Below are 108,719 nucleotides of genomic sequence, written 5' to 3' on the forward strand. Positions count from 1 at the left end.
GTCCTGAGCTAGCACAGGCCGCAGGTTTAGCCTAACAGGGAGGCCCGGCGTCTTCTGCAGTCTGAAAACGCCCACGGCCTCTACAAAAGGCCCCCTTAGCCTCTGACAAACCCCACCTCAGCTCGACCAGGTTCCAGGAAAGGCTAGTCGGCTGGAGGGAAACCTTTCGGGGTGCACGGAATTGCATGTCCGTGATTATCGTGTGGACTTTGAGGACACAATCTCTCGAGACTAGAAACCATTTTCTTCTCGCTGAGATTTTGCTTGGCTAAGCGGCGACAGTCTCCCTGCCCCACTCCACCCCCCTCTTCATCCCCCACGGCCAGGGCCTCAGCATGCAACCACACCCCGCGGCCCCAGGGCTCGCCTCCTGGGCTCTCAGCCCCCGCGCAGCCTGCACGCCGCGCCACCATTCGCCCCACCCCCGCGCACCCCATCCGCCCCCGCGCCCAGCCCTGGGAGCGTCGGGCGAGTTCTCGCGCCTGCGCCTCGGAAACTTCCTGCCGCGGGACGCTCCGCCCACTCCCCAGAAGCCCGCCTCCGAACGCCGCGTGAAGCCTGCGTGCCGCAAGTCATTGGTAGAGACGACGAAGCCATCGGCTCCCAGGCCCGCCCCTCCACCGCCTCTTACTTTTCCCAGAGCGGATGCGCCTGCGCTCAGCTGCCTGGGCGGGCTGTGAGGCGCGGGTTGAAAAGTCTCGTTCCAAGTTTGGAGAGAGAGAGAAGAGCGCCTCAGTCCTCTGTACCCGCGAGCGGGGAGGAGGCAGGAGAGAAGGACGCGGCGTCTGGGGAGCACCCAGGCCCTGAGACGGAGCTCAGTCTTCGAAAGCTAGAAGCGTGTGGCGCGCCTGGGGAAGGCAGGAGCGCCTCCGGTTGGGCTGCTCTTGACTAGCGAGGGGAGTCTGAGGCAGCGGCGAGGGGCGAACGACCCGACGCAAGATGGCGAGTAAAGAGAGTAAGAGGCCCTGCGGGGCGGCGCGCGCCAGGGCCGCGGGGGGCGGCGGGCGCGCGAGGCCGCGGCACGCGCCGGAGAAAGGCGCGAATTGGCGTGCGGGGCAGGGGGCGGGGCCGGGCGCGAGGCTGGGCGCGCGCCTCGAGGGGCCTACGCGGGACGCGGCTGTGGCGCCGAGGGCTCGGAGCACTTCCGGAGCCGGGCGCGGGGCCGCGAGTTGAACCCCCTTCCCCCCTCCCGTCCCCCCTCCTGCGGTGGCGCTCCCTCAGGCGCCCTTGGCCCCCAAGCGGAGGCGGCCTTCGCCGCCGGAAAGCGGGCACGGCGGCTCTTTACGCGCGCGCGCCGACCGCCTCGGGGTCGCGGCCCTTGTCCGGGGGATTCTGGAACCCGCCGGCCTATGGCTGCCTACGCCGGCTTCGTGGCAGTGGAGGCCTCTCTTGATGGGGGATGGGGAAGCGGGTCGATGGCTTTCTGCTACACGTGGATTCGTCTCCCCGGGTGGGTCGTGGAGCCCCTCTGCATACGGGTCGTCATCTTAGAACAGGTGCGAACAGCTGTAACCGTCAAAACACTTTTGGTGTTCGTGTAATTAATTACCCAATTCTGTATACGCAGGAGGTATTATTGATCTCAAAGTGCAAAAAAATCAGCTTCCTGGCGTTAATATTCTCTGCACGCTCTGGGAAAGCGGTTAGTTGTTCGTGTCCAAATTAGAGGTAAAGAGAAAGAGTAGATTAGGTGTGGCCATCTCGAGGTGACCTCCAGTATCTGTGCAGATTCTGACTTCTATCCCTCTCAGCCACTTAATTTCTCCAAATTTCAGTGTTTGAAGATACTGTGGAGGAGCGTGTCATCAATGAAGAATATAAAATCTGGAAGAAGAATACACCGTTTCTGTATGATCTGGTTATGACCCATGCTCTTCAGTGGCCGAGTCTTACGGTTCAGTGGCTTCCTGAAGTGACTAAGTAAGGGTTCCTGGCAACTTATTTTGCACAGATTTAACTATTGTCCTGAATTTCCTACTCTTGGAATGTTATACATAGAACATAAGCATGTAATCAATTTAGCCCTTGGTTGAGGGGGCAGAGGACTTATTTTCAAAACTAACAAGTGATTTATGGGATGATTTCTGAGGTATAAGTATGGCACTAAAATGGGAGAATCTGTTGTGAGATTAATGATATTTGTAGGAAGCACCAGGTATATTTGACATTTCTTGCACTTAAATATACAACAGCATCTCTTTGAGTCAAGAAGAATGGATTTCTTTTAACTTTATTGAAAAATAGCATATGTACAGAAAAATGTACATATCATAAGGATATGACTTGATGAATTTTTACATAGTAACACACCCATGTAACCAGCCCCCCAAATGAATATATTTTAATTGGCAAAAGGGAAAAGAATTTAGCAGCAGTTCACTGAAGAAAAGGTGTTGTTATTGGCTTATAGTATGGAATACATTTTGAGGTCACTGTTGGTCTTCATGAGAGTGTTCTTTTCAGCTATTTCTAAAATTTCTCCGGTAATAATTGCTGACATAGAGTTTTATATCCTATTATTTGGTTTAATATTAAAAACAAGTACTTAGATTACTTCTTATCATCCTTGTTTTACTGATGTGGAATTAGGGGCTGAGTGCATGTTAAAGTGCTGGCGCAGAGTAAGTACACAGTAAGTGATGACTGATGCTGATCTCCCACCCCTTCCTGTTCAGAAATAATTTGTTAGGTAGGATGGAATAACTCTTGTTTCTCCCATTTGAATTTCAATGAAAGCTGCTTACCTGAAGTCTTTGTAAAATGTACTTATAACGTGTTCTGTGTAAAGATTTTTTTAAGAACAGATCTATATGTTCTCAGCCCACATACTGCTTTTATATGAACACTTAAGAATTTAGCAGAAAATACTTTAAATTGTACATTCCGTGGTGGTCTTTGCATACAAAGATGTAGGATCTGGTTGTGGGATGTGCAGTGGCTCTGGGAATTCAAGAAAATGCCAGCCAGCCTGCATTCTTGGATGTTGAGGATGGCTGTGTGTGCTTTGCAGGGTTCTGTTTGGGGTATGAAGGGATTGTGATTGTGTTTTGTCACTGTACAGAGCAGCTGAAAATGTTGGCTGCTCTTATTGCCCGGGTCTTTGAGGAACTAGTTCTTATTCAATCTCATAAGAAGACCTGCCTACATACACAACATGCTTCTGAATGATTATTTGCACTTTCTCGGCTGTTGTCTTTAAACTGAGTTAGGTAATTGATTTGGCTTTTTAAAGTTTTTATTTAGGTATTTCTTAATTATTTTTCAAAACTGGTAGGTCATTATTTTATATCTCTTATTAAATAATTTTTAAACATGAGACTACCTAAAAAGCTTTGTAGTCATTCAAATTCAGTTAGTACAACAGTGTATAGAGTGAAAAATAAGAATTCCTTCTCCATCCCCTATTCTCCTAGTTACCTTACCCAGAGAGAGTCCGTCATTGTTTGCAATTTCTTAGGCATCCTGCCAGCATGAAGTACATACATATATCTTCCTTCCACCTTTTTTTCTGGTAGCAAGTTGTTCACTTGACTTTTTAATTAGGAGTTTATATTGGAGGCTTTTTCCTTAGCGGCATGCTTAGATGCACTCATTTGTTTTAAAGGCTCCATAGAATTCCATTTATGGATATACTATAAATTATGTCACCAGTTCCCTATATTAATGGATATTTAGGTGGTTTTCAGTCTCACTGCTTCAGACAGTGCTGCTAAGAGTAACCTTGTGATAATCTGTGATTGTTGGATAAATTTCTTAGTAGTGGAGTCAAAGTGGTCAGAGGATTCTGACACTGAAAATGGACAAGGTTTTTTATCATTAGTCTTCTGCAGCCTTAGGTGTAGCCAGTATTGGAGGGAAATAGTGTAATAATGATTGGTTCGGGAAAATAAGCTTGTATTTTAATGATGGGAGAGGAAAGGATTTGTAGTAAAAAGAAAAATCTTAATATAATGATAATTGAATTTTAGAGTCAAGAAATTTTCCAGATCCTCCCAATCCATCTTGGAATTGTGCTCCTCAGAAAGGTCCTGTGATGTAACTTTTACCTGTTGGTCTTAGTTTTTCTGCTTAACCCTATAAAAACAAGTCACTTCCTTTTATGTCAGCCCTCTTTGGTGCCTCCTTTCTCTCAAGCATTCTTATTTCTTTTCAAATGGTTCTCATGAGATATGTTAAAATCCCCTTTCATGTTGAGCCACTATTCCCTGTAAAGGTTTCATTTTGTCTAGGTCCTCCTAAAGTACATTGCCTAGAGCCCAATTTTCTAAATGTGGTTTTCCAGTTAAATAAGTGGGCAAGTGCTCATGCACATTGCCTCCCCCTCCCCATATAAGTTCCTCTAAGATGGAATTACCTTTTTTTTCCCCCTTTATTGTTGAGAGTATTACAAATCCCCTCCCCCCCATTTTTCCTCCTTGATAACCACCACATCATATCCTTGGCCACTAAATGGACACCAACTAAGACCCATTTTTTTTCCCCAACAAGCGGCTGTTACTTCGCCATGGAGGACTTACTCTGTTCTTGGAGTTGTATGAGTATTTATTGTTCCTTTCTTAACTTTAAGCCAAATCTTGATAAAATTTCATCTTGTATTTTTTAGTTATTACTAAATTATATGTCTAGAAGTAACCCTCAAACCTTTTTTTAATAAACTACTGAATCCTTTGTATAACTGAAATTGAGAAACAGATAAATAGCCTAACTAGTCTAGTGTTGGGGTCCAGAGCCCTACTTCCCTCCCCTCCTCACTGAGGTGGGACCTTGGGGCACAGGTGAAAATTGCTATTCTAGAAAATACAAAGGGGAAAGCATTGTTAATAGATACAAATGCAAAATCACTGCGTGGACCAGAGTACCAAGGGGCGTGAGCACGTTCTTTAACCTCAAATTGATTTCCATAGAACTAGGTAACAAAGACACACACAAACACCCGGTAAAATTGAGAACACCCATTTCATACACCATAACCATAAATGGGGGGGGGGGGTCACATCTTGCCATTTACACTTATAACCTGTTTTTTAAGTGAAGAAACTGAAGCCCACAGGGAAGTCGTGATTTAAGAAATTGCATATAGCTAATTTTAGTTTGAGCCAGGATGTAACCAGTTTTTCTGCCATAACACCTTATTCTTTTCATTCTACTTTGTTGCCTCTTACGGGGAAATCAGAAACATGTAGTGTATTAAAATGGAAGATATTTTTTATATGAGAAGTCATGATTTATGAGTACAGGGATCAGCGATGAACTGAATTTCTTGGCAACTGGTTTCTTGTAGGATTAGTGTGACTTCTTTTCTTTTCCAAACAGACCGGAAGGAAAGGATTATGCCCTTCATTGGCTAGTGCTGGGGACTCACACTTCTGATGAGCAGAATCATCTCGTGGTTGCTCGAGTCCATATTCCGAATGATGATGCACAGTTTGATGCTTCCCACTGTGACAGTGAAAAAGGTGGTAGGTATACCATATATTCTAGTATTGGTGTCTTAAGGGAGTAAGCCTCTTTCTAATTACATGTTACTAAAACTTTATACTAATTTCTCTTTTGGCCCAGCAGTTTAATTACTAGGACTCTACCGTACAGAACTACTCACTACAGGTGCACAAAGATTTCACAGTAGCATTATTTTGCAGGATTGAAAGAAATGTTAGGATCAACCTAGCAAAGCAACCCAGATAGTAGTTCATAGGAAATTAGTTAAACACATTATGGTATGTTTGAAATATTGTGCTGCAGTTACAAAGAATGAGATAAATCTGTATGTACTGGTATGGAAACGTGCCCTAGATAAATTGGGTAACTGGTACGTGCATAAGAAAAAGTCAGGAGGCATATATACCAAACAGTTTTAGTCGATTAATAGTGGGGGGTTTTATGGAAGCTCTTGACTTCCTTGGGTGTGTTTTTTCCCCTCTAGTCAAACATTCATTCCCCCTGCTTTGTTATTCCCATGACCACCCAAGTTCCAACCAAGTTGTGGTAATTTTGCTAGGTGGACTCACAAGACTTGATAACAAATTATACTCATGGCTAAAGTTTGTTACAATAAAGAGTACATAACACAAGCAGCAGGAAGAAGATATGCATCAGGGAGTACAGGGAGGTCTGTTACAAGTCTCGTTCAGGGCTGCACAGGATGTGCTTTCTCCCTGGCAGCAAATAACAAGGATAAGTGCGAGTATCTCTGCCCAGGGAAACCCATTCAGGTGTCAAGGTCTAGAGGCTTTCATGGGGGGCTGGTTTCATAGGAACATCCTGTCCTGGCAGCCAGCCATGACACGGAAACTCAGGACCCCAATAATGAAACCAGGAGCGTTTCGTCAATGTTTATATTCGTGCGCAGCAACCTTGACAAACTGGTACAGCACAGTCTATTGCTCCAGGTGTACACCACAGAATCATCAATCCATCAGTAACATAAAGAACATTCTGAAAGCCATGTTCCCAGGACTTAATCCAGGGTCAGTTATGGTCCCAGTGTCTCTCAGCTGCGAACGCTAAGCAACCAGACTTGCTGGGTTAGTTAGTGCTCTCTGCACATCCTCAAATGACTTAGTGGATAGATCTTACCATTTTCTAGTGGTTTTGTTGAAAATAGTACATTATAGCTCAAGTCCCATACCCCATCCCATTCCTCCCTCTCCAGAATTAATCACTGTCCTGAAATTAGTGTGCCATTTTCAACTGTTTGTATTTTTATTACTCATGCAGTAGTAAATACACACAGTGTTCTTTTGCCGCTTGCTTTTTTCATTCAATATTATTCTTTTAAGAATAGATACATTTTTTGAATCCTCACCTAAGGATATGTTTATTGATTTTTAAAGAGGAAGGGAGAGAGAAAGAAACATCGATGTGAGAGAGAAACATCGATCAGTTGCCTCCGGTGTGTGCCCTGACTGGGGATCAAACCCACAACCTTTTTGGTGTGTGGGACGACGCTCCAACCAACTGAGCCACCTAGCCAGGCCACTCTATTATTTTTTATGTGTGTTGATGTCCCATATTGATGTCTCATTCTTTTAATTGCTGTATAGTATTATATTGTGATTAAACATCAGTTTATCCATTCTTCTACCAAGGGGTAGTTGGATTATATCTTTGTGGGTTTTTGCTCTTACAAACAATGCTTTAGTGAACATTCTTGCCATATCTCCTGTATACACATCGCAGAATTTATCTAGTGGGGTGGAATTGCTGAGTTGTATGGTATATTCATTGTCAATTAAAGATAATATAAAACTATTTTCCAAAATGGTTTACTCCCACAATTCAGTCCATTCCCCTGCCACCTTATGCCTTATTTCTGTAAATGTTGTAATCAGAAAGTTTTTAATGGCTCTAAAGTCACTTGTCTAGTGTATTACAGTCTAGCAAGTGACTGAAATAATTCAAAGCTAACACCTTTTTTCTCTTACAGTATTTTTAATGGATGCTATTTATCATTAAGGTAGTGGTTTTTCACACTTTTTAAAGTTTGAGAAAACAGCCCTGCGTTCAAAGTAAATCTTACCTAGAAACTCAATTTTTTTTAATTTTTTTTTTAAAAGGGGGTGGTAGTGGAGAGAGCTGTTGAGTTTGTTTTAACTAAGGGAGTTGGAAAACTGAATACCTTGATAGAAAAAAGGTTAGAAGGAATCCTTGGAGTCCACAGGGGTGGGGGCCGGTTTGAAGCAGGCTCTCAGGAGGTAGGAGGTGAGATAATCTAGAGGGGTGGCCTTAGGAAGCGGGAGACACATTTCTTCCATTGAAACAATGGGCAGAGGAAATGCTGAGAGTGAAACAGATGATTTTGTGTGGTTTTCAGCCACACAGAAATAGTAAGCTAACGTTTGCCATGGAGAAGAGTGGCTAAATTCTGGTATGAAGCCATGGGAGCCAATGTTCATTAAGCATTCCCACACAGAAAGAGCTGGCTGAAACTGTGAAGTAGTTTACTGCTTTCAGCATGTTTTCTCCAGGTCCAAACTAGTCTCTTTGACTTGTTACCTGCCTGGGTCCATTAGGCATTTGAGTTAGTGTTCTCTGACCAGAGACACTGGGTGAGCTAAAAAGGAATGTGCAAAGAAGCAGCAAGATAGGTCAGGGAAAAATAACAGTTACAATGTGAAGCCTCCGAATTTTTTGTGTCGGCAACTAATTCAAGTTTTTATCTATGAGCACAAAAAAGAAAATGTTCTTTGTTATTATCTGTGTAGATGTTCTCTGCTTGTATTTCTGCTACCATCTTGCTGCTTCCCAGACATTATGTTACTTTTTATGTGGATTTTTTACTTTTCCAGGGCCTTTTTAATTATTTTAACATTATAGTTTTATTCCCACACCAGATAGAGAGGTTCAGCCCCCTCGTTTTAGCGTTGGCACTCCACTAGCAGTAGAACCAAGTATGCTGGTGAAACTAGCATGTATGTGTTCCTTGGGTTTGGGTGGTGGTTAGTTGGCATGGACATCCTATTTGAGGATGTTTCTGACTTTAGACACAGGAGTGTTTATACTCTTGAGGGTGAAACCTTTCCTGTCTTGATGAAACCTAAAATAAGATGCTAATTCACTGCAGCACTTCCAAATGAGTTGTATTTGCACTGAAAGGCTGAAGTGTGTTTATTATGTGGTTATTTGAATTTTAGTGGATAACTACATCATCTTCAAAACTGAAAGAGGCTGATTTTTAAAAAAATATATATGTTTATTGATTTCAGAGAGAGGAAGGGAAAGAGAGAGAGATAGAAACATCAATAATGACAGAGTCATTGATCAGCTGCCTCTTGCACACCCCCTACTGGGGATTGAGCCCGAAACCCAAGCATGTGCCCTGACCAGGAATCGAACCATGATCCTCTTGGACCATAGCTCAATGCTCAACTGCTGAGCCACACTGGCCAGGCAAGACGCTGATTTTTAATTGTTTTAAATCCAAGGTGGAGCTGAATTAACTTGCATAAAATAGCTCTCAATATTTTTCAGTACAAATGGGTTTTGAGACTAAATTAATTCCAAGTGGCAAATGAACCAATATTTTTGTGTTCTCTCTCAATTTGTGTTGTATCCTATCATGTTAAAATCTACTGGGTTGATTAAATTGAATTTTGGATTTTAATTGTAAGTGTATGTGTTTATTTCTTTCTTCTCACATTAGAATTTGGTGGCTTTGGTTCTGTAACAGGAAAAATTGAATGTGAAATTAAAATTAACCACGAAGGAGAAGTAAACCGTGCTCGTTACATGCCGCAGAATCCTCACATCATTGCTACAAAAACACCATCATCTGACGTGCTGGTTTTTGACTATACAAAGCACCCTGCTAAACCAGGTAAAAAAAAGGGGGGGGGGCATTGCTTGACCATTTTTCTTGATTCAAAATCATTGCTTTAAAGTCATTCAAACTAGTATATGCTGTAATTTTTCAAGGTTTAAAAATTGGTTTTGTGGGTCCAATAACCACCCTCGATTTCAGTGATTTAACAGAAGGACCTCACAGCAGATTATATTCCTGGCAGCAAACAGTATAGAGGAAAAGCAGGAGGAAAAAGATACAGATCAGACATAGTCCAAAGAGGTCAGTCGTAGGCTTCTGAGTCCTTCCCTGCTGAGCTACACAGAACATGCGTTCTCTCTAGCAGCAAACCATGGGGGCATGTGCTAATGTCTGCCCAGGGAAACCCATTTGAGTCTCGGGGGTCTGGAGTTTTTTATGGAGATCTGGTTACATAGGCACATCTCATTCTACGACCAGTCAAGGTACGGGAAAGTCAGGACCCCAGCAGCGAAGCCAGATAACATCATAAATCTGCTAAACAATCCTACAAGTCTTGACAAGCTGCCACAGCATGCCCTACTGCTCTCAGTGTACAAAACTTCGTCGTTAGTGACTTGAAGAATTTTGTGAGGGTCACATTCCCAGAAACTGGCTAAGGGTCAGTCATGGTTACAGGCTACCCCGGATAAATACTAGGGCTGAGCAACCAGGCTTGCTGTGTTACCTCTTTCCTCACAAAAATATTTTTAAATGACCCAGGGGTGAGGCAAGTTGTCATTGTGCAAATTTGTAGAACAGCTGTAGTTTTCAGTATTTTGTGTTAGAGCTAATACTAAGTTTTACAAAGGAACTGGTGGTTTTATGGTCATGCGACCTGGTTTGCATTGAATATTTGAAACGCACAGAGAACAGCTTTTCAAGGTGGCTTTGTGTCAGACCAAGTCCATGTGGGTATGCAATGCTTTTCCAAACATAATAAATGTTATGGCTCACTCAGGTGAGGCTTTGCTCTTACAATTCCAATAAACAGATAATCAGTAGTTAATGCATTTCTTTCTTTCTTTAGACCCAAGTGGAGAATGTAATCCTGATCTTCGGTTAAGAGGCCACCAGAAGGAAGGCTATGGCCTTTCCTGGAATTCTAATTTGAGTGGGCATCTGCTAAGTGCATCTGATGACCATGTAAGAAATTTATTCTTCCTAATCTACTCATGTAGAGTTAAAGACAGTGTCACAGCTCTGCATTGCTGGAGCACTATATAGATGAAAGGTTTTCTAAGATAATATTGCTGATTATTGTGATAACGTTTACACAGGATTTAGATCAGTGGTTACCAAACTTTCCTTTTGGAGCCTTAGGATTTCACAAAGCTGTTTCGGAGTAGCCTTAGAATGAAGGGAAGGTGCTCAAAGGGTATCCTCTTATGTAAAACTAGACCTCTATAATGGAAACTATGAAGTGTTTGTGAGGCATGATTAATAGAAATTAAGTTTTATGTTTTTGTTGTTTTAAGTGTACAGTTCTGTGGGATTTAGTGTATTCACAAAGCTGTGAAACCATCACCACTATATAATTCTAAAACATTTTCATCAAATGTCACAAAAAGAAACTCCATACACATTAAACAGTTATTCCCCAATCCCTTCTTCCCACAGCTCCTGGCAACCACTAATTTATTTTCTATCTCTAAAGATTTGTTTCTCTTTAATATTTCATATAAATGCAATCATATAGTATGTGGCCATTTGTGTCTTGCTTCCTTCACTTTGCATAATGTTTTCAAGGTTCATCTGTGTTGAAGTATATGTCAGTACTTCATTTCATTTTATAGCTGAGTTATATTTCATCATATTGATATTCTGTGGTTTATTCATTTATCAGTTGATGGACATTTGGTTTGCTTCCACTTTGGAGCTATTTTGAATGATGTTGCTGTGAACATTTTTGTACAAGTTTTGTGTGGACATGTTTTCATTTCTCTTGGGTAATTACCTAGGAGTGGAATTACTGGGTCATATGGTAACTCTATGTTTAACTTATTGATGAAGTGCCAAATTGTTTTCCAAAGCAGCTGCACCACTTCACATTCCCACCAGCAATGTACCAGGGTTCTAGTTTCCCCATGCCCTCACCAACACTTGTTATTGTCTGTCTTTTTTATTATAGCCATCCTAGTGAGTGTAAAGTGGTGTCTCATTGTGGTTTTGATTTACATTTCCCTAATGACTAATGATGTTGAACATCTTTTCATGTGCTTATTGGCCATTTGTATATTTTCTTTGGAAAAGTGTGTATTCAAATCCTTTGTCCATTGATAAATTTTGTTGTTGTTTTGATTGCTGAGTTGTAAGAGTTCTAGATAGATAGAAGTTACCAGATATGTGATTTCAGAAATTTTTCTCCCATTCTGTGGGTTGTCTTTTCACTTTTTTGATGAAGTTCTCTGAAACAAAAAAAAGTGTTTAATTTTGAGTCCAGTGTATTTTATTTTGTCACTTGTGCTTTTGGCATCATATCTAAGAAGCTATACATAACCCAGCATCAAAAAGATAAACACCTATGTTTTATAAGACTTATAGTTTTAGCTCTTATATTTAGGTCTTTGAGCCATTTTGAGTTAATTTTTATATATAGTGTGAAGTAGGGGGGCCAACTACATTTTCTGCATGTGGATATCCAGTTTCCCTGCACCATTTGTTGAAAAGACAAATCTTTCCCTGCTGAGTTGCCTCAGCATTCTTAATATAAATTATTTTAACAATTAAAAGTACCACACAAATGCAGAGGGATCCCATTAATTTCTTGTAGAACAATGTTTGTAGCATTCTTGCCACTAATGGCCCCATATCTTTAGGGATCCCATACTGTAAGCAGAAAGTGTTTGGTATGACTCCAACCAGAAGCCAAGAGTAGACTTCTGGAGCTCATGTAAGTTGGCCACAGTTAGCATTTTATATCAGCTTTTTGAAAGCGGGTTTTTTGCCTTCCTTAGTTATATCCCTATGCCTTGAACAGGATCTGTCACATCACGGACCTTTATATTTCTGCTGATTGCAGTTTCTGTTAGCTTTTTGAAATATTGAAAGTAGTTAATTGGCCCAGTCAAGATTCTTTAGTTAATGCAACCAAAACTGACTTTGGCTGATTTAAACAGAAAAGGAATTTATCAGAAGGGCATTGGGTAAGGTACACAGAATTGCTGTGATGGTTAGAAAATGGCCTGGAAAAAAGAGGGGAGGCCAGCAAATCAGGCCAGTGAAGACACCCTGGAAAGTGGATGTTATGTTCCCCCACCCATCAGTACAGATTCTCCCCAGTTTCAGTTCACAATTCAAAGTCCTGGTTGGACTCATGGAGCCTGTATCACATTCCTGCTTTCCTCACAGTGGACAGGGGGTAGTCTTCCAAACAGGGAAAATGGGTTACTTAATTACTAGTACTTTTTGAAGACACCAGGCTGGGAGTTGCATTGAAAATAATAGCTGATGTTTTCCACGGGCTCTGCATGTGCCAGGCATCTTGCTAATCTTCCCAGGATCCATCCTTCTAAGGTGAGGGGGGCCCGTGGCAAAACAGATGAAGCCATTACCAGTGTCAGTGGAAATATTGTGAATATACCTTGATGGAATTGCCTCTTCTATATGATTGGATGAGAATCATTGCCCTATAGCTTGTGGTATTTTTTTTTCCATAAAAACTTAAAACTTTCCTTTTAACTTTTTTGTGTGTGTTGGGATGTCAGGAGAAGACAGAGCTCCCAGAGCTTGCTGGCGCCCTGGCCTCTGCTTGGGCTTGCCCTGCTGATGTTTGAGGAGCACACCATGGGATCTGTCTGCAGGCCCCAAGCTCTGGCCTCTCATAGTAGCCTCGTAGGACTTTCTGGGTCATTCACCTGTCACACTTCTGATGTCTGTGGTGGTTTCTCCTATGAGAGGCTTTGTTCAAAGACTTTTGCCTTTTAAGAGGCACATTTTAGTTTTAATTATCAGTTTCCCAACCCAGCGTGAATTTTTAGGGCATATCAGTTCAGGGGATGCCAAATGCTGGGCTCTCAGTGTTGTGTAATCTAGTTCAGATGAGTTTTAGATACTTAGCTGAATGTATGTAGGTAGAAACTCTGAGTGTCCCTTGCCTGTCGGCATGCTGAGTCTCCCCCTGCCGTCCCCATTACAGTGTATTTTCTTTGCACTTCACATCTTGGATCATGGAAGCTGCACCCATACACTCTATTGTTTGTGAAGCTTCACTTTGGTTTGTATTACTCTTATGTTTATTTCTAACATTATATAGTTAAATAGTTTTGTTTTTAATGAAGGTGTTTTAAGTAAGTGGTTAGCATTTAAATTCAATCTTATGGCTTTTGTGGTTTTTCCTCCTTTAGACTGTCTGTCTGTGGGATATAAATGCAGGACCAAAGGAAGGCAAAATTGTGGATGCTAAAGCGATCTTTACTGGCCACTCGGCTGTTGTCGAGGATGTGGCCTGGCACCTGCTGCACGAGTCACTGTTTGGATCTGTCGCTGATGATCAGAAACTTATGATGTAAGGTTGAAAATTCAGTGGGGTGTTGTTATAGGTTGTCCTGAATGACTGTCAGTGATTGTGGTAGCCTGTGATTTAATTTTTTTTTAAGTTATGTCCTGGCTTTTATAATTGGCATATAATAAACTGCATGTATATAATGGCCTTTTCACATAAAAGTTACTGTGCTATATGTACAAAATTTTTTATTTAAAAAAGAAAACAGGGATGTAAACGTGAAGAAGCATGCTTGGTGTGGAGGTAAATATCAAAATTGGGATCAGGGTGACTTTTTTGAAAATTAGGGAGGAGAATGATTATATTGGCATGGCCACAGGGCTGCAGTCAACAACCTAGAATGCTTTTTTATCTCAAAGGAACTAATACTGGGGGCAAATAAGGCAAAATACTGAAATTAGATGAGTCTGGGTTGTAGATTTCAAATTATGTTATTGTCAGTATTTTGTGTATGCTTGAAATAGTTGGTAAATTAAGACAGGAATCTAATAAATGAGAAACCAGAAATAGCAGCCCTAGTTCATTCTCCATAGGTTTAGAAGATATCACTTAGTGGTTGGAACTATGAATTGCCAACCCTAGGCATGGTTGGTGTTTAAAGGGGCAAGCTTAGAGGTGGTGTAGACTGGTGCTCACAAGGAAATGAGCATGAGATCTGAGAAGTTGGGGAGGGTCAAGTGGCCTCGTGTGCCTTGTACCTTTGTGTTTTAGATGGGACACCAGGTCCAATACCACCTCCAAGCCGAGCCACCTGGTGGATGCGCACACCGCTGAAGTCAATTGCCTGTCATTCAATCCCTACAGCGAATTCATTCTCGCAACTGGTTCTGCGGATAAGGTTTTTACATTTTTGCATATTTGGTGTTTACAAACCCAGTTGTCTTGTATGGTAATCAGGTACTTTAAAACTATGGAAAGTGCAAGAATGAATTTTTCATTTATTTTTCTTCAGACTGTAGCTTTATGGGATCTGCGTAATTTGAAACTAAAGCTCCATACCTTTGAATCTCATAAAGATGAAATTTTCCAGGTATGACAGTTTTCTGGTGTCTTTCTATCAGGTTTTAGTAACTTTTTGGTAGGGGGGAATTAAATTTTTTTCTTTGTTTATATAGTGGGCATGAAACATTGTTTTTTTAAAAGCTCCTCTTATGTATAAGTTAACTAGCAGGAAATAAATTGGAGCTTTTTGAGAGACTATTAGTTCAGAAGTAGAAGAAAAAGCCTTGCAAAATACGATTAGTATAAAAAGTGGAATCCAAGCATTTTCAGTTAAGGTATGCCAGTGTGGCGGCTCCTCTAGTAAAAAAATATCTTGTATGTGGTTTAAAAGAGAGATTTGCATAGGTTAAGATACCCTTCATTGCCCTGGCTGGCATGCATGGCTAAGTTGTTGAGCATACACCTATGATCCAGGAGATCTTGTTTCGATTCCCGGTCAGGGCACAAGCCCAGGTTGCGGGCTCGATCCCCAGTGGGGGGCAGCTGATCAGTGACTCTCTCATCATTGATGTCTCTGTCTCTCTCCCTCTCCCTCCCTGCCCCCTCCAATAAAAAATATACTTTGTTGAAAGTTTTAAAAGCTTCTGGGATGGTTATGGGGCTGAATAAGTTTATGGGACCCCCTAGCTGAATTCTATGTTGGGGAGTGCATCCTTCCTGGGGTCAGGCCAGGGAGATGGTCAATTTAAGAGCACTTGAAAGGATCGGACAAGAAGGGTGAGGGCTGTAGGCCAAGGAGAGGGTACAGACACACCATGGGGAAATAGTGAGGATTAGGACAATATCCACAAACCTTAGGAAGGGTGATTGTTTTACGTTTTCAAATATGTATTGCTAGGTCCACTGGTCTCCACATAACGAAACTATTCTGGCTTCAAGTGGTACTGATCGCCGCCTGAATGTGTGGGATTTAAGGTAACTCCAAATCTAATGATCAGAAACTGCATAAATATGCTAATCTGGGAGATTATGTAATTCATAAATTTAGAAGAGCAATTTTCTAACCCCTGTTTAATAAGTCTAATGTTAAAGCGACTTTTTAAGTGCCTTCCTGAAGAATCTTTGTTCCATAAAACAGAAGTAAATCAGCAAATGAGCTGTAAAACAAGTTTATGCCATGTCTTATTTTTCTGTTGATATTCAAAATTGAAGTTGGGGGAGGGGTGCCTTTGTGTTTTAACATCCAAATGATTGTATTGAAAATACTATTGCTGTAGAAAGCGGTAAAGATGTTAGCTGTTCATGTCTCATGGAATCTCACATATACCTGCGGGACTAGTCTTTCTCAGATTTTCTACCATTTGCTCTTCCGTGCTTTCATCAATTCAGTAGGCAGATAAGTTCCTGCAGTAGGTTAACTGCTGGGGATATACTTTGGAATGGGATAAGCACAACCCATGCTTTTGGAGAGTTTGTGTTCTTCTGAGGGCTCATTGTATAGTTTCTTCCAGTTCTTAAAGTTCTTGACTTCAGAGTGGCCATTCAGTTACCAAAGAATAACTTTATTCCTGCCTGTAGTAAATGTGTTGTATTGAAGTGGACTGAGTTTTTAGTATTAAAACCAACACTGCCTTAATTACAGACAGTAGACCCATCATTCAGCGTATGGAACAGACAGTGCAGAATAAAATGCTGGTAAAACTTTTAAACATCTAATGTTCCGTGTTCTTATGGAACAAACTCTGGACATGATAGATGCTTTAAAATGTAGAGGACCTTTAAAGCAGTTGAGTATGTTTGAAAACAATTTTAGTAGTAAAATTAGAAACCTAAAACAAAAATATATAGTGGTTGTATGAGGTGGGACAGCAAGGTTTGGAAGTCTGATGCCCTGGCAACTGGATTATCCCTAAAGGTGCCAAGAATAAATTTGCACACATTGTATAATTTCTTCTTAAAATTCATTTATGACTTGCTTACTATTAAAATTATATTAGGTAAAATTACAAATTAAAATGGTCAGTGTTAGCAATTATATTTCTGACAGGGAGTAGAAACATAATTGTCTAGCAGTCTCCCATTTTTGGTTTATTTGATTGATTGGTTTTATGGGAAGGAAAAAATATCACTTAGAAGGTTGTATGTTTTGGCTGTTTTTTTCCAGCATTTATTACTAGCAAAGTCCACCTTTGGGCTAGATAACAGATAGGCTGATAAGTGTTATGTCACTTAAGAATGAGTTCACCAATACTGGTGGTAGATTCTACAAAGTGAAGTTTTTAAGAAAAAAAATTTTAACATTTCCTTGGCCTATACGATCCATAAAGTTGCTTTGTAGTCATATCTTCAGGTCTGTGGTTCTGATGTGTTACTATTTCTCACTCCTGGAATGAAAAAGGCTTTGAGAGAGAAGTATGGGGGCCTGGCTTCAGTACTTACACACTTTTCACCTTTTAATTCCAATGCAGTAAACATCACAATGAAAATATTAAATGAATTTTAATATTAACAGTTTCTATTCTGCAGTTTCAATTATGAATAGCTCTTACCCATTTCCAGAAAGTAACCCCCCCCCACCTTTCCATCAAATAATATTAAAACTCTAATTCATAGCAGCTTAGAGATGTTTTTCCAGTAAGGGTGTGTTTTAAGATGCGCTTTCTGGGCTGCCATTGGTTTTGCAACATTCACACTTCAAGAATTTCAATAACAAAAGCATTATGCTCTTTCTCAATAGCAAAATTGGAGAAGAACAATCAGCAGAAGATGCCGAAGATGGGCCTCCTGAACTCCTGGTATATGTTGGCTTTCTTATGCAAGATGAAATGTCACATACAGATTGGATTCTGTCATTGATCCTGTGTATATGGAAAATGAGTCAAAACTTCAAATTCTAGCTCTTGATGATGTCCAGTTGGAGGTCTTGGAGGTGGTTGTGATTGGGGTTTGGCATTTATTGAAAATAGGAAACAGCCCGGCCAGGCATGGCTCAGCGGTTGAGCGTCAACCTAGGATCCAGGCGATCGGGGTTCGATTCCCAGTCAGGGCACGTGCTGGGGTTGCGGGCTCGATCCCCAGTCAGCATGCAGGAGGCAGCCAATCATTGATACTTCTATCCCTCTCCTTTCCTCTCTCTGAAATCAATAAAGCTATATTTAAAAAAAAGGAAACAGAGCCCAGTAGGTTTTGGCCAGTGTTTCATTAAAAATAATTTGAGCTTCTGGAAAATAGTGTATAATAACTCCTCACTGATTTCAATTGTAGTATTTCTGAGGGGTTTTGGGGGTTGGAGAGAGCAGGTGTTTAGTTAGCAACACTTAACACTTTCTGTGGGAAAATTTTAATGACTGGATTTTTAAGTTCCCTGCCCAGAAACTAAACTCCCTTAATCTTGTTGATGCCAGCAGTGCCTGTCTCCCTCCCATTCCTAATCGAATCATCTTGGGATCTTGGTGACCCCTTGAAGTTTAAGGTTTACGTGGTGGTGTATTAAGCCTATACTGCCCTCCCTCCAAACAGCAGGACAGCGACACCCAGCCCTGCCGTTGTAAGACTGTTGCTTTAAAAACTAACAACCTAAGAGATGAAACCAAGGCTTTTTTTGTTCCTATTAACAGTTTATTCATGGAGGACACACCGCCAAGATATCAGACTTTAGCTGGAACCCCAATGAGCCATGGGTCATTTGCTCAGTGTCTGAGGATAACATCATGCAGATATGGCAAATGGTGAGCTAAAATATTTTTTTTTCTTAAATGACTTATCTTGTAAAGGAGAGGTTAACTAATGATATAATGTAATGGAAATATTTCAAAAGTCTAGATGTGTATTGTACAAAATATTTATAGAAAGGGAATAATTTTAAAAAACATTTTTCCATTTTAACAACAATCCTTAGTTTAGTATGTACCTGTCAAGTCGGGAGAAATCTCTATACATATCTGTGTAAACATAGATGTAGACACAGCATGTGCTCTGATTTTCATGATTACTCTTCTTCAACCGGGTTCTTGGTGTCACTGCTCTATGTCCAGTGTCTGTTGTCATAGACATGGAGGATACAGGAGGAAAGTGTCCACATGATACTCAGCTCTCTGAAGATTAGCACTGAGTACACAACTGACATCTCTTAGGCATTGAGGTGTTAACCAACCCTCATAAATCTCAGGGCTATTGCTCCCTCTAAATGATGCTTGAAATGCTTTGGGGAAACACCTTTATGAACAATAACTGAAATAAATAGTGCATAGGCAGCTAGGGATATATGTGGAATTTACACTGGCCTGCCTTTCCTCATCACATTGATTAGAGTGTTTGGGGGGGAAACAAAACTACTGAAGTACTGTAAAAATGTGTCCACTTCCAACACTGAAACACATTGCCCTGTGGATCCAAAAATCTGGATGGAATTATTAAATGCTATTTTTAGATAGTCTTATAAAAACCATGGGGAGTTATACCTATGAATTTATTTGGTTGTTATCTCCAGGCTGAAAATATTTACAATGATGAAGAGTCAGATGTCACAACCTCGGAACTGGAGGGGCAAGGATCTTAAACCCAAAGTATGAGAAATGTTTCTGTTGAATGTAATGCTAACATGAATGCTTGGTTTATCAAGCGCCAAAAAAAGCATTGTATAGTAGGAAATGTTAAGTGGGATGGCATATGGCATTCTTTACCTTCTGATTCTAGCACTTTCAAGTGAGCTATTGCGTTCTGTATCATATCGTAGCTTTTAGGGAAGAAAGAAATGTTGCTGAGAAAGAACATGACAGTTTTAAAATACAAGTAGCAGGGTACTGCCTTTGATTCAAATATTTTGTTTTGTTTTCTCAAACTAAGTGCTTGCTGTTCTGAATATGCAAGAATAACTTTTACACTTTCCACTCCCCTCCCAACACTTGTTGATTTGCTTTGCAGAAAATAAAGTTTTAAAATAAAACTTGTTTTATTCTTTTAGAACCTGGGTAGGGATGTGTGTCTGTCCCTTTATTGAGAAGAAGTGCATGTGTGTGTGCGTCCCTTTCTTGTGAGGAAGCCGTTAGGTGCCCACATTGAACCTTTACCAATTTTCTTCCTATGGTACAGGACAGTATCCTAAATCCAAAGGTGGGAGAAGTTAGGTGTCAATTTTGTGGTTGGTAGATTTATAAACCTAGAACTACCTTTGACCCACATCCTATTTGTGCCTTAACTTCAGACAGTTTTGCCTGGCAAAAAAAAACAACACACCTTTAGACAGTTTTAAAGAAACACTAGATTTTCCCCTCAAGAGAATGAAAGCTTGTTTGCTCACATGATAGGGACCCAAAGAGGGGGCAAAACCAGGTTGCAAGTTGGCCCTTCAACCTATGTTGTAAAGCCTGCCAGCTAGGAATGGTTTTCACATTTCTTTTTTAAATGTTTAGACAGAGCCCAGCCGGGCGTGGCTCAGCGGTTGAGCGTCAACCTAGGATCCAGGCGATCAGGATTTGATTCCCAGTCAGGGCACATGCCCGGGTTGCGGGCTCCATCCCCGGTCGGGGGTGTGCAGGAGGCAGCTGATCAATGACTCTCATCATTGATGTTTCTCTCTCTCTCTCCCTCTTTCCTCTCTCTGAAATCAATAAAGATATATTGGGGGGGGGGGAGTAAATGTTTAGACAGAAACAAAAAAATGTAACAAAAACCTTGTATGGCCCACTATGCCTGTACACCTGACTTAGAGAAAATCTGGTATGTTACTTTTTGCTCCTCATGCTTCTCTGTGTGTAAAGCATACATAACTATTTTCCTGTTACTCAAATAGGTACACCCTGGAATGTGCTAAGAGTAGCCAAGACTAAAAACATACTAAGTGGTATGGCTACATAAAATGAGTCTTCTGCCACCCAGAGGGTGAACAGTGCCCCATCCCTTATTGCTTAAATTGTACAGTAATTAAAATACTTTTTTAAAAAGTCCAAGAAACCAACTACCTACAACTGTCTTTGGACTTCAGTGTTATATAATTAAGGCCATGTGGGTAACAAAAGAATACACAGAAGGTGTTAAATTTATCATACATATTTACTTAATCTATACAGAATCGAGTAGATAAAATCAGATTCACATTAGTGAAAAATCTCTACAAAATGTCTTTGAAAAGGAAATCAAGACTGCCTCTTAACAATTCGTATCCTCATGAAAGATGTGGGCTGTAAAAATAAAGCAGTGTGTTTAGCACAAACTAGAAGATATCTGCATCATTTTTTCACAGTTATTTCCATCTACAGTCTGAAAGAGGTAGATTTTTCTGCAACACCTGAGAATTGAATTGTGATGACCAGGTGTAATAAAGGCAGTTGCATACATAACTAAAAATACTGGTCTCAAGACCAAGAAATGTGCTCCTACAAGTCAGGATGAAATGGTCCATTTTCTCTACTGCCACTATAAATAATACACATCAAGATTCCATGGTGGTGCAACAAATGCGATTAAAGTGAAGTCGACATTGAAACCCTTTCTGGGCCAGCCTAGTAGCAGTACAGTGTTCTAGAATATGTTAGGTACAACAGCGTGCTACAAAGCCACAACACTGGGCTGGTGAGGTGATTGCTTTAGGAGGGTGTCCTCCTCAGGGTCCCATTTGTTTTTATTCACAGGATAATGGGAGGACAGATTCTGAAAGGACACCAAGCGCATCCAAGACAGAATCCATATCCTTTAAACACCATGGTAGCATCTAGCTAAAAATACATAGTAAGCCAAAAGCAGCAGGCCAAGTACTGTTAATCACATTGCTTTATAAAGCCCTTGAAAATAGGCAACAGGTCCAAAGATTTACAATCTTCCACACAGACAAGCACCACAATAAGACGTGGTGGGCTACATAAATGGCTTAAAATGTTAAGAGCTGTACATCCAGCAGAATTCTTGGTGAAATGTGATCATTAGTACTAATTTTAAAGTAGATATTTCTGATATACATTCATTTCCTCTCTGGGAAATGAGTCCAATATTTCATTTAGAAGCGAGGGGTGGGGGGTATTTATAAGAGGCTGTTGGAGGGAGGAGGGTATGTTTGTTTCTGCTTCCAGCTCATTCTGACAGTGATTAGATAACCTACTTTGTGGATTTCTTTTCCTCCACCATCTGGCCCCTTGATTAATATGACCAATGGTGGAAGCTTAGATATAATCCTCCACTCCAGGTGCTGTTTCCTATCGTATCTACTGGACAATTTTCAATTCTTTCAACCCATTTTAGACCATCAATGTGGCAGGATTTTATAAATGTTAACAAAGAGAAAACTCTTAACTGGACAACACTTTATTCAGTCCAGTAAGCAATTTTTAACAAGTGTCAGTTTGATAGTTTTGCTCAGTGGAATGTGCTTTAACATCAGTTCTAATGGAGCCTTTTTATCTCATAAAGTATTTCAATGCAAATTATACTAGGGATAAAAATCAAAATTTCCATCACTGCAGCCTGAGTAATCATTTGCATAACTTAGCTGTAAAGAACAAAGGAAAATTAATCGAAAGGTGATGTGCTTAATTTCAAAAGTCCCCCCATTCCAAGTGTAGAGACATTGATAATACTGATTTTTTTTTCCTTAAAAAGAAAACAACATAAGGGTGAGAAAGGTGTAGTACATCCTGACTACTAAACTATGCTAAGTTTTCCCAAAGTTAAAAATGTTGATTTCAGTCTGTTTTGGAAATAGAATCCGTTTCAGTTGGAATGGAGAACTTTGCGATAGGACTGTTGTAAAAGTTGAACGTCAATTTCAAGTAGCCAGAAGGTAGTGGAGGGACTTCTGCCTGGTGAGAGCTACACATTAATTTACCCTCACTGTTGTAAAGGGCTACCAGTGACTGCTTTCTGTGCGAAGCAGAGGATGTGTACCCAAATCCCAAAAGGAAAACAAACCACCTACCCCATAATAAGCATCTGGGTGGTCCAAATTCACCACTGGTTCTAACTAACCTGAAACCAAAGCAGTATGACGGTTGTTAGTTACATAAACATTAAGCCTGTTTGTCCAATTATTTGCCTGTATATACTAGTTTGTTTACATGATACCTTTATGTACATATTCTGCCAAAACTTTAAGGAATTTGAAGCCTTACAACCATCTCAATTTGTCAAGTGATATATTATCAAAACACTATTTTGAATTAAATATGGTAAGCTTGTTTCTGTCCCAACCCTAGAGGGTTTTTTCACTTGGCATTTAAATGGGTTATTAGACAAAACTAATCATCTTGATGTGTGTGTTTTTTATTAATATTGATGGGAGACCAGGATGTTTAAATGAATATTGTTTTCACATCAAGGAACCATTATCAGAACAAAGTTCCCTTGTCATGAATGGTCGGCCCTGTCTTGGGTGAAATTTTAATTAGGATGATTCTGTGCAAGGAGCAGGGAAGAAGGGACAAGGCAATGACCACATGCATGCCAATTAAGGGAAACGAGGCAGATGTGCCACACAGCTGAGGAAAACTATTCAAAACTGCTAAGCAGCCTCCTGTACCACCTAAGTCCAGTAGTTCTAAGAAAATACAGATATGGTAGAAAAAGTAAGAAAAATTTCACCACAAAACCAATAGTTACTACTAACAGAGAAAGTTATACACAAAATAGAGCTCTCAATACAGTGATCATACTTCATCTCAGTCCACTGACTCGATGGTTGGCCCGGTGCCTAGGGACACAGCCTTGTGTGCAGCCGGCTTCTCCTTGGCTGCCTTGGGAACCGCCACTGTGGGGACTCCAGTGCCGCTGTTCCAGGCAGTGTTCAGCTCCTTAGGAGAAGCCAGGGCTGCGCAGGACTGGGTCACACGCGGTGCTAGATTTGCCCCTGCCGCCTTCCCCGAGACCTGCTCCTTCAGGACTTCCACCTTCTGGTTAAGCTCGTTCCGCTCCGTCTGAAGAGCCCTGCACAGCTTCTCTAGCCGGTCCAGTTTCACTTGAAAGGCCTTGTACTCTTTATCACGGACGGTTTTCTGTAGGGAAAAAAAGATGTACATAACCTCACTGAAGATGAACTGGGTTACTGGATACCAAAGAATTAGGTCAGCAGTCACATTGGAAACTAGTTTAATCACCTTGTGAATATGTTCAAAACATCTAACATTCTAGCTAGCTTCACTGTAGACATCTACAAATACCACGATATTTGTAACAGTATTGTTCTAGGGTGACAAAACTAAATTCCCTTTGTCGTGTTTCTTAAAAACAACCAAATCCACTTTTATTGTATTGATGAAATATTAAGGAAATTCAAGATACTCATCACAGAGACTAGTAGATGAAAATTAAGGGGCTGATTAAAAATAGAAAAGGACTCATTTTTGCATAGATTTCTACCAATTTTCAGGTGAGAAGATAGAAGGTGTGAAATCAAGTGTTGTACACAATATATTTCAGCTTTAGAAAACTGCCTTTTTTAAAAGACCAAGTTAAAACAGAAAGAAAGGGCGCCTGAGTCGTTCATCTGTGCTCTCACTGGGAAAGCTGTCCAATGCTGCTCAAGGTGGGGGCCCTCGAGAAAGGCCGATTATCTGACCCGACCTGGACCGAGTGAATCAAACTCTGTGAGCCTAGCAGTCCAGGTCTGTCGTAACAAGCTGGAGTTTGATGCAAGCTCAAGTTTGAGAAACCCTCCTCTAGACAAAAGCAAAACCGCGGTGCTTTACAGCCATCGCCAACACGCCTGGGCTAACCCACCGGGGCTAGGGAACTCGATGCCTCATGTGGCCCCTACACTTCCAGCTGAGCTTACTGCCAGGAAAGCTGGCACAGGCTCCACTCAGAACCCCCCACCCCTGGCTCTGGCCAGAGTCCTCAACCACAGGTAGCACTACTGTTACCACACACGCCCCCTGCCCTGCTGGGTACCTGAGCCTTATGAGTCCCCATGACTAAGAGCACACCTTAGTCACAGGAAACCACCTCACCTCTTCAGCCATCTGCAGAAGTGCTTTGTTATTGTTTTCCCATTTGGTACGCCACGTTATTGTTTCTTTTTCCAGTTTTTTAATTTTCTTTGTCATCTGTGAATCAACAATTGCAAATTTAAAGATCCATTTCTTATCTCTACACAGTCCCACCACAGAAATGTTTAAATATTCCTCCCCACCCCCATCACTGCACCTGCCTGGCCCTGCTGACAGCTGTTGCTGAATGCTGGTTGCAGAGCTTATCTCAGAAGCTCCTAGGAACCAAAGCAGGGGTTTCATATTATGAGAAAAATCTAACATCAATTTCTGGGGCAGCAGCACATGGAGGAAGCTGTCAGACACCACACCTGACTCAGTTAAGTTGGAGTGCATCTTTCATTCCAGCTGGGGGTAGCAAAAGATGAGAGCCTCCTCCCCAAACCGTACAAAAATATGGCCATGTTTGTGAGCTTTCTGAGTTAAAGTAATTCATCTGATCCTTGGAAGAAAAAGCCCCCAAGAGATTTAAGAATTGCTCTACCACAACCTCTGAGACTACATCAGTTTCAGAACTAGAGGTAGCATGATTTAGGGATGACTCTAGTAACCAAGAAAAAGATAAAAGTAGTTAATCCTTAGCTTTGGTCATCCTCACAACTTCAGATTTGCTAATGATAGAATGCGTCCAGAAACAGCCCAGTTGGTGTGACTCAGTGGTTGAGTATCCACCCATGAACCAAGAGGTCACAGGTTCGATTCCTGGTCAGGGCACATGCCTGGGTTACCAGCTCCATCCCCAGTAGGGGGCGTGCAGGAGGCAGCAATCACTGCTGTTTCTAGTTTCTCTATCCCTCTCCCTCACCCTCTAAAATCAGTTTTTTTTAAATGGGTCTAAAAAGAAATGTTTTTAAACCTATGCTACAAGACCCCAGTTTTTAGGAGTTCAAAATGAGATGTGTCTATGTCCAGCAATGAGCCCCGTTTTCAAGATTTCCTTATGCAGTGCTGATTGTGCCCCAGCTCTGCTCGCAGTGGGGGGCACCACGCCAGGTGCTGGTAACAGGAAACGATAAGACAGAGCAAGCGCTGCACCCATGAAACTACCATAAGGCCGAGTGGGACAAAGGCTGTGGGAAGAGTGTGTGGAAGATCTGGGTTGAGTGCTAACCCACAGTGATCTCTAGCCACTAGCAGAGAGGAATGTGTCCCAGTCCAGAGGATTCTCTGGAAGATCCTGAAGTGGGGGACCCCCATCTTCCACCTCAACAGCACCCATGCACTGGAGCCCAGCTACAGTGTTCACTGTGGGAAGAGTTCTCCCTCGACTGGAGCCTCAGCTGAAAGAATTGGCAGGCGGAACTAATCTGCTGCTCACTGAATTCTCCAGATTACTGGGTCTAAAAATATCTGAAGGTGGTAATTTGAGCACTTAACATGGCTAAGCACTGTCTAAAATACTCTATTTTATGAAGGGAAGGTATTTTTATTTTTAAGGAGGAAAGAACAGGCACAAAAAGGTTAAATAACTTGTCTATGGTCTCACATATGATGCAACAGGGACATTAACCTAGAGAGCGCACACCCAACCAATGCGTAAGATGTAGAAATAGTCATGACTAACACCTACCAAATGGTTACGAAGTGCAAGGCACTACTACACTGCTCCCCAAGCCACCGCCATTTTTAACAAGCCCCCATTTTAAGGGGAATCTGCCAAGTAAACTAAGGGTGGATGGATGGATATATACGGATGTATTTTGGTTCTTAGTTGATAACAAGGAAATTTCTTTCCTTAACGTAGATAGGAAAATGAAACAGAAGCCAAAGAATTGGTGTGGTTGAAGAAAAAAGAATTCACTTGGGAGTATAGTTAACACAAAAAGAAAAGCTAAAAAGGTAGGAACACCTATATATATATCAACCGACTAAAATAGGTAATTACTGTTTGGGGCTTGGATGTCTTTAAATAATTTAATCTCCAAGGATACACAGCTATGTGCGGGGGGGGGGGGGGGGGGGAAATCACCTGAAATGAGTAAAACAAGACGCACACACACAAAAGAAACCACTTTATTTCTAACAACAAACTGTATTTAATAGAGGAATTCACTTTAATAAAGACAATTTAAGAGCATAGAGATCACCAGCTTTGTGGGGTACACCGAGAGAAAAATGACCGAATAAGATGCCACTGGAGGGTGAGAAAAGATGAACTTAAGACAGTACCATAACAGCAAAAACTCATCCAAGTGGTGATCATGCTTAAAATAGCTTCTTACATAAAATCCCTTTTAAATAATATTCTACCAAAAATATGTAAATACCTTTTCCATTTCTTGCCGGAAGGTTGTAAATAGTTCATTGCTTTTTGCCATTGTAGTCTGGAATTCTTCAAACTTATCCATATAAAGAGAAAGCTACAGAAAAAAGTATGAAATATTCTGAGTTCCAGGTAAACAATTTGAAATTCCAAAGACTTTGAAAACGAACACATTATGTATGGTCCAATGTTAATTGTTATATAAATGATAGACATAAGAACAAATGCCAAACTTAAATGTGAATAAAGAATTTCAAACAAATGAACAAATGTGCACCCACCCAATCCTTGGACCCTGGGCATAGATGGCTGAAGTCCTAATAACCCACTGAAATGCATAGAAATTTAGGAAATCTGTTGATTTAGCCATCTTTTCAGATGTAATGTTAAAAATGTAAAAACATTTACTAGCTTCATTCCACCAATTATATTAAAAACTGAAGGATGTTGTATAGCTATAAATTTCAGACAACTGATCCTTTATGAACTACCCACTGTCCATCCTTACATTTGAAAAACTGTCCTTGAAAAAGATCATTCTTTTAGAAAACTACCTGCACAGTTCTTAGCTTAATATCAAAGATATCTTTTTTCTTAACGTAGGCAGGAAAATGAAATAAAAGCCAAAGAACCGGTTTCGTAGGGGGACAAAGAATTCAGTGGGAGTCCAGTTAAGAGAACAAAGCTAAAAGGTAGAAATACTGATTTTTCTTTTAACTCCTACCCTCAAGGAATTTTTATACTAGGTGGTAAAATAATGCTAACCAAGAAGCCAAGCAGAATCCAGAACATGGAGTCACCTTTTTCTCCCCGTAGGAACAGGAATTCAGAGAAAGGGGCACACAGTAGGGTCAGAACAGAATAGTTAGGAAAGTTTCAGGTGGGTGAGGCCTGACTGAGGCCTCAAGGGTAGGCTGAATTATTTTAGACCAAAAGGGAATATTTTAAAACCCATCTAATGTAATTACATTTTCAGAATGAGGAAACAGGCCCAGAGGAATCAAGTGTTTTGCTCAAGATCACACAATACATGCAAGGAAAGCAGATAAAGAAATCAGAGGCCAAGAAATAGCATAAGTGAAGCCTTTCCACTTCCAGCAGTGCTGCATGAGGAATATTAAACAGCCACGTGAACATGATGGGGTGGGGGGAGGATGTGCTATGACAGAACCAGCCCACCAGTTACCACGTGGGATGGGCAAATGGGGAGCACCTAGAAGCAAGCTCTGCTGTATGTGGGAGAGAGAAGCAGACTGAAAGCAATGTTACCAGCGACATGCTAGATGAGGTAACTAAGATAGCCAAAGCATGCCTGCAGAAAGGTGAGGCTAGGGCAAAGATGAAGACATTTAAGGGCACATTGGAGAAGAGTGCAGAGGATCTGTGAGCAGTCTGTGAAGGGGCACACAATGACAGTGCCTCTGAGGCTGCTGGTCTGGGGTGGAAACAATGGTAGTGCCTGGGGAATGAGGGAATTCTGGCACTTGAGGGAGCTGAGAAGTTACGGCAGTTTTGGCATGGCTCATTTTCACTGAGGATGGCACATCCAGGTAGACTGCCCCATCTGAGAGGTCAATGCTGGCTCATTCTGGGTAGTGGGAACTACCATGACACCTGCACTTATGTGTCTGGATTACACAACAGTGGGTCAAGACACACCAAGACGCTGACATCATGAACAGGCACTGGAAACTGACATAGTAAGAGCCCAGAATGAGACCAAGTCTTGGGAAGGACAGCCACATTTAGGGAGCGGGAAAGGAAGAGGTAACAGCAAAGAAACTAATGATCAGATAACACGATGCAGGTTCACACAGATCGCACAACAAAAGTTGCACTAACAGTACAACAGAATCAGAGCTGCCTGTGAGCCTGGTAGATGGACCCTCCGGTGCCTTGCACTGGACAATGAGCAGTGACACCCGCATTAAACTCCATCTGAAGCCATGTATGAACTTTTTATACCTTTTCCACATCGATTCTCTTCTCCATTTTTATAGACAACTAAATTTATAGCGCAAATAAGGGGTTCAAATTTCCTATAAGCATTCCAGCATGACTATAACTTATGGTGGAAAGTTCAAAAAAACTTCTTGAATTTTCACTCTAAGTACATTAGCTTTATAGGAAATGAGTATCACATTATAAAATGTGCCCAGCCTGGCCAGCGTGGCTCAGTGGTTAAGTATCATAAATAGCACTCCAAAAAGGCGCTGATAAAGATCCAGGCCAATCTCAATGTATCAGTGCACTTAAGAACTAATTTTGAGTCCTTAAAGAAACTGATTATATAATAAATTTTTAAAATGAGTAATACTTTTCAACAAAATGTAACCTAGTTAAGTGAAAAAGGGTGCCTTATAGGTACAAATGCCTAATTCCTCTTGTTCATAAACACATGGGAAGTCTTTTCTGTGCCTTTTCTTTGAGGGAGGAGGCATCTGGCACCCGTACTCCACACAAGGCAACTACAAAGAAACACCACAGTAGGACAAACCTAAGGGGTCTGGATTGAAAAATAGGAAGGAAACAAAGAAAAGCACAGGCCCAGATGGATTCACAGGTGAATTCTACCAAACATTTAAATGAGAATGCCGATTCTTCTCAAATTCTTCCAAAAAATTTAAACAGGAGGGGACACCCCCAAACTCATTTTACAAGGCCTGCATTACCCTGATACCAAAGCCAGATACAAGAAAGGAAACGAGAAAAGAAAATTACGGACCAACACCCCTAATGAACATAGATGCAAAAATTCTCAACAAAATACTAGCAAACTGAATTTTTTTTTAATTTTATTTTATTGCTTTTTAGAGAGAGAGAGGAAGGGAATGAGGAGAGACAGAGAGAGAAACATTGATTTGCTGTTCCACTTATTTATACATTCATTGATTGCTTCTTGTATGTGCCCTGACTGGGGATGGAACCCGAAACCTTGGCGTACTGGGATGACTAACCAACTGAGCCACCTGGCCAGGGCCTAGCTAAGGAAAACACTACGGAAGTTCCTCAAAAAATACAACCACCATATGACCCAGCAATCCCACTTCTGGGTATTTATCCAAAAGAGATGAAATCGCTATCTCAAGAAGATATCTGCACTCCCCTGTTCACTGCAGCATTATTCATGATAGCCAAGATATGGAAACAATCTAAGTGCCCATCGACAGATGAATGAATAAGGAAAATGTAGTGTATATACACAATGGAATATTATTCAGCCATAAGAAAAGAAGGAAATCTTGCCATTTGTGACAACATGAATGGACCTTTAGGGCATATGCTAAGTGATAAAAGTCAGACAGAACAAGACAAATACTGTATGATCTCACTTATATATATGTGCAATCTAAAAAGTCAAACTCGTAGAAATAGAGTAAAATGTCAGTTGCCAGAGATGAGGGGTGAGGAAAACAGGGAGGTGTTGTCAAAGGGTACAAACTTTGTTATAAGATGACTAAGTTCCAGGAATCTAATGTACACCATCGTGACTACAGTCAACAATACTGTTCCATAAAAAAAAAAAAAAAAAAGTAGGGAGGGCTCCCATTAAAAACACAACCCCTACAGCTCTACCTGGAAGTGGAGCTGTATGGTCCCAACAGGAAGTTTTAAAAATAAGTTATGTTCTCAGAGCACAAACTTTCAAAGATTTTAGGTTAAACTGTATGAGATTGCCATTTTGTAGGTCAAAGAAGTCAAGTTTCAGCAATTTCATGTGGCTCTGCTTAATACAAAAGAACTAAAATCTGAAGATTTATCAGTTTTTCTTTAGTAGGAAATTAGCTGACACACATGGGAACAGGCTGAGAAAGGGAGGAAATACCTGGGATATTGAAAAGGGGGTGCTGCAGATGGTGTGACCAATCGTCCCAGTCTGCCTGAGACCTAAGTGTTTCCTGGGATACAGCAGCGCTTTTGAGTGCTAAAGCCAGGAAAGTCCTGGGCAAATGGGGACGAGTTGGTGACCCTAAATGAAGAGGAAAACTCCAAGAGGGACACGTGATCTACTCTTAGTTCTAGCTGTGAACAAGCAAAAGCATCTTGGGAGATTGAAGCATATATCCAATGAACCATAGATTTTTCTTACAAATTCTACTATACCCTGCTGTCAAGTTACCTGCTGTTTTAGTTGTACTTCTTGCTGTCTCATTTGTTCGTATTTGTGCCTCGATTCTGTTGCTTCTTTTAACAACTAGAAAACAGAAACATTCTGGCAAAATACTAATCGTAATTACAAATATGACTACAATGTCAAATGACACAACAGTTAGGCCGAATCCTTCTACTCATTAGTTTACCAAGAACCCCAACTCTATAGATGAAATATTGTTACATCAAGTGCCAGTTACCTATATCTTTGATCCGTTCCACTTGTTAACACTTAGGAATGTAGGAATAATGTTACAGCTTAGAAGAAGTATCGTGAAGGCCTAATAATAGGTTTATAAAACTCAGGGCTAAATTGTTGTGTTTTAGGTGAAAATAATTAGAAGTCTAGTATTAGCAAAAAACATGGCTAGGAATCTTGACATTATCTGGGTGCTTTAGAAAGCCCCTACTCCACAGAGGCAAGATGAGAGGTAGGGTGAAAGGGTATGGAGCAAATCAATGAAATCAGAGGCCTGGTTTCTGGCCACTTCTTAAAAAGTGGGGGAGAGGGAAATGGGAGCTTTAATTTATGTACTTGGGCTTCAAGAAAATTATATAGTGAAGTTGCATAGTAGGCATCTGTGAAATTCAGTCCCTGAAGTAAAATGTCACATATAGTCCAAATAAGCCTCGAAAGTCCTTAAATAAACTACAAAGCATATACATGTGATGTGTGTGTGTACGTACATGAAACTTACACTCCAACTCTGGAAATGACACATGGGATAGCACTGTCAATTCACATGGCAGACCCACGCTGTGTGAACAATGTGTCTCTCTTAACCCTACACGCACACTCAACAGGACATGTTCACATCATGAGGGCCACTCAGGAACGAGTCTTCATATCACGCCCACCTCGGGGCCTAGGCTATTTGAGGGAGAGCTGGATGAACAGTCTTCATATCATAACCATTTCTCATTTTTACTTTATTGTTTAGTTAAGCACATATAGTTGATTTTCCACGTGTTAAATATACATACCCACCCAATGAGATTCCATTGTATTCACAATTATTGACAGGCAATATAATCTGAGCATACACTCTCAGAACAATGCTGAGTGATTAGGGCATAGAGAATTTTGTTAAAAATTTTATCAGAAAATTAGGCAAGTAAGTAAACAAATAGTTTCCCTAGTTTTAAGGTACTTTATTGAAAACAAAATATAACAGTATTATATAAGACCCGTGTTTGGTAAGCTTGATATTAAACTGAATTGCCAAATGTACTAAACACTGGTATCATTCTTGAACTTGGTGACCATTACTTAAAAGTGAAATAAATATTCTAAGCACAGGAAATCAAACAAGTGCAGGTCTTTCCAGTAATGTGGTCTAATCTCTCTAGTAAATCTTCTATAGAAAAAAACAGAAATAAAAAGCCAACTGCTTTCTAACACACACATGCCCTTCTCAATCTAGAGCAAAAAAAACAATTAGCATGACCCAGGTGCTACAATATATGTAGAATAAGTTTACATATTTTAAATGGCTTTGGTTACAATTAGGCAATAATTTCTTTTGTGAGAAATAGAACTTACAAACTCTCTCTCTCTCTGATGTTTTTCATCAGCATCCTTTATCAGCTGTGTCGTTTGCTGAAGCTTGGCATCCACAAGCTGTTGCTGCAGTTCCTTATGTTTGAACACTTTATCAATATGCTGCAGGGAAAGTCAAATTCTCCCATCACTTAATGAAAATGGAGCACGATGACAAGGAAACATAACACAAGTGACAATGCCTTGCTTCTTACCCTGCTTTCTCCGCTAATGCCACCAAAGCTAGTAACAGTGTGTCTTTCTGCCCTGCACCTCAGGAAGGGGGCCCTCTCCTACCACCCCGTGCCCTCCCTTTTGGAGGTGGGCCATTAAGGGCCTTGGCAGCCACATGCCTGTACTTTCCTATTTCTGACCTACGATGATGATGAGGCTAAGGCTGTATCAAGAAAAAGATGGATAAGGAGCTCCAACTGTTAAGCCATACATCATACACAGAATTCATGATTTTTTCTGCCCATTAAATTTTCCCAATTTCTTAGCTGGAGGAAGCATACTGTGAAGGCAGGAATGTCCTCAGGCAGATGCCCCCCCTTGCTGAATCTCATTCCCCTACCTATGGGGGGACGGCCATGCCCACACTGCAGAGGTGTAAAAGCCAATCCAATGGTCACATTATGTAAGGCGCATAATAGCCATTTGGTAAAAGGCTATTATTATTTCCAAACAGAACTGTTATGTGGTTATTTATGTACAATAATTTAATCAGAACATCCCTTCTCAGATGCAGAAAGAGTAACTCTTCCTGACCGAAGAAAGAGCATCTGACAATGTTCAAATTAATAAGACACAGTAATGTGATTTAAACATATAATTTTCAAGTATCCTACATCTACAATGTGGCAGACTGTCATATTAAACAACAAAACTAAAAGAATAATTGTAAAAAAAAAAAAATTTGAGGGGTTTATAATCTAATAGAAATTTTATTCTCTAGGGCAAAAAAAGTATCTTTAATAAAGACATTCTAAGAATAAAGAGCAAAAGGAAATCTTTATGTTAGGGACTTGAGATATACCAAACAGTGAAAGGGATGACCTTTATTTGAATCTTGATCCAAATAATTTTTTTTTTTAAAAAGGGGAGAGCCCTGGCCAGTTGGAGTGCCATCCCATGCACCAAAAGGTCACGGGTTGGATTCCTGGTCAGGGCACATACTTAGGTTGTGGGTTCAGTCCCAATAGGGGCATGTACAAGAGGCAACCCATCAATCGATGTTTCTCTCTCCCTCTCCTTCTCCTTCCTCTCTCTAAAATCAAAAGATATATACTTGGGTGAGGATTAAAAAATAATAATAAATTTTAAAAGGGGAGAGAATCAGAAAAATTGGACAATGACTAGATATTTAACATTAAATAATTACTGTTAATTTTTAGGTATGAAATGCTATTGTGGGTATGCTTAAAAAAAGAAACCTTATCTTTTGAAGTACACCCTCAAATATGTATAAATGGAATAATATGACACCTTGGATTTGCTTCAAAATAACCCAGGGGAAGGTGAAAGGAATATAGCTGAAACTATGGTTTCACCTGCTGAAGCCAGGTGACATATCTTCTCTACTTTTGTCTAAGTCTGCAATTTTCCATGATAAAACGTAAAAGAAAAGGAAAAAGCAAAAGGTGATGAGTGATAAAAATAAAATCATTTTAAAAACTAAGTCTTTGGCCCTGGCCAGTTTGGCTCAGTGGTTAGAGCGTCGGCCCTTGGAATGAAGGGTCCCGGGTTTGATTCCGGCCAAGGGCACGTACCTCGGTTGTAGGCTCGATCCCCGGCCCCGGTTGGGGAGCGTACGGGAGGCAACCAATCGATGTGTCTCTCTCGCATCGATGTTTCTCTCTCTCTCTCTTTCTCTCTCCCTTCCATTCTCTCTGAAAAGCAATGGAAAAAATATCCTCGGTGAGGATTTTAAAAAAAAAAAACTAAAGAAAACACCTAAATTTTTGAAGGGCTGTATATAAAATTCTGAATTAATATAATCTAAGGTTTGCCTTGAAAACTAGATAAAGTAACCCACAGAAGATGCCACAATCTTTTTATTTTTTTAATTTGAATCAGCCATTTAAATCTATTTGTGTAAGGAATACAACACAGATAAAAGTACATTTTACTAACTTAAAAGGCAGGAGGAGGCCCTGGCCTGGTAGTTCAGTTGGTTAGAGTGTTGTCCCAATACACTAAGATTGCAGGTTCGATCCCTGGTCGGGGCACATACAAGAATCAACCAATGAATGCATAAATAAGTGGAACAACAAACTGATGTGTGTGTCTCTCTCCCTTCCTCTCTAAAATCAATTTTTAAAAATTAAAATAAATAAATAAATTTTAAAAAGGCAGGGAATAGATGCATCATTTAAAAACCCTAACACCTCTAACCCTGCCCATTTGACCTCTAGAAGAAACCTTACAAAGCAGGTTATCACCTATTTGCATTTAATCTAGATACCACCTCTGAACTCCTCAACTAGCTTGTAAAAGTCTTAGTTGGAGGCCCATGACCAAAATCAGCAGCCATGGATCCTTCCAGTAAACCTTCTATTTCAATGGCTGTATGTATGATGGTTCAGAAATTGGTTTTTTCCTCCCAAATAGTTTAAAACCCCTATTTTTTTTTTTAAATCTGAAACATAGGTGTAATACAATGGTGGTATGGACTGTACAGATTATCACACGTCTTGAGAGATGGAGCATTTGATGGCCATTTATTCATTATTAGCCTAAATAAGGGGGGGGATCTGTATGCTAAAAACACAATCTTCCAGTATCACATGGGAGAAAAGAGTGGTGGCTGAGCCTTTCCTAAAAGAGGCCCACCTTCCACTCTGCAAACTCAACAGTTCAACAACACCCTGTGCCAAGTTTGACTTGTTTAGTAGTGAATGGTGAAAAGATCTTGCTAACAATGAGAAGCTGTTGAAACAAACAAAACGTCTTTACCTCCTCCCTCAGTGTGTACTGTTCAATGAGCTTCTTCAGCTTCTCTCCGAGCTCAATGTTCTCCTGGCGGAGTTTGGCGTTGTGTATGTCATGTTGTTCCAGCTGTGCTTGGATTTCATTTAAAGTAATTTGGAAGTGTGCGGTTGCTTCTTTACGTCTTTCTTCCTCCTCTCGGGCCTGCTGCATATTTTCTTCCTTATTATGGAAAATAATTTCTGTTAATGGCATAGGCCTATGGATAAGATGCTCATAAAAGCTGCTGCTATGTGGGTTCATTTACTGCTACCCTAAAGGGATGCTTCTGAACTCTAATTCCTCCCTTTATTTACTACAGAAGGCTCTCATTTAAAAGCAAGCAGCTTTTCCTAAGTACATGGAACAATCAGAGACACACAAACTGCCCTGCTCTAAGTGCCATGTGACCATCTAAAATTCACTATACTGACAGACAAGTAAGGAGCCTGTCCATGTACCCAGCTCCCTCTACCTATGTTCCCAAATACCCTCCTTGCTGGTTCCACAAGGCAGCATCTTAAATCAGCCTCAAGAGATAGATACCTTCTTGCAGCTGACTTTCTGGAACATACCTTCTACTTCCCAGGAGCAAGAGGACAAACAGAATCTGTATCTTAAAAAGCCTACTTTCAACTCTTGTTAGGATACACATTGTTAAAAGACTTCTACATGTCTAAACAGTTACCAGTCCAATCAAACTATTGATTTGCTATGGGGAAAAAAATACCATCTATTTTAATTAACATCTAAATCCAAAGGTTCAAAAGCAAAGGAAAAACCATAGGCTCCCACATAAGGTGCAGGTCCATCTCCTAAGTGCTCCTGTATTCTAGGCCTTGGGGGTGTGCTGTGGTGGGGGAGTCTGATAAAGTCCTGCTCAGTGAAACCAAACCGAAACTCTATAAGAGGAAGGGCCCACCCTGTGTGTCTCTGCTCTTTTTCCTTCTTCCGCTGTTGGTACCAATTAATCTTTGGGTGCCTGTTCTCTCTTTCTTTATGATGGGCCAAGGTGTAAGTGCTCTTCTAAAAGTACTCAGGAACTGGGTAGCTGGCATGGACAAGGGCAGCTTGGCAAGGCAGCTGAGTAACAGCCTGGAGGAGCTCAGCACATGCTTTCCCTTCCCTGGCTCATTCTGCCTCTAGTCTGTTCCCACTCACTTCTCATCGCATGTCAGATTCTCATACATGGTAATGAACTACATTAATGCTCAGCAGAAAACTGGCAACTTTGAGCTTCCTAAGTCATGGCTCCAAGCAGGAAAGCTTGCTCTAAACACCAAACTCATCTAGATCCCCCTGAGCAAGTATGACGGACACTAAGAAGCATCAGGCCAAGCAAAATAGAAAGCAAGATGGTAGCTCTGTCTCCAAATACAGAAAAGGACTTTTTAAATAGGTACACGGTGATTATAAAAAACTGAGTTAGTTCCCCCTGAAAAACAGAACAATGAACCAACTAACCTTTAACGTCTTGTTGTGACGCTGAAGTTCCCTGCAGAGAGACTCTAGTTTGCTTCTTGCCAAGATAGCCTTGCTGTGCTCACTCTGCAAGTGAACTTTCTCTTTCACGATCTGGGCTTGCTTCTTCTGCAGAATCTTCATTTGCTTCTGAACATTCCTGCTCTCCTCCAGCTAAAATAACAAGCACTTTACATTTAGGAAGTACATTGAAAACCTTTGAGTTATGGATGGAAGAATTATAGTAAGAGCTATGAACACATTTTTAATAACCAAATTATTAGTGTAATATTTTATTTCCAATTGTTTTATGCCACTCTACTCTGCCAACCTTCTCTTTTCCAGTTGTGATAGGCAAGTAAGCAAACAATCTAGAGTAGGAAAAACCATCTTAGTCTATTTTCTTACTGAAAACAAAAAATGATGTTTTTCAGATAACTTTTTAGGAATCAACAGTGTTGAGTTTTACTTTTCTGAAAGCACACACAGGCTACTTTCATGAAAAGGCTCTCCAAAGTAGAATTTCATAAGCAGCACTAAGGGTTCTCTGCGAGAGAGGAATCACTGCAATTTCAGGTTTGGAGCAAATGGTTCTATTTCAAGGTTAAATCAACACTAACAGATAAGATGGCAGCCTTACTGACCTTTCACAGAATGAAATTATGCCGAGTCATGATTTCAAGAACAAGGGTGACACCTGGTGGCCTATTAAAACATACCAAGCATCCTTACTGGCAATGTGTCCTTACAGCTATTAAAAACGCCTTTATGAAAATTCCTGCGGAAAAGCAATACCTTTGTAAACTCTATGGCACAGCTCCAAAAGGCTGCCAATTCTGCAGATACTATCTGTAACTCCAGCGAGGACTAGCGGCCCCCAGCCTTCCCCGCCTCAGGGTAACCACAATCCTGAATCCTGGGTTCACTACTCCTTTGCTCTCCTCTTTATGTCATCTGTGTGTGGTCCTAAAAGAAATCATTTTGGTTTTAGTTGTTTTAACTTTACGGTGGCTACTGCAACTGAGGAATGAAATTTCTTATTTTCTTTCATTTAAATTAATATAAGCTTAAATAGCCACATGTGGCTAATGGCTGTTTTGGACAGCACAGCTGTAGGTTATATTGCTAGGAGTCATCCAGATTGTTCACATGTAGCTATAGATCAGGGAACAGCAAACTTTTTCTGTAAATATCCATAAAGTAAATATTCTAGGCTTTGTGGGCCACATGTGGTGTCTGTTGTGTCATCCTCTTTTCTTAAAATAATGCTTTAAAAATGTAAAATCCACCCTAGCCGGGCTTGCTCAGTGGTTAGAGCATCAGCCTGGGGACTGAAGGGTCCTGGGTTTGATTACAGTCAAGGGCACGTACCTAGATTGCAGGCTTGATCCCCAGCCCCAGTGGCAGGCAACAAATGGATGTGTCTCTCTCACATCAATGTTTCTCTCTCTCTCTCTCCTTTCCACTCTTCTCTGAAAAAGCAATGGAAAAGTATCCTCAGGTGACGATTTAAAAATAATAATAAAAAATAAATAAAAATAAAATGTCTTTTGATGAACAGAAAGTCTTAATTTCAATATAGTTGATTCTTGCAATCTTTTCTCTGATAGGTCTTTCTGTGTTGTAAAAAATCCTCCCCTTATAACCTAAGTTTGGAAAAATATTCACCTGTTAATATGTCTAAATAAATGATATCTCAAATTTTTAAAGCTTAATTTTTGACATTAAAATCCTTAATCCATTTAGAGTTGATCATTGTATATGATGAGTAAGGATCTAATTTCATTTTTTTCATATAAGGATATCCATTAATACTCTTCAAAATCCGCAAGAGGTGTTCCCCCCCCCCCACGGAACTAATAAGTTGAATCTAAAATTGTAAAATTGTATAGAGAATTTAGAGTCAAGAATAGCCAAGATACTTCTGACAAGAAGAGTAATAAGGAGGACATAGCTACCCAACCAGATATCAAGATTTCTTATTAGCTATAATAATCTACACAAACCAAGGAAGGGGAGAGAATAGCACCCTAATGTACTAAGGACCATGTTAGAGCCCTAATGCTATCCACACTTAGCAAGTGAAATGTGATCTCATGAACCCATGTTAACTGGTGAATGTGGTGGCCACAAGGTCTCCCCAATGGACAATCCCGATACGGTGCAGTGCACCAGTGCACCTGCTCTACAGGATGTTTCTACGTGTCCATACCAAAACAATCAATAATGTCAGAAGATGCTGTCACAAAAAGGGCAGAGGGCAGTGATGGCAAAGGGAAGTTTTCTGAAAAATCCTTAGGAAAAGGCTACTCCCTTGATGGTCTCGCTGCTACGTAACATATATCCTCTACCTTTTAAAGGAACTGAGTATTGTTTCAAGAAATCAAGCTTTAGGCTGGCCGGCGTGGCTCAGCAGTTGAGCATCGACCTAGGATCCAGGAGATTGAGGTTCGATTCCTGGTCAGGGCACATGCCCGGGTTGTGGGCTCAATCTGCAGTAGGGGGCGTGCAGGAGGCAGCCGATCAATGACTCTCTCATCATTGATGTTTCTCTCTCTCTCTCTCCCTTCCTCTCTCTGAAATCAATAAAGACTTTTTTTTTTTTAAATCAAGTTTTAGAATATTTTCTGAAAACAGTACACATTTCATTCTTCATATGTTCAGCACAAATAGTCTTTTGGATGTGACACTTCACATCCAAAAATTAATTTAGTGATTATTACTGGTGCCTAAAAATAAACATAGCCCCCCAAGCCCCCCCCCACACAAAAACACCCCAGATCCTTGCTCCTTAAAGTGTGATCCAAGGGTTGACAATATCCTCACATCACCTGGGAGCTTGTTAAACCGAAGACTCCCGGGCCCCACCCCAGACCCAGTGAATCAGAAGGTGCCTTTTAACAAAGGGCCAATGGCCTGTGTGAGTCTGAGGACCGCCCTAGGTGACTATTTGCCCTTTCTTCTTCTAACCCATTCATGGCTAGCTGCTGTTGTCAGGTAGCTAACCCTACACTGCTTTCTTTCAGTCTTTTACTCTTTCCTCCATTTTTTTCTTTTCCCTTTTTTGTTCTTATCTTCTTTTTCCACCACTTCTCGCATGATTCTCCTCATGAGGATGGAAGCAAAAAGGACTGTCTTCCATAGCCAATCGAAGCGTTCCTTTCCCAAAGCCCGCAATCTGAACACACACAGTTTTCTGTCATTGTTGCATTTGTTCTGGGCCATTTTCATTGATACACAGGGGTTTCCTGCTGCTCTGAATAGAAGGTGCCAGAATGCTGAACGCCAGCTATATGGAGGTTTACTAGGACCCCTTTACAAACTGAGGGAAAGTAACTTTAATTCTTTAAGTAATAAACAGAATTCACTTTTAGAACTGGTCATTGACAAAAAATAGTGTTTATGATATGGAATAACTGCTTTAACAACAGATGAAAATGCATATAAATTGTCAATGATGATTCACATAAGTATTTCACAAAAGGCATTAATTTTAGCATTTATGTTAGAATTCTAAAAGTCTACCAAAACCCTTACTTCAAAGGGTTCTATGACTTATCCCTACTTCAGCTTAAAATAGGATGGCAGTATTTCCATATTGAGACTGTTTTCTTAATTTTAAAAAGAGAATTAATGCTACTTGAAATAGCATAGACCCAGAACAAATAAGGTCAATTTCTTTGGAAGAAACTGGAAAAAAGAACACCTGTCACACAGTATATGCTAAAAAAAAATTTCCTGAGACACAGTATTGTTTGGGTAGACTATTTCATCCAACTCACAATTTCAATCACAATAGCTAGTACCTTTAACTCTAGAATTCCCTTGGAAAAAGTTAAATATAGGAACCACTATATCCCTACTGACTAAAAGCATAACATAGGAATGCAAAGGCTGACTTAGAAATACTCCAAACTGAGTTTTACAAAATTTATACCGTATCTTAGCATGGTAATGTTCTGTATGTATAACCATATAAAATGATGTCACGGGCAACAAAGAAAGCGCCAAGAAATTAGATTCTCTTCTATTTTAGAATAAAACATAATTTTACATTTAAAGCTACATCAAAATCACATTTAAAAAAGCTTATCAAGCACATACCCATTTTGCTATATTCTATATGGCCCTCACTCCCTTCATTTAATACTCACAAGATCAGCATATTTCTTACAGAGAGCTGCCAGCTTCTCTTCTGGAGTTGAAAGGGTGTTTAGGGCTTGCATCAATAATAAAACTTCTTTTCCTGATGATTAACAAGATAAGAAATAAGTCCTGGAAGAACGAGATCAAATCTAACCTGCAAATTCTACATAACACTGCCTGTGTTCTGACATCCAGAGTAAAATAATGTATGCTATAACTAGAAATAAGAGATTTACCAGCTAAATTAAGAAAGCTATTTTTAAATTTGGGATTAGCAGGCACCTCTTCCCCACCCCACCCAAATTTCTTCACTCTCTAACACGGCTATTTGTAAGAACTCCTGCTGAATGCTTAAAAATTCCCTTGCTTAACCACTGATGTCCAAGTTAAGACAAAGGGCAAGTAACAAAGGGCAGAATATTTTTAAAAAGTTCTTCCTAACCAAGTACAAATATAGAAGCAAGTTCAAAGGGAATTTCAGTTGCTACTCTCTGCTTAAGATACACACACTCATATGTGACACATCTTTTTCTATGCACAAATTAAATAACTTCTGATGATTTAGGAAGCATATTCCATGTGTTAACCAAGTTCAGTGTAAATAAAAAGATGTCAAGCCATCTCTTCCCTTGGGAAAAAGAGCTTACCAACAGTATTTAAAGACTTTGGCAGGGAGAAGCAGGAGGCTGAGATAGGAGGGGACAAGTGATGTTTCAAAATAAGTAATAATGTTTTATTTCTTAAGCTGGGTGGTAGGTACTGTTTTTATTTTTTTAAATGTTCCTTCATGTAGGATATACCATTAAAAAACATCAAAATGACTGGTACATGGTATACAGACTATGAGGAAATAAGCAAGCTGATTTCAAAATAGGCTACTTTTCTATCCACATAAAATCTTAGTAACAAAACCTTCTCTTATTCAGCCCAAGGCCAATGGGAATTTTAAAAACAATGACTAAACATGATTACTGAATATAATTAGAAATAACTATAATGTAGACTGTAATTTTTATGATGATTTTTAAACTCCCCCTCCATCTGGGTATTTTTGACATAACAATTCATATACCATAAAATTTGCCATTTTTAAGTATTCAATTGAGTATACTCACAAAGTTGTACAACCATCACCACTATCTAATTTCAGAACATTTTTATCACCTTAGAAAGAAACCCCATACCCATCAGAAGTTACTCCCCATTGCTCCTTCCTCCAGGCAACCATTACTCCAACATTCTGTCTCTATGGATTTGCAAATTCTGGACACTTCATATAAAATGGAATCATACTACATGGTCTTTGTGTCTGGTTTCTTTCTCTTAGATTAATTTTCACGAGGTTCACCCACATAGGATGTATCACTACTACATTCCATTTTTATTACTGAATAATATTCCACTGTACAAGCTGATGATGACAATTGTTTCGACTTTTGTGCTATTATGAATAATCACATAGTAACATTATATGTAACTTTTAAGACTCCATCTGCTGTTACACATATAACTGGGGCTGCTGACTTTGAAGAAATCTGTCTTGTTTGTAAGGAATTAAAATTATGTATTTCAATAAATTTTTAAGCTTTCCAATTTAGCAGAAAATGGATTTAATAAGAAGGATAATTCTAATTTAGCATATAGAAAACCACACAAATTAAACATTGTTAATCTTAGGTATAATAAGTATAAAAAACATAGGGGCAACCAGTAAGGGAATTTCAGATTTCATAACGAGATTCAACATTCAACATACCACATTCTTAGTCCTAAATCTCAAACACGGCAGGAGAGGAAAACATATCCTTGAAAGCTAGTCTTAACCCAGTTTCTGAACTACAGGTAACATTATATCTCTAAATTTTGGTCAGACTACATTAAAGATGCAAACAAGGCAAGTTGAATACAAATTCTGTCAAGTTGGCCCCACATTTTTTTCACAAAAGCCAGTTCTTAACTATTTAGAGAGAATTTCCTACTCTATCTTCACCATCTTCTCCTCCTGCACAGAACTGCAGCAGACAGGCAGCCGGACCTCACTGAAGACTAGACATGTTAAACATCCACCTCAACACTGGCCATGACAGGCCATGTTCATAATCACTTGTGTGGCAGGAAATGGAAATAGATGAGCTGTGTGTGAAAACATCCAACCACTGAGCACAGATTATTACCTAAGGTTTTGTCTTTGTTCCTGTTGCACTCTGAATCTTGCTGACCATCAGGGGGATCTGTTCTAGCTTCTCGCCCAGGAATGTCCTCTCTTGACTCTTGCGTGTAGTATGCTGGGCTCACCAAGCTTCTGGTTTTTGTTATAAAGTCACTGCCTTCATCCTCTTCCAGCGAATGTTGGCTCCTTGTTCCACCACAATTGGAGTCTTGATGCGGAAGAATATCGTTGGACTGGGAGCTATGCAACACAGCCGCTTCCACCCCCAGCCCGCATATTCCAGCCTCTTCCATTGTGCCAATCACAAGCTAGAGGGGAGGGAGAAAAAAGATGGAACGAGGGTCAATTCAAATATAATCGATGTTTACTACCAACAGCACACCATAGGTGGACAGCTTTTTTCTTTCTCAGTAGTTTGTAAAATTGATGCAAATATGGTAGGTAGTTCCTAAGTTTCACTGAGAGGTGACCTAACTGTAAAGTACAAGAAAAATAAAGTTAAAACATATCACACACCTAAGTGGTACCAAAGGAAGCAAGAAATACCATTTAGTTGTAAATCTAAACTTATTTCTCTATAAAAACTCGACTACTTAATTAGCATCTTAACGAATGTGAAATTATCCCAAGTTAACAAACATGAATTATTCTGGTCTTGATGGAAACTAGACTTTTGGTGGGGATCACTTTGTAATATACACAGATGTCAAATTATACCTCAAACGTATAGTGTTAAATTCCAATTTTACCTCAAAAAAAATTATTCTGGTCTTATCCTCAAAGAGATGGTACAGAAGAGATGGCTCACTAGATGTCCAGCAAAAACTCCATGCTCCTCCAATATCCTGGGGAGCTGGCAATGCTAGACCAGTGCTCAGCTAAGGACTACATCTCCCAGTTCCTTACATCTAGGTGGGAATCCCATGTGAAGTTCCCACCAATGGCATGTGAGCCAAGTGATGATTGCCCCTTCTGCAACAAGACTTACTCTTAGAAGCACATGTTCTTTCTCCATCACCTCCTTTTCCCCATTCTGGCTGAATGCAGAGGTCTCCAAGACCCTACGAGATGGCAGAGCCACAGGATGAAAGCAGCCTTGGCCCCTAAATCCCGTGTACATATAAGGAAAGTCACCCTTCTTACAAAAAACATCCATACCACTATTATTAAGCTACAAGTTTGCATGGATGAACCTTGAAATCATTACACTGTGTGAAAGCCAGACACAAAAAGCCACAAATTGTTCATACCAAAACCACTATTAGAGGAGCAAGAAAATAAATTTCTCTCACGTTAAGCCACAAAACTGAGTATGTTTTAAGGAGCTATCCCTACCCTAATTAATATAGATAGTTGGCATGGGAAAGATAGCTTTATTCTAGTATTTTATACTCAAATCAGTAATTTTATCTTACTCTCTCTTCTATCATATTGTTAACCCCATTTATTTACTGGTTTTCCCCCTTGTTAACACTGCTTGGTCATATGATGTGGCACAAATTTAAATTCTGTATGATTTCCTCTCTGTGTGAAAGAGAGCTTCTTCCTTTTTTTAATAATACAATCTCACAAGTGGACAAAAGCTACTTTCCAAAGTTAATAGGAGAACGGGGATTATTTCAAGTTATAATAATATCCAGCTGAAGAACTAAAAATAATTTAAAGTATCAAAGCAGGGAATAGAGAGGTTAAGGGAAATAAATCCTTATCTTTTACAGTCTAATGCTGATAAATCAAGCACTCTGCTTTTGAAAGAACAAGTTGGTACAGCCACTTTGAAAAACTCTTTAGCAATATAGATACCTTCCAACAGTTAATTCTAGTCCTAGGATTTTACCCAAGTGTGTACATATGTGCAGCCAAAGGCTAAGAATGTCTAGAGCAACACTATCTGTAGTTACCCCAACACTGAATCAACCCAAATTTCTATCAACAGAAGAATGGATCATTCTAACATGTTCATACCATCCAGCAATGAGAATGAACTACTTCAAGATACTGCAACACAGATGAGTATCATAGACAGACTGTTGCAAGGAAGGTGCCAGAAGAACACATACTCTAGGAAACCATTTATACATAAAGTTCAAAAACGGGCAAAGCAAATTGACGGTGCTGGAAATCAGGACAGTGGTTACTGTTGAGGGCAGGACCTTCTGCAATGCTTGGTAATATTCTAAAATCGACGGTGCTGAAAATCAGGATAGTGGTTACTGTTGAGGGCAGGACCTTATGCAGTGCTTGGTAATATTCTATGTCTTGATCTAGATGGGGCAACACTGATGCTCACTTTGTGAAAATTCACTAAGCCTAAACATTTGTGCTTTGTATACTTTTCTGAATGAATGTTTTACTTCAATAAGGTTTATTCTAAAAGTTGTAACTTATACATTATTCAAAATTTATGAAGAACCAAAACAGAAATATTTTCCTCTCAGGAGAGAGATTAGAGAGGAGTATTGCTTTTCATGAAACTTTAAAAATAACAAGGTGGGGATGGGTGGGGAGAGATTAACCAAAGAATTTATATGCATATATGCATAATCCGTGGACACAGACAATAGTGTGGGGAAGGCCTGGGGGGGGGGGAGGGTGAAAAGTAGAAGGGGTCAATGGGGAAAAAAGGGGACGGACACCTGTAATACTTTCAACAATAAAGATAATTTTAAAAATAATAAAGTAGCCCCAATATTTCAAAGGCAATAATAATAATAATAATATACATGTAAAACTTTCATTTCTTAAAAAAAAACGATGCATTAAGGGGAAATGGGCTATTTTGAATTTCAGTTTGATGCCACACTCTAAGCCTGATTCAGATTTTAAAAATTTACAAAATATTGAAGACTCTTCAATTCATTCAAAAAATATTTTAATTTCACTTATAGCCTGGCTAGAGTGGCTTAGTTGGTTGTGTGTCATCCTGTGCACCGAAAGGTTGCCTGTTCAATTCCCAGCCAGGGCACATACCTGGGTTGTGGGTTCAGGGCACATACGGAAGGCAACCAATTGATGTTTCTCTCTCACATCGATGTTCCTCTCCCCCACCCCCCTTTCTTCTCTCTAAGCATGTCCTCGGATGAGAAATAAAAAAAAATTTTTTTTCACCCCACATGTAATGCATTCCATAGAGCATTGTTTCTCAAGTGTAATCCATAGGTATTAAATTAACTTAAAAATTAATGAAGTTTTAGGAAATGTCCTTTGTTAAATTTCATTACTGCAACTTCTTAAAGCCATTAATATGCCCCAACAACATACTACAGAAGTATTAATATCAAACCAAATCAAAGTGATCATTTTAACACTACATTATACATTTAACTACTACTTCCCCCCTCTACTTTATATCAAATGTTAAACTGCCATATACTAGTTGGGTACATAATATTAACAGACCCTTTGCACAAAAGCAATACAGAGGGTGAAAAGAAATGAGTACTATTAATATCATCTTCCTCAATTTTTAAAAAATAATTTTCAAACCTCTTCCCTGAAAACCATTACTATTAAGAACAGGGCTACAAAACCACAATGTTGGCTTTCAATATTGATGAAAGTCTATTAAAAGATAATTAAAAAGATTGTTTAACTCTAACACATAACAGAATTTCTCAGAAGCCTATTGATAATAAACCCTGCATAATACCAGGAAGCATGGTATGAGGCCATATCCTAGTATAACGGGCAAGCAAGTTGGAAGACGGGAAGCATAAATAATCTTCACCAAGGGAAACCTGAGGCTTCTTCCAGGTTCAATTTTAGTAAGCAATCTACCTGAGGAATGAAGTGGATTAATTTGTAGTTTTTCAGTTCTCTTAATGATTTTTTGTAACACCTTTACTGAGATATAATTTGTATACTATATAATTCACCAACTGAAAGTGTACAATTCACTAGTTTCTAGTGTGTTCACAGTTGTGCAACCATCATCACAATTTTAAAACACTTTCATCACCTCAAAAAGAAACTCAGTACTCTTTAGCTATAAACCCCTAATCCTCCCATTATCCCCAGCCATAGGTAACTAGTGTACTGTCTGTCTATACAGTTGTGGTTATTGTGGAATTTCATATAAATGGAATCATATAATATGTGGCCTTTTGGATGTGGCTTCTTTCACATAGCTTGATGATTTCAAGGTTCAGCCATGAAACCTTGTAGTTGTATGTAATATGTATCAGCACTTCATTCCTTTTCATTGCTAAGTAATATTCCACTGTGTGGATATACCATATTTTATTTATCCATTCATCAGCTGAGGGGCATTTGGATTATTTCCAACTCTTAGCTACCATGAATAATTGTTATAAACGTTAATGTACACGTTTTGTGTGGACATATGTTTACATTTCTCCACGGTATATGCCTAGAAGTGGAATCGCTAGGTGCTGGGTCATAAGGTCAATCTATGTTTTAACCTTTCAAGGAATTGCCACACTGTTTTTCCAGTGAGTACACTTCACATTCCCACCAGCAGTGTATGAAGGTTCCAATTTATCCACATCAACACTGTCCTTTTGATTATACCCATCCTAGTGTGAAGTCATCGTTAGTCATCTAATGACTAATGATGTTGAGAATCTTTTCATGTGCTTATGGCCATTTGTATACCTCCTTTGGAGAGATGTCTATTCAGATCCTTTGCCCATTTTTTGTTGTTGTTAATCCTCATCTGAGAATATTTTTTCCATTGATTTTGAGAGAGAGTGGAGGGGGGAGAGAGAGAAACACCAATGTGAGAGAGACACATGGATTAGTTGCCTCCTGTACACGACTCAACTGGGGCTGGGGATCAAACCTGCAAGGGAAGCAAACCGGAGATCCTTTGGTGCTCAGGCTGACGCTCTAACCACTGAGACACACCAGTCAGGGCCCTTTGCCCATTTTTAATTTGGTTATATTATTTTATTATTGAGTTGTAGGAGTTTTTTATATATACTAGATACAAGTCCCTGATCAGATACATGATTTGCAAGAATTTTCTCTTATTACTGTTCTTCATTCTCTGAATTTTGGAGAAAAGATACAATGTATTCACCTATTTCAAAATGCCATAAGAAATTTAATAACCAATGACAGGACACTGGAAGCATCACAGAACATATGTAAATTTTATTAAAATTCTAAGCAGTCAGATAAAAATGAATCTTTTAACATAAATGGATTCTCGAATGAAATAAAGAATACTAAGGCCACCCACCCAACAAATTGGGCAAACGATAGGAAGAATTCACAGAAAACAAATACAAATGGCTTGTAAACATATGCTTAACTTTACTCACAATAAGAGAAATGCCACTTAAAACTTTCAGATACCATTTTTCACATCAAAAACTTTGACGAGAGCCCTGGCTGGAGTGCTCAGTTGATTAGTGTCATCCTGTGCACCAAAGGGTCATGGGTTCCATTCCCAGTCGGTTACGTACCTGAGTTGCGGGTTCAATCCCCAGTTAAGCTCGTACAAGAGGCAACCAATCAATGTTTCTCTCTCTCCCTCTCCCTTCCTCTCTCTCTAGAATCAATGAAAAACATGTCATTTGGTGAAGATTTTTAAAAAATAAAAAAACTCTGACGACATTGTATGGGAGAGGGTGTGGGGTATTCTCAAGCATTTCTGGTTGGGGGATAAACTAGTTTAACCACTAAGTTCCTTCCCAGGAACTGTCTGGGAAGGGGCACAAGGGAACATTCTGGGGTGACAGGAATGCTCTGTATCTTGATGAGTTTGGTTACAGAGAGAGCTGCATGCATCTGTTATAACTCGGCATTTACACACTTATAATAGGTTTATGGGTGAAGGAACAGACAAATGGGCAGAGACGTGAAAAGGGAAGTACAGTAAACTGTCAGTGGTAGAATCTAGGTGGCGGCAATATGGATGTTAAGCATCAAATTCTTTCAACTTTATTGTATGTTTGAAAATTTTCATAATAAAGTGTTGAAAACAATCATCATGCCACATGTGCTTTGACCAGCAAATTCATTTCTTTCCTATTTTTCTTACAGATAAACCAGCACATTTGTGAAATGATATAAACAAGGATATTTACGCAGCTTAGTAACAAAAAAATCAGAAATACCCTAAAGTCAACTAATGATGAACTAGATAAACTGTGGTACATCCATACAATGGAGTACTATAGCCATCTGTTCAAAAAGAATAGGTAGGCCCAGCCGGCATGGCTCAGCAGTTGAGCATCGACCTATGATCCAGGAGATCAAGGTTCGATTCCTGGTCAGGGCACATGCCTGGGTTTCGGGCTCAGTCCCCAGTGGGGGGCGTGCAGGAGGCAGTCGATCAATGACTCTCTCATCATTGATGTTTCTCTCTTTCCCCCCTCCCTTCCTCTCTCTCTGAAATCAATAAAGACATAAAAAAAAAAAAAAAAACCAGGTAGTTGAATAATTACTGAACTGTAAGAATAGGTTGAAAAGGGAAAAAGAAAAATACCCAATAGTATGCAGTGTATGCCATGATGTGAGTGTTTGTAGGGGGAACGTTGTATAAGAAATATATTAATGGAGAGAAACTGGGTGAGTGGGGCCAGAGTGGAAGGCCACTGGGCTTCACAGCATGCCTGCTTTCACCTTTCAAGTTAGGAACCATGAGTTACCTTCTTAACAGTTTATTACTGTTTTTTAAATACCAAGATGAATAGAGTTCTCTAATATAGTACCTATTATCAGGAAAAACAAGAGGAGAAAATGTTTATTTAAATCCCAATCTCAAACAAAAATAAAACCAACAAGACGTAGTTTCAAGATTAATTTCTATGTGAACCTTTCCCTAAACAAAATCATGAAACGAAAGCATAAAACATTTTCATTTTGTTGATCAGTCTACAGTCATGAGCAGCGTGTATAGCTCTTGAAGCTTGAAAGACTACAGAGCATGCCATCAGGCCCCATCAGAGTTTACTAGAACCCGAAACCCCAATAAGCTCCCCACCCTAGACACTACCCACCTGTCAAAGGACACATTTCTCAATCTTCCTTCCACTGTCTCAACACTTGGAGATAAGATGTCTCCTTAACTGGAGACCTTCAAAACGCACAGTCACTAACAATTACCAACAATTAATTGTAGAAGCAAAGAATAACTATTACAGAAATTTCTGCAAATGAACATGATAACTTTTTGGATCAACACATTTGAAACTGAGCCTGCATGGTTATTAAGTATCGACCCATGAACCAAGAGGTCACCTGTTTAATTCTCAGTCAGGGCACATGCCCAGGTTTCAGGCTCAATCCCCAGTAGGGGGCATATAGGAGGCAGCTAATGGATGATGTTCGTCATTAACGTTTCTATATCTCTATCGCTCTCTCTTCCCCTATCTCTAAAATCAATAAAAACCAATTTTTTAAAAAGCCTAAAAGAAAAAAACTTAGTTTCTTTCCCTTCTACTCTGTGAATAAAGAGAAAGATGAATAATTTTAAAATTTAAAATTTTCACTTTATGCTTTTTCAAATAACTATTAAAACTAAAGAAACATATTTCTTTTGTTTGTTTTACTTAAAGAGCTTAAATGTTATTAGTAATGGTTGTTCTTTTACTAAGACTGGTGTAAATAAAAAGCAAAGAAGCCAACACCCACACTCACTTCCTAATTATTTCAACTACCATCTGCTTAAATGAGCTAGAATGCCTTCAACCAGTGCCAGGCACATACTGAGAGCAGAAATCTCTCAGAGGGAGCTAGTGGGAGAGCTTGTGCACATTTATGCATTTTCCTGAGGAGAAATCCTTAGCTTGCCTCTGGTTCCCAAAGAAACCTATCAAGGTGAAGGGAACCATCAGAACTTGCGAGGCCTCTTACTCCATTTAACCTTTCCCAGCCCTGAGAGGTAGGTCTTACTGTTCCCAGACAAGGAAAATGAGACTTAGTGAGGTAACTAGCCCAAGATCATATTAAAGTCAGTAAAAGGGGCCAGCAAAATTCTAAACTAGGCCTGTCAAACTCAAGAGCCCATGTTCTCTCCATTGCACTGCTCCCCTCATTTCATAGATTAGCCTTGGGAAATGAAAGGTCAAAGTCAAACAGATCTCTCATGAAGTTACAAAATGGCTAAAAATACATAGCATGCTAGATACACCAGTATGAACTTAGGAAAACATTGGGAAAGAGCCCTATGATTTTTAGCAGTGATTAACTCAGGGATTTACAGTGGTGAGACAATTTGGGGGTACAGATACCTTTAAATAATTTTAAATGATTATTTAAGGCATTGCGGTTTTTGTTTTTTTTAAACTTATCTGTGTCTTAGGATAAAGTAAATTATCTCTAAAAATCTCTTCAAATCTATGTTTCCAATAATTTACACTAAGAGTTGTCAACTATCAAACAGGAAATGTAAGGACAAGAGTGCATACATGCTTGGCCGGCCCAGTGTGGCCCAGTGTGGGCAGAAGGCATGGGTAAATACTGAAAGATACCAAAGATACCTCATACCTCCTAAGACACCAGCTACCGGCCTTATTCAGTTTTTAAAATATGAACCTGCCTCCTAAATATTTCCAGTATTTTAAGGGGCTTTTACATTTCCAAATACAAATTTACAAAAAAACCTCTTATAAAAATTACATTTTGGTGGACTTTATTTTTTAAATAGGTGGATAGAGCTGGTGGGTTCATGAGCTTTTTAAATTAGAAAAGTGACTTTAGCTTTATGAGTCATTTAAAATAGTTTATATACTAAAGCTATTTTAATCTTTCAAAGAATTATTCTAGATAAAAAAGTTTTCCACATAGCTAACACTTTATCAATCATTCGTCTCAAAATTCTGTTTTAACCATTTGGGACCAAAGTCTTTAAAATGTGTATTACATAACTCAATTCCTCCTTAAATAGTAGTCTGTTTTACTGTGTTAGAACAAAGGAATGAAATAAAATTAAAGGGTTTTTATTTTTAACAGATAAAATGACATTACTGTGCACTAATGTGTAATTATATTCTGGCATACATGTCTCTACAGTATGCCTGTATTCTTTAAGACAATAAATTCTTTTTTTTTTTAAATTTATCTTTATTGTTGAAAGTATTACAGATGTCCCCCTTTTTCCCCCCCATTGATTCCCTCCACCCAGCATTCCCCCCTCCCCCAACAATAAATTCTTAATATCTCAAAATATAAACTCCTGAAGGTGAGATCTTATTTTTATTTCAGGCATGAAATACTTGTCTGAAACTTTCTAATTATATAGCACTGTCTTCAAAAACAGACCACACAGACCCATATATGGGAATTTACTATATTAAAAATGGTGTCATTTCAAATTAGTAAAGAAAATAAGTGATTTGAGATAGCTCCCAAGCCATATGGGAGGGGGGTAATGATATCCTGTGTCACCCCTCAACATGTACCAAGACTGAAACATGAAAAATGAAAATCACAAAGAACTAGAAGTCCTAAGTAAAAACAATTTTCATAACTTTGATATGGGAAAGGCCTTTCTAAGGTTATAAAAAAACTCAGAAGCTATTTTATTTTTTAAGGAGAGGAAGATCAACTTACTAAATAACTGAAAACTTCAGACTAGCCAAAATTCTGAGAGTGAGAATATTACTCCACTATATAGGTAAACTAAGGAAAAAAGTAAGAAGGGGGGAAAAGCCATTATGTGAGGCCTACATTTATTGAGCCTGGTATGGAGGTAATGCTTCCACAAGGGAAGTCCTAAAGAATCACATTTAAGTTAAGAATCATGACCAATGCCAAAATGTCCATCAGCAGATGAATAGATAAATGTGGTATGTACATACATTAGATTATTCAGTCTTAAAAAGAAAAGATTCCGTCACATGCTACAACATAAATGAACCTGGAAGCCATGATGTTAAGTGGAAAAAAGCCAGACACAAAATGACCAACATTGTATGATTCCACATATATGAAATACCTAGAGTAGTCAAATTCACAGAGGAAAAAAACAGAATGGTGGTTACCAGGGGCGGGGGCTGAGGCAAATGGAGCACAGGGTTTCAGCTTGGGAGGATGAAAAAGTTCTGGAGATGGATGGTGCTGATGATTGTGCAACACTGTTAATGTGCTTAATGCCACTCAACTGCATGCCTGAAAATGGTTAAATGGGAAATTTTATGGTATGTATATTTTACCACACACGAAAAAAGAATCGTGATGAGTATATTTTGGTTTAGAATGTTCTTCAACCTTTAGGAAATAAAACTTAACTTTATACCGGTCATCAGGAATTAAATGTAAAAACATTCTACTTGCTAGGATTACTCAATTGTTCCATTAGCAAGACAAAGCAGTTTAGTCAACAATCGGGATGCCATATTTCTAAAGAATAAGTCTTAGGAATAGGAAAAAATAAGCCTATTCTCTTCTGACAGACAGCATGGTCTTGGGAAAGATGAAACGAGGAAAAGCTGACCCCACTTCTGATAAAACCTGGGGACAGTGATTCTCACACTATGGTCTGTGGACCCTTCCAGGTGGTCTGCAAGCTCAAAAACTAAGTTCATAATAGTACTGAGATGTTATTTGTCTTTTTGGTGTTGACATTTGCACTGGTGATGCAACAGCAGAAATGAGTAACATTGTTGGCTCCTTGGCACAAATCAAGGCAGTGGCACCAAATTATACTCTAAGTCATGCGGAAAAAGCAATTTTTACTTAAAAATGCCCTTGAGGAAGCAATAAAAATTATCAGTATTAAATCTCAGCCCTTGAGTACACATCCTTTTTTAAAAATATATGTTTTTATTTATTTCAAAGAAAGGGAGGGAGAAACATTGATCGGCTGCCTCCTGCATACCCCCTACTAGGGTAGGGATCAGGCCCGAAACCCAGGCATGTGCCCTGACCAGCAATCGAACCAGTGACCTCCTGGTGCATGGGACTGCATGGGATGACGCTCAACCAACTGAGCCACACCAGCCGGGCTTGAGTACACATCTTTCTAATTCTGTAAAAACTTAAAACAATGCTACTTCTCATCACCTTTTATTTTGGAAAAATCAGTTATTTTCAATTAAAAAAAAAATTTCTTAGACACAGAGAGTACACCTAAGGCACTTCTGCCACACACCAAAGTATGATGGCAATCTTGAGGAAAAGCACTAAGACAGCTGTCTAAATCATGAGCCCAACTAGCAACTTTTTCCCTGGATTACCTTTTTTTTTTTTTAAGACAAACTATGGGCATTTGTTACTTTAAGGCAAACAACTGACTGCATTTGTTGTCAATGTAAAAATTGAGTTTTCAAAAAAAATTTTTGAAAACTATGTACCACCATGCTTCCCAATACTTAAAAAGACTTTCCTGATAAGATCAGTGGTGATATTGACTAATGTGATTTTGATATTTAGAACAAAGTGTGTCAGTACTAGGAAGATCAACACAACTGGGTAAACCAGTACTTCCCAAACGACTAAAGGATGATGTGACAAAATGATGCATGAGAAACAACATCCTATCAAAATACAAAACAGACCAATGGATTTTAATATAACAGTACAAAAAGTTCCATAGGGTTTCAGACCCCACATTGGGAACTAACCTTCAAGAACTACTACTTTCAGAGTAGTATCAAAGAATTTCCACAATTACCTAAAAAGGCTATTAAGATACTCCTCCCTGTTCCAACTGCATATGTCTTCATGGACGACTTCAACTAAAATGGCATATTACCATAAATTGAATGTGGAAGTAGATGTGAGAATTCAGCTGTCTCCTATTAAGCCATTCATTAAAGACATCTGTAAAAACTTAAAACAATGCCACTCCTCACCAACTTTTATTTCGGAAAATCAGTTATTTTCAATTAAAAAAAAAAATTTCTTATGTTAATGTATGGTAGGTAGCTTTTGATATAGCCTGTAATTGATCCCACTGATCCTGCTAGTATTCATCACCTTGTATAATCCCTTCCTTTGCATGTGGGCAGGACCTAGTAAATGCCTTTTAAAGAGAGAATTTGGCAAAAATGAGGGATGTCACTTCTATGATGATGTAACAAAGACTGATTCTTTCTTGTCTGTTGTACTGGCACTCTTGCTCATTCTGATGAAGCCAGCAGCCATGTTGTGAGATGCCTATGGAAATGCCCATGTGGCTAGGAACCAAGGGGCCTCCAGCCAACAGCTCATGAGGAACTGAATCCTGCCAACAACTACATGAGTGAGCTAGAAAGCGGACCACTCCCAGTCAAGCCTTCAGATGACTGCAGCCCATGAGACCCTGAAGCAGAAGACCCAGCTAAGCTACACCCAGATTCCTGACCTACAGAAACTGAGGTCATAATGTTGTTTCAAGCAGTAAGTTTTGGGGTGATTTGTTACACAGCAACAGATTATTACATCAGTTTTTAAAATCATTTGAATTTTTTGTTTTAATTTCTAATATGGAAAATATTATTAGCTATAACCCACATAAATTACAAAGCTCCTTGGGGTTCTCAATTTTTAAGCATGCAAAAAGATCCTGAAACCAAAAAGTTTGAGACTGCTGTCCTGGTTGAAGCAGAACAGGGACAGAGACTAGAAAGCTCAGTCAAAAGGTGAAGGGTCCATAACCATGCAGATCCATCTCCATGGAATATGCCCTGGGACCAGGTGGGAGGACAGGGAGAAGTGTCATTTCCTTCTTGCTCAACCATACCTAAAACAAATTGGCCTCTTTCCCCCTTGTGGTTAAGTGATTGGTGTACCAACCAGTATAATCCCAGTATAATCCATCTGGATGGTGAGGAAAAATTGGTATAAACCATTTTCCCTTAGCCTTCATTGATCTGGCTCACTGAGAAGCCTCTCCGACAACTTGATATACTTCCTCCTTTAAACCTCAGAACCATCTTATAGGCAGGTATGATGAACAAACAGCCTCAGCAATAAGGTAATTTTAAATAATTTGTCTAGTCATGGACCTAGGACTTGGAAAGCAGAGATTGAATTTTTTTTTTTTTAATGTTTTTATTGATTTCAGAGAGGAGGGAGAGGGAGAAAGAGAAACATCAATGATGAGAGAGAACCATCGATCGGCTGCTTCCCGCACACCCCCTACTGGGGATCAAGCCCAAACCTAGTCATGTGCCCTGGCTGGGAATCGAACGGTGCCCTCCAGGGTTCATGGGTTGACACTCAACCACTGAGCCACACTGGCTGGGCTGAATTCTTATCTTTCTCTATAATATTCCAAAGAGTATGTTCTTCCAAGGTTACGTTAAACATAAAGAAGTGTGCGCCCAGCCGGGTGTGGCTCAGCGGTTGAACGTCAACCTGGGATTCAGGCGATCAGGGTTCGATTCCCAGTCAGGGCACATGCCTCGGTTGCAGGCTCGATCCCCAGTCAGGGGAGTGCAGGAGGCAGCCGATCAATGACTTTCTCATTATTGATGTTTCTATCTCTCTCTCCCTCTCCTCTCTCTGAAATCAATAAAGATATATTTTTAAAAAATAAAGAAGTGTGGTGACGGTCACACAACTCTGTGAATATATTAACATGACTAAGTGGGTTAATTGTATGGTATGTGAACTCTACCTCAACAAAGCTGTTATCCAAAAAAATTAATAAATGAATACATGAATAAAGACAGAGCAATGATAAAGTTCTGAGGAGGGACACTGGAGGCAAGATAAGTTCTAGTTGTCATCCCAACTCTGAACTTTTGGCAGCAAAAGGCTCCAGAAAGATTTGTTGCAGTATGTATGAGGACTGGGGTACACATGGAGGCATTAATAGGTAAATACGAAAAAAAAGAGGGGCAAACCAGTGCTGAAGTGAGGATGAGGGAATCTGACTTCCCCACTGGTGAAGAAACTACGAATGAGCAAACCATGCTGGAAAAAGTGGTTAGGATACAGCTGCTTTGCCCTTATGACCTCTTGTAGGTAAAATCTAGTACCATAGTGGTAGGTGCTAACATTTATATTAGGCTGTGCACATCTTTTGCCTTTTAAAATAAAAATGATGGTATCAGATTTCACATTTAACTTCTATGGTCATTTCTTTTATAAAAATAAAGGGTGCTGGCCCTAGCTGGTTTTGCTCAATTCAGAAATTAAAAGAAGCCCAAATAAATTGTAAAATGCCTTTATTTTTTTTTAATCCTCACCCGAGGATATTTTTTCCATTGCTTCTCAGAGAGAGTGGAAGGGAGAGAAAGAGACAGAAAACATCGATGTGAAAGAGACACATCGATTGGTTGCCTCCCACACACACCCTGACCAAGGCTGAGGATTGAGCCTGCAACCGAGGTACATGCCCTTGGCCAAAATCAAACCCGGGACCCTTCAGTCTGAGGGCCGATGTTCTAACCCACTGATCCAAACCGGCTATGACAAAATGCCTTTAAAACTTAAATAAATAAATAAATAAACAAACAAACAAATGGTGCTGGACTCCATGATTTGCAAAATCACTTCTAGCTCTAAAACTGTAATTCAACAATTACCTACAATCTGAGAGACGTGTATTAGCCTTAACTTCTACCTAGGCAGCAAAAGGATCAGAAAAATCCAAAGATCTCAATGCCCAAATCAACTGAAATATGCTTGGGCCTGACCTATTTTGCAGAGGGGCAGGTGCCAGGTCACACTATTACCATCTTCAAGCCACAGACTCCTAGGATGTAAAATGGTCTACTTTTACGTGTTACCTAAATGGAACATCCCTGTCCCAGTTCATGAAGTCATCCTTCATCAGCTCCATGTGGACTAATGATGCATCTCTGAAACATCAAGCCTTCTGTTTCCTTGTCCTACTTACCCAGTCCACTACAGCTCTTTGTTAACACCGTGTCGTGTGGACCTTAAGAGGTTAAAAAAAGAGGTCTCTCTAAATTCTCTACCTTTCGATCTATCTAAATTACACTTAGAGGTGACTTTGCAGGGAGTTACAGCACAGCATGCTTCCTAAACCATATGTCTAAGGTCAACCTAGGGCCTAAGTGAATGAAACAAAAGGTATTAAACCTATAAGGCTCAAACTCCCTGGTTCCTGGTTTACAATAGCTTTCCTATAGCCCTAATGACCCAACCCCACCCTTCATAATTTTTCATTAGGCAAAAACTAGTACTTGTTTTCTCTACTGCCAAGTTTTGCTCACATTCAATAAGGAATACATTTTTATTTACTATCCTCAAGAAATGTATTAAGAGAGCACAAGCCACATGCAATATGGGTAACAGCTGCCATTGAATATACCATTCACTACCTCCTGTGTGGCCATGGGGAGGATCAACCTCTCAGTTTCCTTACCTGTAAACTAGGGATATACAGTCCCTACCTTCTAGAGTTGTAAGAAGATTAGATATAATTAATATAAATTGCTAGTGTGCAGAACTATTACAATAATATCTGAATAAGAATGCATTTACAAATTATGCAAAATGCCTACATTCTCACTTTTATTATGGCCAACATGTCAATCCAAAAAAGTCCTTCAACAAATGTGCTCTGCCCTAGCTGATTTTGCTCAGTGGTTAGAGCGTTGGCCTGCGGACTGAAGGGTCCCAGGTTTGATTCCTGCCAAGGGCATGTACCTCGGTTGCAGGCTCGATCCCTGGCCCTGGTTGGGGTGCATGCAGGAGGCAACCAATTGAGGTGTATCTACATCAATGTTTCTGTCTCTCTCTCCCCCTTCCACTCTCCCTGAAAAGCAATGGAAAAAGTATCCTCAGGTGAGGATTAAAAAAAAAAAAAAAAATGTGCTTCTAAGCTACTGGCACATCTTCCTTGCCAAACCATTCTTACTTTGACCTTTCTGAGAGTAGGGAAAGAAGAAAAACCACCAAGTGGTGGTTTAACAATATTACTCACGGGCAGACTACAGAGTGTGAAGTGGGGGATAATGGAAGTCATTCTGGGGACATTTTGGAAATGTAACATAGAATGCAAATCAACACTCTGTGAAATAAATGCTAATAAAATTATTTTGATAGCACAGGAGGACAACACTCATCATTTTATATATCTTTTCCTTCATGTAATAAAATTTAAGTAGTTATAGTACCAAGAGAATTTCAACTAGGAAATAAATTGAATCATAAAACTATACTCTCAGGGTTCAAACCCTTAAAGGATCACCTGACCTATTTTTATGCTCCTCTGGAAATGCTTGGGAAAATTTTAAATATTGCTAATTCTCAATGCTGATAAATACTATATTAAATTTGTATACTACTTTACACATTTTAAAGTACTGTGGCATACTAACTAAAAGTTACTAATAATCAGTTTAGATCCAAACAAGAAGGAATTTGGTGGGAGGAGGCAAGAAGAGGAGGAAGAGGCAAAGGGATTTCTTTGGGATATTAGGTTAAAACTTACTAGGTAAGCAGAAACTGTCCATGCAGTAAGGAACATCAGTTGCACTATCAATTATACAATTATATATACCACCTCTAGGCCAACATCACCATCTATGAGCTATGTTATTTAAGCAAGGCTTTTTTGTGTGTGGTTTTTCCCCTGAGCCTCAAATGCTTTATCTATATACCTGGGGAAACCACCTACTCTGCAGAAGTGAGGAGATACTAGAATGTAAGCACTTTTTAAGTGCCTAGCACAGTGCAGGAAACAGTGAGGCCTCAAATTTCTTTCCTTTGAAACATAACTTTCTGAAAAGTACAAAATCTGAACAGCATATCTATTGAAAAGAAATGTATTATGATGGATCCTTCCCTAAAGAATCACATGCACCCTGTGTCATGGCATCTGGATTTGATATATGCATTCCTAAATGAAACTTCTCCAGTCGAAATCAATATAAATGACACACAGAATAACATATAAAACACCTTCCAGTCACATGATAAATAAATGTGTCATATTCTGGACTGAAACCATGGTAATACTAGAGGAATGTGCTGTAGCTGGTCTGTTCTCACTGCTATGCCTGTTTGGTTCCCACTAAAATGAAATTTACCAAAGCTGAATGACAGAATTATACAACAATGTTGTAAATAGACGATCACTTTGTGTCTTATTACTTCCTCTTGGTGCCAGAAGAGTGGAAATTCATCAAGACCACAAATGGAAAGAAAAACTCGATAATGAGTTGCTTCTTACCTCACCCATACTCTTGCCCCACCCTGAACTGATTTCTCCTCATTGTATCTATCACAGAGAGTCTAGGAAGAAGTAAGAATACAAAGGCTGTAAGATGAGAAATGAATAACAGCAACAGAAATCAATCTTTCATGTTCTCTCTTCCAAACCAAGTAAAATTCTACATGCTTGGCACTGTGCTGAATGCGTCACACCAACTCTTATTCTTCACAACAATCCTATGTGGTATTAGCATCACCCCCACTTCACAGATGATGCAACTAAGGCTTAGAAAGATTGAGAAACTTGCCCAAGGTTACACAGCTAGTAAGTGGCAGAAAGCCAAGAGTCCTGACTAAAATCCAGACTATTTACCCACTACTACACTACTTATTACTGTAGTGTAGATGAAAGGGTATTTATTGGGATCCAGACTCAGCTTCACCCCTTGGGCTAATCACTTGACCTTGCTGAGCAGTTTGTCACCTGCAAATAAGGACAATGACAGCTGCCCAGCCTCCTCCATAGCATCCAAGTGAGGCTGAAAGAGTTAATGTGTATGCAAATATGGCATAAAAACTATAGGGCACTATGTAAATATAAGATCTTATTAATTTGAGCCTAAGTTCCACATATCTTTATTCTTCCAGATGATTTATTGATCTAAAAGTAAATTTAACAGTAGTTAAATCATTTTTAACATTCCCAAGCAAAAATCTAGTAAAAGGACCAAAAAAAAAAATCAACCTTAGACATTCTGGAAAGGCCAAACTACAGAGACAGTAAAAAGATGAGTGGTTACCAAAGATTTGGGGGAAGTGAAGGGGGACAAATAGGGGGTTTTTTAGGACAGTAAAACTACTCTGTATGATACTGTAACGGTGGATAAATGTGTCAAAATTCAGGATATACACCACCAATTTATGCTCAATTTTTCTGTAAACCTAAAACTGCTCAAAAAAATTGTCTATTAATTTTTTTAAGAACTCATCCTTGTAAGACAAATTCTACATAGGGATTTAGGAAGTAACATGAATAAGCTTGGTGTTCTAAAACATGCCTGGAATACTTGACAATGTACATCCCATCTTTTCAGACCAATATTGTCCAACAGAACTTTATGTAATAATGGAAATATTCTAGATCTGCTCTAATACAGTAGTCAATGGCCACGTTGGTTACTGACCACTTGAAATGTGGCCAGTATGACTGAGGAATGGAATTTTTAATTTTATTTCATTTTAACTAACATTTAAATAGCTTTGTGTGGTTTAGTGGCTATCATATTAGACTGCATGGTTTTAGACAATTCAAGAGGCCCCTAGAAATGTACTATATCTTAACTGTAGAAGAAAAAAGTTACCACAAGAGACCATTCAAATAGATACAGTTATGAATCAATGCCACAATTAACTTAGCAGATCAAGAGTAACTATGGAGATGGTTAAAAAACACCAGGAACCAATAAAGCCCATCTCCAATTCTTTCTCACTTTAAGTCCCATAATGCAACCAAAGCAGGTCAATTTTAATTTCTTCAATATTCTCAAAATACCCCAATTAGTTAAATATCACTTCTGCTTCCTGAAAAATAGGGCAGAGGTCAAGTTAGAATTAGGAATACTTTTTCAAGTCAGTGACTCAGAAAAAATAAAAAATTAAGGGTCATAAGGAATTAACATAAGAGTGATTTTTGTAGCCCAGCCGGTGTTGCTCAGTGGTTGAGCAATGACCCATGAACCCAGAGGTCCCTGGTTCGATTCCTGGTCAGGGCACATGCCCAGGTAGGCAGCCTATAGATGTTTCTAGCTCTCTATCCCTCTCCCTTCCTCTCTCTCTAAAATCAATTAAAAAAAATTTTTTTAATGTGATTTTTATAGACATAAGATATTGACCAATATTTTGAATGAAAATTCAAAACCTAATATTTAACTATATATCTCAATTATATTTCATGGTCAATTAGAAATCAAAAGGAAAAAAGGTACCCAGAAATGCATAAGCAAAGAAGAAAGGTGCATGAGGTAAGTAAACAAAAATGAGACAGTACAGACACAAATGATACTCATATCCAGCTGTTAACCAGGAGGGCTGCCTCAAAGAGTCATTACCTCTTATCTTGGTGGCTTAAAATGCTAGTTGATTAAACCTCAGTTCCTAATTCAGATTTTTTGTCCTTACCCCAGTGACATAAAAGGGAATTTATGTCCTCAATTGCAGTGGCTTTTTATCAGAGTCCTCCCCTAGGGGACCTATGAAATCAAACACTGAGACTGGCTCCCCACCCTCAGGGAAAAGTGAAGTGTCCAAAGTGACAGTGTTCAATCCCTAGAGTACATTTGGTTCATAGCTTCTTTTTCAGTCCTGCGAGTACTGGATCTTTCTTTTAGAGTACAAAGAGAAGAAGAGAAAGAGAGGTAATTGAGAAGTAGTAACACCCTCATGCAGAGACGTGAAAATACCTGACCTTAGAAAAAGGCCTCCAAAAGCTAATTCTTGACACTGCTCACATGGAAACCGAACCTTTGTTCTACTTTTTCAAGTTCATGAGTCACGTTAGAAAAACATTATTTCATAATTTCACACAGGAGTGATTTTTAAGGATACTCAAATGCATAATTAAGTACAGCTAACTCTTGAATAACACGGGTTTGAACTGTGCACAGGTCCACTTATACACGGATTTTTTTCAATAAATACCTGTACTGTTTTCCATCTCGGGTTGGGAGTCCATGGATTCGGAGGGCCGACTGTATGCACTGATCTTCGCCATTTTATATAGGGGACTTGAGCATCCGCAGGATTTTGGTATCTGCGGGGTCCTGGAATCAAGCCCCCTCGGTACCGAGGGACAACTGTGTAGTTAAGTTTTGGGGTAGTCAGAAGTTATGCAGGGGAGGGTGCCCCTAACCCCACCCCCACGTTGTTTAAGGCTCAACTGTAGTATTAAATAGCCCTGAGTGATCAAGCCGGACCTCCAATGTTTCAAGATGTTTAACCGCAAGAAAATAGAGAGGGGGTTTCCATCTTTCCAGTCCCTTTCCCTGCAGTTCTCCATTCCTGGGCCCTGAAAGCCCTGTTTGCCATTCGTTGTGCAATCTTTTTTGAACTCCACCCACTGACTCCAGAACAAGTGGAATTCTCCCACTCTGAAGGTCTCGATTTTCCTGTATCCAGGGAGACATTGAAAACTCCTTTGACGTGAGTCAAGTAAGGCAAGGGGAACGGTCCAGCCTGTCTCCCAGATTAAGAGACGAAAGGACAGGGTCCGAAAGGTGCTCAAATTTACGCTCACCAAAAATAAAATAAATTTTAAGAAAGGAAGAAGAGGGCAAAATTTTTTTTAAAAAATAGCAAGAAGGGAGGGGGCTGGATTGGGAAGATGCTATCACGCAATGCTGCTCCCAACTCTGCGGGACCCAGGTTCTCCAGCATCACCTCCCAATCGCCGGCCCCACGTGCACCCATGCCCGTGGCGCCCAGAGACGACCCCCGGGGCCTGGGTCCCGGGAACCGAACAGCCCCTCCGTAACCGCAACGACCGCCCGCTTAGTGTCGGGGAGAGCAGGAGGTGCGGGCAAAGGGGACACAGTGCAGACCCGGCACCCACACGGTTATCTTACTGCGCAACAGCCTCGTCCGCGCCGCCCGGACGCACCCCGCAGCGCTCCCTGCGCACCTGCCCGGTCAGAGGAGGGCGAAACGATGGCCCCAAGCAGCCCCCGAAGGCGGCACCCCGTGCAGGGAGCAAGGGGAACACGAGGAGGGGGCCGCGAGAGAGCACACCTGGCGCCCACGGCCCCGCGGTGCCGGCCGCACGTGGCTGTCACACCTGGCGCGCCCCCGCCTCGCACCCCTTCCCCCTCCTACCAGGCTGCATCCTCTACCCTCCCTTCCCACCTCCGCCGTGCGCCCCAAACCCCAATCGTCGCCCCCTCCCACCCCATCCATCCCGGCCCCACTCCCCCCCCCCCACCTGCTTCCAGTTTTCAGCCCTGAGAGGGAAGAGAGCCGGATGTTCGTCCGGTGGCTAAAGGTAACTGGGGAGAGTGAAGAGGTGGACCCCGAAAAAGCTAGCCCGAGCATTCCCCCAGCCCAGCAACAACGCGGGAGCCCCCCGACTGACCTTCCGCCGCGGGCTGCGTCGTCGTCCGCCCCGTCCGGCCTCAATCGTCTCCTCAGCGCCGCTGCCTCTTCCCCGCGCTACCTCTTCCACCCGCGTCGCCATGAGGTGACGGCAGCAGCGAAACAAGCGGCTCGACCAGGGGCACGGAACCTCGTCGGGCCTCGCGACCCGCCCCTGAGCCCCCACGGCCAATCGCCGTATGCCAGGACTGCCACGTGACCGGAGGAGGTTGGGCCCAGGGATGGGGGTGGGGAGCATTGAAGCCGGGGCTGGGCTTCTGCAGGGCCAAAGGGCGAACACCAGCCGTGCGAGTCTGCGCGGAGAAAGGGACTCTAAAGCGGACTACAAGACCCAGCAGGCTATGCGGCCAAGCTCGCAGGACGGGATCGGGATTGGATCGTAATGCGGCGTCGTGCCGCGCATGCAGCCTACTGGGAATTGTAGTTTTCTTGGGGCGATGTACAGGAATCAGGAAGTTCATTTTATTATCCCGTTGGAAAAGTTTAGAAATATTCAATGGTTTGGGAGGGAGTGGGTTCGGGGACGCGTTGTTGTGTTTTTGTATTTGTTGCTCTTCTTCGGAATTAAGCCCGACTGATTTTAGGATAAGGGGAAATGCTTCGTGCCTTTCACGGCGGGAGAGATTTAAGGGCTTTCAGAAGTTGAAGTTTCTGCCTGGTACACCTGCCCGAGTCCGGCTGCTCCACCAGAGCGCTCAGCGCCGAGCCCTGAGCTTCTGCGGGGGGGCGGTTGCGTCTTATTCACCTTGGCTGAACAGTCCCGCCTTCTAGCATCGTTCTCCTCACTTGGCACTTAATACGTGTTGAATGTATCCTTTCTTCTTTACTGAATTTTTTAAACAAACTCAGTTTGCTAAATCAATTTTTTTCTTAACACGATTGGGTGGGGGTGGAGTTTTCCTCAGGAATACTCCCTATTTCCATCCGATGGAAACAGATCTCCAAAGAACCAGCTTCTGAAAGTCACGGACCGCCATAAAATCCTGACATATAGTCTCAAACAATTCATGATAAAAATTTGTGTAAATCCTATACCCCTTTTTATTAGAGTTGAATACAAAACAGTGGTAGCAGATGCCAAAAATTTAATAACATACATTAGAATAAATTTCAATATTGGATAAACTCCAGCTATTAATTTTAATTATTTCCTTAAATTTGAGAAAAGTGCCTTTATTTTATTTTATGGGCAGAACACCTCAATCCAGCTTTGAGATTTCAAAACTAAATCAGTAGATAATAAACCCAGACTCTATGTAAAGCTGATGACCTCAGGCACCATGTTTCATCTTAAAGGCAAACATCCCAGCAAGATGGGGAATAAATCTATCAGTAATGCTGCTCCTAACGTGTCCAGGGAATTAAGTGTCAAAATGCACTGTAGTTAAATTGTGGTACAACAGAACACCGTGCAGCTACTAAAAATGATAAACACATTTTAAATTGGGCTAGAAAATATGCATAGTATAGGGAGCTTTAAAAAATTCCAGTTAGCCCAGCCAGCGTGACTCAGTGGTTGAGCATCAACCTAGGATCCAGGAGATCAAGGTTAGATTCCCAGTCAGGGCACAGGCCCGGGTTGTGGGCTCCATCCCCATTTGGGGGCGTGCAGGAGGCAGCCAATCAATGACTATCTCATCATTGATGTTTCTCTCTCTCTCCCTCTCCCTTCCTCTCTCTGAAATTAATAAAAATATATTTTTTAAAATAAATAAATAAAGACATATATATTTTTTAAATTCCATTTATATAGAATCACCTGTATGTTTATAAAGAGGTGTTTAGAAAAATATTGACCAAAATGTTAATAGTGTTTTTCCCTAGATGATAGATTTGGGAATATTTTTACTTAATGATTTCTGTATTGTTTTAGTGTAAGTACGTATGGAACAAAAAAAATCAATAGTTATCTTTATTAAGAAAACAAAAGAACTCTGCAAGTCACCTTAGGTCTTAAGATAAATGAAAAATATTTAATTGTATTTATTTATACATGTTTCTATTTCAAAAGGGGTTTGGGTGGCTTGTAAACATGTACACAATATGCCATGACCTATGTGTGTGGTGTGTAGATATATAGATATAGAGAGAACGTGTCATGCATTCAGAGAGAGAGAGAGAGGAGAAAGTGGAAGTGAAAGAAGAATGGGAAAAATAAAATGAAGTCATGAGTGAGGTGAATATATAAAATATATGCCTTAAGGTCTTCTACACAAGCTGGAAGTGAACCAAATTTTTATTTTGAGCTTCTTGACAACTGAGAAAAGAGGAAAACACAATTTTCAAAATGATTCACAACATCACAAAATAAAAACAAGCTGGTTGCTCAAGAGAAACATTGCTGTTATTGCTCATGCAAGAAATATGAATTTTAGAGATCCGTTTCTTATAACATCTTCAATGATGGTGCTTTTTAAATCTGCCCACAAGTTCTTTGATGCTCCTCCCTTCAAAAGGTGGAGTCTGATTCCTCTCTTCTTGAATGTGGGTAGGCCAGGCTTAGTGATTAGCTTCTAAGGAATACAGCATAGCAGAAGTGCTGTGTAGCTTCCAATGCTGGTGAGAGAAAGAATAGTTTCTCTAGGTCTTGGGTCACTATCTTCTTCCTTGCGTCAGACTAACCTGATTTTTGATAAACCCATTCTTTGTTTAGATTTTTATCTAAAAAAATTCCCCAAAGACATTTACTGTCAAGGCTTTGCCCAAGACCCTATAAAGCACTTCGCTTATCTCTGCTGGAATTCGTTGTCAGGGTAATATTTTGTGTTCAAGGGCTATAAGGTCTTTTAAGGGCACATGTTCTGTTTGCATTAATTATTCTCACCTTTGCTCAAGGAATTATCGTCTCTGTTAACAACTGTGCCTGAAAGGAAGGTGAAGGTCACAAGGAAAACAGCTCCACATTGGGTAGAGGCTATTCTCCCCAGGCTCCCTGAGGGCTGTGAATAGAACATGAATACGGGCTCATTTATTCAGATGTTTATTGAACAGCCACGAGCCTGAGGCACAAAACAGTTCTGAACAGTAAACTCAATAATGTCCCCAACTCTTATCATTTTGCATGAAATGCAAGGCACTCAAAGCAGGTGGACTCACCACTATCAGAGAAGCAAGATTCTGTTGGCCTTATAGGCCGTATCAGGAAGCTTGGAGCCCTCAGAGTTCATAGCTGGACACAGGACATTTAGAGGCTTAGCCTGTAGTATTATCCTTAAGGGACGAGGCTTCAGACCTTCTAGGTTCTTCTTTTTTGTTTTGTTTTCGGACCTGCTAGGTTCTTATACCCTGTCAGTGCAACCTTGCCGTTATAATCTCCCACATGGGTCTGACTGGGGGGGGGGGTAGAGGATCTAGATATGTGTACATTTCCATTTGGTGAGACACTTCCATTGCTCATTGTTAATAAAGGGACATCCTGACTTTGTACATCAGGCCTGAGAGCTGTGTTCTGGAGACAGTGTATTCTGGAAGTGTGTTCGGAAGCCCACTGGCACCCAGAGTGTTTTAGGTGGGCCTGTTAAGCATCCCTAACAGGCCATACTTCCAATACCAGGTCAGTCCCACTCTTCAGGGTAAGGGCTTGTTTAATTGACTCTTTCCCTCAGCCAGGTGCTAAAGGAAATGAGGGCAGGAATTGTGCCTGTGAAACTCCTGGATACCCAGCGCCCAGCAGAATGCCAGGCTCAGAGAAAGCTCTCAACACATACGTACTGAGAAAAAGAACCTCTGAATAGACAAAATTTACTGATCACTCAGTTTTCTGTGTCTATACAGATGGGGGCCAAGTCCTCAATTCCCCAAGGTGACATCTCTTCATGTGACCTCTTGGAGAGTCTCCTAGTGGCAATGTCCCTCTGCAACACCAAGAAGCCCTCAGGCAGCCACAGGACCAAGATCACCCCAGGATTGAAAGTTTTCATTCACTGATTAAATACTCACTGAACACCTACTAGTTTCTGAGCACTTTACTAGACACTGTCTGTACCATGATTTAGAATAAGGGTGTTCAGGCCAACACTGGACAGAAACGTGCACAACAGACAATAACATAATTCATAAAACAGAGGTATTGCAAAGTAACCTCTTGAGGGTTATTTTCTACTGGTGGTGGTGGGGGAGGGGGCTAAAGAAAGTTTAAGGTGACATCTGAGCCGTATCTTGAAGGGTCAACAGGAGTTAAACTAACCACCCTAGTTGGACTTGTCCAACTCAGTGTTTTTCAGAGAGAAAAAAAGCTCCTACTAACCTTTAAAGCAGCCAAGAGTATTATTTCATCAAAAGAGTTGAATTTCATGTTTGTTGCATAGTATTGGGGTTGTAGGTAGTGAAAAGGAGTTTTGCTTTTTCATAGAACAAAGAGCTTATTGTTTAATTCGATTACCCAATACCATCTTTCGGAGCTAACCCTGATTTTAGTCCTTATAGGAATTTGGCCAATTTCAGCATTTGCTATACACTTCCACATTTCTGGCAGACACTGAAAGATTTAGAAAATGATTGTACTTTGTACCTAGCTTGCTCAGACATCCTGATGTCAGGTAGAGTGGACTCTTAGACTGGCACAGGCTGGGGTGCCAGCTCCAGCAGGAAGACGATACTTCAAGTAAAAACTCTCATCATGTGTGGAATATTGGGAGAGAGTACACACATTTCAAAAACTAAAATACTCAGCCCAGCTGGCGTGGCTCAGTGGTTGAGCGTCGACCTATGAACCAGAAGGTCACAGTTCAATTCCTGGTCAGGGCACATGCCCAGGTTAGGGGCTCGATCCCCAGTAGGGGGTGTTCAGGAGGCAGCTGATCAATGACTCTCTCATCATTGATGTTTCTATTTCTCTCTCCCTCTCCCTTCCTCTCTCTAAAATTAAAAAACACATACTTTTTTAAAATTAAAATACTCTGCCATGAGGATGTAGAGAAAAAGGAACCCTAGTGCACTGCTGGTGGGAATGCAGACTGGTGCAGCTACTGTGGAAAGGAGTGTGGAGGTTCCTCAAAAAATTAGAAATGGAACTGCCATTTGACCCAGTGATCCCACTTCTAGGAATATATCCTAAGAATCCTGAAACACTAATCAGAAAGAATATACACCCCTATGTTCATGGCAGCACTATTTACAATGGCTAAGATCTGGAAACAGCCCAGGTGCCCATCAGATGATGAATGGATTAAAAAAACTGTGGGACATTCACACCGTGGAATACTACGCAGCTGTCAAAAAGAAGGACCTCATACCCTTTGACATGGTATGGAGCGACCTGGAGAGTATTATGCTAAGTGAAATAAGCCAGGCAGAGAAAGACAAATATCACATGATCTCACTTTTATGTGGAATCTAATGAACAAAATAAACTCAGAATAAATACTTTTTCTCATCAAAAGGAACCAGGGCTCCTTGGAAAAATACCTGATTCCAGGTCTGGGGCAGAAAATATAAAAGATGAGTATGGGACATCTTATCTTGTGTATGTGTGTGTATGTGAGTGTGCGTGTGCGTGTGTGTGTGTGTGTGTATGCCACAAAGCAATCAAACTATTAACTCTACTAAGGTTGAGTCAAAAGGACTCAGGAGTCTACTTGAAGAAGCTCCTATTGGCCTGAGATGGGACAATTTATACATCAATAAGGATGAAAACTGAAATGAATGAGCACACATCAAATATCTCTAAACCCATGAGCTCATAGAGCCTTGACTGCTCCTGCTGAGGTCTCTGTAATGCTTTGACTTCTCTTCTTGGTCTCAAGGGGGTACCTGCAGCTCCAGCCATCACATCCATGTTCCAGGGAGCAGAAAAGAAAAAGGAATTGAGGATGGCTCACCATTTCTGAAAGTTCCCCACAAACTTTTACTTACGCCTGCTAGGGACACTAGGAAATGTAGTTTTACTCTTCCAGTCTGAGCACATTGCTGTCCCTTTAATACAGACACTCACTAGGGAAGAAGAGAAATGACACTGGATAGGAAGCCAGTTGTGTTGACTACACTTTTGCATCTTTAGTTATATCCCATTTCTCATTCCTAATATTACTGGGGCCTCCTTTTTCCCCTCGATCAAATCTTTTAAAAAATCATTTTGGCTTTTCTATGTTTATTATTTTTCCCTTCTAATTTTTTCCCCTTGTCATGAAATCATTATTGAAGCACAGAAGTTTCTGAAAACATAGACAAAAATAAAGAATTTTAAAAGCTTTTCCGGTGTGGGCCCCCCGCAGTGAGGATCTCTCGTGCCCGCCCGCCAGCCATGCTGTCCACCGGGTCCTCTGCGGTGCGTGCAGGCCTCTGGACTAGTAAGGGGACAGCCACAGAGGTGGCGAACTGCAGACGGGCCGCGGGCTCATCGAGGTCAACGGGCGGCCCCTGGGGGTGCAGTGGGAGCCACCGGAACCTGCTCTGCTTTTGCGTTAGGAACAATTTGCTGGCGTGGACATCAGGGTACACGTGAAGGGTGGCTGTCATGTGGCCCAGATTGACGCAATCCGTCAGTGTGTCTCCAAAAGCCTGGTGGCCTATTACCATACACGTGAGTGAGAGTGGGTCTTTCCCATCAGATGGGTGAGACTTCCCAGAAGGACCTCAAAGACATCCTCACTCCGTGTGACCCGACCCTGCTGGTAGCTGATCCCCATCGCTGCGAATCCAGAAAGTTCGGAGGTCCTGGTGCTCCTGCTCCCAGAAATCTACCCATAAGCCCACATGGTTCACCTTTATAATAAACAATGGTCGTGGGATTTTTTTAAAAATGAATTTTTAAAAAGACATAGCTACCGATAACATTTTGGTGTAAGCATTTTTGTATGCAGATACACGCCCAACACACACACACATGCATTTTTGGAAGAAAACGTGTAGAGGTATTAAACATATGTTTTTAAGTTGCCTTTTATACTTCATTTAACACTATATCGTGAACGTTCTCTCAGGTCAAACACACAGCTCCGACATCAGTTTCTTAAACGGTCAACAAATTCCTTTATCCGAGAGACATCACCCTCAGAGCCTCGAAGAACACCACGGGTGAAGTCGGGACCCCGGCGACCGGCCGGCCTTTCCCCGCCGCGGCGCGGGCCGGCGCGATGACTCAGCTCATTTGCATGGCCAGCGCCGCGCTGCACGCAGTGCAGTTTCCAGTTAAAAATCGTCGGTTTCTTTTCAACCTAATATTTCAAAGAACCAGACCTCTCTTGACCCAACTGATTAAAAGAGCTGGCCCCAAACTGAGTTTAACTTCACCCTCGCTGAACCAGGAGTGGCGTTTTCCTTGCAATTATTTCGCCGGCGGCGAACGCTGTGGCGGTTATTCCCAGAACTCAGCCTCTCGCCTTTTACTGGAAACGTCTGTGAAGTGCGAGCGCGTTGGGCTTTTGCTCTGCGAGGGTGTTTTTTGCGTGTGATTTGCGGGTGGGGTCACGCACCCTGTCTCCCCCTCTTAGGCAGCGCCCGTCGTTGCGGTAAAGCCCCTCCTTTTACTCTGGCTCCGTAGTTATGTTACTTGGGTGGTAGGCCCCTCTTCTCATTTAATTGTTCATAGTTTCCTTTTCCTTTTCTCTGGAGCTTAAGTGGGTAGAGCCATTCTGTTCTTTTGGGCCTTGCTTTTCTTGCGCAACCTATTCGTGAGATTCGTAGATTAATTCACATGACTGTGTAGCCGTTGTTGTTGGACGTGTTGGTTGGGTGCAGCCTGAGGCCACTAGGACACTATTATGGACATTCTTGCACGTGTCACCTAGCTGCACATGGGTGTATATCCTTCCATTTAACTACATAATGGTGGTTTTCTTCATAATTATATCATTTTATGCTCCCCGGGAGAGGAATTGCTGGTCAAAGAGAAGTGCATATTCAACTTTTCATTTAAGTAATGCCAATGTTTGCTTTTTCTGGAACAGATGGTATCAGCGTGAGAGTGTTCTCACCAGCAGAATATCAGCTTTCCCATTGTTTCCCATGCTCACCAACTCTTGCCATTTTCAGACTTTTACATTTTGACCCTGTGGTGGGTGTGAAATCCATCATTTGAAATATCCGCGTGTAATTCCATTGTTTGGATGAGACATGACTTTTCAAATCAAGATTCTGGTGTAGGGCATGTAAGTAGTTTCCATTTTTTCTTATAATTAAAGCAGCGTTTGTCCAATTACTTCCTTAGAATAAATTCCTCGAGTGGAAATGCTGTGCAAAATGTTCCAGACATTTAAAATTTTGATCCATATTACCCAATTGACATTCAGAAAGATTTAACAAATTTTCATTCCTATCTACAGTATTTGCCTACCTTTCCCCATACCCTTGTCACAAGTAGCTTTTAAAAAGTTTTCCTTTTTAATCGAAAAGGTGCATATACTTAAATTTAGAAGTCCAGTGACACAAGGCAAAGCAGTAGACCCCCGACTTGCCCTTCCCCATCCCCAATTCTCACTTCCCAGGAACTGCCATTTTAAACTGTTAACAGTTTCATCTCTTTGCTTCTGTATCTCATAACATACTTAATAACTGCTTTTTTTTTTTTAATTCCTCATCTGAGGATTTTCCATTGATTTTTCTTTTTTTTTTTGAGAGTGGAGGGGAGGGAGGAGGGAGAGAGAGGGAAAGAAACATCAATGTGAGAGATTGACCCTGCAACCAAGGTACGTGCCCTTGACTGGGAATCGAACCAGAGACCCTCCAGTCCAGGAGGCGCTGCTCTAAACACTGAGCAAGCCAGCCAGGGCTGCCTTCTTTCTTGAATTTTGGTTTTAAATTGTGGCAGAGACAGCTAGTTACCCACCCTGATACCAATGTTTCCTTGGCCGTGAAAGTAGTACACCTCCAGAATTCCTTAGCCTTTCCAGGGTTCTGAAGCATCCAAATATCTGAAACCTGGCTGCTGTTGCTTGTTCTCCTGTTTTTGTCATTATTATGAATTTATACCTTTTCTTTTTATTCCTTTAATTTACTGGGGCTGGTGGATGAAGTGGAGATAAATGCATATATTTAATCTGCCATATTCAGTCTGAAAGTCTAAGATGTTACATTTCAGAAAATTAAAAAACACTGAAAACAGAATTAAAATAGTACCTATTTTACGAAGGCCTCTTTAAATAGGGTGGTATTTAGGCCATGGGATGGACCTTAAAAAACATGCAATCCCACCCTTTCATTTTACGAAGGAAGCAGGCTGAGCATCCCTGATGGAATATCTTGCCCAAGCAAACCTGACTTTTTCCTAGGGCCTCCTTCTTTTGGACTCAGAGCTTTGCAGTCCAGGCTGCCCATCAGAACGACTCAGGGAGTTTATTAAAAAATCTTACGCTCAGAGCTAAACTCCAGGCCAATTAGTCCCTCTGGGGGTGGGGCTTGGGCTTCAGCATTAAAAAAATAAATAAATAAATAATAAAATAAAATCGCTGTAGCCAGTTTTCTCAGTGGTTAGAGCATTGGCCTGAGGACTGAAGGGTCTCGGGTTCGATTCCACTCTTCTCTGAAAAGCAATGGAAAAAATATCACTTTTCAGAGAAGAGGATTAAAAAATAAATAAAAATATTTTTATTGATTTCAGAGAGAGAGGAAGGGAGAGAGAGAAACATTGGTTTACCGCCTCCTGCATGCCCCCTACTGGGGATAGAGCTGGCAACCAGGGCATGTGCCCTGCCTGGAAATCGAACCTTGACCTCCTGGTTCATGGGCGGATGCTCAACCACTGAGCCACACTGGCTGGGCCCATGTTCTTGTTATGAAATTATTCTTGTGTTGTCCAGATTTTGAGTGGTGTCTATTTTCATGCCTTAATTTCACAAGCATGCATTGTTAATTTGATTGACAAGGAACACTTTACATTAATTTTGCTAGTGGCATTATATTGTATTCTTGTGCAGCACTCATTTGATAGGGGCATACAATTTAGCTCAGTTCTCACATCACATTTATATCGTGCAGTAATCTCCATGAATTAAATTGTTGTGTGATATGGCCATTTTGCTCTATCCAGATTAGTGTCTAAGTGCAGTAATGGCAGATAGTATTAGGCACTTAATGGCTATTATTATGATTATAACGTGGAGACTTTAGCAGCAACCAAAATTCTCCATTATGAATTGAACTATTATCTCTATTTACTAGTTCACAGGCTTAATTTTTTTCCAGTTTTATTGAGAACAGGCTTAATTCTTTTTTTTTGGTAATCCTCACCTGAGGATATTTTTTCCATGCCTTTTGCATTTTTAGTGAGAATGGGAGGGAGGGAGGGAGGGAGGGAGGCGAGAAGAGGGGGGGAGAGAGAAACATCGATGTGAGAGACACATTGGTTGCCTCCCCCATGTGCCGCATCCAGGGGAGGGGAGCAAACCCGAAACTCAGGTTTGTGCCCTTGAACAAGAATCGAACCTGCAACCCTTTGGTGCGCAGGCTAACGTTCTAACCACCGAGCCACACTGGCCAGGGTGAAAAGGGGCTTCATTCTTACAGGTTCTGGTTAATCTTGCTGAGCGTTAGCTCTCACCAGCAGAAAGCAGTCAGTACTCATCACAGTTATCAGGAAAGAGCAAGACAGATCAATATATGGAGTGGCCAAAAGTAGGCTTACAGTTGTGAGAACATGAAACACAGAGCTTATTCCTGTATTATTTATTAATTATTGTATTATTTATCTGTATTACAACTGTAAATCTACTTTTGCCCACCCCTGTATATCATCACTATAGGAGGGAACAATCCCACAAAAAGTCTGAGTAAAAGACCTACTGACTGTGGGTTAGAATGACCTTTTATTATGGACAACCCACTGCATTTGAGTAGAAGTCTACAATGAAAGTAAAATGTGTTAAGACTTAACACTATCTCAAGGCAGGTTTAATTCTAACAATAGGAGCCTACATACCAGAAAACTTTGAAATATTTGCAGGCCCTCTTTACCAGAATAGAACTTTTAGTTATTCAGGAAAAACCATTATAACATATCTTACCATATTCATTTGGAATAAATAAAGTTTTCCATATTGGAAATAAATCAGAATGCACTGAAGGCTGTAAAAAAAATCATAGTTTAATAACTGAAATCACAAATGCCTTTATCTAAACAAATCCCTTAGTGTGAAGACCAGATAATTTGATGATTTATAAGAAATATATAACTGCATGTGATTAAAGCTTGACGGATATATTTGTCATCATTTTAGGGTACTGTAACATGCATTTTGTAATTTTTTCTTATCAATGTAGACTATAGAAGTAATCATTCATTAAAATGGCCTGTTTTCTTCTGAATAAAACTGATTATATAAACTATATAAAAATTTCTACCACTTACGTTTTTAAAAGCTAAAAAAATTTGCTAAAATTAAATTCACCCAATTTTTATAGTTGAAAAGTATTTACTTAAAAATGGAGAAAAAAATCTATTACCAGGAAGAGCAACCATATTATTTATAGAAGCACATTCAGAGTCCTGGGTTTTGTAGCAAAGCAGTCAAGGAGGCAAATAAAATATTGCAAGTTGAATGCAATCATGTTTTCTTTTGAGAAACCTTTAATATGTTCTAAAAATCCTATTTGTAGCACTATTTTGATTGTGGAAAACTATCTTGGTTATAGGGCATATGAAAGCACTGTGAGTAGAAGTCTAACTGCTGCTCTATCTCCTAAAAGCTTCTCTAGTTTAACATTTCACAAATTACAAATTGAGATTTCCCACTTTTGAGTATAAGGACATCCTGACATTGCAACCGAGTATGCCCTAGCAGAGCACAACCTCCTGCTAAGACTGGCCACATCAGCTGAGGATTTGACATGCTTGCCACAAACTGCTGTGACCGTAAATAAATGGATATTGTTACTTCTTGTATTACATTGCTCCATGCACCTAAAGCAGGCTTTAAAGACTTAGTCTGATGCTCTACTACCTCTCAACTATTTCTGTTATTTGATTTCATGTGCATAAACATGCCACATAGGAGGCCATTCATCATTTACAGCCTTCAGGGCACGTCAGCACTCAGGTGCCACCTGAGCTGCTCAGAGAAAGGTCTCAAACGTGTAAAATGTTTCTGAGCGCCTTATCTCTGTGCTTCGTAGTGTCATTTTCCTTTGAAATGTGGTGTTTGAAATATCCGATTTTGCAGGATTGTGTGTTCTCCCAGGGGACTTGGTTCCTCTTACTTTGGCAGTGTGGAAAGGGAAGTGGGCAGTGAGTACCGACTGGAACAGTAGAGGCGGCACTTGTAACTAGAAAGACACTGTCAGCCAAGGATGCCAGTGGCTGGGTAAAAAGCACCAGAATTCTCAGCTGCATCAGTACATTAGTCCAGCCTGTTTTGCCCCCTAAAGTCCATTGTAATCCCCAGGGGTCTTGGTACCATGGAGTCTGGACCAGTAGGTGTGGGGTGGGGCCCAAGACCCTGCATTTCTAACAAACTCCCAGGACAGGCCGTTCATGACGGTTCCTGAGCCAGCAGTGAAGAGTGTGATAAAGCATGTTCATATTTGAACACTGTGAAGCCTAAATGTCTTTATGCTCAGCGTACCTTGTTCACTAAGCCCCAGACATGTAATACTCAGAAATTTTCCACCAAATATAGTTGTAAATTATTTTGCCCTTTATTAAAAAAATTTTTAAAATCTTCCCTCAAGGATATTTTTTCCATTGCTTTTCAGAGGGGGGGGGAGAGGGAGAGAGAGAGAGAGAAAAACATCGATTGGTTGCCTCCCGAATACGCCCCGGCCTCGGTGGGGGATTGAGCCTGCAACCAAGTCATGTGCCCTTGGCCGGAATTAAACCCGGGACCCTTCAGTCCAAGGGCCCATGCTCTAACCACTGAGCCAAACTGGCTAGAGCTTATTTTGCCCTTTAAAGGAATAACACTTCAGTTACCTGTATAATTTACAAAAGCAAACATTCTACTCTCCTTGATGAACCCATAAAAGTATAGCCTATTTTTATGCTGTGTATAAAGTCTTATTTTATCTTTATTTTTCACGGGGCAATGCACAATGAGGGTGTTTTTAAGTGCAATGAGTATCACATAAAGTTGACAGTAATAACATACTCCTATTGTCATTTTAGGTTTTTAACTTTCTGTGAAACCTTTTTTTGGTACTTATTCAACATTCATCAACAAGATTTTCGTGCCTATACTGAGAACCAAGCACGGCCATATCCTTCTGCATACATCTAGGATTTTTAGCAACTTAAGAACATTTAATATGTTTCTTTCTCTCCAGCAAACTGTTTAAACAAATAAACCTTTCTCGTTAATAGGATTATTTCAGAAGTTGCCAGGCATCATCTGTGAACCCAAACTCAGTAATTAGCAATTGTGGCACCACAGTGGAAATCTCTTGATAACGGTGGTCAGTGGTTTCATGAGTTTGTGAGTTTATTGCTACAATCCAAGTCATCCTAGCTGATGACAGTCTGGCTCATTCACTACAAATTTAAGAGTAATGAACGCTTGGATCCACACTCAGTTCTCTCATTGACTATACCTTTGTCAGAGGACCACAGACTAATTTTTATGGGGTCAAGAATAAAAATACGTACATTTTTCTTATAAAGAATTGTCTTAATTCTATTCCCCCTTATGAAATAAAGGCTCTTGAAAAATATGAACGGTTTGGGAAGCAAATGCCTTGGAAGTTAAGCCACCTTGTTCTTTTAAAATAAGCATCGTCTAGTTTAGCAGAATGCAAAGAGGACTGATCAATGAAGTTCCATAAGTTGTATTCAGAGAAACACAATTTTATAAAGACAGTTTAATTAATACAAACAAAGCTATTTATATGTGGTGGCAATTTAAATAAAAACAAAAGACTTTAAGGTGAACAGGCTTTTGATGGTCATTAATACAAAAAGGATGAGAGGCCCTGCTTTTTACAAAAGCTATGATGTGAAGTTTAGGAAAACAGTATTAACTGTGGTATAGTTAAAAACAAATGAGAAAGAATGAAAAGGCCCCAGAGAAAAAATATTTTTGTACAGTGCTTCTCAATGTCAAATTGTGATTTTTTAAAAAGATTTTTTTATTGATTTTTAGAGAGGAAGGGAGAGGGAGAGAGAAACATCGATCGGCTGCCTCCTGCAAGCCCCCTATGGGATTGAGCCCTGAACCCGGGCACGTGCGCTGACTGGGAACTGAACTGGAGACCTTTCGGTGCAGGGATGATGCCCAACCAGCTGAGCCACACCGGCCAGGGCGAACTGTGTGATATTTATACCATTAAAATCAACATGGTTATTTTATCTTTTGGCTTCCAGATGGAATTGTAGAAAATACTTACCAAGAAAACAGTTTCGAAAGTGCTTCCTCTTAAGTTCTTTGGTACAATTTGGTCATTTTGATAGTTATCAATCCATTAAATACTTTAACATACATGTATCAACAAAAGTGCAACAAGAAGTACAAATGTCTAGAAAACCACAATCGAAGAATATGTTTTTGACCGCAAGGAAAACAGTACTCTAAAATTTTACTTGTGTTTCTGTGACTAAGATATCCACACTGACTATAAGAACATCTCTAACTAGATTTATATTAAAGAAATATTACATAAAACATCCCTTTCTGATTATTAGAATAACTGCTCTATATATTTTTAAAAGAGGCAAGTTTCAACGTGAAAAAAGAATACTTGTTATACTTTTTTGTGCCTTTTGATTGAGCAAGTTTTACCAGCTAGAATTTAATGTCAGTTACAGAATGTTAAGGACTTATTTCAGTCAACAGTTAATCTTCCTCCTGCAGCAATTTCTCTATTTCCTTATCCCAGTTTTCATCTCGTTTCTCTGATTCTGTCACCACTTCATATTCTTGAAGTTCCTGCTGCAGTTCTTTTTCCCAATCCGTAGAATCCTCTAAAAGAAACAGATGAGAAGGAAAAGATTCTCTCTGAATTCACCATGCTGGCTTTAACAATTCAGTCAACTATAACTACGACGTAAGTCCTGGCCATCGTCATTTTGAACATCTCAGGCTTCTTCACCATGTGTGCTCAGAAAAACGGAACAAATTTTAACAGTAACCAAGAGAAATAGGGTTAGAAAGAGAAATTTGTTAAATGTAGAACCAAAGGTATCAGGTGTCGTCAGTAAATTTGGGGTGTTATTTTGCTTTACCTAGACCTCTTCTTTTCCTTCAGCTTAACTGGATAATTAATAATTAATTTTGGTTGCAAATTAATTTTTACCACTAACAATGATGATAATGGTAGCAAAAACAGTGAACATTTCTTGAGCACTTACTGAGCCAGGCATTGCACTAACTAACCACTCTCTACACATCGCTTTTTTTTCATTAGAATAATCCATGGACTAGACACCACTATTATATACATTTTACAGATGGGGAAATGGAGGCTGAGAGAGGTTAAGGGACTTGCCCAAGATCACACAGCTTGACAGTGAGACATACGATGGAACCACATCTGCAGGTCCCAGGTTCCACAGTCTGTGCTTAAACCACTTTAGCAGTAGTCTCCCTAGAATTACAAGAGACACCAGGACTGGAAGTCAGGTGGTCTCTTGCTGAAGCCTGGCCCCTCACATGGGCTCCATGTGAGCTCTCGCAGTGGTCTTCCGTGTTGAGATTTAGAGCTGCAACTTTCTGCTTAGACACTTAATACACCTGTGCATGTATATGTGTGTGTACATATGTGTATATGTATGTAAAGGATAAGGTATCTGCTAGTGTTATAAAATGGTGAGAAGAAAAAACAAACCAACTGGCTAGTTAAAAACTAAAGTCTAAATTCATGTTCAACTTTTAAAAATAAATAAACTTAATAGCTATAGAGAAAACAATAACCAAATGTTTAAATTCTTTTGCAGCAGTGACCTCAAGGGAAAAAACAGTGTGCTGTGTAACAATCAATCAATTCCAGAAATATTAGTTGCTTACTGAGTGCCAGGCTCCATGTTAGGTACTGTGGAGGACAACCAAAGAAGGTACAACTGCCCCTGAGGAACTTACAATTTAGCTGGGGGGCCAAGACAAGTACTATAGAAAAGAATATTAAGTGGCACAAATTACAAGTAGGGCAGGGATTCAGAGAACGAACAGCTCTCTGGAGCAGCCAGGAGGTAGCCTGGGGGAAGCTGGCCAGTTTTTTGACCAGTGCTCTCAGCACAAACTATGGAAACAGCTGACTCCCTAAATTGTAAGTCTCAGAAGGCTTCAGGAAACACTCTGCATCTGATGACGAGCCCAGGCTTTTGCTTTTCATCCCATAGAAAGCCAGTAATTTGTCCTGATATGTCAAAGAAAGCAACCCCCTGCTTGCATTTTTCTTCTAAATTACCATTTTAGAGGCAGCCTGCTTCTTCTCAGAAGCTATGCTCTTGTGGCACACAGCAGCTTCTAGATACCAGCATAAAGCCAAGGAGGATGCTTGCTTTTAAAGCAGAGTGCCAGAGGGCAATGTCTTCACGTGAAAGGTGTACTTGCTTTGCTTTCTCCCCCGTCCTGGCCACCTGTCCTCGGGCTGAGAGGCCCGGGACGCATCACCGGGTCTCAGTTTCTCCTCTCTACGCTTCTGTGGATATTTAGGGCAGAGGGTATGAGGTCCAGTTATGTGTGCTAGAGTCCTTTTTCTGGTGGACAGAGAAACAAAAGCTACAGCATATTTTTTGTATATATGCTTCATAATAACAACCTTCTACAATCAACTTCAGAATTGGGGAATAGAACAGTTGTTTTGTTTTATACCTTCTAGTACGGTTGTCTCCTCCTGTTTTTTGTCAAGCACCAGTTGCTCCATATCCTTCCTCAGATCCTCCTGATCTAAGTTACAGGCATCAAAGGCATCACTGACAAACTCAGAAACACCTGGACTGGTAGAGATCTCCTCTTCATCCTGAAATACAACAAATACGCTCTGGAAATGGCTTTCTAAGCGACATTTACAGGCTACACCTCTTGTTTATGGTCATCTCACAATTTAATGCAGCATCATTTTTGTTTCCTTCCTCTGCTAGTCCAATAATCACTGCTCTCCAACCTTCTAACCTGCACAGTTAGTTGGTAACTAAATGAGTTACAACCTGAATCTACTGTGTTCATTCACGGTTTGGATCAGTCCAATCATTCTGTCCAATCCCCGATGAGCACATCTAGAATGATTTATGCCAGGGAATGGCCTCGAATCTGAGCTGTAGGTCCTTAACTATTCAAGTACTGGACCCCTCTTCTTCAGAACAGGTAAGACCTGTATTTATAAGTCGTTTGAATAGGTATCTCAGATTATTAACACAGAGTGACTTCATTTCCAGACATCAACTACTAGGTACAATGTAAAACTGTATTACCTCTTGAGTTTTAAGCTGAGATTTGATTACGACAGGTGGCGTTTTGGGCCGTACTGCCTCTAAGAAGTGAGAATAAAAGAGACAATAATTGCTTGATTCAATTCTGAATACAAATAATAATAACAACTAAAAAATCCACAAGTATGATGATACTAAATAATTTACAGAAATGAACTTTTAATGTTATACTTTCAGTTTTTACATTATTACAAGAAATAGCCAGATGAAACCACCCTCAACCTCTTTCTTTTGGGGATATTTTTATTATGTCATCATATCCGATGCCCCTTATACAAGACTGCCAGCAGGAAATAACTTTTGACTTCAGTTAGCAAAATTAGGATGAGGACTGAATTACCAAGTTTTCCCTTTGTCACAAACGCTAGAAAGTTCAAAGTAAAGTGCAATGCTCAGTCACAGCTTCTCCTTTTCTCACAGCTGCATTTGCTATCTCATAAACACTAGATATACAACCTTTAATGAACCCTGTCCTAAGCCCTTTTTGTTACATAGGCGGTATCTGGTAAAATGGCATTTTCCAATAAAATTGATGAAAGAAAATACTAAAGAATGACAGACACTTGGGATTCATGTAAATACCTATATGTAAAATGCCAAATTTCACTGCGCAGAGCAACTTCATTATACTAATGGTCTGTATAACCTGAGCTTCAGGACACACTGTTTTGAGTAATTATTTAAAATTGCATGACTGGAAAAGTCTCCAGTTGTAAATAGTATCTATACAGAGCAGGTATTTATTAAATGTTAAAAATATAACAAAACATACTTCTTATTTTAATTATTCTTACAGATATTAAATCATTGCTGATATTATAAAACACTTTCCCCAACAACCAGAGGTAAACTGTCACAATAAGAGTCAAATGTGTAATTTAATGGTGCTTGGCTCTGAGCTGGGTATTTGTAACTTGGAGTGGAACAGAGCTTAGTTCTGCTCTACAGACTACAGCACTGGGGAGACATTTAGTTGAATGGAATATTGAGAAACGGGTGTAGGACAGAAGGTATAAAAATAATCACATGGTGCTCGGTCGGAGTGGCTCAGCAGTTGAGCATCAACCTAGGATCCAGGAGATCGAAGTTTGATTCCCGGTCAGGGCACATGCCCGGGTTGCAGGCTTGATCCCCAGTGGGGGGCGTGCAGGAGTCAGCTGATCAATGACTCTCATCATTGATGTTTCTCTCTCTCCCTCTCCCTTCCTCTCTCTCTGAAATCAATAAAAATATATTTTTAAAAAAAAGTCACATGGTAAAGAGCAATGAAAGAGGTGGGAAAATGGTGATCAAGGGAGAAATAAAAAGAAATAAAAAAAACTGAAGAATGAGAAAAAGATAGCAAAGTAAAGGAAAGCTTGGTGAAGACTTCTGAGTGAGGTGAGATAGAGGGCAACAAAAGAATGAATATTTCCTCTGGAAAGAAGAATTTTCCCTAAGATGACAATGACATTTCTAGTACATACAAGATGACAAGCTCATGAGGTTCTCGAAGTTAAGAATATTTTTAAAGTAACTCTCTTTTTCACAGAGAGTTCTCTGACTATACCTGTCAGTGGCAAAGCATCCTCTCTGCCATGGCTCTTCTCTTTTCCAGAGGCCTGCTGCTGGGCGGCCAGGGCTGTGAGCTGGGCTGACTGCTTGATCAGGGACACACGGTAAAAGTAGTTCCTCCAAAACACTTCTTCCTTCACACTTTTAAAGACAAACAACACATTTGAGCATGCGTGCACACAGATGCATGCAGGGGTTATCTGTTGCATGGAGATTGGAGCGTATGATTTTTAGGGGCATTTGCAAATCCGAGGGAGGCTCCAAGAAGGTTCTCATTTGCTTTTGAAATGAAAGCTGAGCCCTAACTGGTTTGGTTCAGTGGTTAGAGTGTCGGTCTGTGGACTGAAGGGTCCCAGGTTTGATTCTGGCCAAGGGCATGTACCTCGGTTGCAGGCGTGATCCCTGGCCCCAGTCACGGCACGTGTGGGAGGCAACCAATTGATATCTCTTTCACATCGATGTCCCCCCCCCACCCCCGTAAAGCAACGGAAAAAATATCCTTGGATAAGGATTTAAAAAAAGCCACAAAAGTGAGATTACCTTTCCCATGAAGTAATGGGCGACCTAAATACTGTCAAGGTCACTTTTAATTCTGAGCCCTGTGAAATGTCCAAAATGAAGAGAGTACTATCTGTCTACAGTGGATCATGGGCAATGTTTGCACTCTAAATAAAAACAAACATCTAGCCCTGGCGATGTGGCTCAGTTGGTTGAGCGTTGTCCCATGCACCAAGGGGTCACCCGTTCGATTCCTGGTGGCACATGCGTGGGTTGTGGGCTCAATCCCCAATGGGGGGTGTGCAGGAGGCAGCCGATCGATGTTTCTCTCTCTCCCCCTTTCCTTTCCTCTCCCTCTAAAATCAATAAAAACATATTTAAGACAAGCAAATAAACACACAAACAAACATCTGGATTGTTTTCTTTTTCTAGAGTCCTTCCCCTCTTGACGTAAGAGGAAGTGGTCACAGGCACACTGCAGAAATATTCAGTTACCCTCTGGAGAGAGTCACAATGCAGAGGACATAGTAAAGGTTCTAAGAAGCCTTTCAATAAAAATCCATCCAATGTAGCAACTCCCAAACATTTATCTGACCATTTATATTCCAAGGACTATTTTAAGGCATTAGTATGCTGTGAACAGCCTTTAGGAAACAATAGGTATATGTCCAAGGCTGTGCCATAGGAAAGGACTCTGATTTCCCTATTGTCATGAGAGTAAAGGCCTCAGAGGGAGCCTCTGATGCACCAGTAGGGCCCTGTCTCTAGCCAGCACGGCTGTCACAGAGAAGTGCTAACACACTAAAAGGTGTTTTGAAATACAGAGAAAATGAAAATGTTTGTTTTCTTTTTTTTAAATATATCTTTATTGACTTCACAGAGAGGAAAGGAGAGGGAGAGAGAGAGATAGAAACATCAATGATGGGAGAGTCATTGATTGGCTGCCTCCTGCACGCCCCCGACTGGGGATCAAGCCAGCAACCTGGGCATGTGCCCTGACCGGGAATCAAACCCCAATTGTCTGGATCCTAGGTCGACGCTCAACCGCTGAGCCATGCCCAGCCGGGCTGTTTTCTTTTCTAAATTGTTCCTGCTTAGTGATGGCTTCTGTTCAGAAAAAGTATCTCAAATTATCAAAGTTTCATTTCTGCATGTCAGAAGGAAAAGTCCAGAAGTCCTTGTTTATGTGTGATGGCTCATTTTTTTTTTTTTTTTAAATCCTCACCTGAGAATATTTTTTCCATTGTTTTTCAGAGAGAGTGGAAGGGAGAAAGATACAGAGTTTCAGAAACATCGATGTGAGAGAGACACATCGACTGGCTGTCTCCCACATGAGCCCTGACCAGGGCCCGGATGGAGCCTGCAACTGAGGTACGTGCCCGTGGCTGGAATCAAACCTGGGGCCCTTCAGTCTGAGGGCCAACACTCTAACCACTAAGCCAAACCATCTAGGGCTTGTTTTATTATGGAAATTTCAACTTAAGTAGAGACACCAGAACAAAGCAGCCCCATGTACCCATGACCTAACTTTAAGAACTTCCCCCATTTTGCAAGTCATGCTTCATCTATGCCTCTTCCCCTGCACACAATGCTTTTCTTTGGGGGGGAGGGTTGGGAAATTTTAAGGCAATGACAGTATCATATTTTATCATCCATAAATACTGCAGTAAGCATTTCTAATAGATAACGACTTATTTGTAAAACCAAGCCTAATTTCTAAAGCATCCCTAACAGAATTATCAGTAGAAAATTGGAATTATATTACTCAATGCGCAGTTTATTAGCCAGTGAGAAATCTGAAATACTATTTGCCAAATACCAATTCTCCAAGCTTTAAAAAAAATCTAAAATTACTCTCAGTAGTGAGAGAGTGTCTAGAATTGTCAGAAACGGAAACTATGGACAGTGACATGCCTGCCAGGAGTACCCCAGGCCACATGTCCCAGCGCCTCAGGACAGTCCCCAGAGTGCCAGCAGAGAACACACTGCATGGCCCGGGTTATTCCAATGGCTTTCAAACTGATGGAGCCTTCAGGTACAAAGCCCACCTGGACCCCAGAGCTTTGCTGCTCTTCTCTCATAAAGAGGCAGCTATTCAAAATAGGTATAACCTCAAATTCTGAGATAAAAGAACTTCAAATCCAACTTGCAGGGTTTTGTGAGCATAATAGTAATTCATCACCAATATGTTAGTAATTACGGAGAGAAGAGTTTTACTAAAAAGAAAAAAATAAAGGATTCTATATAACTGTTGTTTCAAGTCTTGGCTCAAGACAGGAGGAGCAGTGGAGAGGCCCTCAAGGAACAGTGAGATGGCCCTAACTCCCATGCTGCCCTTCCAGTCAGGAACTGTGTTCCCACACAGCACAGACTGAAGGTTCACTATAAGCTAAGCCACTCTGCACTCAGGGTCGGCTGGCACAGTTGAAAATGGGGATGGAATGCTATATGGAAGCCCCACGGGCCAGGCTCTCCCTGTTATTCTGCCTGCAGAATAATAAGACCTATGGGAACATACAGCCCCAACCACGTGTCAGCATGGCACCTTCATCCAAAGGATGGGTAAAGAAAAGCCTGCAACATGAAAGACAGAGCCCAAAGAGAACACAAAAATTCACAGAAAAGAACAGAGAGAAAAGGGTTATCTCAAGAAAACTACACTTGATGTCCTTGGAGAACAGTAAGACACAGTATCCATATAATAAGAACGAAGTGCTAGAAAAAAAGGAATACTAATGGTGCTGACTCTAAAAATGTGACATTCGTAACAAGGGACTGGAATTAGAAAAGGTGAGGAAGAGCCTGTGGTGGCAGAGGGGAAGAGAAGGGGGCCCACTCCTGATGGCTGTGAGGCGTGCATCACAGAAGACATTATGCATGTCACAGAAGACATTAGGCAGAGACCTGGGGCGGGGAGAGGGCCTTCGGGCAGAGGAAAAGCCTCAGGTGGGGAGGACAAGAACACTGCTGCTGGGGAGCAGAGCAGAGTGCAGAGAAAGCAACGACTGGTCCTGACGGGCCTCAGACCTTAACTTAAATGCACTTTACCTTCTAACCAGGGATGAGAGAGTACATTTCAGCCCCACCCCAAATTTCCCTAAAGTCCACTCTTGGTTCTGAATCTATAGTGGGGGGTGGGTGGGGGGGGGTGGGTGGGTGTTGCCGTGTGTGTGTGTTTGGGGTGTGTATGTATGTGTGTGCTGCTGAAGGGCCACACAGCGCGCTTTTATGAAGAGAATGTCCTTGGCCCCATTCCACAATTTCTCCCTGATACTGTGCAAACACCGAGGCCATCAGAAAAGGCAAATACACATTTGGTGAGCAGAGCTACTCTGACTCGAGAACACAGTGCTTACAGTTTAGGAACAAGGGCAAATCTCATCCTGCTCAGCAGTTCGTCCTCTTGGAGCATGACCAGGGCAACAGGGTACATCTGATCAAAGTCAAATTGAAACTGCACGCCGATGGGAGGGTCACGAAGGAAGTTCCTCTTGTCCTTTGATGAAAAGGGGGAAAACCACAGAATGCAATTAATATGTAACAATGCATCACTGATTTCACGAATATTGAATACTCAATAATAAAGACTTCAGCCGCAGAGTTCACTGAGCTATCATTAACCTGTCCAATTAAGACAGCACAGAACAACCAATCCTTTCATATTATTTTTCTCAACTGGAGAGCCTTGTGGGAGGCCAGGAAATTCAATCATGCAATCAGTTCAAATTATATAGTTTGAAATCATATGAACACATTTGTTTTAGTGGGCACTGTTAGGTATGTGAAAACTAGTGTAGATAATCTTAGAAACATTCTAACCCAAAGTTGAAGTCAGCTAACCATGGTGGTGATTTCAGAAAAGTGAAACCCACTGAGCAATTCATTTTTCAAGTGTGTACAGACCACGCTCTCGTCCCACACCTCTTGACAGAATGCCTAGGCCCAGGCCCACGCTCTGCCTGACAAATCTTTGCAAAGCGCCGCAGGTCAGTCCCTATACCAAGAGCCCAGGAATGTGATGGTGACTGAGAGAGACACAGTGCAGCTTCTTCACAGAGCATAGCCAGGCTGGGAAAAGGCTCATTGTTGGTTCAGTCAAGAAACCTCCGCTCAGCCATAGTGTTAGGGCCTGGGCCCCCAGCTGACACCCCCGCTTCTTTGTCACAACACTGTGAAGCGAGCACTTCCATCCTCACTTTACAGACGAGGAAACTGGGTCAGGGAAGCAAAATGGCTTGTCCATGGTTGGGTATGTGCTATAGCGAGTGGCAGGGCCCCCTTCCGGGGTCGAGTGCTCCTCCCACTCTAGCACAGCGGCAAACTCAATGGGCTGCCTATGCATCTCACAAGCTCTATCTATTTTAATGTAGGATGTTCACTTTACTCTGCAAGATGAATACTGCCACAGGTGTGACAACACTACAGGGACAGCAAGATATAGAGATCCTGCCACCCTGAACTTATACAGCACCTCCAACTTTCTCACACAACCCTCTCAGCTGCTCACTGCTGCAGACTGCCTCCTGCAAGTTTCCAATGTGAAAGGCATGGTGCTAGGACACCTACAATGGACAGAGGGAAAGTGAAATAACCAGCTCCATTCAACTCTCCCTTGCCCTGCCGAATATTAGTCTTCTTTTAAAAATACCTGACAGCCTGGCCAGCATGGCTCAGCAGTTGAGCATCAACCTATGATCAAGGAGACCATGGTTCGATTCCAGGTCAGGGCACATCACATGCCTGGGTTTTGGGCTCGATCCCCAGTGGGGGGGCATGTAGGAGAGAGCTGATCAATGACTCTCTCATCATTGATGTTTCTCTCTCTCTCCCCCCCTCCCTTTCTCTCTCTGAAATCAATAAAAGACATATTAAAAAAAAAACACCCGACAAATAATAACTTTAAGTGAATTCTTCACACTGTTGCACTCAGGCTTAGATGCCTTAAACTAACGGTTAGAGAATCCACAATCCATTATGAGGTACAGTGAACATACTGATAACATAAAATGTCATACAAACATTTTGTCATGAGCATATTAAAATTGGAGTCTCATTAAAAAGAAATTTAACCCAAGACTGTATTAAAGAAAGCATCTACTTCACAGAAGACCCTCAAATGGCCTGTGACCCACAGTCAGTACATAACACGGAATTCCGACAAGACACTGCTGTGACTCTTCAATGCACCCGGGCCCACTACATCCAACCTGGAAGAGCTGTGACTGTCTTTCTCTTGGACCACTTCTCTTTAGTTAGCCAAGAAGAAAATGAAAGGAAAAATCCAAAGGCAAAGCTTCCCTGGATAGGGCACATTTCCTAGGGAATGAGGGTAGCTTGGAATTCCTCTGAGATGGCCCATTACTCCCACTTAGTGTATAAAGGAATGTCTCCAAATCAACCCCCTCTCCTATAGACTGAGCATAGCAACCGGTTTAGCCAGTGGTTAGAGTGTCAGCCCAAGGACTGAAGGGTCTCGGGTTCAATTTCCAGTCAAGGGCATGTACCTAGCTTGCAGGCTCGATCCCCGGCCCCAGTTGCGGCGCAGGCAGGAGGCAACCAGTCGATGTGTCTCTCTCATATCGATATTTCTCTCTCTCTGTCTCTCCCCTCGCTTCCACTCTCTCTAAAAAAAAATCAATGGAGGGGGAAAAAAAAAGGAAAAAATCCTGGGGTAAGGATTAACAAAACAAAACCAATCAAGGCAAAAAGCTGCTGTTGAGGACTACTCAAACCATTAAGTTTGACTGTTTTTACTCTATTTCTTTAAAAAAAAAATTTTTTTTTTTTTTGTGCAAATATGATACACACCTATTTTTTAAAAATTCAAAACACAAAAGACAAGCAGAGAGTCAAAACTCCCACCATCCATGACAATCCCATGAATAGCCTCCTGGACATGTCTCTCTACATACATACAGTGTCTGTCACCTGTTTCCCCTTTTCACTCAGGATCACAAACATCTTCCCATCTCTGAAGTAGCTATGTCTATACTGAATTTATTTAACCAGGTCCATCTCGGTAGTCAACACATTGCTTCTAATCTTTTCTGATGCAGATCCTCTTCTAAAGTGATCTCTTTAGACTAAATTACTAGAAGTGGCATTTCTGGTCCAAGAGTAGAATTATTTCAATACATGTTGCACAAATTCTCCTCTAGAAAGATTAAAGCAGTTTATGATGCTACTAAATGCACCAATTTCATCTCATCTTGCTCATGTTGGATTTTTAAACCATTTTTGTTTTTTGAGAATTCTTATATTAATAAAGCAAAAACCTGAGCCTAAATGGACTTTATTTATTTTACAGTCCAATGTAAAAATTTCAAAGCCTGAAAGTGTCCCCAGTGTTTCACCAAGGTTTTTATAGCAGCCTCCTAATGGGTCTGGTTGTCCACCAGAAACAAACAGTGGCTGTCAGTGCAGTGGGGCACGAGGGAGGAGAGGTATATATAACCCAGGGCCTTAGAAGCTGCGGAGGGAGTTTAGATCTTAGTCATGAGAGATGAGATGCCATGAGAAGGGTCTATGTAGGGGAGTGACATGAAGAGATTCATGCCATAAGTGGACCCCTCTGGCTGCTGAAAGAAGCTTGTACTGGAAAGGTGCAAGGAGGGGACAACAGTTGGGGTGCCTTGGGTAGGAGATGATGGCACTAGGACCACAGTGGTGGCAGCAGAGAAGTGAATCAGAGCTATATTCTGAACAAAGCACTGCCAGGACTGGGGAAGGGGGGTGCAGGAGGGAGGGAAGGCATGACTCAAGGAAGACCCCTAGCTGTGTGACTAGAAAAAACTGACCAGCACTGGCCTGTGTGGCTCATTGGTTAGAGTGTTGGCCTTTGCACCAAAGAGTGTTGGGTTCCATTCCCAGTCAAGGGCATGTACCTGGGTTGTGCATTTGCTCCCTGCCCCCAGTCAGAGCGTACGGGGGAAGCAACCAGTCGATGTCTCTCTCTCATATGATGTTTCCTGCCACCCCCCCTCCACTCTCTGAAAAAGCAATGAAAAAAAATATCCTCAGGTGAGGATTAACAAGAACAACAAAACAAAACAAAACAAAAAACTGCTGAATAACTGGAGCCAGTATTCTGAGATGGAGAAGATAAGCAGAGGAATAGGTTTGGGGGGGTGGTCAAAGGAGCTGGGGGAGTTGGCCGGTGAGTATATGTTTGCCCTCAAATGACACTGACTCACTGCCAGGATAAGCAGGTATGTGATGTCAGTGTCAAGTGTGGCTATACATGGCAAACAATACATGGTGCTCACACTGAACTCCTAACAGATGCTCAGGCCTTTAAAGGTTTTACTAATGGAAAGAAAAACCTTAAAATGCCCTGGGGGAAGGCAATGGAAGAGAGGTAAAGCCCAGTTTATTTGTTGTCTAGACTGAGGTTCCATTTATGACTTTCTGTTAAAGAGAAAAGTGGGTTAAAAACAAAGCTTGAAAACCACTGATACAGTAAAAAGCTCCATTTGTTGAGTCCTGTGCCAGGCAGGGTGCTCAGTACTTATAATAGAGATTAAAGCCAGTTTCTGCCCCTAAGAGTTCACAGCCCAATGGAGACACAGATAAGTGAGGGTAACATTTGAGAATCTCAATCCCCACACCTGTACATTGGCTACAGAAGCCCTTGCCTACCTCACAGATGTGCGGTGAGGCTCAAAAGAGATAATGTGTGTGAAAGTGTTTTCTTAAACTGTCAGGTCTACATAACTGTTAACTGGTAATGCCACATTCCCTTTGAAGTCCCAAAAAATTTTTGTGGGCTAGCACATGAAATTTTATTTCTTTCAATTTCAGTTTCGAATACATATAGCAGTTAAAAAGAAACTTAGGATATAATCATTTCATTCAGAAGAATCAGAATGCTGTCTTGAAACTTTGTATAGCATATTTCTTTCTTTCTTAATGTTTTTATTGATTTCAGAGAGGAGACAGATAGAAACATCAATGATAAGAGAGAATCATCAATCGGCTGCCTCCTGCATGGAGCCCGCAACCTGGGCATGCGCCCTAACCGGGAATCAAACCATGACATCCTGGTTCATGGGTCAACACTCAATGGCGGAGCCACACCGGCGGGGCATGATAACATATTTCAAAAGATTATCCTTCTTAATAACAAAAGAATTATTTTAAGGCTGAAAGAATTTTGTGTAATAGGTTATTCTATTCATTAAGAAAAAAGAACTTATGGAGAAGCAAATTAAGTTAGTGAAAAAAGCCCTGGCCGGGTAGCTCAGTTGGTTAGAGTATAGTCCCGATACACCAAGGTTGCAGGTTTGATCCCTAGTCAGGGCACACACAAGAATCAACCAATGAACGCATCAATAAGGGGAACAACAAACTGATTGCTCTCTCTCCCCCTTCCTCTTTCTCTCTAAAATCAGCAAATAAGAATTAAAACAAAAAGTTAGTGAAAAAAAGTAGTGAAAGTTGATGTTTACATTCCCAATGTCTTAAAAGATTTTAAAAATTGTACAGAAGAAAAACATCTGCTAAGGATAAAGTCGTGATAGGAAGGAAATACTTCTACACAAGATATCACAAGATACTTACAGCAGATAAGGCCAAAATTTGTTGCTGAATTGTTTCTTCATCATTACTATCAACCCATGGGGGCACTGCTGCTTCTAAAAGGTTTTTTAAGAGCCAAGAAGAAAAGGAAAAAACAGGTTACAAAGGTTACACTGCAATTGTGGTTTGAAAAAATGAGAAAGTTTCCATATAACCATTTTAGCAATTTACTAATGAGTTCCAAATATGACCATTCATCATAATTCCCAGACTTAATGCATGAATCTTATGCATGTATGCATTTGGTAAAAAATTACTTGAGCAGGTAACCAAAATCATCACCAACAAGGGAGAGATGGCCACTGTGGGCCTCCCAACGTGATACACTGAGAAGGACACATCATCTATGCAGTATTCTGGCCAAGAATGCATAATCTGTATCGAATTAAAATCTAACCGCAAGGTCGTATCAGACAAAACTCAAATGAGAAACGGTCTGTTTAATTTAAAAAAAGGAGGGGTATTCTTCAAACCCATTAATGTCAAAAAAGACAAAGAAAGGCTGTGGAAATGTTCCAGACTAAGGGAGACTAACAGACATGACAAAAAATGCAATACTGTACCCTGGACTAGATGCTGTGTTGAGGGGGAAAATGTATAAAGGACCTTACTGGGTCAATGACAAAATTAGAACATTAGTATCATATTCATGTTAAATTTCCTAAAGCTGGAAAACTTTAACAATCTGGGTAGAAGGTATATGGGTATTCTCTGTACTTCTTTTATTGTTGCAATTTTTCTGTATATTGAAATTATTACCAAGTAAAAGTTTTTATAAAAAAGTTATTGTACTTGACTCATGACAGGTGATGAGGCGGCAAGATAAGCAGTTAGTGATTGAGAAAACAGTTGTCAGGAGTGAAAGCAAGTGAAAGAAATGGGCAAACAGAAGGCAATAAACAATGGGGCTGGGATCAAATCCTCTGAGCCTTTAGAAGTGAAGTGCTGGGAATACCAAGATGCCTTACACCCAGCCTTTGTCTCTGGGGCTCACAAGAAAATGAGATTACAACTCAGCACCATTTAATACCAGATGACAAATGGCAACCACCTGGAGAGGTGAGTCTCATGGAGTTTCTGTGGTGACTTGGGGGCCCATCTTGGACTAGAAGGAGTTCAGTGGTGTGTCTGTGTGTGTGTGGGGGGGTGTTCAGAGGAAGCAGCTCTATGTCTGAGCCTGGAGCAGGACAAGAGGGCAGAGCTAAGGTGATAGAGGTGGGTGGTCAGCACAGAAGATATACAGCAGAGGGTCCTCGTATTTTTTGCAGAAATAATCCCTTTTACTATTATGCTGCAAAAGTCAAATGGTAGAGACATCCTATTGCATGCCAACTGACAGAAAACTTATGTGCATGCATGGATAAACACATGGACAGACAGACAGATACCAGTTCTTTCTTTGGCTCATCCTAAACAAGCAAATGGTGGCAATTATAATCCAAATTCTGCTAATTATAAGATAAACATATTTTCATACTTTAAAAAAATATTATGGCAGCCCGGCCGGTGTGGCTCTATGGTTGAGCATCAACCCATGAACCAAGAGGTCCCTGGTTCAATTCCCAGTCAGGGCACATGCCCGGGTTGTGGGCTCGATCCCCGGTGGGGGGGCATGCAGGAGGCAGCCGATGGATGTCTCTCTCATTGATGCTTCTATCCCTCTCCCTTCTTCTCTCTCTAAAATCAATAAAAACATTTTAAAAAATTTTAAAAAGTAAAATAAAATTAGGGTAAAGACTCTCTGAAACTTTTTTTCTCATACTACTTACTATAACATTTTGGTCTCCATTTTAAGTCTATTCACCCTGGGCAGCTCCTCCTAGCACTACTTATCCTCATATAAGGTCCTCCCAAGGCCCAAGCTACTGGTAAGGATAAGACCCCCACCCCCCACATCCCCCTTCCTCTGAAACTGCTCTATTTAGAGTGACCAAAAACCTCCTGGTTGTCCAACCTCATGGATACTTCTTAGTTCTTTTGTCTCTAGGCCAGTTTCCTTATCTAGAGAATGGAGATAATGGCAAGTACTTCACAGAGTTCCTGTGGCCACTAAGGGAGCAGACAAATGTGGAGCACTTGCATTGTGCCTTTTCTTATGCTCACTGCAAATGCACCTCTCAGCTGACCGAGATCTCCTGGAGAGTCTCCCCTCTCTGGGCTTCCATTGTTTCTCTCTCCTAGCTGTTCTCTCTTGGGTAAATGGGAACTGGTCTTGATGGCAGATTTGTTTCATCACTTACCAGCTGAGCGACCTTAAGCAATTACTTAACCTTGCTGGTCTTTCCTTTTATTAAATGAGATGTTATATACAGGATGGAGCAAAAGTAGGGTTGTAGTTGTGAGTACGTGAAACAGTTTATTCTTGTATTGTTATTTATTAATTATTATATTATTTTCCATATGAACTGTAAACCTACTTTTGCTAACTCTGTAAAAAATGCCTGCCCCTTAGCAGTCACTTAGAAACTGTCAATCTCTTCTACTCCTCCTTCCCCCTAAACATTGCAGATCTGTGATCATCTCTCTTCATGCTTGACACACTTTTCATCGAGGAGCTCAAGTATTCTCATGGTTTTACACAACTTGACTAATACTCTGTATCTGCAGATGGAATTCTCCTCCATGCTTTGAACAAATGAACTGCTTATTGGACCCTGTTCAGTTCATTTGGAGCAGTGCTGACCAACAGAGCTATCTCCAATGACGGAGATGTTCTAGACCTGCACTGTCCAATATGGAAGCCACTAGTCTCATGTGGTTACTGGGCACCTGAAATGTGACTCATGTGACAAAGGAATGAAATTTTCCTGATAAGCTACATGAGTTCCCTTCCCTGTCTTTGTACATGTTTCCCTCATCTGGCTGTCTAATGAGCACCTCAAAACTAAAATCTCCTCCAAGCCTTTCACCCCATGCCTCAGTTCCTATCTCAGAGGCACCAACCAGCTCCTAAGCCAAGTCCCTGAGCCAGGGTCAATTTTACCACTTCCCATGAATCACTAAGCCATGCTAATTTGCATAGTTTATCTGTCCCAGAGAGCAGCTTCATACTTTGGAGTTTACCAAGGCACAACAATGCCTGAAGGGAACTTGCCACAGGACTAAATAGTTCTTTTTGAATCTGTAGCACTGTCCAAATGGATTGAATTATTTTACCCTACTTTTGTCACATTCAAAGACAGGCCAGTTTTGTATCTGAGCACCACTAAATGGTAAAAGTAGGCATTTTGAGATTTTATAACTGCAAACATTTTTTTTCTTTAATCCTCACCCAAGGATATTTTTTCCATTGCTTTTCAGAGAAAGTGGAAGAGAGAGGTGTGTGTGTGGGGGGCACTGATGTGAGAGAGACACATCAACTGGTTGCCTCCCGCACACATCCCAACCAGGGCCAGGGATCGAGCCCGCAACTGAGGTACGTGCCCTTGGCCAGAATCGAATCCAGGACCCTTCAGTCTGCAGGCCAACGCTCTAGCTACTAAACCAAACCAGCTAGGGCTATAACTGCTAACATTTAAACAAGCATTTGTCAATAAAGAAGTGTACTGCTCCTCAGAGGGGACATCACCTGCTGACCTCACCCACCATCCCAGCCAAGGGGAACAATGTCTTCCTTTAAACCCCAAAGGTTTATGGGTTTATCTCCCCTACTAGTCTTTGCACTACCCAAAGAATAGAGGCCGTTACTACACACATTTTTGTATTCTCAGGGTCTTATTGTGGTGTCTGGCATGTACTAAGTGCTCAATAAAATTTGGCAGGTAAGTCATGTACAACAAACCTATACCATACCTGATTTTTTTGTATGCTGTTCCTCAACAAACTTTTTCTGTTCCTTATGAAAATCTCCTATAATGGTCTGTTAAAAAATACAAAGAGAATCAAATTACCTTGAAAAGTTTATTAGATAAGAATTACATTCAAGATTTGTGAAGTCTGAGATATTTTATTCATTTTCTTCAAATAAGAAGGCTAAAAAAGGGATAGTTCCCCCTATCTACAACAAGAGGGAATTCTCAACATTTTTGAATTTTAAGTACATATACAACCTCCTTTATGATGAATTATCTTTTCAAATGCAAAAATAAAATGAGTTAAAAACTGAAATTTTGTATTATTCAAAAAAATAAGACAGGTCTAATCCCATTCTAACAAACAGTACACACAACAAAAATATCTAAATAACAAGCTATCTAAAGTTCACTTGATGACCTCCTTAGCTCAAATAATTACCAACATAAATAAAATTCACCACTGTGAAAAATGAACAAAGTCACTCCTTAGAGTCTTAAAAGGGGTGTTCCTAATGGGCTAAGACTTTAAAATTTTAAACAAATGATGAAAAGCATAAATATATTCTGAAGTGGTTATAGTTGAAAATTAAACTCACAATATGAAAAGTTTAGAATTACCCAAAAGTATCAATATATCTCAGACTACATAAAAACCAAGGCTATTTAAATCAGATAATTTATATCATAGCTACTTGTTACACACAAAAAGAAAAAAACCAAGAATCTCAGCTATTAATTTTTTTATCAGAATATGATATCCTACTTGGGTTAATAAAATTCATAAGAAGAAGGGACAATATTAGCTGTTAATGAATTTCATAAATGTCTACTACCAAAGATATTTAAATGTACCTTATCGATGATGTCATCTATTTTTCCTTCTTCTACGGATTTCTTTATCGATTGTGCAGTTTCAGCAACTGATTCAGTTATCTTTTTTGTAGCGGCAGTCGCAAAGTTAAATAGATAGCCTATAAAGAATAAAATAAAGAGTCTATGCTCCATTCCAGTACAATGGTTATTGTCTTTGTAATTTCTTCCTTAAAGAGCTCTGGTAAGAATCTTACACCATAGGGCATGTTCTTTGTTAATTAGGACTTGAAACAAGAAATGAGAAGCACTGTCAGTACTCCACTTTCTCGGTGGACTGGCCCATCCATACTGGGCCCTGAATTCATCTCTTTCAAAGACCCTTAGCAAACTCCTCAGTTCTCCCCCAGTAGCTGTTCCAAATTGTCTTGCCTTTCTCCAGTCTCTAGTTGTAACTTACCTCAGTAAATAATCTCCCCTCCAACTTTACAAATAAGATCAAGGCTCCTTTTCCTTTCCTTTCTAGTCTCTTAGTATCCCACCTTTATTTTCTTCTTCTTCCCTCCTGCTCAAAGAAAAAATGTCCCTCATTTCCTACATTAACACATCCCATGATAAATCTGGGAGATTTTTAATAAATAGAAATCATGGCAAGCCCTAATATAAATCCTTCTTAACTAATAATGAGCAAATACATACAACAAAATTAAAACTGGAAGACACAAACTTTCTTTACTAAACGAAAATCTAAAACTAACTTTCCTGAAGACCTGAAAAGACATGTATCAAGGCTTTATTGCGCTACAATATAAAGGCTTATGTGCAGACAAATATCTCAAAGTCCACACTCTGCACAATCTGGGCCGCAGGAAGCGACCTCAGGCAGGTCTTCAAGCTGGACCTGCTTGGGGATGCTCCAGGGCAACTGGCCTTTGAATCTCATCTCAGGTGGGAAGACTGTAACTTAGGGCAGTCTTGCCTCTGCCATTTGTGCCTACTGAGGGGGGGGGGGAGAGGGAAGGGGAGGGGTTGGCTCTCACACTACTCTGGCTGGGAGAAAACCCTGATAAGAATGGGGAAGGGAGCTTGATTTGATTAAATCCTCACTCTGGGTGGTGTCACTTCCAGAGACTCTGGCAACTTGTACCACTATCTGGGAGCAGCGTATGATGTCCGAATCTGAACGGCCATCTCCCCCACTTACCATATCCTTTACTGTGAAACAGTCTACTTTCTCCCATTGTGTCTGGTGGCTTCCATCTGTCAGTGACATCAACACTCCATGGTGACTATACCACAGGATACTACTTGTCTCTGGTCTCATTCTGGCCATTCTCCCCACTCCTATTCTACATTCACATAACCACAGAAATCCTTGAGTATCATCTCCAAGGAGGCCTCAAATACATTATTCCTTGGTTTGAAACACTTTTATCTGCCCTTCCTTTACCTGGCTACACATCCTGTGGGTCTCTGCATACATATCACTCCTTGGAAATTTTACTCCTTGACTGGAGTAGGCGCCTCTCAGCATCCTTGTTACCCTGTCAACAATTTCATGAAACTCTACCAAATGTGTCTTCTTAGCAAGACTGAAGACCCATCATAAGCCCAACTGGGGCAGGGACCAGGCTGTCTGATTCACCCAGTGAGTGACCAACAAGTAGTTACTGAATGGATGAATGGGGACTGACATAATAAGTACTGAGCTTTAGGAAGATCCCTCATTTCTCTTTGGCTATGACTAGTCTATTTACCCAGAGTGGTATGATAATATGGGTACACAGTCACACTACTTTGTACAAACATTCTTTGCAGATAAAGAAATCTAAAGTTCTAAAACAGCAGGGTTCCCTTTAAGATTTCTCAGGAATACATTTTGAATTAGAATCAACATTTTTTTCATAAGGGAGAACTCTCATTTAAAAACTGGTATTTTAGCATAATAATCTCAATTCATGGGTGGATTATACTACAGACACTGAACATGGGAGAAAGTACAGTTCCTGCCTTCAAGGGATGTCCATTTCTAAACAAACAAAAGACAGACAACCAGAGGAGCAAGACTATTCATTAAACAGAGGCACTGAGAGAAGGGAGGGAGAAGGTCTCCCAGGAGTAGAGAGTGGCCTGGATTCTGAAGTCAGAGGGAGAGGGAAGCAGGAGAGCATGACAGGAGATTTTCAGGTAAGAAGCTCATAAAGACAAGAAGTGGTTTATTAATTCTGCAAAGAGACCACCTGATACCAAGTTAAAGACAGTTTTATTAAGTGGTTAGATAAAACTGACTAAGGTAAGAGTTAACAGGAAGTAACAGGAGTACAATGTCCACTTCAGGAACTTCGGCACAAGACAGGGTCTGAGCCAAGGAAGAAAAGTAAGTAAAACATCTGCCAGTGAGTAACCTCTAAAACCTTATGGAAAGAGGGGGCAAATCACCAACACTGAGTGTAGTTATTTTATCTTCATTTTCATTATGTCAATTTAGTCTCACAACCTTCCTGGGAAGAGTAGGTATAATCTGCCCCGTTTACAGATAGGGAAGCCAAGGCTCACAGAGGATAAATGATTTTTCTATTATGACAAGGGCATATCTACCCCACTGACTGCCTCACCAATAGCCTATCCCCTTCCACCTTGCTAAAGAAACCTCAATTTTGATGGGTGCTCATCAAATCTGGGGGTGGGTTTGGGGACCCTGGACACAAACAATCAAAGTGGTCTTCCCATAAAGCCTCTGTTTGTGGGACTTTCTATAATTTGCAGCTGAATTTTTTATTATTTTTTTAAATATATCTTTATTGATTTCAGAGAGAGAAAGGGAGAGGGAGAGAGAGAGACAAAAGCATCAATTATGAGAGAGTCATTGATCAGCTGCAGCCCGCAACAAGGGCATGTGCCCTGACCGGGAATCGAACCCTGATCGCCTGGATCCTAGGTCGACGCTCAACGGCTGAGCCACGCTCAGCTGGGCTGCAGCTGAATTTTCTGTAATTTGCAAATGATATCACAATAAAGACAGTAAGTAGAGAACTTAAACACAGGCTATCTGCCTCTAAATGGCAAGTTCGTGCCCCAATCCCATACTGCCTCATGTCAGCTGAGCAAGTGCCAAGGGCTTGCAGAACTGAATGGAATGATAAGGGTAAAGGAAAGTGGGAAGGTCCCCAAAGGTCAGAAAAAGCACAAATTTATCAGAGTAAAGAGAGGAAGGTAGTTTAAGGCTTGCTGTTAGAATGGGAAAATAATCAGATAGTGGTTTCTAAGGCATATATAAGCCTTAGGATATTAATAGTCTTATGAAGATGCTGGTTAATTTTTCAAAAATACCACATTAATACAATTTTAGAATTTTTGTACTGAAAGGGGATTTAGAGGGGCTAATTAAACCTCCTGTCCAGGTAGCCCCACTTCTAGGGATGGGGAGCATATGTCTTCAAAGGGCAGCCAATTATTACTGTTATCCATCTCAAATTCAGAAAACCCTTTTTACTTTCCTTGTCATCTGCGCCTCTCAGAATAAGATCTGTCCTCTTAAGTAACATAAAAATGACTTTTTTTTCTACAAAGAAAAAGCCTGTCAGAATTTTGAGCAATGCTCCTAAGTTTCTTCTTCAAACTAAAATGTACAGTTCTTTTTAGTATTGCTCATAAACCATGGGATCCAAGTTCTTGGCCATTTGCACTGCCCTCCTCGTGGTAAACCTGGGTTTGTCATCAGAACTGAATTAGGGATTTTACTTCTTATCAAAGCAGACATGTATTTTCCTATGTACACACTAACTTTTGGAGCCCTCTTAGTTGTAAACTAAGCAAGTTAGGCATCTAGAACTTGAAATGCACTTTCCCTACAGAAAAAGAGGAGGGTGGCCTAATTAAAATAGTTCTACTGCAAATACTACTAACAGCACTTCTCAAAGGAAGTGCTGGGCATGGACTGGCCTTAGGGACAGTTTTGAAAAAGCCAAAGAGATACTGTTTTTCTTTTTTTTAAACAAAGAGTGCAGATAAAGCTCTAATTTGGTTGACTTTAACAAAACCACACAACCAATTTATGAATAAGTTACTTTGGGGCATGAGGCCTTCATGGAGGTAGGGAGAAGTTCTTCAGTGAGTTCCCTTATAAACTGCCCTCCTCTGAAGGAGGTGATCATAGGAGATCCTAAGTTTACCAGAAGGGAGGGCCAAGGATGGGAAGATTTGGTTTTGGGCGAGGGAGTGCAAAGTAGGTCTGGGTGTCCAGTACTCATAACTGGTGAGGCGCTGAAATTTATAAATAGGTCATCATGAACCAGAAGTATTTAGGGTCCAATCTTGAAGGGAGGCACTCAATAAAGGTTTACAGAACAAATGGGGCTCCTAGGAGATTCCAAGTAGATTTTAAAAAGCTAAAGAAACTAATCTACTTAGTGGGAGTCAGGCAACATAGATGGGCCTATTTAAAGATAAAATACCTCTTATGGTCAATACATAGAAATAAAAAACATCTGATCATCTTTCGTCTTTCTGAAGATTTGTGTATACACTAGAACCTTTACTTCTTTTTAAAAATCACATAAATATCAGAGCTAAAAGAGCCTGTATTTATTTGGAAGCTTTAAATTCACAATGTGTGTGGGCATGAAAAAAGGGGGGGGGGAGGTACTTCCATCTAACCTTAGCTTCCCCAAACATCAGGAGAGTCTGATCAGAAAAGAGATCACAGCATTAAACTCCAAAGTAGATATCCATATTGAATACACATTTATTAAAAAATATTCAGAGGTCTTTAGTACTAAATATAAACATGAGGTTTCAATAAAGCCCTCACAGTTTTCAGAAACCACTTTTGATACTTCCCTGAAGATATATGAAAATGGTTCTCTATGTCCTGTGAAATCAGGTAAATCCCCATACCCTACTTTTCCTAACTTTTATCTATCCCAACTATCTAACATAGCCTTTCTGCTCTGGTTAAATTCATCTCCTCACATCTCTCCAATACTCCAAACTCTTCCTAATTTTCTACACAGGAAACAGTCACTCACTCTTTAGTGATTTTATACACAGCACTTAGTTAAGTCTGTTTTCCCTGAGCCTCTGCTTTGAAGTAAACTTTTTGAATGTTAGAGTCTTTCTTATTCAAATCTGTGTTTCTCCACTTTCAGGCTCCAACGTCCCCTAGTGCTCTTGCCCTTCAATAGATTCTTTATAAATGCTTGCTAAACTTAGTATCTACCTTTGCTGCAGTTCTCTCACTTGTAGGGCTGTCTGCTTTAGGGCCTACCTTTTCAAAGACGTTTCCTTTGACTAAGCCCGCAAAGGCCTCTCTAAAATCAGAATTACTAGAGCATCTGTTTGCCTCTCAAGCCTACTACTTTTACCCTGCTCCCTAACTAGACAGTAAACTCGGAAAGAGCATGGGCTTTGAAGTTAGACAGATCCAGGTTCAAATTCCACTGCTACCACTTACTAGGACTATAACTTAGGGTGAGAACTCTGGGCTTGTTCTCCCAACTCACTGGGGTGTTTAAAAGATGAAATGAGATATCGTTTCCATGAAACATCTAATACTGAAAGTTGAACATCACCGACAAAAACTGGCAGCTACTTTTCTGCCATAAAGAAAAAGGTCCCACTGTACCTAAAAGGAGTGGAGCCTGACCTAGGCCTTCAATAACTCTTCCTTAGTTTACTTTGGACAAAACATTTTGCCCTAAGGGCAAAAAGTCCCATTTTTCAACCTACTCAAGCTCCCCAACGGCCCCGCCCTGGGGGTGGGAGATTGTGGAGAAAGTTGGCGAGTTGAACAAAAAAGACTTCTTGTCAAACCTAAAGACCATCTGACTGCGGCTCTGCTCCCAATGTTTACACTCTGTAAAGAGTGACAAGTCACGAGGAACTTGAGACACAGGATTTGACCGCTAGATGCAGCTTCGGCTTTGCCCAGTTCCTCACCAACCTCTCCCGTCCTGAGAGCACAGACCGACAGACACACCTTCCTCCCCCCCCACCCCGACCCGTGAAAAGTAAGGTTGGGGCACTCCTGACGCGCTCAGGTCCCGGGGGAGACTCACCGCCGAGGTCCTTGGCCTGGTGAAGGAGCTCCCTCTCCGCCGACTCTGCCGCCGCCTCCGCCTCGGCGGGCGGCTCGGGGGTTGCGTTTCCCTCCGGCTGCCCGGCTTCCTCGGACCGGCGGCCGTCCGCCTCCGGCTGCTGCAAGCCAAGCCAACTGCTCAAACCCCGGAACATCCCGCCCGTGGGACCGCCGCCGCGGTCCCGGCCACCGGAGACTAGCGGCTACCGCCCACTCCCGACTCCACAATAACGCCCGTCTCCCTGGGAGATGGCCGGAAGTGAGACCCCGGGGCGGCCTGTCTAGCCTGCTCTCTGCCTCTATGACAACTCGGACGCCGGCCGTGCGTACGTCACTTCCGGCCAGAGCCCCGCCCCGCTGGTTGTTTATTGCAGGAATTATTGCGCGCGTGGAAAGCGGACAAAGGGCTTTTCCCACGAAGCCTAGCCGCGCCCGTTTCCCTCCATCTCCAGCTTTGCAGTGATTGACCCGGGCGTGTAAACGGCGTCTTTGTTACTGTAAGCAGCTTGGCTGGTGACAGCTTCGCCTTTTCAGGTCCAGCTGGGCCGGCCTGTGGAGATGGCTGTCTTTAGCCTCCACCTGAGACGGAATCAGAACTAGCCCAGGGCCTGTAGGTCCAGCTACAATTTACAGGGAATACAGAAGATGAAAGAAAGTGTTAAAAGATACCACGGAATGCAGGCAGCAGAATCTAGACTGAAAAACCACAGGACAAACGACACTCTTTATTCAAATAAATTGGAAGTGGAGAAGAGGAACATATAGATTAAAAACGATTTAAGAGAAATAACGAATGGCAATTTGTGGATTTTATTTGGTTCCTAATTCAAATAAACCCACTGGGGGGTGGGGATTTGACTTAATACGAATTGGAAATTTGGGCACTGGATAGATCGTGAAATAATGGAATTGCTAAATTTTAAAAATTTTCATTGTGGTAGAATACACAAACTTTACCATCTTAACAGTTTTTAAGTGTATAGTTCAGTAGTGTTAAGCATACACACATTGTTATGCAACCAATCTCCAGAACTCTCCTATTGTGAAACTGAAATTCTGTGCCCATTAAACAACTCCCCATTCTCCCCTCCTCCTTGCCCTTGGCAACCAAGCTACTTTCTGTAGGAGTTTGATTACTTCAGGAACCTCATATAATGGAATTATACCATATTTGTCTTTCCGTGACTGGTTTATTTCACTTTGCAAATGTCCTTGAGGTTCATTTATGTTGTAGAATGTGTCAGAATTTCTTTAAAATTCTTCCATAAGAAAGGCTGCCTTTTAAAAGGCTGAATAACATTCCATTGTATGTAATACCACATTTTGTTTATGCATTCATCTGTCGATGGACATAGGAATTGTTAAATTTTAATGTGTGGTAAGTGTGTGTGTGTGTGTGTGTGTGTTTAAAGGTGTTCTTATCTTTTAGTCATACTGAAATATTTACCAATGAAATGATAGGATGGCTGGCATTTGCTTCAAATTAATACAGGATGTGAGAAATGGGTGGGGATGTAGACGAAACAAGCCTGGCCATGGACTGATAATTGTTGAAGTTGGGTGGTTATACTATTATGTCTGCTTTTCTATATACAGTATTTAACTTTTTCCATAATAACATGCAAACAAATAAAAAACTGCCCAAGTGAACAACTACTTCAGAGCAGGGAGTTCATGAATGTATTTCCCAAGCACAGTTTCAAGCAACCTGTTGGCAAAGGACACCCATTATTTCTCCTTCCAACATTTTCAGAAGAGTAGCCAAGTTCCAGTAAGTATGTGGGGGAGGGATTACAATTCTGATTTTCCTGCTTTCCAGTTTTCCAGCCTGAAGTATATTTAGTTATGTATTTATTTTTAAATATGTCTTCATTGATTTCAGGGAGAGGGGGAGAGAGACAAACATCAATGATGAGAGGGTCATTGATCAGCTGCCTCCTGCACGTTCCCTACTGGGGATGGAGCTGGAAACCCAGGCACGTGCCCTGACTGGGCATTGAACCTCCATCTCCTCGATCTCCTAGGTTGATGCTCAACTGCTGAGGCACGCCAGCTGGGCAGCCTGAGGTATATTTACAATTCAGGTCTGGGAGTTTAGTTTAACAAGTCCAACCCATTTTGTTTTGTTTTTTTCCCCAAACAGCTTTATTGAGGTATAATTCATATACCATACAAGTCACCAGTTTAAAGTGTACAATTCAATGGTTTTTGGTATGTTACACTGTTAATTTTAAAAATTACAGTAAATTATATATAACAAAATTTGTCATTTTAACCTTTTGTTTTGTTTTGTTAATTCTCACTCGAGGATATTTTTTCCATTGATTTTTTTAGAGAGGGTGGAAGGGAGGAAGGGAGGAGAAAGAGAGAAAGAGAAACATCGATGTGAGAGACACATTGATTGGTTGCCACCTGAATGCGCCCTGGCCCGGGGTGGGGATCAAACCTGTAACCCAGTTATGTGCCCTTGACTGGGAATTGAACCCTCGACCCTTTGGTGCACGGGCCAATGCCCCAACCACTGAGCCACACCGGCCAGGGCCATTTTAACTATTTAAAAAAATGTGTTTTTATTGATTTCAGAGAGAAGGGGGAGAGAGAGAGAGAGAGAGAAACATCAATGATGAGAGAGTCATTGATCAGCTGCCTCCTACACGCCCCTCACTGGAAAATGAGCCCACAACCCAGGCCTGTGCCCTGACTGGGAATCAAACCGTGACTGCCTGATCCATAGGTTGATGCTCAACCACTGAGCCACGCCAGCCAAGCCATTTTAACCATTTTTAAGTGTACAATTTAGTGGCATCAGTGTCATTCCAACCTGTTTTTAGAGTCTGGGTATTGATTCAGCTTTGAAAGTCAGGAGACATCTGAGGGTCAAGGTCTTTCTAGGATTTATTAAGTCAGTGAGAACCTGAAAGTGGTCAACACTTTCCACAAAAAGGATTTTTGATTAAAGTGTGATTAGAATGAGCGTGGAATTCCAGTCAGAAGCCCAGGAGGGGGCTTCTAACTTCACCATCTAATGGGTGAATACCTTTGCCCTGGCCAGTGTGGCTCAGTTGGTTGGAATGTCATCCTGTACACCAAAAGGTGGCGGGTTCAAATCCTGTTCAGGGCACATACCGCTTTGGAAGGCAACGGAGCACGATGTTTCTCTCTCTCCCTTCCTCTCTCTAAAATCAATTAAAAAACAAGATAATGGGTGAATATCTTTGACTTGTTACTCTTCAAGTTTCTTCACCTCCAAAAGGAATGTAGTACTGACCCTACAAATAGCAGAGGTGGGGCCCCAGCCCATTCAGCCTTACTTTTTGTTGTTGTTGATCCTCACCTGAGGATACTGATTTTTAGAGAGAGTGGAAGGGAAGGAGAGAAGAGGGGGGGAGAGAGAGAGAGAGAGAGATTGGTTGCCTCCCATATGTGCATCTGACCAGGGTGGGGATTGAATCTGCAACCAAGCTGCTTGCCCTTGACCGGGAATTGAACCCTCAACCCTTCGGTGCACAAGCCAATGCTCCAACCACTGAGCCATACCAGTCAGGGCCATTCAGACTGACTTTTGCTTTATTTCCAGGAACACCCAAAACAATGGTGAATGCTGTGTTCCCTAGTGGACAATTTTATAATTGTTCTGAAAGGTAACTTCTTCAAGATAAAAGATAAAGAAACACACACAAATCACCTTAATGGTGGGCTTCTTTTCCATCTCTTTTTTATCCTTAATGTTATGCTGGTAGTAGGCCATGAATAAACACTTGCTGAATGAAGACACACCCTTATCCCCACAAAAATCAGTCAATCTCAGCCTTGTTATCAAATTTGTTTTTCTGCTCTTTTCCCCCCATTTTGGATTAATAATACAAAAGTTATAAGAATCCCTGTGTATTCACAAAACATGTTTCCTCCATTAGCCTCTTAGATTAATAGAATAAGAAAAACATGAGGCCCTACATCCTGTGGTGAAGAGTCTTGCTTTGGGAATAGATGCTTGTATTGATGTCAAGGGAAAGCAGAGTTTGCCATCCTAAAATATGCATTTTTGGATATCGATTATTTTAAACTGGTTACTGGTAAACTGGAAAGTAAACTGGTTACTTTCCAGAAACAAAAGACTCAGGAAGAACCTTTGACCTTCCACTAACTGCCTAAAAGAATTTAGAAATTTAGATAGAGGACCTCCTCCAGGAAGGGAGATAGCATCAGGTAACTAGTTTAATATAAACCAGTGTGTGTTAGGGAGGAACCTAGCAAGACCTGTTTGATCAAAGTCCTCTCTGTGTCCTATTGGTAAAGATGGCCCAGCAAACATATATTTACCAAACATTTGCTTTTCCATCTCCATCTGATTTGACTTCCTGGCCTTTGAAGTCCCCCAAATACCACCAACCTTAGCTCAAGATGGCATATAAACCTTAAGTACCCAGTCTGTCCTCAGGTTTCATATCTTATGGAACCTCTGCATGCACATAAGTAATAAATTTGGTAACTTTCTCCTGTTAATCTATCTTGTGTTAATTTGATTAGTCCAGCCAGAAGAACTTAAAGGGGTAGGAGGAAAAATTATTTTTCCTCCCCACTATGTCCAGGTTTTGTTACTTATATTAACTAATGTACAGTACAATTGGTCAGGGCACTTCCTATCTCTAAGCCTCGGGTCCTTCATTACAAAAAAAGATAATAATAACTGTCCTGATTGTAAAAAAGGCAATGAAGTACTGAAATGTGGAAGGAAACCTTGCATATATGGCAGATGTTAACTATTACCATTGTTTCAACCCATTTCACAACCATCCTTTCTACAGGGTTCTCTTGGAAGGCTTGTTTCATAGCAAACTTCTGTGCCTCCAGCCTTTTTACAAGGTGTTTCCTCCTTTAAAGTTTTTTTATTTATTTGTTTGTTTATTTATTATTTGCCTTCGAGGAGGCTTGGGTCTCCCCTCTGGTTCCTGTTGAGTGGAGCCTCTGCCCATTTTCCCAGAAATTGACAACACTAACCCTAGATCCTTACTACTTCTTCCACAACTCTGTTCTGTCATCCTTAGGGGGAGAAACTCCCTTTTGTTTTGAAACTCATTTAATTTTTCCATATAACCCTCTACCCTGCCTTGTTGCTGTCATATATTAGCTTGAGGGTCACTCCTTTGCATTCACTGAAGACTTGGTTTCTTGGCCTCAGTTGACGCCTCCAAGTTCCACCATCCTTCCAGGGCCCTTGATGTCCCTTACACTGGCCTGGTGGGTGCTAGACCCAATGCCAACAATGCCCATCTCTTGACTCTGTTTCATCTGAACTGCTTTCCCTTTGATTTCAACATCAACACCACACTGTGGTGACAACTTGCCAGTTCCCTCATTTCCATAGGCCCTTGTCATTGGTCCCTTTCTTCTCTTTGTCCCAGTCTATCAGCTTCCTGCTGCTCTATTTCTTTCCTCTGTGAATTAGAGCCCTGGTGCGTTACTACAGTCACATTCTTTCAGTGACCTCAGCTTCCTCACTCTTGTCTTTGTACTCTACTCAAACTCTGGTTTTGTCATAAA

General features: G+C 40.8%; 3 protein-coding genes across 5 annotated transcripts; 1 reads left to right on the forward strand and 2 right to left on the reverse strand.

Moving 5' to 3' along the window:
• Positions 1–553: 553 nt before the first annotated feature.
• Positions 554–19,689, forward strand: RBBP7 (RB binding protein 7, chromatin remodeling factor). Of its 2 annotated transcripts, none has more exons than XM_081126077.1 (12): positions 554–955; positions 1,776–1,920; positions 5,314–5,459; positions 9,143–9,316; positions 10,329–10,444; positions 13,645–13,805; positions 14,514–14,640; positions 14,755–14,832; positions 15,643–15,719; positions 17,482–17,539; positions 18,362–18,472; positions 19,234–19,689. In XM_081126077.1, the coding sequence occupies exons 1-12, from the start codon at positions 940–942 to the stop codon at positions 19,300–19,302; spliced, it is 1,278 nt and encodes a 425-aa protein (XP_080982203.1). In that variant the 5' UTR covers positions 554–939; the 3' UTR covers positions 19,303–19,689. The 2 variants fall into 2 exon arrangements, with proteins under 2 accessions (XP_080982203.1, XP_080982204.1); XM_081126078.1 differs by having other exon boundaries at positions 639–955; positions 9,170–9,316.
• A 1,087-nt stretch (positions 19,690–20,776) lies between these two features.
• On the reverse strand, positions 20,777–64,733 carry TXLNG (taxilin gamma). 2 transcript variants are annotated; one of them, XM_081126079.1, is made up of 10 exons: positions 64,563–64,733; positions 43,419–43,722; positions 41,253–41,344; positions 37,102–37,272; positions 35,626–35,820; positions 32,674–32,793; positions 31,099–31,173; positions 26,983–27,075; positions 24,677–24,772; positions 20,777–23,722 (listed from the first exon to the last, which is right to left on the reverse strand). In XM_081126079.1, the coding sequence occupies exons 1-10, from the start codon at positions 64,662–64,664 to the stop codon at positions 23,390–23,392; spliced, it is 1,581 nt and encodes a 526-aa protein (XP_080982205.1). In that variant the 5' UTR covers positions 64,665–64,733; the 3' UTR covers positions 20,777–23,389. The 2 variants fall into 2 exon arrangements, with proteins under 2 accessions (XP_080982205.1, XP_080982206.1); XM_081126080.1 differs by lacking the exon at positions 64,563–64,733 and adding an exon at positions 63,137–63,287.
• Positions 64,734–77,127: 12,394 nt separating this feature from the next.
• SYAP1 (synapse associated protein 1) lies at positions 77,128–103,487 on the reverse strand. Its single transcript, XM_081126615.1, has 9 exons — positions 103,159–103,487; positions 97,145–97,263; positions 96,291–96,357; positions 92,481–92,554; positions 87,278–87,417; positions 83,419–83,564; positions 81,852–81,910; positions 81,253–81,400; positions 77,128–79,403 (listed from the first exon to the last, which is right to left on the reverse strand). Exons 1-9 carry the CDS (start codon positions 103,331–103,333, stop codon positions 79,276–79,278), a joined length of 1,056 nt encoding a protein of 351 aa, XP_080982741.1. The 5' UTR covers positions 103,334–103,487; the 3' UTR covers positions 77,128–79,275.
• Between the last annotated feature and the right edge of the window lie 5,232 nt (positions 103,488–108,719).

The sequence above is a fragment of the Miniopterus schreibersii genome, assembly GCF_964146895.1.
Source record: "Miniopterus schreibersii genome assembly, chromosome: X".
NCBI classification, from domain to species: domain Eukaryota; kingdom Metazoa; phylum Chordata; class Mammalia; order Chiroptera; family Miniopteridae; genus Miniopterus; species Miniopterus schreibersii.

Excerpts from the sequence above, each read along its gene's own strand:
- RBBP7 (XM_081126077.1), top strand. Across the intron at positions 9,317-10,328 it reads AAAGCACCCTGCTAAACCAG|ACCCAAGTGGAGAATGTAAT; the intron begins GTAAAAAAAAGG and ends TTCTTTCTTTAG. Across the intron at positions 13,806-14,513 it reads GATGATCAGAAACTTATGAT|ATGGGACACCAGGTCCAATA; the intron begins GTAAGGTTGAAA and ends TTTGTGTTTTAG.
- TXLNG (XM_081126079.1), bottom strand. The coding sequence starts at position 64,664 with ATGGCGACGCGGGTGGAAGAGGTAGCGCGGGGAAGAGGCAGCGGCGCT. Across the intron at positions 43,723-64,562 it reads GACGCAGCCCGCGGCGGAAG|CTTGTGATTGGCACAATGGA; the intron begins GTCAGTCGGGGG and ends CCTCCCCTCTAG. Across the intron at positions 41,345-43,418 it reads GAACAAAGACAAAACCTTAG|GAAAAGAAGTTTTATTATTG; the intron begins GTAATAATCTGT and ends GTTAATCATCAG.
- SYAP1 (XM_081126615.1), bottom strand. The coding sequence starts at position 103,333 with ATGTTCCGGGGTTTGAGCAGTTGGCTTGGCTTGCAGCAGCCGGAGGCG. Across the intron at positions 97,264-103,158 it reads CCAGGCCAAGGACCTCGGCG|GCTATCTATTTAACTTTGCG; the intron begins GTGAGTCTCCCC and ends TATTCTTTATAG. Across the intron at positions 96,358-97,144 it reads TAGATGACATCATCGATAAG|ACCATTATAGGAGATTTTCA; the intron begins GTACATTTAAAT and ends ATTTTTTAACAG.